Source organism: Rhinolophus ferrumequinum, chromosome 10, assembly GCF_004115265.2.
Source record: "Rhinolophus ferrumequinum isolate MPI-CBG mRhiFer1 chromosome 10, mRhiFer1_v1.p, whole genome shotgun sequence".
In the NCBI taxonomy this organism is placed as follows: Eukaryota; Metazoa; Chordata; class Mammalia; order Chiroptera; family Rhinolophidae; genus Rhinolophus; species Rhinolophus ferrumequinum.
Window position 1 is genome coordinate 5,932,929 of NC_046293.1, and position 140,764 is coordinate 6,073,692.

At 50.0% G+C, this 140,764-nt stretch overlaps 3 protein-coding genes and 1 pseudogene across 8 annotated transcripts; 3 read left to right on the forward strand and 1 right to left on the reverse strand.

The window, feature by feature from the left end:
* Nucleotides 1-14,387: 14,387 nt before the first annotated feature.
* TCF20 (transcription factor 20) lies at nt 14,388-107,385 on the forward strand. 3 transcript variants are annotated; one of them, XM_033116300.1, is made up of 6 exons: nt 14,388-14,690; nt 58,332-63,989; nt 91,945-92,038; nt 99,706-99,755; nt 100,850-100,977; nt 106,116-107,385. In XM_033116300.1, the coding sequence occupies exons 2-5, from the start codon at nt 58,368-58,370 to the stop codon at nt 100,931-100,933; spliced, it is 5,850 nt and encodes a 1,949-aa protein (XP_032972191.1). In that variant the 5' UTR covers nt 14,388-14,690; nt 58,332-58,367; the 3' UTR covers nt 100,934-100,977; nt 106,116-107,385. The 3 variants fall into 3 exon arrangements, with proteins under 3 accessions (XP_032972191.1, XP_032972192.1, XP_032972190.1); XM_033116299.1 differs by having other exon boundaries at nt 14,574-14,690; nt 91,945-92,095; XM_033116301.1 differs by lacking the exon at nt 100,850-100,977.
* LOC117028296 (ubiquitin-40S ribosomal protein S27a-like) lies at nt 44,507-44,972 on the reverse strand (annotated as a pseudogene).
* A 1,899-nt stretch (nt 107,386-109,284) lies between the features above and the next one.
* LOC117029426 (cytochrome P450 2D17-like) lies at nt 109,285-117,180 on the forward strand. Of its 4 annotated transcripts, none has more exons than XM_033118699.1 (10): nt 109,285-109,380; nt 112,766-113,022; nt 113,674-113,845; nt 114,514-114,666; nt 114,763-114,923; nt 115,351-115,527; nt 115,721-115,862; nt 116,090-116,277; nt 116,667-116,808; nt 116,910-117,180. In XM_033118699.1, the coding sequence occupies exons 2-10, from the start codon at nt 112,834-112,836 to the stop codon at nt 117,086-117,088; spliced, it is 1,503 nt and encodes a 500-aa protein (XP_032974590.1). In that variant the 5' UTR covers nt 109,285-109,380; nt 112,766-112,833; the 3' UTR covers nt 117,089-117,180. The 4 variants fall into 4 exon arrangements, with proteins under 4 accessions (XP_032974590.1, XP_032974592.1, XP_032974594.1 ...); XM_033118701.1 differs by having other exon boundaries at nt 109,288-109,380; nt 112,772-113,022; XM_033118703.1 differs by lacking the exons at nt 116,667-116,808; nt 116,910-117,180 and adding an exon at nt 116,395-116,636 and having other exon boundaries at nt 109,364-109,380; nt 112,574-113,022.
* An 18,975-nt stretch (nt 117,181-136,155) lies between these two features.
* Nucleotides 136,156-140,432, forward strand: LOC117029427 (cytochrome P450 2D17-like). Its single transcript, XM_033118704.1, has 9 exons — nt 136,156-136,420; nt 137,069-137,240; nt 137,942-138,094; nt 138,191-138,351; nt 138,622-138,798; nt 138,992-139,133; nt 139,361-139,548; nt 139,934-140,075; nt 140,176-140,432. Exons 1-9 carry the CDS (start codon nt 136,232-136,234, stop codon nt 140,355-140,357), a joined length of 1,506 nt encoding a protein of 501 aa, XP_032974595.1. The 5' UTR covers nt 136,156-136,231; the 3' UTR covers nt 140,358-140,432.
* The last annotated feature ends 332 nt before the right edge of the window (nt 140,433-140,764 follow it).

Consider the following 140,764-nt stretch of genomic DNA (forward strand, 5'->3'; position numbering starts at 1 on the left):
GGCTGCCATTGGTCAGCAGCCTGGATGCCCATGGTGCCAGGGAAGAGGGTGCTTGCCAGGGGTTGGCATACCCCTGAGGAGCCCTCAGCTGGGCTGGGGTCTCGAGCTGCAGGGAGCACAGCAGAGTGGGCTGTGTGGTCTCTTATCTGAGGGCAGAGGCTGGGACACCCGTAGTTCCCTCAGAGGAGGTGGGCATTGGACAGGGGACACCCCGCCAGGCTGGGGCTATCCTGAGCATCAGTGGAGTAGGAGACTCAGGCCAAGGGCATTGCAGGACCAAGGATCTGGCCCTGGTCCCTCTTTTGTCCCATCATGTCTTGGGCCTCAGTTTCCCCATTTTGGTAGGGGGCTTTGGTACCTACCTCTCAGGACTGCCATGGAGTAAGAGGAGGCGTCTGAGTGCCTAGTGCTCAGCCCATCAGAACCAGCACTGCTAGCTGTGCACTGAGGGACAGGCCTCCGGCTGCTGATGCACCCCCTCCCCCCCTCCCGCCGCCATGGGACTTGGGGTGATTGGGGCTGCTCCTCCCTGCCTGCCCCGACTGAAGCCCACCTTTGCAGAGAGTGGTCTGGGCTGTTATCAGACCCAAGGCCTCATTCCAGCAGCTGGTGAGGCTTCAAAAGGCGCTGAAGCTGCCTGGCTGGCCCCGACCAGCCTTTCCCACCCTCTCCTGCCCCTGCATCAAATCCCGCCTCATTTTCCTGCTGAGCAGCCTGAGAGAGGCCCTTCCCTCTCTGAACCTCGCCAGGTCTTTGTGACTGCCGCCTGAGCTGCTGGGGACAAGCCCCAGGCACACAGTAGGTGCTCTGTGAAGGTCCCACTGGTCTTTACCCCATGGGCTCCAAGAACAGCAGTGACTGTGATTCTCGCCTGTGGTGGGCGGTCACCCCTTTTAAGCCATTCACTCTGGGGCCAATTATAAATAGACACATAATCACCCCTATCTATACGTAGAGATAAAACATATCCTTCCGAGAGGAGCTGCCCGCCCCTCCCCGCCCCCCCACACTGGCACGCGCTCTCCAGAGGGATCGGTGCTCCCCTCCCTCCTCCATCCATCCCCTCCTCCCTGCTGCTCCTCCATCTCCACCCTGCAGAGGTGAGATCCGGCAGAGGCCGTGATGTCAGAGGCTCAGCTGATGTCACCGCCCCGGCCCTGTGACTTCACTTGCCGGCTTGGGCAGGAGGAGCCGCGAGGAGGCTGAGGCAAGAAACTGCCCCCCTTTCCTTTTCCTTCTCCTGTTTCCCTTTCCCTCTTCCCCAGCCTCACTCTGGAGTTGTTTTCCTTCCCCGGTCGCGGTCTGTCGGAGGGGCCCAGGGCAAGTGCCAGGAAGGATGCTGCAAAGGTAACGCGGCGTGCATAGCGCCTCTCCCTCCGGTCGTGAAAGTTTGCTCTGGTGTGTGAGGCGTGCCCGCTGGGCGCCCCGCCGCGCCACGCTGCCAGCCCAGGCTGTGGGGGGGGGGGCGGGAGGCGGGGGCGGCAGGGCTGGGGCAGGGGGCTCCCTGGTGGCCTTCACTGCCTTGTCCCCATGAAAGGCCGCAGCTGCTCAAGTGGCGGCTGCAGCTTTGAAACTGCCATAAAGAGCGATGAAGGGAGGGGAGCACGAGGGCTGTTCAGAGCAGTGCCCGTGAGGATGGCCGGCAGAGGAGGGGTGACGGGCTGCCCTGGGAGTCCCGCCGCAACAGGGGCGTGAAGGGCAGGGCCCCCGAGCAGAGTCCCAGGGGCCGACTCACCATCACTGCCCTCTGTCCCCTCCGATCCAGCCAGTGTCCGTGGCTGGGACCCCAGCAGTGAGGGTGCAGAGGCGTTGGGGGAGGCGGAGACTGGCTACCCCCCCCATGATTTCCAGGCATATTCTTCCACCTCTAGCAGGCCATTTGTCAGCAGCGATTTGGGACAAAGGAGGGGGCAGTGGGTGGTCTGCTGCAAGTTGGGCGATGGGCAAAGAGCATGCAGCCAGCGAGAAACGCCAACAATTAAGAGGCAGATCCAGGGCTTTGCTCATTCAGGCTGTCGAGGGAGCCGTCATTTTGTGTTAGCTTGTGTGTGTCTGAGGTGGGAGGAGGAAGAGAGGGGAGAATGACAGGAGAAGGATTATGACATTGTGTTGTCTCTGTTTGTGGTAAATGCAAATTTGGCACCAGCAGCTTCCCAGGAAAAGCAGCAGCAAGTAACCCAGGCCAAGGCCTCGGCCCAAACCCGCCAAGGGAGTCTGTGTGGGGCGGTTTGGGTTTTTTTTCCTCCCTTTTTTCTGTCTGGCGTGTGCTGCTTCCATTTATTTTTACAGTGAAGTGCTGAAGATAGACAGGCCAGCATGGCGGGGAGGAGCTGGTCCTGCCTCCTCCCTGGCATGCCAGCCCCCTCCTCACTCTGTGGGAGGCCCAGGCCACTTGCCTGACCTCCAGCCACTGCCCCATCTCGGCTGCCTCCCTGCTAGGTCTCTGTCCCCAGCCAGGGTCACAGTTCCTGCATTCCCCTGGCCTCGATGACCTGAGGTCTCAGAAGGCTACTTCTGTCCACAGCTGCTTCCCAGGGGTGAGCAGGGACAGAGCGCCCCGGACTGTGGCTGAGATGTGGCTTCAGAGACCCAAGGCCAGGGCTGGCCATGTCCCTGGCTGCGGTGTTGGCCTGGCCTGCCCAGGAGGCTGGCAAAGGGTTCTGCCGCCAGGCTGGTTTTGGCAAAGTGTCCCAGGACCTTGACTCCTGTGACAAGCCCATGAGGGCCGGGAGCCTGAGCCTAACCTGGGCCAGGAAACAACCGCAGCCCAAGGCTCTGGGCTGCAACAGGGCTCAGGCAGGTGCAATGGCCTGCACCCAGGTAGTTAGTCTTTGGAGCAGGTCTGCAGGACGCACAGGGTAGGGCCTTACCAGGGCCAGGCCATACAACTCAGGCCCTAGCAGGGATCGTGAGTTCTGAGCTAAGAAGCCAAGGCAGGAGCCCTCGCGTGGAGGGTCAGGGGATGGCTGTGGCCAGCTGGTTCCAGCCCATCACACACTAGGTCTCATGCTGTGGCCCTCACTCTCATCTTCCTTGCCTGGAAGCTGGTTCTTCACCTTGACCTCACTGCCTCTTTTGCTAGATCAAGTCCTTCTCGACTCAGTTTACCTCCTCCAGGAAGCCCACCCTGCCCTTCACCTGGATAAGCTGGAGCCTGCACCATTCCTACCCCCATTCCCCCTCTCATAGCACTGACCACACTGTGGTCACTTGGGTACTGGGACTTTTAAGGCATCCTCTCAGCGATTCTGGCCCCTGCCCAGAGCTGAGCACTGAGGTTTGTGCCTGGAAGCCAGGGAAGCAGATCTAGACCTGCAGATCCCCTAGGAAGGTGGGCCACCAGAAGGGAACGGTCAGCATGCCTCATATCCTAGAAGGCGTGTTAGGCTCACTGCCTGGGGCAAACCCACCCAAAGGGGATTTTCCCCCATGGAGCCTGACATGTGGGGATAAGCGGCAGCTACGCCCATGAGAGGGATGTCTCCCTTTCTGGGGAGCCTCACGTGGCTCAATAATGTCCCTCCCTTCAGAAATTGGTGGTAGGCTCTTTTATGTACCCTGGCATTTCCTTCCGGTCCTGGGCTCACTTGCCAACCTGCATAGGGGAGCCAGAGAACGCTGCAGGGGCCGTGTGTGAGGAGCAGCTGCCCGCCTGGTCTTCGCAGCTCGGTGTCCTGTGGAGCTTCCTGTGCCAGATGGAAGAGGAAGGAAAAGGGGATAGGCTCTGCCCAAGGCTGAGGTGCTGGGTGTATTCCAGGCCTGGGCTCGAGACCCTCCTGGCCAGAGGTGCTGGGAGCACCAGGCGGGAGCCATAGTGAGGGCCAGCTGGCCAGTCAGCTCACATTACCCAGCCCAGTTTCACAGAGTCTGCACACTTGGAGCTGGCATCCTCCAGGCATTCAGAGATAGGAGAAGCACAGCAGGCTCCCTCCTTCTGGGTGCCCTTAATCTGATGGACCCCACGAGCTTTGGAGTCAGATGGCCCTGAGTGACAGTCTTCCCTGGCCACTTTCTAGCTGCATGACCTTGGGGAAGTTACTTAGTTTCTCAGAGCTGCAGTTTTAAAAGGCAGTGTGACCTGGGAGTCGTAACCTCTACCTACAGGTTTGTCATGGGTACAAAGGAGACCGCGGATGCAGCTGTAGTTATGAGGGAGCTAGCTGTACCAGCAACCTAGAAGAACGATGAAAAATATTCTCCCTGGGGTATCCCGGTGAATTCTGACAGGGCAATCAAGAGGGGCTTCAGAGAGGAGGTGGCATTTGAAGGCCTTGAAGAATGAGTAGGAGTTAGCTAGGCAAAGGCAGGGGAGGGTATACCATCGGAAGGCAGCGCAAGAGCAGAGCTTCAGAGTGTAAAAGGCTGGTCACCTCATATGGCCGAAGCCCAGGGAGAGAAAGGGGGAGAGGGAGCCCTGTTTCTCTTGGCAGTGGGAACCAGTTCTGGAGGAAGGGAGAACTTGACTTGATGACAGAGTGGGCAGGTCTCACACAAACATCTCGGTCATTGCACATTCGCCTGCCAGAGGCATTCATGTCTTAGAACCTCGGACAGTTCTCTAGGATCCTGCAAAGCTGACTTGTTCTAGCTCCTCCAGAGTTAGGCCTCTCAGGCTGTCCTTGTGGTGTGGCCCCATATTTGAATTTAAGGGCCAGCCCTGGGTCTTCTTTTAATCTGGAGTCTCAGGACTCCTGGGGTCCAGGACTGACCCAGGCCCCACTCTGATCTGGGGCCAATGTTGCCGGGAAACGCCTAGTCCCTGACTTTGGTGAGGGTTCCTGGAGCAGTTTCTCCAGCCTGGAACCCTGAGGTGACTGGAAGTTCTGGCAAGAGGCCAGGATGGCTACTCCCCTTAATCCATCCCTGACCCAGATGGCAGCACCGCGGGGACCAGGCTGTCTGGGTTCAACTCTGGCTCTGCCATTTACCAGCTGTGTGGCCTCAGGCAAGTGGCCTGCCCTCTCTGATCCTTGGTCTCATGGGGTAATAACAGTACCTAAAGTCATAGGGCTGTGGCGAAGATTACGTGAGATAATTTTCACAAAGCAGTCAGCCCAGAGCCTGGCTCCTGGGGGAACGCAATTTATTGTTAGTTTAAAGAAAAGTCAGTGCAGGAGAGTGAAGGACCTAGCACCTAATGTCTATGGGCCAATCACTCAATCCCTCCGAGCCTCAGTTTCCCTTGCTGTAAAATGGGGATGATAATCATGCCTGGTAAGAATACCTAACATTTGTGAGCATTTACTGTGAGTTAGGCAGGCTCTGTTCTAATTGCATAACTGTGTAGAAGCTTATTGAATACAGTCTGCCCCCCACTCTGCCTAACGTGTGAGAGTGGGAGGAGTGGGGGACAGGGCATCCCAGAAGCCAAAAGCATGCAGGGAGGAACCCCAGAGATTTGGTGTTTTTCTGGGTGAGGCTGGGTGTTCTCTGGCACCTTGGTAGTGGGGGCAAGGACAGAGGGAACTGGATGGCTTGAGAGTGAGGCATGTAGACCAGCAAGCTGGGGCTGGACACCCCTCACACATGGCAGAGTCACCGACATGGGGCCCTGAGCCAGTCGTGGTCCCCGCCCTGGACCTTGGTTTTCCTCTCTGTAGGACGGTGGCTTGGGTTCCCTCACCTCTCAGGTCCCCAGCTGCTGAAAGGGGCTGTGATTCTGTTGTCTCTTGGATTTTCTTGGATAGCTTCCATGTAGGTTGTGACTCGGGCAGTATTATCTGCCCATTGATTTTTCCAGAAAGGATGCTTTCTTCCCTTCTATTCCGCAATCAGCCCGCAGATGAACCACCTCGGTGCCTTCCCACTGCTCCTCCTGCCCCGACCAGCACACCTCACGTGGGACAGGATAGGGGGCAGAGAGGGTCCAGCAGGGTGGTGGCTCCCGGGAGACCCCTTCAAAGCACAGGCTGTCCCAACGCCATTCGACATGCACCATGTTTGGGGAGTGCCCTGGGAGTGGGCGTATGGAGGGCTAGGGGCCCACCTCCAGCCCACACCTGGCTGTGAGGCTGAGTCGCCCCAGAAGACCCAGGCGGGCAGTTTATTTATTCTCCGTCCTCTCCTCAGCACAAGCTTTGGAATCGCACAGAGCGCTCACTCCTTGTTCTACGGTCGGTGCTGCGTGATCGCAGGGACGAGTGGGGTCAGGATAATGGAAACAACGCTTAGGTTTGAGGTCACTGACTGAGCACTGGCATGATGCAGCCCTCTTGGTGGATGATGTTATTGTCCCCATTCTACCGATGAAAAGGCTGAGGCCCCGGGAACTCAGGGAGCTCACTCAAGGTTGCTTCGCCCTCAACCCTCCCTTTCCTTTTTACCCCTCGCCTATGAGCCAAAAAGAGCTGAGGCAGGTGATAATGCTCGGAGCCTATTGAGGCAGGACAGGAAAAGGGAGCCCAGAGACCACTGGGGAGGGAGGTTGGCGAGACACGAAATTTGTCATGAGGTGGTTACCGTGCCAGCTTGTCATGCCCACACGGGATCTATGGGGAATGGGAATAACGGTCATCTGGTGTGCAGGGGAGGGGCGAGGCACAAGGTCCTGGCCCTTGAGGAATGCACAGTTGCTGTTCCCTCTGCCCGGGAGGTTTCTGCCCACCTTCACTCAGCCAGGGCATGCGGTTGGTTGGCTTAAGAGCCCTGCGTGGGTTTAAATCCGGGATCTGCCACTCACTGGCTGTGTGATCACAGGCTCATTAGTTATTGCTCTGGCCTCACTTTCCACACCTAAAAGTGGGGATAACTGTAAACTCACCTCATAGGCTTATTGTGAGGATGAGCTGAGTTAATGCAAGTAATTCAGCATGGTGCTCATCATCCATGACAGCTGTTCGAACGTTTTCTATTGTCCCCTCAAATCAGCTCAGATTTCCCTGGAACACTCCGTGTTTACTGAGCACCCACTGTGTGCCGGCACCAAGCCCAGGGAGCCAGGACTCAGCACTTAGGCCCCTCCTGTACCCTGGGCCAAGCTGCCAGCCTGAGTGTGTGGATCTGACTGTAGGGGGATCAGCCTGCGAGAATTGGTGTGTTGGCTCCCACTGCTGGCGTGACAGACATCCTGATGAAATATGTCACTTGAAAATATTTTTAAAAGAAATTTCTGGAAAGCTTTCTTAACCCCTTAGGGGCCGTAATTGCCTAAACTGTTGCCAGGTTCTTGGCTTTGCCGTGACTTGCCGGGGACCCTCCCTTTCCTGGGCCTCAGTTTCCTCATCTGTAATACGGAGCCATACCATACCCACCTGAGAGGGTTGACCCTAGATGAGACTACTCATGTGAAATGTGCTTTGTAAACTCGAAAGCACCTTACAGCTGTTGAGGGCTTTTGGTTCTGTTTTCTCACCATTCATGAGACGCTCACGGGCAGATAGATGCCTGTGTGGGGTCACGCTGGATAACGGGCATGGACATCAGTGGGGTGCTGGTTCTGCTCTCAGGGGCTCCTGGGTAGTGGCCTTACTAAAACCCTTGAATTTTGTGATTTCCAGAGAACGTGGAAGGCCCCTCAGGCAGCCTGGCCCCTTCCAGGGGAAATGCTGGTAAGTGTCTTCTCCTATCTGTTAGTTTGTTCCCTCAAATGTATTTGGAGCAGCCCCATATTCTGGGGATGATGTGGGAGAAACAGAAGCCGGCCCTGCCCTTGAGAGCTCGGTCCAGGAAGAAGGACTTGAAAACACACCCAAGTGACCAGATCTCCAAGGCTCAGGGTTGGCCGGATGCAAAGCCTGGGCTTTTCAGAAGGTGTTCGGCCACAGGGCAGCTGACAGGATTGGTATAAATGAATATTGACTGTTTCTGCTTGGACTCCTTCAGTGGCTCCCCCTTTTGCCCTTGAGATAAAGTCCCCAAGACTTTTGTGGCCTGCACTATCTTGCTCCAGCTGCCTCTCCAGCTTTTCATTTCATTTAAATTGCACAGGCCTCCTTTCCCTTCCTGGAAATCTGCTTGCTCCCTCCTGCCTCAAGGCCTTTGCCCATGCTGGTCCAGCTCCTGGAGCTGTCTTCCAAACTCATCACATGGAATGATCTCAGCTCAAATGTCCTGGATCCCCAAGACCCAGGGTCCCATTATACATCCTCTGTGCACCTTCCACGCTTTCTTACTAATGTGTGTCACAGCTGTTACCAAATGATTATGTGATGATTTGTTCCTTCTAATGGCCCCATGGGACTGTAGGCTCCATGACACCTTGGACCCTTGGGCTCCATGCCTGGCATATGATAAGGACTCAATTGATATTTGTTGAATGAATCTGTGATGAATATTAAGGTAAGATTTCGTGGAGGTGGCAGCATTTGAGTAAGACTTGAAAGAGGGTATAAAGGGTATAATTTCAATCTGTAGGGGAGAGGGAAGAGCTTCCTGCTTCGGGGCGCAGACAGCCATATGGCAGGAACACCACTCATTTGGTTTGGCAAGAGGCAGAATGGGACATGTGAGAGAAGGTTGGAGAGGTGAGCTGGGGCCAGATGAGGACTTTGCGTTCCAGGTGGATGAGAATCGATTTGAATTCTGAAGCCATTTGGGACCCATTGGAAAGCTTTGAGCCGGGAGATGGGTTCAGAGCTGGCTTTGGGTAACTGTGAGGAACCTGTTGCAGGAATGGGTGGGCGGGGAAGAGGGGCTGCAGTCCCGAGGACCAGTTGGAAGTTGGAGAATCCATCACCTCAGCTGCTTTCTGTTCCCCTGAAATCATGTGCCTTGGCAGTTGTCCTCATGAGCTGGCAGGGAGATGCAGAGCAGTGATGAGGAACCTCACACAGTGTGGCTGTTTCCAGAAGACAATCACCTTGGTGGCGGGGCAGCCATTCCTGAGTCGCTGGAGGGAGAGATGGACTGCAGGGAACATCCATGTCTGCATTTCTCAGTTTCCCTGATGGAGAAGGCAGCATCCAGCTCTGCATTTCTGCACCTGTGTCCCGGTGCCTTGCCGGTGGCCCAGGAATCATGACACTGAGGGACCAGCCTGTGGCAGATGAGCAGAAGCAATTCCCATATGAAGAAATTCCGTCAAAGACTAACAAACAAGACTCACCTCCGTTTCCCTGGAGGGGTGTGCAGCTGATGTGGTCAGAAAGGCCAGGATCCTCAAGGACTGTGCCTTTGAGCGTCTTGTTAGCAATTCTGGGCTTCAGCTTCTTCAGCTGTGAAGTGGGGGCTGTTCGGGTGCTGTGAAGGTTAAGTGCGAGGACACACGTGGAGCCCCCGGGCACTGGGAACACTGGAGGCTCAGGAAGTGGTGGCTGTATCATGGCTGCGTGTTTCTCCCCGGTCTGAATTCTTCGCAGGAAGCTTGGGTTTCAGGCTTAAAATGAAGAGCATGTCAACAAAACAGGATGGAACAAAGTCTTTTCCCAGCATGCCTCAGCATGCGGCACTGCCTTCCCGCGGAGCCCAACAGAGATGGGGCTAAAAGTCTTGAGCTTTCAAGCAGAAATAATCTCAACGGAAAGGAACCTCCCTATTGTTATCTTGTGATGAAGCGAGGCAGGAGCTCTGCCGCCTCTTCTGCCTGGCGTCAGATTCCAGCTCTGCCCCCTCCTAGCTGCTCTGGGCCTCAGTTTCCTCATCTGCAAGACGTGGTAATAGTCCACCTCATAGGGCTGTTGTAAGGGTTACGTGAGTTAAGGCAGGTGAAGTGCTTAGAATATGCCTTTGTCACTACTGTGGTTAGATCACTTCATTTTCACTTTAACTCTTTGTAGTTAAATAAGTGACTCAGTGGGGGCTCGAGCCAGAAGGCTGAGTTCAGATCCCAGCTCTTCTGATTGCTGGCTGTGCGACTGCAGGCAAGTCTCTTTAACCTCCCTGTCCCTTTCCTTTCTGGACAATGAAGGTGACAATCCCTGCCTCATAAGGTGGTTGGGAGTAGTGAATGGGGCCTCCTAGGTAAGGGACCCAAGTCCCTGGAAGCAGGTAGATCACTCGGCCACTCCTCCCACCCACTACAATTCCCAGGAGAAGAAATTCAGACTCAGACACACATTGGTGAGGCCAAGCTGAGCCCCTAGCTCAGTGACCTGTGCTGGGCCACCATGCCAGGGGCTGCCCAGGGAGAGTCATGCCACAGCAGCAGGAGTGCCGAGTGGGTTAGGGGGTGATCTCCCATGCGGCCGGCCTGCAGGACCTCCAGCTGTTCAGCTGTGTCTCTTCCTGTGTCCTCTCTCTGCTCACCTGTGGGAAGACACACAGTAACTGCCACTTGCTGGGCAGGCCACGGTCTTCCAGGCATGGGGTCCGAGAGCCCACCATCTGCACACTGCCCAGTCTCCAGGGCTTTAACATGATACTTGTGGGGAGAGGCTAGCGCCGACCCTGCTGTCCTTTCTCGTCTCTTTCCCTGTGCACCGGCAGACTTTGGGACCCACCAACTGTCTGCATCCATCCATCTTTTCAGTGCTTACCAAGTGCTGGGAAGCTTGGTGGTTAAGAGTACAACCTCTAAGGACCTGGATTCAAATCCCAGCTTGGCCTCTTCCAAGCTGTGTGACTTGGGACAAGTTACTCAAACTCCCTGTGCCTCAGTGGCCCTATCTATAAAGTGGGAGTGATAACAATACCAACCTCATCAGGTTGTTGTAAACACAGTGTCTGTTTATGGTAAGCCTGCATTCCTCTGGGCTGTATCATCCTTTTAATGTTATCATTTTTGTGGATATGGTTTCATACCCTGCATAGGATGTTGGAGACCCCCGGGGAGGCAGAGGTGTCTGCCCTGCAAATGCTCACAGTCCCATGGGAGAGATGGACATAGTCACACAAATAGCCCAATGGGAGCTGAGGAAGGAGCCACACCTTCCATCCTGGAAGAATGGGGTGGAGGGCAGGGTTGAGGGGGGAACCTTCTGAACAGAGGTCACTGTGAGACCCTATGATACAAATTGATACTAAACATGTCACAGACACACAGCCCTTGCAGGATCCCACCCTTGCCCTCCTCCGCAGCCTCACCTGTCGTTCCCCTAGCCCTGCACTGGGCACAGCCCTCCTGGGAAGAGCAGCTGCCTGCCCCACACTGCTAAGTCTTGCTATTCCCTGGCCCTCTGTTTGGAGCCTCCCCGGCCCCCTTAGCCTTAGAGCTGGCCCTCACCTTGCCCCAGAAAGACTTATTCTGAGCCCCTATGCCCTCTCCATCAGGGCTGACAGCCTAGCACACAGCAGGTGCTTGGCATGGAATTAAGGCGTGTCACAAAAGACCAGGCCACCCCTGCTGTTGGTGCACTCTGCATCCATCCGCTTTGTGTGTGTGTGTGTGGGGGGGGAGGGAGTGCCTGGCTTGGGACAGGCGCTGCAGGATGCTGTGGGGGATTCCCCACTCTGGTAAGCCAAGGCTTTTGTCAGTTGCCTGGAGGACTGGGAGCTGGAATTCCAGGCCCCCCTGTTGATGTGCTCGAGCTCGAGCTCGCAGGAGGAGAGGAAGGAGAGCGGGGGCCCTGAAGGAGAAAGGTGAGGGCTGCATGTGTGCTCAAGAGAGCCAGCGAGTGAGAGGAAGGACATCCGCCTGCCGCTGCAGGCAAGACACCCGGCTCACTTCGCACAAGTCACTGATCTGCCAAGCAGGGCCAGTCTCCTCAATCAATCCGCTCTGACAGGAGGTAGCGGAATAGTGACCTAGAGGCGGAAGGCTCCATTTGTAATCCCGGAGTGGCCCAGGCGCCTGGAGGAGGGCAGAGGAGTTTGTAATAAAGGGAGTGACACAGGGTTTCCAAAAGCCATCTCTAAGCCAGAGAAGGAGGGAAAGGATTCATTTTGTTTCTGGAATTGAAACCCCTGATTGACTTCAGTAAGTATTTTTCGAGTGGACTGGGTTAGGAGACAAGAAAACAACAACAAACCTGCCTTTCTCTTAAAGTGTGGAAGGAAACACAGGATTCTGGCAGATGAGACAATGAGAGAACAATGGAAGATGCCCATGTGATCAAAGAGGAGGGGGTTCCCAGTTCCTGAGCTCTGACCACTGTGGTATCTTGAGCAGTGACTTAACCTCTCTGAGCCTCAGTCTGCTCATGTGTCATATTGTGTCCATTTCACAGAACTGTAGCTGTTGTTAATAAGTGCCTGAACTGAATTTTTTATGAAAATCTCTAGATTCCCATAACACCTATGTTATGAGTCATATTACCCCCATTTTAAAGCTGAGGCAATCACGGTTCAAAGAGGTGAAGTAAATTGTCTGAGGCCACACAGCCCAAGAGTACTCCCAAAGTGTCTGTTGGCCATAACATGGACACACGTTCTTTTTCCACATGGTACTAAAAGGGAAAGTGATAGGCCGCCAGGAGTGAAGAAGCAGAGGCTGGCCTGGCCCTAGGATTGTAAGTTTCCAGGTGGAGGTCGGCTGGGCAGTGTTTCAGCAGGGCCCAAAGGGGGCTTTAGGGTCAATCCCAGCACAGGAGGCAGGAGCATGCAAGAGCCTGGACTCCAGTTATCTGACTGCATGCTTTCCCTTTTTCACCATGCGTTTCACGTTCCAGTCCCTCAGTCTGAAACCTGAGTGAGCTGAGGAAGAGGGGAAAGGATGGGAGGAGTGACAGGGCAGGAGACTGTAAGGAAAAAGGCCTCCCTTCGCTTCATGGGTTCTGAAGAAATTGAGGGTGCCCTCAACACTCAGGGTTCAGGAAGGTCTCCTGCTTCCTTCTGTGTTTGTCCAGAAAACAACAGGTCTGTGCTGAGGGTCCCCCCAACCTTTCCCTCTGCAGCCCTGATCCAAGCAGAAGCTAGCACTGGTCTTTTAAAAGACTTGGTGCCAAAGAATTTGAAAATGAAACTCACAGAACAATGGAAACAGCCAAAGGGCAGGGCCGGGCGGCCTGCTCAGCTCTGCCCGGGAAGAGACGGGCACCCTGCCTGACATGCAGGAGGTGTTGGGAACCAAGTCTCCCAGAATAGCCCTGACCTGCATTGGAGCGGGCCCCCACTTTGTGAGACTGGACAAATGCCAGGAGAAATCACTGCCTTCCCCACTCACCTCCTGAGGTGCCAGAATCAACTCTAGCCCTGTCTAGGATCCCTATGTTGGGGGCAGGTGTGGCCACAGCCAGGACCCTCCGTGGGTGGCCTGAGGCAAGGCAAAGTGTTAATGTGTCTGGCTAGGTGGGGTGAGAGGTGAAAAGGGTAGAGCCAGGCCCTGGGGAGCTGTGTACCTCAAATATACTGAAATCTGGGCCCCAGGCCACACCTGGTTCTTATCAGCCTCCACCTGCTGCCCAAAGCACTCCCCCAACTCCAATTTAAAGTCAAGTGGGTTGCTTCAGGAAAGGAACTACTCCAACATCTAGGGCGGATGGGGGCCTACTTTAGAATCAGCAATTTTGGCCAACATTAGGGGCATCCAGTCCAAACTGTCTCCTGTTCCCATTGTACCAATGGGAAACTGAGGCCCAGAGTGGGGAGAGAATCTGGCCAAGTCTCTGGGTGAGTCACAGGCAGGATGACACACTCTAAACACATCCTATCCTCACTGGCCTCACTTTTGAAAGCAGTGGGTCACAGAGCACAAACATCTCAGTGGTGTTTCTGCAACTGAGATTTTCTTTAAAAAAAAAAAAAAAATTCAAGCCAGCCCGTTGCTCCATAAAACATACATGAGATTTGCAAAGGAAGTCTGGGAACAGCCTGAGGCCCTGGCACCACAAATCCTCCACCTTATCTCCAAATTAATTCTGGACTCTGGATCCAGCCAACCAGGCATTGTAGGTTTTAATGCTGCCTGCAAGGCGAAGACAACTGGCGTTTGGTGAGCATCTATTTTACATGTGAGGTTGGTGGGCTTCCCCACTCCTCGCTTAATAGAAGCGGAGGAAACTGAAGCCCCAAGTCATTCATCCAAGGACACGGGGCCACGGGGCTGAGGCGGCAAAGGAACCAGGCCTCCCGGGCCCTGAGGGCGTTTGGCGGGCAAAAGCCGCCCCCATGCCCGGCCCTACTGTAAAGCAGGTTACCGGGAAGAGGTCAGGCCTTGGCCCCGCGGGCTCCCCAGGCTGCCAGAAACGCGATTCTGGCGTTGGAGGCTCCAGGGAACTCCAGAAATCCCAAAGAGAGATTCCGAGCCACCAACTCCCCAGAAAGTTGGCTCACGGCCACTCCCAGGACGGACGGCCGAGAGCTGCGGGCCAAGATAGCACTGGGCGAGCGGCGAGAGGCGCGCGCTGCGCCCCGCAACTGCCAAGGGGAACCCCGCGCAACCCCGGCCGCCGGGCGGGGGGTCTCCTTGGCCCCGGCCTGGCGCGCGCAGGCCTCGGCGGCGCCGCACGCGGGTGGGCACGCGCGCGCCCGCCGGCCCCGCCCCCTGTCGCCCCGCCCCCGCCGCGCGCCCGCCCGCGCGCCGCGGCCCAGAGCTTCCTCATTGGCCGCGCGCCGTCACCTGACGCTCTGTTATTTCCTGTGTGTTGGGAGAATGGAGAGAAAAAACCCCGAGCCGAGCCGCTTTCGGCCCCTGCGAGGCGGCCGCGGCCTCCGCCGGGGGAGCCCGCCCTGAGGCGCGCCCGACCGGGGAGCGAGCGCGCGGGCCGGAGCGAGCCTCGGGGGGCCGCTGCCCCGGCCCGCTCCGCCGCCGGCCCGGGCGCCCGAGCTGGAGGCGGCGGAGGTTCCCCCACCCCCACCCCGCGCAGCGCCGCCCGCCGCCGCTCCCTCCCCTCCCGCCCCCGGCCGAAGCCGAGGGTCCGGGCGGGGGGCTCCCGCAGGTAACAGTCGCCCGGCCTGGAGGGGGAGGGGCAGGGGTCAGGACTGAGAGGTTGGAGCCAGGCCGGGATGTCCGGCCTCGGGGTTTGGGGGCAGAGGTCCTTGCCTGGCCCGACCCAGGAGTGCTGAGCCCCCGGGACTCCGAGGCTGGGACTCGGGGTGCTCGGGGGGAATGGCCCGGCCTGACCTGGAGCGCAGAGAGGAGCGGCCTGGCCTGCTCTAGGGTTGCCGAGGGGGAAAGGGCCAGGCCTGGTATCAGGGTGCTAAGGGGTCTTGGTCTGGCCTGGGAGTCCCGCAGGGCTTGGGCGCCGGTCCTAGTCTGAGGGTGCCGGGGGGAAGGTACCTGCTCGTCGCGGCCTCGGGTGCCAAGAGGGCGGGTGCGAGCGGGCGGCGCCTGGGTGTCGGCGGGGTCAGCGCCGCCCGCCCCGGGGCCCCTGGCCGCCTCGGGGGTCCAGCTGCGCTGGCCTCTTCGCTGCGGGTCGGGGGCGAGACTGGCGGGAGGAGGGCCGGGCTTAGGGCGGGGAGGGGCCGGCTGAGCGGACGCGAGCGGCACCGGGGCGTCCGGGAGTCGGAGCGCGCCCCGGCTGCGGGAGGGACGGGGGCATGTTTATTGCCTTGTGAACACCTGAAGCCATGTGGACGCGGCTGCTTCTCGCCTGTTGGGGGCGGAGGGCAGGTACCCGCTGGCGGGGCGCAAGGTCCGAGCGCTGGGCGGGGGAGTATAGCGCAGGATACACTTCCTGCGTGGGGTTTTCTCCTCCTCCCCGGCCGCGGTGAGCAGGGCGGGTGTTTGATCCGGTGGTCTCCTCGTGCCAGCGAGCGCGCGTTTGGGGGCTGGCGGCTTTCAGCTTCCCGTCCCTTTTTGGGTGGAAAGTGGTGTTGAAGGAGAGTGGCTGATCCGGCCCAGCCCGCTCTGGCAGAGGCGGGAGGTGGAATGTCTCCCGTGCGCCGGGTTGGGAGTGGAATTAAGTGAGTTGGGGCGGGGGGTGGGGAGCGGTGCCGAGGAGCGGCCGCCTTCCTGGGCCTATGGGTGTAGATTATTGACTTTTTGTGATGGTGGATACTTGCACTGTCTGCCTGTCAGTGTGAAACCCTTTAGTTTGCCTTCAGGGGACAGACAAATATTAGGATGCCCTCCCCTTTCCTCTTTGGATTGTGTTTTTTTTTATGGGGGGGTCCTCTCAAAGATTAGATGACTCTGGTAACTGCTGTAAAATGGATGGAATTTTCGAGCTATTATCTAACAGGCAGATCTTGGATGATAATTGGACCCTTATGTTAACAGCCCCAGTGAAGAGTTTTATAAAGCATCTTACGTGGGGTGGCAGCTTCCTAGAGTGGGAAATTGCACTGAGGTCCGACCTGGAAACCAGGAATCTACTTCCGGCTTTGCACCAAATAAACGATCCCTCGCCAGTTACCTACTCTCCCAAGGCTCCAGTTTCCTCGTCTGTTAAATGAGGACTCTTCCAGGTCAAGATATTACAGGGTTTTGGGGTAGTTTTGTTTTGTTTTTGTCTCTCTTATCTTGTGCTTTTGTTTTAGGCAGAGGCTATCTTCCTGAGAAATAAAGGCTGTACCTTACCTGGCTTTTAAAATCCTGTCTCACTTTTTAGCTTCCAGCCCCTTCCTTCTCCAACGGAGCATAAGACTTGGTCAGGGTACAGTTTTTCCTCAAATTCCAGATGTTCTTTTGTGCTTTTCAGAAAGTATGTTATATTCTAGCTTATGTTGAATGTGCCCTGTATTTTTTGTCTTTATACAAGAAGTTAACGGGGAAAAAAGATTTCAGAGAACATTGATTACTTGGAGCTGTGGATAATGCAGGTGTGTTTGGGTCAGTGTGTGTTGTTGGCTCCAAGGACTTCCAAGATTTTTCTATGCAAAGGATTTTGGAGGGATTTATTTCAAGTTCTTTAAAGGGCTATTTGGCATTTGGCTAATTTGAAATGTCCAGTTTCGGTATTCTCCGAAAAGGGATAAAATGGAATTCCATAATATCAACTGTGAAATGGCATGCTAGTGGAATTAACTAGCACCTCAGGGTGCACTAATTATTTGCATCCCCAATTTATTCCTTAATGGTAGCCGGATGCTTCTCTTCGATGCTGAAGAACCCCAATTAGTGTCAGTGATTTTTATGGCGTGTGAGGGCCTTCGGCCATGCTTCTGACTGGGTCGTCCTTTTAGCCCAGCCTCAGAAGTGGGTCTTTGTCTTAAATTTCTAGTACTGTGATGCTCGAAGGACATGTGCCTAATGCGGTGTAATAGTCTTCCTTAGATCGCTTTAGTTCCTCTGTACAAACACAGTTTCAAAAAGGGTGTCAGCACTGAGAGGTGCGTTCGTGATGTTGCCTTTGGGGACGATGGGCAGAATTTTTCTTGTATCTTAACATCAGGCCTGTCACATAGGTAGACACTTTTATACGCGGCTATGCAGATTAATTATGTGGAGTTTCCCAAAACAAGCAATCTCTTCTATGTTGGTATTTAAATTGTGACCTTGTGTTTGGTGTGGGGTTTTTAAAACCCTAGTTAGTTACATTGTAACAGTTATTACCTACATTTACCTTTGTGTTTCAAGAAAAGGTTATTATTCTACAAAGGTAATTTGTGTGTATGTGTGTGAGAGAAGGTTGCCAAGGTAGTAAAGTGTCAAGAGACATATTTTAGGTTTTATAACCTTTTAGTGGTATGGAATGGAGTGTAGTAGAAATCACTTCTTTTTAGATCAGGAAATGAGAGTTGGACTTCTCCTGGTGAGTTTAATCTTCTCTTCTTATAGGTGGGAAAGGGTGCTAACATTTGTGGGGGGTGTGTTTGTGTTTGAATCCAGTATGCCAGGTTCTGTCCGAGGTATTTTGAGTTGCCTTACAAAATCCGCCCAGTAGACCTGAGACGTCAATTATCTCTCCTTTCCTGAGAGGTCATAGGGTTAGCGAGGGGGCAGGATTTGGATGTGAGCGGCCTCTCCCCTTGGCCACAAAGCCGTTACCAGGACCCGTTGTAGCTCAGTGCCTGCTCCTGCTAGATTGGCCTTGGAATCCGTATTTCATGCTGTGTCCCCCTTCCTTTTTAAAGTCATAGTGAACTTGAAATCTGGACTTGGAGAAAATACTGGAAAGCATGGTTTTTGTGACTGTGCCATGTGAGTCACTCTGGGAATTTTTCTAAACTTTCACTTTCCCCACACCTGGCCAGTTTTGCAAGTGCACCTGAGATTTAATCTAAAAGGTGTCTGTCTCTTTCATACCCAGTTCTGCCATTCTATCTTGAGCTGAAAACTTCTTTTATCAGCTCAAAGAGTGATATAACGTGGAAGGGGCTGTCTCTCCGTCTGTTACTGGTTTACAGTGCACAAGAATCCTATTATCTGGTGACCGCTCTCAGTTTGACCAGATGAGACTGGAAAGGTACGTTTACAAAAGACAGTCCTCTTCCCAGTGTGCCTTAGGCTCTCTTCCTCCCGGGCTTGTGTTCAAGACACCTTAGTGCTCGTTAGATCTGTCTGAGGCTTCTGACTCTGCTGCCTTCGTTATCTTTTTCTGGAGGTAAGAGTAACAAAATAAAGCAAAACAAAGCCCATTTATGTTGGAGCAGAACTGTACATCAAAGTTTACATTTGAAATATATTACAGTTGACCTTGAACAATATGGGCGTGGGGGCTGCTGATCCCCAACCCCCGGCACACTCAAATCTGTACACTCGAAAATCTGCGTGTAACTTTAAAAAAGATTTTTTTTTAACTTTTATTTATTTTAAGTGTTTTTCCAGAACCCATCAGTTCCAAGGCAAGTAGTTGTTTCAATCTAGTTGTGGAGGGCGCAGCTCACAGAGCTCACAGTGGCCCATGCGGGGATCGAACCAGCAACTTTGTTAAGAGCAACGCATTCTAACCAACTGAGATAACCGGCCTCCCCTGCACATAACTTTTGACTCCCGGAAAACTTCACTAATAGCCTACCGTTGACTGGAAGCCGTACCATAACATAAACAATCGGTTAACATGTATTTTGTATGTTAAATGTATTATATACTGTATTTTTTATAATAAAGAAAGATAGAGAAAATGTTATTAAGAAAATCATAAGGAAGCAAAAATAAAATTACGGTATTTACTGAAACAATCTGCAGGTAAGTGACCCGCACAATTCAAACCCATGTTGTTCAAGGGTCAATTGTATAATGAAATGAAGGCTTTCATAGTAAATGATTTGGTCCCCTCACACTGAGACTGGATAGTTTTTTATTATTAGGCTGCTGAAAGTCCTCTTAATACCTGTGGTACCTGGAGTGTGGGTGAAAAGATTCTCGTGGGGACAAACACAGTCAGGACTTTCTGTGCTGGAGCTCTGTTTGCTTTGTAAATAATGCACATGACCCAGCAGGTAGATGAACCGTAAAGTGATTTATTGGTTTGTCTGTGGCTTGTTATCTGATGCTTCGTTGTGGGGAAGTTAAGAAAGAGAAAACATTAGCTACAAGGGGAAATATTCGTGTTGCAGTTTGTGCATGGAAGCTGTTCTCTGGGCAAGTGTGGGAGTTCATTGTAACACTCGACTGTCAGCCTGATTGGAAGATGGTTCTATGTTCGAACATCACGTCCCTGAACGTGGATTAGGAAGGTCTTCTGTGTGTCGTGTTCTAATTTTCATTAACAAGTATTGATAGGCGCTGTTCTAAGCACGGGAGAGGCAGTGGTGGGCAAGATAGGGAAGGAGCCTGCTCCGGAGACGAGACTGAACAGGGAGTAACTAAGGATGTCAGCTGGTGATAACAGCTATGAAGAGACTAGAAAGACAATATGGGAGTGACTCGGGGAACGCTACTTCAGAGGAGTCATGAAAACGTTGCCTCTTCTGAAGCCTTTTCTGCCAGCAGGCCAGTCAGACTTGATCTGTGGGATAGGTGAAAATGGCATTAAGCAAAGTAAAGAATTTGCTTTAGCCCTGAGCATCTTAAGAGGTAAATCCAAAGAATAGAAGTGGGTTGATTGAAGTCTTCCTTCTGTTTATATCTTTATACTTTGTGAATGGGGACCTGGCTCGAAAGAGCTTAAGAGAAATCATTAGCAGTACCTCGGAAAGGGTATGAAAGAGGAGTGTTGTTTGCTTTTTAAAAAATCGTTCCAATAAAAAAATGTAGGGATGTGTTAAAATATTGGTGAGTGCTAGGCATTGTTAGAAACATCCTTTAGCCGTGTGCATGTTTCTTTGTTGGGGAGTTGGGTTGGGGTGTTACAATCATCGTCCTTTGTTAAAGCTTCAAATGAAGCCAGCAAATAAATAGGAGTAACATCTGTATGCAGAGCACTCTTCAAGGTATTGCTTCAAATGAAGTGACTGAGTGGAACTTGAGTGGGGGCGCTGTCGAACGAAGCAGGGATAGCTGACGGGGGGCTCTGGGTAGGGAAGGAAATAGTACAGGTCGGGCAGGTCGTCTTTGTTACCCATCACCCAGAGAGTTCATCCTCCCAGCCTTTCCAGCTCGCTGGCTGGCGTCCTGCATGTCTTCACCCACTCTTTCTGTGCTCTGGTGATAGAGTTATATGGAGAGCTGAAAGAAACCTAAGAAATTGGCTAGTCTAGCCCTTTGGCTTTGCGACTCAGGAAAGATGCTGAGGAGGTGGAGACTTGCCCTAAGTTATGCGGCTTTGACAGTCAAGGACCCTGGGCTTTGCTAGGCTAGTGTTTTTCCACCACAGCCCATGCTCTCACCAGAGGATTGATATTTCACAGTTGCTCTTGAATAGAAAAAGAAAGGAAGCCTCTGGGTGCTAATGTACTCACTTAGGAAAAGGCTGTGTAGTTCCACTCTTAAAAGCCGGAGGAAAGACAGCACATCGGTCTTGAAAAAGCAGAGTATGGACAGAGAAAATTGTTACTTTTCACAGAGATACGCAGTGTTGGTTTCTTAGGCCCCACTGAGACATAATCTCATCCTGATTATGTCTTGGTCCAGAGTGACGACTGGAAAAGCTCTTTGCCACATTTAGCATTAGTTGTGAAGTTAGAATAAGGCCCTTTAGATGTAGGGGAAATTTCTGATCTGTGGCTAAAATTGAGTTCCAGAATTCAAGAGGTTAGGCCCTCGCAGTCCTGAGGTTTCACCGCCAGGCCTCAGTTTCAGGGAAGCTTTCACTTCTGCTTCAGAAGCGCCCTAAGTATGAAGCATCACTTTTGAGCTTATTCGACTGTGCCTGAGAACAGTAGGGACTCTTGGAGCAGGGCTCCTCCCCCGGACATTTCCAGTTGTGTCCCTTTGGCAGTAATGAGAGAGGGCACTCTGCTGTAAAGGTCCATGTGACGGGCACTTTATGGAGGCAGCAGAGCATGTGACGGAAGATGTGTGACCTCAGTCTGGCTCTGTCACTTATCCACAGTGACCTGCATTTTCCCTGAGCCACAGTTTCCTCGTCTGTAAAATGGAGCTACACCTTCCTCGGGCCATTGGGAAAAGGAAGTAAAATAGGCAAACCGTACGAGTACAGTGTGGAGTGCAGCCCCTCTCGGTGACACTAGACCGGTAGTTGTCCATGACACAGGCATTGCCCGCTGTGCTGTGTGCCGAGGCACTGGACTGCAGCAGGGCTGCTTCCTGCCCAACCTATTGCTATTATGTCCTCCAACATCTGCCCAATAGAGGAGGGCAATTAAACAGGCATATCAGGAGTGCTCTCCTGGGGGAGTGCAAGGTGCTGGCCCAAGACACGTGACCCTGACTGAGAAGGTCAGCCAGCCTCCTCCAAGAGGACCCTTTACTTCCTCGTCACCCACTTGTCTCGGCTCCCTCTTCCCGTCTGTTGGCTCATTCCTCCCTTCTCCTTGACCCTGGGCCTTCTCTGGACTCTCCCCAGGCGCTCTTGGATCTTCCCCGGCTTCCTGACTGTCCACAAACCGACGACCCCACGTTGATACCTTCAGCCCGACCTCTCCCACCTCCTCCACCTCCTGCTCGACGCTGCCGCGCGCACAGCTCCCCAGTAACTTGAGCGTCTTCCTCACAAACACACTCCTCCATTTCCCCTCCTGCAGAAGTAGCTTTACGACCCGCCTAGTTTCTCCAGTCAGAGCCTCCTCTTCTCTCAGCACCCTCCACATGTCATCCATCGCCACGTCACCGGCAGTGCTGTTTCAGAAGCTGGCAGGAAATTGTCCCTCTGAGCCGCCACCTTCTCCTACCTGGAACACTGTGACTGCCTCTTGCCATGGCCTCCCCATTTCTACTCTTTTATTCCACTTGGCCTAGAATAGCCAACAGTCACCGGTCTCCTCCACTTAAGATCTTTTAACGGTTTCACGTAGCACTTAGGAGAAAATCCAGACTCCATGCTGTTTCTCAAGGCCCGGAATACCCCGGCCCCTGCCTGCCTGTCTGACCGCCTGTCCTGCGGCTTTGGCTCGCCGTCCTCCAGCCACATTCTCTTTCTCTTAGTCTCCTGAAGGGGCCGTGCTCATTCCTCAGGCCAGCCCAGCCTTTTCTCATCCTTCAGGATATTTGTTGAATGGATAAACAGCATGAGACAGCGGGTGGGGTAAGGAGGAAAAGTGTCCTTGGAAGAGCTGAAAGAATGAGTTTGGCTGTGGCCTAGGTGGAATTACTCAAGCAAAACAGCTAAGCGTCAGGCAGCCAGCACTCAGATACACTGCTGAGGAGAGTATAAAATGATGCCACTACTTTGGGAAAACAGAAGTTTCCTAAAAAGTTGAACGTGTGTCTACCCTGTGATCTAGAAGTTCCATTTCTAGATACTTATCCGAGAGAGGTGAAAATGCTTGTCCACATACAGGCCTTGTACAAAAACGTTCACAGCAGCTTTCTTCATGATTGCCCCAAACTGCAAACAGCCCGATGTCCACCCGAGGGACAGTGGATAAACACACTGGTATGTTTGTACAGTGGAACCCCACTCCGCAATAAAAAGGAACAAACTACTGGTACGTGTAATAAGGATGGGTCTCACACACACTATCTGAGTGGAAAGCCAGACACAAAAAGTACACGGTGCGTGATCCCATTTATAACACATTCTAGAGTAGACAAAACTCTGCTACTAGAAATCAGATCAGGGGTTGCTTCTTGGCTGCGAAGGGTTTGACTGGGGGGAGGGAGACAGGAGAGAACTTTCTAGAGTGATGGAAATGTTCTCAGTCTTGATAGGCATTCATCGATTCTGATTGAATCATATACTGTATGTAAATTATACCTAAAAAGAATCTAGGAATTGCCCTAGATTCCTTCCCCCCACACACACTCTCAACGTTGAATCTCCCAGCAAGTTCTTTTCACTTTATGTCCAGAATATGTCCTGAATTTGTTCTCTCCGATCCCAAGCACCATCCCCTTATCTGGACTACTGTATTAGTAGCCTCCTGACTGGTTTTCTAATCCCGTTTTTACCCTCTTCCCAAATCATTTTTTCTTTTATCAGCTAAAATGGTCTTTAAAAATCCAAGTTGGATTATGTCAGTTGTCTTTGTCCAGCCAATAGCTTCTCACTGCTTTCGTGGGGGCCAACAGGGCTCTCTGACCCCTGCCTCCCGTGGGCCCCTCTGACCTGGCTGCCTCCTTGCTCCCTAAGTTGCAGCCTCTTTGACATTCCCGCTGTTTCTCGACACCTCCAGCTGTTTTCTACCTCAGGCTCCTCCCTCTGCCTAGAGCGCTCTGCCTCCCAAATGGGTGAGAGACTTGTTTCTGTTTGTCATTCAGATTCAGTTTAAATGTTTCCTCTGAGAGGTTTTCTGTGACCCTCCCTGTCTGAAGTAGTGCCCCATGCATCACCCTGCTGGGTTTCTAAATTAGATCACCATCTGAAATGGTCTTTTATTTATTTGCCTGTCTTCTCCTAGGATTCAGCGTGGCTGTTCGCTGCTGTACACTTCATATCTGCAGCAGTGTTTGGCCCACAGTGGGCCCTGTGTACTGACTAAGCGAGGGCGGTGATGGGATAAGAACTGTTCTGGAGGCACGCTTGTGAGGGCGAAGGAGGGTCCAGGAGAGTCAGGACCTTCGCCTTGGTAACTAGGTGATGGTGCCATTCACTGAAGTAGAAAACAATGGAGAAAGAGGAGACGGGGGAGCAGGGTAAAGTGATGACTCGCGGTAGGGGGGACTTCAGTTTGAGATGCTGGTGAGGAAGACATCACGTGTTTGAGGCAGAGGCGACCGAGGAGAAGGAGCTGGGCTGTGGCCTGAGACTTGGAGGTGAGCGTGTGTGTCAGCCTGGGGCGGACGGGGATGAATGGGATGAGTGCGGAGAAGGGGGTCCTCCCTTGTTTCCTGCCGGGGTGATGGGCCCCTCCTGCAAGTAACGGGCCTTACGGAGCTCAGCCCCGACAAGGTTCTATATTTTTAGACACCTCCCCCCACCCCCAACCCCAGTTCTGTTATTGTCGCTAATAATGACAAGTGCTCAGAGCATCAGGACAAAAGCGAGGAATGGGAACATTGAGGGCAGGATGGTGTTTAAAGAGCAGGGAGGCCGCAACCAGACAGGTTTGGAGGAAAACCCAGAAAGCATGACGTTTCTAGCCAAGGGTGCTGAGACGTGCCAGTTGGGAGGGGAGGGCATAACTGAAGCCCGGTTGTTAGGCATGGAAGAGAGAGCGAGGTGAAGAAGAGACAACAAGTTTGGAGTCAGGTCTTCCTGAAGTTTGGCTGTGAGGACAGGAAAGAGAACCTTGAGCCGTGTAAACTGAGCCGGGAAGGAGCCCGCCCAGGGCCGTTGGAAGATGCCGGGGAGTGTTGGATTGAGGACCTTCCTGGAAACCTCAGGCCCAAGGTGACCCAGGGGACTGGCTTTGGGTAGTAAGAATCCCCCTTCCTGAGGAAAGCAGAGGTGTGTGGGTGGGAGCACACGGGCACTGGGCAGGAGGGCAAGGGGTGCTTGCTTGTCTGTGTATTGTCTGCAGGTCCTCTGCTGAGGCCCAAGAGTGAGGCGGAGAGGTGGAAGCCTGAAGAAGGCACGAGAGGTTTGGGTAAACTGCTGTGGCGAGCGGATAAGCCACCTAAGGAGACACATTGCAGGGGGCACGTAAAAAGTAGTTTGGGTGAGCTCTCTTCCTCCTGGGGTTTTCGAGAAGGCTCAGACCTTTACATTTCTCTGGATTCCAGTGATTTGGACTAAGCTTTTCCGCCTCGTGTCTGGCAATTGCAGTCCCTCCCCCGTACACCTCTGCCATTCCCGTCGCTAGACTAGGGACTCGTCCGTTACTGCACAGCTCTCATGTCTTATTTATGTTTCACCAGCACGTCTGTAGTCTTCACTGGGTTAGGGAGGGCCAGTGTTCTAAGTGTTGTGTCAGAGCAGCACGGGACGGGGGCCACTCTTACTCCTTCGGAGCTGGGCTGCCCCAGGTCTGCAGAGGCACCTGGGGCCCAGTGGCCTGGCTGGGGCACAAGAGGTGGGAGTCATCTGGCCTCTTCCCAACCCCAGCCAAATCAGCTCTCGTCATCTCTCTCTTATCTTTCGGGTATTGGCATAAGATTTTTGCTGGAAAAACTGCAAAATATTTCCGAACATCACTGAGCTAGGCTCTAAGGTCCTTGCGGTCAGGTTGTGTTTTGTTTTGTTTTACAGCCGAGCAGCTGGCACGTTGCCTGTGAATGCATTGCGAGTGAGCTTCCCGTTTTGCCTCTGAGCCTCTGCTCTGGAATGCCCTATCTTCCTTCTCATCTTTGTCTGTAGATCCCAGTTACTGTAGGATGTGTCTGTTTCACCGCAGGATTGTCTGTTCTTAGATGGCTACCATGCCTTGTTCATCTGTATGTCCCTTTCCCGTAGTAGGTACTAAAGTAATGTTAAATTTGGGTTTGTGGAAAACTTGCAAAGCATTCCTAAGAGGGAGTGAAATGGTTGAAGGATGGGGAAAAATTTCAGAGAAAACATCAGCCAAAGAACTAAGTTAATTTAGCCTGTAATGAGTTAATGATGGTCTTAGGTATGTTCGAATGATGGCTGTTCCTCAACTCCTAAGAGGAAAACAATACCGTGTTTCCCCGAAAATAAGACCTCGCTGGACCGTCAACTCTATTGCGTCTTTTGGAGCAAAAATTAATATAAGACCTGGTCTTATCTTACTGTAAGACTGGGTGTAATATAAGACCGGCTCTTATATTAATTTTTGCTCCAAAAGACGCATTAGAGCTGATGGTCCGGCTAGGTCTTGTTTTCGGGGCAACACGGTAGCAGATGAGGTTGGATGGGGTATTAGTGGTGTAGGTGAACAAGCCAAAGGACTCCCTGCCCTGCGAGGAAAGCGGGGAATTCCTCCTGGAGCTTTGGAACAGTGGGGTAGACTCATTTGTGTTCGGTAATTCCTACTTGATGGCGGAGGTAAGGGGACATGCCCTCAAGATTCCAGCCAAATGACTCCCTTAAACTCAACGTACACAGTCAGTGTAAATGAAGCTACACAGATTTACAGGTATGTGCATTAGCGAACAGACAGAAGCAAAAAAGTACATGTTGCATTGAATTTTGTGGTTTTGTTTTGTTCCTAGTGTATACCATGGTTCCCCAAAAATAAGACCTAGCCGGACAATCAGCTCTCATGCGTCATTTGGAGCAAAAAATTAATATAAGACCCTGTCTTATTTTACTATCATATAAGACAGGGCCTAATATAATATAATATAATATAGTATAGCATAGTATAATATAATACTAGGTCTTGTATTAATTTTTGCTCCAAAAGACACATTAGAGCTGATTGTCCGGCTAGGTCTTATTTTGGGGGAAAGCATCATATGTGAATTTAAACATAACAGCAGTAGACTCTTCATCTTCTTTTAGTTGAAGAAGTCTTTGTGGACGAGGATTTAAGTTCCAACATACTGAATAGAAGAAATTGGAGTTGGAGTGAAGGACTTTGCAGCCTGCATCATATGTTAAATGTCTGTTTACAAAAAACCAACTTTAAAAAATCTTGTTAACACTGGCCAGCAAAGTGCTAAAAGTTGGCTACCCCTAAAGATAAGGGACACAGGCCAAATGAAGCTGATGGGAATGAGACAGCAGAGAAAATACGAGAAAAAGAAAATTCTATTTCAGTTCAGCCAGGATTGCTAAGTATATAGCATGCCAGGCACAAGAAATGCAAAAATAAATAAAACATCTTCCCTTGTTGTTCAGTGTCTGTGGGAGAGTCAGACCTGGAAAATTAATATTTATAAAATTTATTTAGGGTCGGTAAGGCTGTAATGGGTGTCGCTGGAGTTCTAGGAGAGAACTAGGGAGAAGATCACAGAAGGCTGTAGAGGAGGGGACATGTGAGCAGGACCTGGAAGGATGCATGGGAGAGGAGATAGCCAACTGGGCGAGTGGGGAAGGGCCGTTCCAGGGGCAGGGAGGTCCTCCAAGAATCAAGGCTCAGGAGTACGAGGTGCATTAACCAGCCCAGTGCAGGTTCTCGGGGACTGGAGATCATGGCGGGGGCCAGAGTCAGGTGGGGGCACCTTGGTAATGGGCCTTGAATCTGGGCCAGGGTACTGGATTCTCATAAGTGGAACAAGGTTTTGTGATGTGAGGTGTGGTACGTGTTCCGATTGTGAGGAGAGGTGGAGGTGGGAAGGGGGTGGGAGGGCTGGAACCAGATGACGGAATCATCATCCTTGCCTCTCCCTGTTCTGGTTTTCCCATGGCTAAAGCTCTAATCTACACGAGAAAGAACTGCAATTTAGCAACTGGTTTCAACAAAATGAATTTACAGGAATTTTTAGCATTAACCACTTTGATGTTATTTAACAAAAACTTGAATAAGTAATACTAACTACTAAATGTAAATAATTATTTTATATAAAAACATTCTAAGTTTCAGGCATTGTTCTAAATACTTAAACATATTAATTTCTTAATTCTTACAAAAATCCTCTGAGGTAGTACTATTAACTCCATTTTCAGATGAGGAAACTGTAACAGAGAGGTTGAGTAACTTACCCAAGGTCTCTCTCATCTAAAAAGCAGAGCCAGGATTTGAAATCAGGCATCCTGACCCCAGATTCTGTGTCCTGAACCTGTACACAGTACAATTCTGTGTTTAATTCGAATGAACTGGAAGATAACTCTTGCAGAGTAAAAGTTTGTGAGCCCTTTGAAGGAGAAGAGTTTGGTTTTGGATTGAAGAAGTGAGTGGAGCCCAGGAATTGCTGTTTTGGGGCCTCCCTGTTGGGACATCATCTGTGTGAGGCAGGGACTTCCTGTTCCCCACCGTAGTCCCAGCGCCTGGAACAGTGCTTGGCAAGTGCTCAGCAAGCCGTTTTTGTGCGATTAACCAGTGAAGTACAATTTTGCTGCCAGCTCAAAGGACTATCCCATGGAAGTGTCAGTTTCTTTTTCCCCTTGGTTCACTGTTCACGGTCCCTTTCTGAATTAATGAGTTCCATAAGTTTATTACTTGCTGGTTTTTGTTGAACTTACCTTGCTCAGCTTTCAAAGGATGCCAGCTCAGTCTACCTTTTGCTGGATTTAAAAAATTAGCAATTTATTTTCAAAATCAAAGTGCTAGGTTTTGACTACAGCAGAAATCTTTTTATATAAATATCTTTTGTTGGTGCTTTTGGTTTTTCATATACCTATATTTAAGATGTGAACCTTGAAAATGTTACTAAAGAGAACTGGAATTGACTTCTAATTATAGCAGTTGATATCCTATGTTTATGGAATCCTGTCTCAGTAGACCAAGCATTATCTCTACTTACCTTTTCTTGCCAGTATTCTTAATACTCGATACCGATCCATCTGTATCTGCTGAAGAAGCTTCTTCAACGAGCCGTTCTTTAAATCTCTTCCAGGAACCCGGTGATACGTAATACAACTCAGGAGGAGGCTCTGCTCATTCGAGTCACAGTGTTGGCCATGTACAGTCATATATCTGATCTCATTAGCAAAATGATAGGTGATACGAGTTCCTCACAAAGAGCAGACTAATGTTTTCTCCGCTTTAGTTCATTCTAAATTAAATCGTTTGGGAATAGGAAAGCAGGCAGCTTTGTCTCTTTGCACCTATAAATGAATGAAAGACTTAGGTGCCATAAGCCAGTATTTTGTTTCTCTTGTTGACCTGATTCAGCTTATTAACATTTTATTAAAATATGTACCTCATAGTGTTTTCTTTTATGAATAAGGTTGGACTCTACTAAATTAAAAATTTGAAACAATCCCACTACTCTAACAGTATTTCTGTTCTAAAGTTAAAAGAGTCATATGAAAATAGTTACTTTTGTTGAAATAGTTGTACATGGAAATAATTATATATGTTAAAGAAAAAAATTTCAAGAATGTTAGCATAGTGTTTTAGTTTGAACAACTTTTAGAACTGTCTTTTATTGAAATGTATCATTTTATTATAAAATTAGTGTGCTCGTGGTATAAAATTCAATCAAGAGATGTATACTCTTACTGCCCAGAGATAACTACTGTTTACAGTTTAGTGCATATTCTGAGCTTTAAAAAAATGTCTTTAAAATATTTTTTATGCTTTATTTTTTAGAGCAGTTTTAGGCTCAGAGCAAAATTGAGAGGAAGGTACAGATTCCCCACGTGCGCTCTGCCCTCACCCACACACAGCCTGTTACCCATGTCTCCTGCCAACCTGGCACGTTACTTATATTTGATGAACCCACATTGACACGTCATTATCTCCCAGAGTCCATAGTTTACATTACAGTTTCCTCTTAGTGACGTACATTCATTCTGTGGTTTCTGTTTGCAGGTGGTTGGTTCATCTCCGAAGACTTCTTCAGTACTTGTTTCAGACAGTCTATGCTAAATTATTATCTAGTTTTTTCTATATAGGAACAGCATAATTTCTGTGCATATTAAACCACTTATCTAATGGCTAACGTTTATCGATCCTTTACCAAGTGCCAGGCCCAGTGCACAGTATTGTATTCATTAGTTAATTCTCAAAAACAGCTGTACTTCATCTGTAAAATGGGGATAAAGAAACAGATTCAAGAGGGGTTAAGTCATCTGTCACTCAGCCACTCAGTGATAGAACCAGGGCTGGAACCCAGCTCTGTGTGGCTCTGAAACCTCTTTCTCCTTTTAACATAAAAGGTGTACCCGTAAAAATGCCTAGCTGCTTCCTTCCCTTCCCCTGAGCTCAGGCAGCCCCCACAGACACACATGCTCGTGGGGTCTCTCTCTCTCACCCATTTCTCTTCACAGTGTTTATCTGATGTTTTGGTCATTTATCTGTTTCTTCCACTAGAATGTAAACTCCATGGATAGAAACCCTGCCTTCTTCACCTTTGCGTCTCTGTTGCCTAGAGCAGTGAGTGCGTGGCACACAGTAGGAGCTCACGTTTGTTGTAAAGATTATGTAGCATACGTTTTGTCAGTACATAAGATTTACTTCTAATCACTTTTCTAGGATAAACACTAAATTTGTTTCCTTTTTAGTTAGTGATTTAAGTGAGAGAGTTGAAGGAAACGTCTCTTGAGAAGATGCTGAGGAACCGGTTAGGTGGGTGACAGTCTGTTGTGGGTGAAGAGATGGAAGTGGTTTGGATGAGCAGGTGGAAGACCACTGAGCTGCTGTCAGACCTCTTGGTGATAACCCTTTTTTTTTTTAATTTTAATTTTTTTTTTTAGATTTCATTGGGGAAGGGGAACAGGACTTTATTGGGGAACAGTGTGTACTTCCAGGCCTTTTTTCCAAGTCAAGTTATTGTCTTTTCAGTCTTAGTTGTGGAGGGCGCAGCTCAGCTCCAGGTCCAGTTGCCGTTGTTAGTTGCAGGGGGCGCTGCCCACCATCCCTTGCGGCACTCGAGGAATTGAACTGGCAACCTTGTGGTTGAGAGCCCACTGGCCCATGGGGGAATCAAACCGGCAGCCTTCGGAGTTAGGAGCATGGAGCTCCAACCGCCTGAGCCACCGGGCCGGCCCGGTGATAACTCGTCTTCGCCAGGCCCGGGCCAGTCGCTTCCGATCTGCTGCCAGAAGCCTTCTCAAATACCGCCTTGTCACGTCCCTCAGCTGTGCGCTGAATGAAATGTCTAGGCAGGAGGACCCTGCCCTGCCTTTCCAGCCCCGTCTCCCAGTTTCCCTACACGGGTCCTCGTGCAGATTCTGTGTCCCCACTTCCACGCGTGTGTCTATGCCCTCTTTTCCCAGTCTCCGTCTGTTGAGATCTCTATCTTTCCAGGCCTTTCTCAAATGCTCCTTCTTCCAGAAACTTAACGTTCCCTTAACTGGGTGTTTTTTTGTGGCATTTGGTCATTTTCTTTTGTGCATTTAGTCTCCACTTTCTATCAGACCCTTCTAAGCATGTTTTGGCTTCCTTCCCCAATCCTCTCTGAGGGGGGGTGGTAGTGTCAGCCTCCTCATGTTCTCTGCAGGGCGTGAAGTCTGGGAGCGGCCTGTGAATCGTTTTTAGGCAGAGAAGCACCAAGGTGGACAAGAGGCAGAGTTCATGGTATTTAGTTTGGCACAGGGAAGACTTGTCCCTCGCCAAGGCTTGTTTGGTGCTCAGGGACCTTTAGAAGAGAAGCCAGGCAGTGGGGGTGAGAAGGCAGGTAAAGAATGAAGTGTAGCAGGCCTCGTGCACTGGGCTAGAAGACAGGAAGCCAGACGGGGACAGGACTAGCAAGCCTGAGGAGCAGCAAGGCCTTTTCATAGTTCTGAGACGAGTCCTAGTACTGTCATCAAGGTTTTCACCAGTAGAGTGAGGGAAACATAGGTAGATCGAAGATAACACATTATAATAATTTGGCCATAGAGAAGGGAAGGTGCTAGAAAACACTGGTCAATTCCAGAAAAGTGATCGCAGTAAGAGCCAGCGAGCTTTAGCAAGAATGTGGTCCTGAGCAGGTGGGCAGAAAGGCTGGCATCGTGCTGGAGTCAGTTTCAGGGTCAGGACGTCCGTGGTGCTGTCCCCCTTTGCTGAACATTGCAGAAGGTAGCTCGAAGATATTTTAGGACAACGATGGAAGGTTAGCTTTTAGTGTCAGCTCAGGCCTTAAGGTAGAAGTAGGTCAGTGTTAAAAGAAACAATAGTGAATTTAGTGTTTGACACCCTTATAGCAGCTTGTTCATCCGAACTTTGTGTGTTTGCAGGGCTGGAGACTGAGTCACGGGAGAGACCCAGGATTGAAGGAGACCGAGTAATGAAATGCTCGCTCCTGGGTGTCCTCGGGTCTCTTAGACTAAGACACCATTTTTGGGTTTTGCTTTGTTTTGTTTTTTTAATTCAGGTGAAATTCACACAATATAAAGTGAACCGTTTTTAATATATTACCAACTCTATAATATTATCTTACAACTGAAAATTTGTACCCTTTAACCAAAATTAACCGGTTTGAAGTGAACAACAGTTCAGTGGCATTTGGTATTTCACAGCATTGTTCACCCACCTCCTCTGTCTGGTTGCAAAACATTTTCAGTACCCCGATAGAAACCCCATGCCCCCAGTCCCTGACAGCTCCCAGTCTGCTTTCTGCCTGTGGATTCACCCTTTTCAGTTGTTTCTTATGAATGGGATCATACAATATGTGACCCTTGTGCCTGGCTCCTTTCACTTAGCAGTTTTTGAGGTTCATCCACATTTTGAGGTCCCTCCTTGTTGCAGCACATGTTAGTACTTCATTCCTTTTTATGGCTGGGTGCCCTTCTGTTGGACGGCTAGACCAGGTTGCTTCCTCTTTCACCTGCTGATGGGCATTTGGGTTGGTTCCACCTTCTGGTTACTTTGAAAAATGCTACTATGGACGTGCACTGCATGTACTTGGTTTACCTTTTTTCAATTCCTAATAATAAGTTAATAATGTATCTGGTTCATTTATAACAAATGCACTACATTTGAGATGTTTCCGTTTGCTACAATCGGTGAACCAATATTGATACCTTATTATTCACTAAACTCCATAGTTTATGTTTGGGTTCACTTTTTGTTCCACATTCTGTGGATTTTGACAAAACCATAACCGTCATGTATCCAGCTGTACAGTATCCTACAGGATAATTTCAGGGTCCCGAAAATCCCCTGTGTTCCACCTGTGAATCCCTCCCTCCCTCCCAGTGGACCCTGCGTTTTCCAGAATGCTGTGTAGTCGGAATCGTACAGTATGTAGCCTTTTCAGACTGGCTTCTTGCACTCAGCAGGGTGCATTTACATTTCCTCCACATGTCTTTTTGTATCTTGGTAGCTCTTTTTTTTTTTTTATCACTGAATAATATTTCATTGTACCACAGTCTGTTTATCCATTTACCTATCGAAGGACATTTCTGTTGCTTACAAATTTTGGCAATTATAAACAAAGCTGCTATAAACATGAATGTGCATTGTGCAAGTTTTTGTGTTTATTTACATTTCCATTCATTTGAGTAAATACTTAGGAGCATGGCTGCTGGATCATATGATAAGACTATTTTAGCTTTGTAAGAAACTGCCAGACTATCTTCCAAAATGGCTGTACATTAACTTTCTCTCTCTCTCAAAAAAAAAAAATTTATATAAGAGTTGCCATTTTAATCATTTCTAGGTATACATTGTACTGGCAGTAGTTATTCACAGTGTTGTAAAACTACCACCACTATCTGTTTCCAAAACTTTTTCATCACCCCAAATAAACTGTGTACCAGTTAAGCAATAAATACCCATTCCCTCCTGCTTTGCAGGCCTCAGGACCTTTAATCTACTTTCTGTCTTTATGAATTTGCCTATTCTGGATATTTCATATCAGTGGAATCATAACAGTAGTTGTCCTTTTGTGTTTGGCATATTTCACGTAGCTTAATGTTTTCAGAGTTCATGCATGTTGGAGCATATATCAGAACTTCATTCCTTTTTATGGTTGAATAATATTCCACTGTGTGTACATGCCACATTTTGTGTGTCCTTTCCTCTGTTGGTGGACACGTTGGTTGCTTCCACCTTTTGGGTATTGTGAGTAATGCTGCAGTGAACATTGGCATACAGGTATCTGTTTGCATCTCTGTTTTCAGTTCTTTTGCATATATACCTGGAGTAGAATGGCTGAGTCATATAGTAGTAACTCTGTCTATAATTTTTAGAGGAACTGCTAAACTGTCCTCCAAAGCAGCTGCACCATTTTACATTCCCACCAGCAGTATATGCGGGTTCCAGTTTCCCAACCTGCCCAACACCTGTAATTTCCCATGTTTTGATTATAACCATCCAGGCAGGTATGAGGTGGTATCTCATTGTAGTTTGATTTGAATTTCCCTAATAATGTTAAACATCTTTTTATGTGCCTGTTGGCTACTTGTATGTCTTCTTTGGAGAAATGTCTATTCAAGTCATTTGCTTATTTTTTGGTTGCTTATTTTTAAATGTTTTATTGTTGAGTTGTAAGAGTTCTTTACATATTTTAGATACTAGACCCTTATCAGATATGTGATTTACATGTCTGGCAATTTGGAGTTTTTTACTGCTGGTATCATTTGAACAAGTTAGTTTAGACACATTGGTTTAGATACGAATAAGCCTGTATGCAGGTTTAAACAGTAACAGAATTCCAGAAATAGAAGAAATTTTGAGTGATTTTTGAAATTTGTTTGATGTCTATATTTTTATTTAGTCATTGTATTTTTTCCTGATCTCTTTGAAGCCTTTACCGCTCACAAGACCCAGGAGACCTGGAGAAACCAAGCTTTGAGAGTCAGTCCCAGCATGCATCAAATACTGTGAGCCACTTTATTCCTGAGACAGAGACATTTGCAGTTATGCATTGAATCGTGTCTCTGGGTTTTATCTGAAGGTCATATTCCAAACACAGAATCACAGGAGCTCTCCCCAGTCATGGGCTGCCTGTCCCGAAACTTCAGTAGAGCTGTGCTTCAGGCAGGGTTCGTTTTCTGTGCTCAGCACAGTGCTGTGTGCAGGGTTTTGTGGGTTAACACTGACCTTTCAGCCGGTTCCCCTCCCACTGGAGTTCCTCTATGGGGAGTGCTGTGTTACGGAAGCTGTTCCCTCTGTGTTACCTCCTTGGATGACAGGTTCATTTAGCAGATTGAGCTTCATAGAAGGAAGGCCAAGATCCTCGGGCCTTTGACCAGATTGGTTTTCATATAACTCGAGGAGCCCACCCGTACGTGCATTCGCTTCCTGATGAGCTGCTCTGGTGTCCTCTGCGCCCCAGTGACGGCTCTTTGCTCAGTAGTTCCTGGTGGAACTCTCCCTTCTGTGCCTCGTCTTCCAGGAGCCAGCTGCTCCATGTTGGCTCAAGCAATAGAGGAAAAGGTGCTCAGTAGACTTGTTGTGTCACCCTGAGGAGTCCAGAAAGAATTGTTAAAAATTTATCATTTTAAAAAATCCTGTATTGGGTAGGGTTGGGGAGGAATGTGAAGAAAAGATTCTTTGAGTTTCTCTTGCTGAGGACGTTGAATTAGATTGTGAGCTGTGCTTAGTACAATGGAAGGAAGGGAAATAGCTCGCAGGCCCACACAGCTGGGTAACATTGGAGTGTCCCTGTTACCCCTGCAAGTGCCTTTTAGTTTTGTTGCTTTTAAGTTTAACCCACTTTCCTTTTAAAGACTTCTTTCTGGCAATTTTTTTAATTGCAATTTATTGGGGTGACAATGGTCAACAAAACTACATAGGTTTCAAGTGCACAATTCTGTAGTACATCATCTATATATCGCATTATGTGGTCTCCACCCAGCGTCAGTTCTCCTTCCATCACCACATATTTGATTCCCTTTACCCTCGTCTACTACCCCTACCCCCCACCCCTTACCCTCTGGCAACCACTAAACTGTTGTCTGTGCCTATGAGTTTTTGTTTGTTTTTCTCGTTCCTTTGTTGCCTTCAGTTTTATGTCCCACATATGAGTGAAGTCATAGTGTTCTCGGTTTTTTCTGACTTATTTCATTTAGCATAATAACCTCAAGATCCATCCATGTTGTCACAAATGGCAGTATTTCATCTTTTCTCATGGTAGAGTAGTATTCCATTGTGTATATATACCACATCTTCTTTATGCAGTCATCTATCGAATGACACTTGGGATGTTTCCATGTCTTGGCCACCGTAAATAATGCTGCAGTGAACATTGGAGCACATGTATCTTTACAGATAAATGTTTTCAGATTTTTTGGGTAGATACACAGGAGAGGGATTGCTCGGTGATATGGTAGTTCTATTCTTAATTTTCTGAGGACCTTCACACTGTTTTCTATAGTGGTCGCACCAATTTACATTTCCACCAGCAGTGTATGAGGGTTCCTTCTTCTCCACAGCCTGTCCAACACTTGTTATTATTTGTCTTGTTGATGAGAGCCATTCTAACAGGTGTGAGGTGATATCTCATTGTGGTTTGGATTTCCATTTCCCTAATAGCTAAGGAAGTAGAACATCTTTTCATATATCTGTTGGCCATTTGTATGTCTTGTTGGGAGAAGTTTCTGTTCATGTCCTCTGCCCATTTTTTAATTGGATTGTTTGTCTTTTTTGTTGTTGAGTTGTATGAGTTTCTTACATATTTTGGATGTTAGCCCCTTATTGGAGGCGTTGTTTGCAAATATCTCCCATTCGGTTGGTTGCCTCTTTGTTTTGTTGATGGTTTCTTTTGCTGCACAGAAGCTTTTTAGTTTGATATAGTCCCATTCATTTATTATTACATTTTAGCTTTTATTTCCCTTGCCTTTGAGGTCAAATTCATAAAACCCTCTTTGAACCCAAAGTCCATAAATTAAGTACCTATGCTTTCTTCAATGCAGTTTATTGTTTCAGGTCTTATGTTTAAGTCTTTCAGTTAATTTTGGTATGTGATGACAGGTAGCAGTCTAGTTTCATTCTTTTGCACATGGCATTCCAATTTTCCCAGCACCATTTATTGAAGAGACTTTGTTTTCTCCATTGTATGTTTTTGGCTCCTTTGTTGAAAATTATCTGTCCATATATATGTGGGTCTTTCTGGCATTGTCTTCCTGTCTTTTTCTGTTCTTTTTCTTCTTTTTGGTAGCACATAAGTAGAGGGAGTATGAGATTATTATGATTTAAAATGTCTCTTTTAAGGGTTTGCCCTAGGACTCCTCACTTGCTAGGAGCGTTATGTGAGCGTTATGTCTTTGTAGCCTCTGTGTCTGGCCCCTAGTAGGACCACAGTAGATATTTGTTTAGTTAGCTGTGGCACTATACTTCCAGAACAGGTAATGCCATTTTTGGAAGACATTCTAGGATAGTAGAGATCACCGATCGCATATTTACCAGGCTTCTTAAGTCCGTGGCTTGACATGGTTTATCTGTTCTTGAGAGTTCCTGACAGTTCTCTCCACATAATGCTTTGCCCCCATTTTTTCCTCATCCTGAGATCCAGTTATATGGATATGTTAGACCTTTTTGTAACTTATCCTTGCTCCTATAATTTTTATCTGTTTCTATTTCTCATTCTGGGTAGTTTCTTTGACCTATCTTCCATTTAACCAGTTTTCTGTTTAATTTGAGTTTTATTGAAATTAAGAACTCAGTGGATGGGTATATTGTATTTTTCAGTTTGGGTTCTTTTCAGATCTACTATGTTGCTTTTTATGGATTCAGGTTTCCTGCTAAATTTTTCAAGCTGGTTTTTATTTCCTAAAACAGAGTAAATATAGTTGTTTTACAATCTTCTCTCAATTCTGTTTGGAGTCTGTGACTGTTTATGATGGTTCTTACGGTGTTTTGTCTTTTTGTATGTTTATGTCCCGGAAATGATACTTGAAATATTATATATTATTTATAGAAATAATTAGAGGCTTGATGCCTTTTCCCAAGGAGGATTTTCTTTGCCTTTTTCCAGGTGCTTGGGGGCACTAGCAAACCAGGATCACTTTACTCCAAGTTGAGAGTTTGAGATTTCCTGGACTAACCAGGTGATTCGAACCCGAGTCCATGGGAGGCTGATTTACTTCCAGTTCACTCTTACTGCTGGGACGCAGCCAATTGGGGCCCCAGCCCGCTGCTTTGGTGGGGGCAGCTTACCGAGTGTCTTCCAGGCAGGGCCCTCGAAGGGGCAAACACCACCACGGGCCTCTTGACCAGCTCTGGCGGCCCAGCAGTTGCTCCAGGTCTCACCTCATGGGGTTTCCCTTCTTTCCAGGGTATTGACTTGGTAATTCCTCACTCTGCTTTTAGCTTTTGGTTACTTTAAAAAAGAGGTGTGTGTGTGTTTCATCCCGTTTGTCTTTGTGAAATTATTTAGTGCATTGTTATTGGACGCAAAAGGGGAGGCCTTATTTTCATGGGCTCCTGGTATTCTAACGTTCACCTTGAAACAAGTGACCATAAGGTGAGAGACACTACACTCTCGTCTCGTGTACATCTCCGTGTGACAGTGAGTATAAGGGTCAGGTCAGCCGTGCAGCGTTTGCTGGAGGATCCTCCAAGAATCTGTGTCTGGAGCATGGATTCCAGACCTGCTGCCTGAGTTCTGAACCCAGCTCTGCCGCTTCTGAGCCGTGTGACCTTAAGCAAATAACTATTGCGTGCCTCTGCTTTCTTGTCTAAAAAAAAAAAAAATGGAAATAGGGTGGCCAGCTGGCTCTGTTGGTTAGAGCGCAGAGCTCATAACACCAAGGTCACTGGTTCGGGTCCCACATGGGCCAGTGAGCTGCGCCCTCCGCAACTAGATTGAAAAAAAAGAAAACGACTTGACTTGGAGTTGATGCGTCCTGGAAAACCACACTGTTCCCCAATACTCCCCAATTTTAAAGAAAAATGTAAAAAAAAAAAGGAAATAGTAATCGTCCTTACCTGTGATTGTGCTGATTAAATTAGTTAATAACTAAAGCTTTCAGAATGTTGCCTGACTCATAATAATCACTAGATAAATTTTAGCTATTATTATAACCATCCAGAAAATTTGGAAATAGCTGATTTTCAGGAAATGTTTATATCCATTTGGCTTTTATTTTCAAAATTTGGGATTGCAAATGCTGATGCCTTCCCATCAGCCACCTGTCCTCTGCGGCCTTATTTCAGAATGACTGAGGTTGGTGTTTACTAATTTCATGCCAGTAGGTCAGGGAAGGCAGACACATTCCTGCTCTCCAGAGAGCAACTGCCTCCGAGTGGGTCTGCAGCGGCCCTTCCGTGGGGAGAGTGGAGATTGGTTTTGAGGCTTTTGCCTATAGAGTAACAATGTCCTACTTTGGCATTTTGATTCTGAAGTAGGAGGGCTGATGAGGATTTAACCCTGCTGTGATTTTTATGAATGGACTGTACATCGTAGGATGTGCGAGCTTTCTTAATTAGCGAATGGAATGGCGTAGAGATGAATGGTCACAGAGTGGCTTTCTGTCAGTCATAGTCGTTAGTTATTTCATTTGTTCAGCTTTCTTTTGTAGTGTTTCATTTGATCAATTGATTGACGGCTGACCCCTCTTCCAGTTTTTTCCCTTGTTGCTTGCCTTTTGCCTGTTTTGTCATTGTGTTCAGACTTTGACCTGCGAAAGTGAGAGAGGAAGGCAATAGTAATAATGATCGTTTTAATTTGCGCAGTACTTGGCAGTGTACAGGTTTATTGTGGAACATTCCTGGGAGGCAGCAAGGTTAGCTGAACTCCATTCTGCAAATGAGGAAAGTGGCAAAACTAGAAAGTATTTAAATATAGGTTTCCTGATTCTAAATATAGTGTGTTTTCCAATGCATCACCCAGGAGAATCCATGGAAAATGAGTTTAATAGCGGGAGCAATTGTCCCTTGCCGAAGTAAAGCTGTGTTCGTGCTCATTTTGCTGCTAAAATTAAATGCTATTCCAGGGGCTCTTTTTTTTCTTTTCTTAAACATGTTTTCCTTGGTCTGTTTCTTCAGGACATTTCGTCTGACTCTGGGTAAGAAAGCAGTGCTGAAGCGCTCGCTGTCCTAGAGCGGAGCGGCGTGTGTGCCGACTGGCGCCCAGTCCTGTCTTCCCTCTAATACCCTCATCCAGGGAGGGTTGTGGTTTTTGCTCCTCAGACCGCCCACGGTTATCAGGAGGTCCTTTTATCTCTCAGTGCCTGTGTATGTGTACTTGGCACCCTCCTTGTGATTATGGATTGCCCTTTTTTTTCCTTTTTGAAATGAAATGAGAACCCAGAATACTGTCTAGAGCTCAAGATATTCACAAAGATCTGATGCCACTGAAATGATGTGCCTTTTTATTTCTTCAGAATCTTCCAACCTCAAATTAATTTTGAGGCTCTTCCTGGAGACTTAGAGATGAGCCTTTGTCTTTAGTTCTGAGTTGGTTAGTTTTTACGTTTGTAATGTGTTTGAACCAATCCTTTGAGCTGTTTATAGAGGTCGGATTTTCATAGGGTTTTTTTTTTTGTTTTGGTTTGTCTTCTGTTTTTCTATTTGTTTTTAGTGAGAAGCTCAGTAATCTTTAGAAGGAGCTTAGCTTATAGATGCATTTAGCAAGAACTGACACCTTGTTTCTCAGTATTTTGGAGTTGTGGTGAGTTTGAGGCAACAGTGCAAAATGTAGAATGTCGGCTCACCCTCTGTCCTAACGCCTGTGCTCTTTCGCAGGAATTAATCATCCAGAAAATATTCCTCCCGTGCTTGCATCCCCAGCCATATGGAGAGGACCCCATAAACTGTAAAAAGGTCCATTGGCTTTTATCTGGAGTGGACTGCACCCGTTAGAACTCAGTTCTGCCTTTTGCTTCATCTGACAGGTTGACCTATGGTGTTGGCGCCTCCAATAAAATCAAATCTTAATGCTTTGGTTGCCTGCGTCTCTCATTGCTTTGCCCAAGAAGGCCAAGGACATGTCCAAATCGGTGTGTCCCATCCTATGTCTCCTTTCTCGGACTGTTGGGGCCCTGCTTTTGTTTACAGTGTGTTGTTTGGACTCCACTTCTAGTCGTAAATCCAGGTGTGGTCAGGTGGTGTTAAGAGGAGCTTTTTGCATTTGAAGCATGTCTGGTTCACGGGCTCAGGTGTCTCCATGGTCATGTACATGTATCTTTTAATATTTTTACATTTCTTTGTGCTGAACTTAATACGTGCTTTCTTCCAAAAGGTAGCTAATTTTCAAAATACTTTAAAGAAGACCTTTTGATTAACATTATTTACATTTTTGAATAGTAAGTAATTTTATTCATCAGAAGTGGTGATGGATTATGTTCCGCTACTTGGAGGCTGAGGTGCAGATCACCTGCCTCCTTAGGCCTCAGTGAGAAGTGAGGCTCCCAGCAGGGAGGGGGGTGGGAGTGGGGGTCGTTACAGGGACCCGTTCTCGGGATTCAGTTCCTTCCCAGATGGAAACTTTGGGTCTCCATCTGTTATCTGTGCTTTTGTCAGAAGGAGAATTTATAATGTCAACTTAATTCCCCCAGCATTTGAATACTTGCTGTGTGCCTGGCAGAGGACAAAGTGCCAAGCTGTGGGGGAAACAGAGGGGGACGTAACTCAGATAATGCCGGCCGTGGTGTGCTCACGAGGGTCAGCGGGGAGGCAGGGTTTGCACTCGACTTGACAGGTGAGTGGTGTGTCAGCAGGTGAATATTCCTCGGGCAGAAGGAGCAGCTGGGACAAAGGAAAGGCTGCCAACGGTATATGCCCGGGCACTGGGCAACACACAGAGCAGGGCTCAGATAGGAACAGGAGAGGTTAAGGGCACATTCTTTGTTGGACCTGGGTTTAAGTCCGAGCTTTCCTTCTTTGCTGACCAGCTGTGTAACCTCCTGAGGGTGACTTAAACTTTCTGAAACTCAGTTTCCCCATCTGCAGAATGGCCAATAACTAACTACATCATAGACTGGTTAAGATTCAATGGGACTGTATTGCCTGGCGTGCACTGTAAGCGCTCAGTAAAAATAGCTACCATTATGAAATTTTATTTCTTGTTTTAAAGTTACGTTCATGAAACCTGTTCCTGGAGGGTGACTGTCCCTTGCAGCTCCACCCCCAAAGACAGCTATTGTCAACAGTTTGGTGAAAGTCTCCCTTTAATTTCATCTCTGTACATTTTTGTTTTCTCCCTTTGTTTTGACTGCCATTGTTCCAGCTCTAGGGCGTTTGGGAAGCAGGGAAAGGAAGGCTGTGTGGCTTGCCTGCAAGACGCGACTGGGCTGCGTGTTATCCTAAGAATCTGGTCGGATCTGTTTCAGTAACAGTGCTGAATCTTGGATTCGAGGGAAGTCTTGTAGGGGGGAAGCGAGTATTTGCTTGGCTGTTAGAGCGCCGTGCACGTGTCAGACACCTGTTACACGCCTTCGACGGTGCGGGTCCTCGGTGGGGAGCGGGGGCGCTCACATGAAGTGGGGAAGTAAGGACAGCAGGGTCCAGGCAGCCGGTAGTGCTGTGTGGACAGATGCGGTGTCTGTGCGGGGAAGGCGAGATCACTGAGCTGAGCGTCTCCTGATGTAAGGTGGGCCTTGAGGAATGATGGAGATTTGGGAACATTTCTGAGGGGCAAAGCGCAAGTCAGGAGGCCGGAGGACAGGCACTGAGGGCACGGCCTGCACGGAGCGTGGCCGTGGCTTGGCCAGGAGTGAGAGATGGTCGGAAAGGAAGATGCCCGTGCCCTGGCCTCCCCTCTTAGCGCCCTCCGTGGCCCTGACTTCGCCTTGTCGTCTGTCTTCTCTTTCAGAGCAGAACGGTGTCTTCGTCACCCCTCTAGGCTCAGGCCTGGTGAAGGATATTTGCTGCTTATGGAAATGATAGACTGGATATCCTGCTGGCCTCTCAAACTCGGGGTCTAAAAATCCTCATCTCCTTCTCTCTCTTCTACTCTCAGCCACCAGGCCGTAAACAGTCACCCTCTCCTGTGCTCCCACAGCACTGTGTGCTTACCTCTCCATCCCATAATTATTTTGTACACCCGTTTGGGGTCACAGCACACAACCCTCCCCAGCACATTGGGTGGCCAGCATGTCACACGTGGTTCTGGGAGCCCACATAGCTTTTCCTCCTTTCTCACTGGCTGTTTCTTCCCTTACTCTCCTTTTCTGGCTTCTGGCCCTCCTTCCCAGCCTCTAATGTTGGAGTGATTTAGGGGTCGATCCCACGCATAGGCCCTGGACCAGTGGCTTTAAACCTTTTCTTTTGACCAAACCAGATGCCAACCTGGTACACACACACACACACACACACACACACACACACACACCACTCGCTCATGCACATAGACACTCACAACTGAAACAGAGCTTCACAGAACAGTTCTTATACTTCCTCTTACTCTGAGCCATGGACTCTGTTATTTTCCATTCTGTTCTAGTTCATTTTTTTGAAGTGCTGTTCATGACCCACTAAATTGATTTCGCAACCTTCAGTTTGAAAAACTGCTCTGTGTGATCTCATCCCCTCCTTTGGCTTTAAATACTGTTTCTGCTGATGACCTTCCCATTTACATCTCCATCCCCACCTTGCCCCTGAGCTCCAGACATGCCAGCCCTCCACCTGGCATCTCCACTTGGATGTCCGCTAGGAATCTCCGAGTTACCGAGTCCAGCGGCACACCGCCGTTCCATCCCTTCAGCCTGCCCCACTCCCCGCCTCGTCCCTCTCCACGAGGGGTGCGTTGTCACAGTTGCTCAGTGGGGCACTGCTGGGGCACGGGCTCCCACACCCGCTGCCTGTGCTCAGACCTGTTGCTGCCAGCGACGAGCTTTGAGGCCTTGGGCACTTAGTTACTGACCCCTTTCCTGCCTCATTGCCTTTATTTTAATACAGCGGGGTTGTCGGCTGCACCCGCCCGCCTCATGGGCCTGTTGTGTAGATCGGAGGAGTTTTTACCTGGAAAGGGCACAGAGCAGCGGCTGCCGCTCAGCTGCTGCGGCTGCTGCTTGTCATTGTTGTGTCCCTCACATCCACTTCGGATCCATTAGCAATTTCCGTCGGCTCTAACTTCAACATCCGCCCTTTACTTGACCGCGTATCACTACCTCCATCAACACCACATTCGTCTGTGCGGCCAGCATCCCTTACCCAGACGGCCAAAATAGCTTCTTAACGAACTCCCTGCTTCTGCCCCGGCCCCTCCCGAAGTCTGTTTTCCACCAAACAGCCAGAGTGGCCCTCTGAGAATTGAAACCAGAGTGTGTCACTCTCTAGCTCAAAACCCGCCAAAGCCTTCTAATAAAATCCAAAATTCTTACGTGGCTTACTTACCAGGTCCTTCATTTTAGTACTTCTGAGACTGCTGTGTGTGCAGCTCCCGGGTAAGCTCGTTAACGTGCGGACGCTGCCTCTCCCGCAGGCCCCCAGACGGCAGTGCTGCTGGCCTGTGGACCCCACAGTGTGCGTGGGGGGGTCCCGTGTACTCAGGGCCCCTTTCCCTGGCTGCTTGTCCCTCTGCTCTCCCTGCACCTGCCTTTGCCACGTCGGCGCCTTGTCCCTCTCACCAAGCTCACTCCTGCCTCTGGCCTTTGCACAGGTCGTTGCGCTCTGGGCCCTCATCTCGTTGGAGTCTCTGCTCACACGTCACCTCCTCAAGGAAGCTGGCCTCCACCACCTTGTTTAAATCCCGCCCTTCTCTCTGTCCCCTTAGCCTCCCTTATTTCTCCCTGAGCTTTTCTTAGTCCCTGGCCTATGTTTATTTGTTCATTGTTTTGTCTGAAAGCCATTTTCATGGAGTTTCAGCCTCATTCATGGCTGTCTCCCCAGAACCTAAAAGCAGTACCTGGAATGCACTATTTGTTCAAATGGACATAAATGTGTCCCCTGTTAGTCATGGGCGCCTTGAGGGCAGAGACCTTCCTTATTCCTTCTTTTTGCTTTTTAGGTGTTTACCTGAATCCTCACTCTGGTCCTCTCCACCCTCCTCACCCTCGTAGCTCCATTTCTTGTAGCTGCTGTGTGCCAAACTCTTCTGTTAGGGGCTGTTTACAACCTTACTTCGTTTTTCTTTAAAACTTTTTTTAGTGTTAGTTCATGTCTTTTATTAACCCATGTACAATTCCTTGTCTTCTGGTTTGTCGAAGCAGTAGGTCAGACAATATTTGCCACAGTAATGTCTGTCAAAGGGGCTGGTCCTAAAAACTCCAGCACCACATTCATCGAAGGGGCACTCCCGACAAAGGCAGCTGGTTTTGCCGTTCTCATCCTGAAATCTTATACCTTAAGCTTCCTTGTCTGTGCTTATTCTTCTTGGGAGTGGTGGAAGACTTCTTCCTTTTTCTTAGCATCCTCACGAAGTCTCAGCACAAGACGAAAGTGGACTCCTTTGGAATGTTGTAACCAAAGTACGTCCACCTTCCAGTTGCTTGCCAGCAAAGCTCAGCCTTTGCTGAGCAGGAGGAATTCCTTCTTTATCCCGGATCTTGGCCTTTACATTTTCTATTGTATCCAAGGGTTCAGCCTCCAGAGTGATGGTTCTTCCCAGTAAGGGTTTTCACGAAAATCTGCATCTGGGTGGTGGTTCCACCGCAGATGGCAGCTCAGAAGAAGCTTTAAAAACTTTCATGTAAGTAACACATGCGTGTAGTCTTAAGTCAAACAAGTAAAAAAAATCATCCCCTAGTTAACCGTGTTTCCCCCAAAATAAGACCTAGCCGGACAGTCAGCTCTAATGCGTCTTTTGGAGCAAAAATTAATATAAGACCCGGGTATAATGTAATATAATATAGTATAGTATAATACCAGGTAATATAATATAATATAATATAATACCAGGTCTTATATTAATTTTTGCTCCAAAGGAGGCATGAGAGCCGATTGTCCGGCTAGGTCTTATTTTCGGGAAACACGGTTATGTTTTGGTATGTATCCTTTCCAGCCATTTTCTGGAAAGGATACTCATTGTTTTGCAGTTTGTCAGATGGAGCTTGCTTCCAGTGTGAGGAGAAGCCTTGGCAGAAGAGTACAATGTATCCATTCGCCCTGCCAAGGGCAAACTCCAGGGGCATTTCTACAGTTGGGAAAACTCGGTGCAAAGAAGTCATTTGCTCAAGGTGGCACGAGCAGAAACTGCAAAACGCAGTTCGGAACCTGACTGTGGGTTCCGGGTCCCTTCCCGCCTTTCCCACTGCTGGGTGCTGCCAGGAGCTGGGAGGACAGAGACAGGGTGATTGACTCACTGGGAGAAGCCTCCCAAAGCAGAGGCATTGGAGCAGGTCTTGACAGAAGAGTCTGGGCTATTCAGTGGTGCAGGTGGGCATTCGTGGGCAGAGACCGGGGGGTCTGAAGCACATTCGGGCAGCAGAAGTTCCATAAGTTTGAAATTGAACACCGTTCAGAGCAGCGTGATGAAATTTCCCGCCATCTGAAGCCGTCCCGCCTGGGACGTGAATCACCCCTTTGTCCAGCGTATCCCCCCACACACTCCTCGCCTGTTAGTCAGTAGCCGTCTCCATGGTCAGATCGACTGTCAGTGTCGCTCTGCTTGTGTTCAGGTCACCCTTATTTTACTTCATAAAGGCCCCAAAGCTCTAGAGCAGTGATGCTGGCAGTTCGGAGACGCCAAAGAGAAGCAGTGAAGTGCTTCCTTCAGGTGAGAAGGTGAGAACACTGCAGTAAGATACCTTGAGAGAGAGACCACATTCTCATGACTTTTGTTACAGTACACTTATAATTGTTCTATTGTAGTTACTGTCACTAATCTCTTACTGTGCCTCATTTATAAATTAAACTATTTTAGGTACGTAGGTACGTATGTATAGGAAAAACGTAGTATGTACAGGGTTTGGTGCTATCCGAGGTTTCAGGCATCCACTGGGGTCTTGGAACATATGCCCTGTGGATAAGGGGGGGCGGGGCTACTGTATATTCTTTCTAAAATGTATCTGTTTATACATATGGAGCTGGAGAGCTAATTTGGAAAACTTCCATTGTTAATTTACCTAATACAGTAAATAAAAGAAGAAAAAGGTAGGTCCTATAAAATCTGAAGTACCCTCTCAGGCTGGTTTGACATGTCCCCTCTCGGCTGACAGCATATGCTGGCTTTCCGGCACAGAAGAGCATTGCAGGCCCACACCTGTACTTTGCCTGCCCCTTGGAAAATCAGCCATTTTCCCAGGAAGCCCAGGTTCCATTTAGTGAGGGATGGAATTTGGAAACTCAAAATTGAACATTAGTGTGGTTCCCTAGGATTATTAGTGCTGTCTTCTAAAACTGCCATGTCTGCTTTTGTGTGTGTGTATGATGTGTAGCTTTTTAATTCACCTGGAGTTTATTTTTATGGATATTGCGAGATGGGATCTAGCACAATTATTTTTCTCCCAGAAAGGTAGCTGTTATACCAACAGCCTCTCATTTATTTTAATTATAATTGAGAAAAAGTTACAATACACGGAAAGGCAAATGTCTCCTGATTTTGTTTTTTATAGCTTCCCATTTTCTTGACTAGCTTTGCGCATTTTCTTTAGATGACTGTTAGAATTCATTTATGCAAACGTAATGGGAGGGCACCCCAAAGAGGCAGTGGGGAGCCCCGTGGCTTAGGGGTGGAGGATGAGGCTGTAGAGTTTGGGAGATGGTTCCAGTGCGCGAAGGAAGTAAGATGATTCAGCGAGTGTGTAAGTGTCTATTGAAGATAACGGGAGCGGGTTACTGTCTCAGGAAGGAATTACAAAGATGGAAGGTTAGCGAGAACCCTGAGGGTGTGGGTTGGACTTGGAGGTATGAACTCGGGGTTCTTTAACGTAGATACACTGTAGACACCACACCTGTAGTTACAGGCGCGGGTGTTTGTGTGCGGAGGTGATTTTCTAGCTAGAAGACAGGAGCAACGCACAGCCCTAGCACCCAGATCTGTGTTTCCAAATACTTCCCTCCACTAAAAGGAATTGGGTGTCCTTGGAGAAATGCTGGTTCTGCGGATTGGGGCGGGCAAATACACGAGATGAGCCTGGTACATCGTGTGCCAGGAAGTGAGGGAATGCTCAAAGAGTGGAACATGTCAAAGGGCACGGGAGCCAGTTTGAAGAGGTTTCCACTGGCCAAATCGGGGACAGTTGAATAGATAAATAGGTGAGGAGGGACAGCGGTGCCTGCTAATGATGGATAGTCACCATTTGGCAGCCCTCACACAGGTGGTTCATACACGTGGCAGTCATCGGGTGGGTGCTTGGCAAAGAACAGGATATCGGTGTAATCTCAGGAGTTCTCCCAGCAAGATGCCGGTTACAGAGGACAGTGGTGACTCTACAGTGGAGAAACCTGGCAGAGATGGGCTTGTCCAGGTGGATGGGGCTACCAGCACCTCGGAGGGGTGGCTCGCCACCCGTCCCTCCTGACATGACGCGCTGGAAGGGGCGCAACTCCCATCTCTGGTGTTGCTGCCAAGAAAGCGGGCCCCGAGTCTGGACATACAGGTTGAGGGCCATCCTACAGAAGCAAAGGGCAGTGCTGTCAGGAACCTGGACGTCGGGGGAACACTGAGGACTATTCCAGATTGACAAGACATTAGCAAGACATGACAGCCTGTTTTCCTGGTTGGGATTCTGGGCCAGAAAGGACAAAGAAACATTGTTGGACAGTTCACCCAATTTGGATGGAGCCTGTGGATTGCATTGGTGGTGTGGTATGAAGGTTGACTTCCTGATATGGGGGGTTGTATGCTTGTTATAGAAGAGTGTCCTTGTTTTGGGAAATATATACCAGAATCTGTAGGGGGTGACAGAGCTTCAGGTCTTCAGCCTGCTCTCCAGAGGTCAGGGAAAAGCTAATGGAGGGAGGGGGGTTGGAGAGAGACAGAGAGAGAGAGAATGAGAATGCGTGTAAGTCATAGAGCAAAGGATGTGAAACACCAGCTGAGGAATCTTATCGAAGGTGGGTATGTGAGCGTCGGACATTCCCTGTATTTCTCTGTACGTTTGAAATTATTTCAGGTGGTTTTAATACCGTATTGTGATTTTTAACTGGAGCTCTTAGTTCTGTAAACTGATCTGTGGGCCTCGGGAATGATGCTGGGTCTTCTTGTCTAGATACGTTGTCCTTCTGGCTTGTTTGTTTTTGTTTTGAGCTCTTCTTTTTTGGTCCTTCAGTGAAGTTTCTAATTTTCATCATGTAGCTTTTGTCCAATTCTATCTACTTTGGATTAGTCCTCTGGTATCTTTTTAATTTTTTGCTATTATGAAATGAAACATTTTTTTGCCTGTAAGTGGCAACAGTAATTGCTTTTTGTGATTTTTGTCTGTGAAGGTTTAGAAATTATGCACTCACAAAACCTTTAAAGGCAAAAAAAATTCAATAACATCTTAAAAGCTCAGGCTCCACAGTTCGGGAAAACCCGCAGGGAGTCCCAGCTGGCCCCAGACTTAGCCTCACGGGCACCCCCATCCTTCTCTTGCCCCCTTTCCAAGAACTGTTGGCCGTCTTGCCACATATGTGGTCATCTGAATTGCTCTCGGGATGTCCCTGTGACTATTAGGTAGCCACTGAGTGGAGGGGGCCCACCCCCCACCCCCCCACCCTCCCACCCCCCCACCTCCCCACCCCAGCTCCCTGGCCTGACCAGGAACTGATTTGTGGCATTTCCCTGCAGCTACGGAAGCAGTTAATAGGGTGCTGCAGCCTCCTGGCTGTTTGAGATTATGTCTAAAAATAGGCTTGCCCTCTGTGGGGTGGAATTCAGCTGTTTTTAGGCCTGATTCTGAAAAATAGCTCAGAGGCGGTGATTTCTGTGTGCACACTCAGGCACCACACTGCATATGTGGTGTTGGTGCCAGGTTTCCTGGAGCAGAGATTCTGCCTGGCAAGTGCCTCCCTCCTTCCCCTTGGGCAGGGAAGTGCTTTGCAGTCCGTAGGAGCAGATCGAGCCAAGATATGAGATAGTGTGAGGGGTATCTTTTCAATGAGGTTAATGAAATTTCAAAGTGATTCTTTTCTACATAGCATTAATGTAAGTAGAAATGCAAAGGAAGAAAATGTGTCCACAATCCTGCCACTCTGAAAAGTTAAAACGTTTTCATTTTTCCATATCGTTCTCTTTGGCCTGGACTAAATGAATGTCTGATTTCTAGACAGTTGTAGGCGTAGCACAGGTATGAGTTCCCTTTCTTTCTCTCTCTCTCTCTCTCTCTCTCTCTCTCTCTCTCTCTCTCTCTCTCTCTCTCTCTCTCTCTCCCCCCCCCGCCCCCTCCCTCCCTCTCTTTCTTCCTTCCTTTGGTTTAAATCAACTTTATTAAGGTATAATTTACGTAAAACAAATGAAAACATTAAGTACCGTGTTTCCCCGAAAATAAGACCTAACCGGAAAATAAACCGTAGCATGATTTTTCAGGATGCTCATAATATAAAATTTCCCTGAAAATAAGACCGGGTCTTATATTAATTTTTGCTCCAACAGACACAGTAGGGTTTATTTTATATTACGAGCATCCTGAAAAATCATGCTACGGTTTATTTTCCGGTTAGGTCTTATTCTCAGGGGAACATGGTATTGAGTTGGTATATGCAACTTTCTTTATCTAACTATACATAATAAGTATTTCCCATGGTGTAGAATCTTCATAATAAGATTTTTAATGGGTACTATTTTGTTGAGCAAACATACATAATTTGCTTAATCATTTTCAAATTATAAAGAATTAGATTCTTGCCGGCCTTTTCTTATTGATATCTCTGGAGTTAATATGTTTGTACTTTGATCTTTGGTTGTTTGTTTTGAGAGTCACCTAGGATAGAAATCTAGTAAATAGACTTAGTAGGTCAAAAGGTACTAATATTTTTACCATCACGCACCACATAGTGATGTTTTCTCTGAGTCAACAACGAACCGCATGTACGCTGTTGGTCCCTACAAAACCGCGGAAGGGAAGTTTCTTTTCTCGGATGGGAGCCAGGTCTGTGGGGCAGGGCGGTGGGTGCCCTGTCATCACAGCACCTCAGTGTTGAGTGCACACATTACGTTCCGATCAGTCAGCCCGACCTGTGTCACCCACCCCACCCCGGGCTGCATGTTCAGAGGGCGCCACAGCCCTCCCACACCTAGCTTGAGGGTCTTCAGAGTTCATTGCTGTAAATTCTTTGCCACGGACCCGAGAACCTGCACAGGGACGCAGGTCCTCAGGGGCTGCCCTAAGCAGCCTTAAGTGCCACGGCCGCTTCCGGCAGAGCCTGTGGTGGCAGTGTGCAGCCAGCCTGTCCCTGTACTTGGGACATATTTCCAGGTTGTAATAATGATGTCAAGCATAGATACATTTTATTTCTTCCGATTGGATGCCAGAGAGAGCCCTTTGTGCCAGCTGGAACCAAAAACAAGTATTAAAGTCAAAATACTGAGTCTTCCGCTCTCCACCCTCTGTGTGTTGAACAGACACCCCCTTTTTTAATGACTGCCACAAGGTTCCCAATGTGACCACTGCTCCAACACGCAGCAGCCCGAGCCGCATCGCCGTGCCAGTGCCCGTGTTCCTGTGTCCATCCTGACTTCTTACTCCCTGCTGACCCGCAGCCCGCCTTCCACTCCCTCCCGACGTCGCTGTCATGGTGAGCTAGGCCTTCGCCAGCGCGTCTCTCCGCGATACTGCCCGTCAGGCCAGCACATCCCCACTCATAGAGCAGCACTGACAGCTTCTGTGTTCTATTCCTGACCCTGTGGGGAAGCGGGGGGCGGGCCTGTGGACGGTGTTTATAAAGTCTGCAGTGGCGCCTGTATGTCCTAAGCCTCCACAGTCACATCCTCACTCACCCAGGGCAGCTGCCAGTCCTGTGAGCTCCGTTCAGAACTGCCCTGTGCAGGTGGACCACATTTTATCTCTTATATCACACTTGTGCGGTGCCTTTTCTATGTTTAGACATTTTTAGATGCACAAATACTTACCATTGGTTACAGTTGTCTCCCCTGTTCAGTCAGTACAGCCTCATGCTGAACAGGTGTGGAGCCCAGGTGCTGGCCCATGTAGTCCAGGTGTGTGGTTGGTGGGACCGTCTAGGTTGTAAGTGCCTCTGTGATAGTCGCACGATGATGAAATCGCCTAACAACTCACTTCCTAGAACAAATTCCCATCGTTAAGCGACGCACGACGGTATTACCAAATTGCTTTTTGAAAGAGTTGTAGTAATTCATGCTGCTTCTGTTATTTTTTGTACCTGGTGGAATGTCATCTCTTAATTTTTTGAGACAATTTAATGGCTATAAATTCGTGTCATCACTTTTTCTCCTGCATGTATGTGATTATAGGTAAAGGTGGATATTTTTTATAGCTTGTATGACTGATACAAGTCTTGACCTTCAGAGAGCAAACCTTTAGGTCTGTAGCGTCCTCGTGTGTTTCTTTCCCTCTAGAAGACGACTGACTTGCAAATTCTCACTGAGTTGGTTCCTTAAGCTGCTTTCTGGGCTCCCAAGCCAGGGAGCAAATCAGCACCATCCACACATCTCCTAAAGGCCTCGCTATACTGAGACACCTGCCAGTCACTGAGAAAAGTCTAGCCTCTGCCTGTCTGCCAGCGGGACATAGCATTTGAAAAATCGAGTCAGTGGGCAAATCTTTGTGTCTGGTCTACTTAGGAAGAGCCTGTGTGCCCCTAACTGAGAAAGCACACCTAACGGAGAGAACACAGGTATATCCACGTACGAGCAGTCAGCTCACTTCTAGCAAATTTCAAGATGCCTTTCTAAAATGCTTCCTGGTTTGTGAGAGTCTTGCTGCTATTTCAAGGAAGGCTTCTGCCAGAAGTACAGATTGGGCTCTGGGGTGGACCTTCCATAGCCCACCTCTCTGTTTACTGTGAGTGTTTGTTGTTTAATTTTTCTGGGCCTCACTTTACAAAAAGGAGCACTAATACTTCTTAGAGTATGATGAAGATGAAGTATACTTATTTATGTAAAGCACCCAGTACAGTGTATGGCTTGTGATAGACATGCAGTCAATAGGTGATGGCGACAGTTACAGATCTGACACAGGTGTTTGTCAGGACTTTTAAAAACCTGGATTTGGGTGCTCTTTGCTCAGTTTGTGGTGCACTGAAAGAAAAGAACATGGGCTTTAGATCAAAAGAATTTGAGTTATAGAATATCAGCTCCAGTTTATCCTAGGAGAGTAACTTGGCAAATTATATAATTTATCTGGGTCGTCCGTCCCCCCCCACCCCCACCCCGCGGTCCATCAGTTGAAATACATGTAAAACCACACAGTGCCTGAGACGTAGACTAACTGGTAGCTATTACGTCAGTAGCACACACCTTAGCTACTGGTTACAGGCGACTGCTAAGTTTGTTCTTACTAAGGGGAGAAAAGCCAGCCAAGTGTCCTTTGAGGAAGACTTTGTGGAGATGGTCCCGTTTCCGGGGCTCTTGAGATTCTGAGAGCCGTGGGACCTGACCCAGTAGGAAGGAATGGACAGACCTAGGGTTGCTTCAGAGAGGCTGCGAGGTGAGTGGGGCGATGCCACCGAGGGGACCCAGCGGGTCGCTTGGTTGGTTTGAGAGGATGGAGCGGAGCAGGAATTGGGTTGGGAAGATGCCAGAGGCCTTGGAGGCGTGTGGGGGGGCAGTGCTGTCAGACGGCAGGTGAAGCCAAACTTCCAGGTGACTGAGGCTGCGGGAGAGAGTTTCTGCAGCTGTGATTCTAATCCAAGAAAGATGAAAATGGCGGTGACGGGCTAGAGAGGTAAAGGGCAGATACAGGAAATGGAGAAGGAGCAGGGTTAGGTTCTAAAATGCAGAGCTCAAGGCAGGGGAGCGTGTGTGGGGCTCTTCTAAAGCTTCTTGCGTAGGCTGTCTGAGAGGGTTGGGGGTTTTTTTTGAGGATGGTAAGTCGGACCAGTTGAGGAAAGAACATTTTTATCATCGAAAATGAGTTGGTGACTGCCTAAGAATAAAAGTATTTTGTCATCTTTATAGAAACGATTCCAGCGACAAGTGACACTGCCCAGTCTTTACGTGCGGAAGTGACTATTCTGTCTCCCCCTTACACCTAAAGAGGGCTGGAGGCCTTGTCTTCTGTCCTTGCATGGTCGTTAAAACATTGCCATGTGGCCAAGTCCTGCAGACCTCACCCCACCGCTGGCAGTCGGAGCACGCATGTGCTAGCCCCTCTGATCTCGGTATCCCCTCCAGTTTTGAACCCTGGCCATTTCTTTATTGCAGTTTGGCTGTGATTTTTGTCGGATATTTCTAGGTGTTTTGTTGAGGGAGGATTTCTAGTCCCTCTGGTATGCCATACTGCATGAAATAGAAGTCTCTTGCTCCCCAAGTGATAATATTCTACCCTGAAATCCTAGGGATGAGAGAAGAACTGTTTTAGAGTCCTGGTAGGAAACAGATGGCATGCTCAAACGGGGTAATTTGAGGAGCGCTTGCTTGATTGTATTATTCAGGGTTCACTCAGGAAAAGGGGCGCTTTCCGCCCCAGGTACGAGGTGGTTTTTCATAGCAGAATGAAGGGCTTACCCAGCCACTGGAAGGTCCGGGAAGCTGCTGCTGCATCTCAGACTGAAGGAAGCGCCACAGTGAGCACAGTGAGCGGTTCTGTGAGCTCGCGGGAAGCGCCGGGGTTGGGGCCGCTGCAGCTGCCTGGCGGCTACCCGGGGAGTTTCAGCCTCCCCTTTCTTCTGCCTTCCACATCTTTTTTGTGCTTCTCTTTGCCAACTCTAACCCAGAACCGTGCTGGAAAGGGGTTCTGGAAAGGTAGCCCAGCTTCTGATCTGCAGAGGAGAACTTAGCGGGAGAACGTGCTGTCACTGAATTGACCACTGCAGACCTGGGACCTTTTACAAAGGGGAGCGGGGTTGGGAGACCGATGGAGAAAGCGGGCTGACAGTACAGGACTTGTTACTGCGTCTCGGCCTGGACGCAAGAGCCTGACGAGGGGGCTGTTTTGGTTCCCCCACCGGAGGTTCCCCGCCAGCCGGCCTCAGTGGCTGCGGGCTGGGTGCTGGGAGAGCGGATTCCTCCTTCTCACTCACGTCCTGCCTCATTCCAGACAAACTGGGCCGGAAGCCAGAGGGGCGGTGGAGGAGATGGGTGAGGAGTGAGGCTGGAGGGCAAACAGAATAATCCACCTGACGGGGCCACAACTATAACTAGGAACATACGTGTTGTCGATGTCTTGAGGATTAAAGCATTTTTTTCAAGGCAAGGAAGGAAAATAAGCATAAAAGCAATGGTTAAACCTGAAATGAAAGAGGAAGCAGGTTCTTGAAAGGACAGTGTGGAGAACATTGTGGAGAAGAGGCTGGAATGGGGAGTCGCATGAGGTTGGACATTGAAGGAAGGAGGGCAGAGGAAGCTAATGCGGGTTTTCTGTGGACTGTAGTCCTTGGCCCGCGATAGGATGGGGTGCAGGGTGCCCACAGGCTGGGAGCAGTGGTCTCAGTGAGGCCGGTGTGGGGACATAAAACGTTCTGGACCCCACTCACTAGTGTGCCTCCGCGGGCTTTCCGAAACCATTCAGAAAGTTAGGAAAGTGCAAGAAAACCAGAAACGGGAAAGTCAGGACAAGGGCGAGTGGGGGAGGGAGGTGTTAGTAACCCGTTTTCGGGGTGTGTATATATATTCCTGTGGGCAACTTGCGTCCTTTGGAGTGGCTGCTTTTCTTTACTTCTGCATCTTGTGTTCATCCAAACGGGGAAATGCAGGCGTTTGGCATTAATCACGAGGCTATAAACTGATTACACTGATGCTTTGCTTTTTCAAGTGATGGGATAGTATTGGAATGATCTATTAGGAAATTATTTTATATGCTAATGCTAAAATTACAGTTACACTGGGTTTACATTTCAATTGCCGGTATGCTTGGTTTTCCTGATTGCTTTACTTGAGACTCCTAAAATAGATGGGCTTGTACCCACTTTCTGATGCTCGATAGTTCATGTAGACTGAGAATATTTAGCATGATGGTACCCTGCAGGAGGTGTTTGGCTGTGTTTTTTTTTTTCATCTAGCCATAAGAAGGGGGAGAAAGGCTGAGGAGACCTGAAGGAATTGTACCCAGATCTGTTTCCGGCCCTGCAGCCCAAGGCGGGCAGGACTTGCCCATGTGAAAGTAAGCGGCCTGGAGCTCTTAGCTCCTGTTTAGGAAAAATTGGGAGCAAGTGGCAACAGTATTTATATACTTGAATCTTTCGGAAGCCCAATTTTAGTTACAGAAGGATTAATTAAACAACATGTAAAGTATTTATTTATGGAGTGATTCTCTCTAGGAAGCTTTTCAGTAGACTGCCAGATTTGGTCTTTTTGTTGGATTTAACTCTTCAGCCACCTTTTATCGTCTAGAGAAGCCCACTGGCATTGAGAGCTAGGATAGGAGCACACCGCGAACAAGGAAGTACCGGTGTGGACAGAATCACTGTGGATAGTCTTACAAGTAATGGGGAAGCCTCCTGAGAGGGATTCAGGGAAGGGACATACTTACAAGTATTGTTGGTGGCCAACCACTTTCAAGGCCGACCTCTGACCCGTCGAAGACCCTCTGGGTCCAGGAGTGTTAAGAACGTGGCCTGAGGGGGCAGAGTGCTGCTCACGAGCCTGTGGGCTCTGCTTTGGTTTCCTCATCTGCGAAGAGAGGTGAGGGTTTAGTGTTGTGAGCACCCGCTGATTGGTGCGTAACTCAGGCGATCCAGGGCTGTTAGCTGTTCCCCGAGGCTCATTGGAACGCAGAACACAGTCGTTGCAGAGACGTTTGGAAGAGGATGAGAAGCGGTTTCCTTTAGATTCTGAGATTACGTGTATGTGTAAAGATGACTTTGGGTCATGTGATTATATACTCAAACTTAATACTGTCAATGTAGTAGACCCTTGTCTAGCTATCATAGATTTAAGTGATTTCAGGAAGCAGTGGGTCAGGCTCCCCGAGTTTGGAGTTACTGACCGTCTTCAGCTGTGATCCGTATTTACTTTCTGGAATCTCTTCGCAGCTCTCATGTCAGCTCAAGTTGGGGTTTTCCCCATGTAACTGGACCTGGAGAATTTGACAGGCTCTGCTTTTAGATCAATTGTGTTTTCGCTTCTGCCATTCTCTCGTCACACCACCACCTGTGCGTATGTAAGTTCTAGCCTAGTTCTCTAAGGCATTCTGGTTCAGAGAATGCCTGCCCGCCCTGCGCTCCTTACTGTTTCGATGGCAGGATTACAGCAAGGCTGAAAGTCTTTGCCCTTTAAGGAAGTTCATATTCTAGTGGGGGAGAGACAGACAGTACACAAGAAGCATGTCGGTGTCTGCTGGGGCTAAGTACTGGTGAGGAAATCGGGGGGGAAGGGAGATTGGGAAAGCCCGGATGAGCGTGTCAAGTTAGCTGATTTTAATAGGATGGCCAGGGAAGGCCTTACCAGTCAGGTGATATTTGCCCAGGAACTAGAAGGAAGGAAGAGGGGCAAGCCCTGTGGTTATGGAGGAAGAACATTGCTGGTGAGAACAAAGTTCCTGTGAAGAAATACCAGTGCCTATCCCAGGAGCTAGGAGACAACAGGAAGTCCGAGAGGGAGTGGGGTGGGCACCGGGCCTCCCCGACCAGCTTCTCCTGGAATGAGATGGGGAGCCACTTCAGGGCTTGGACATAAAGAAGCCGACTTACCTTGTGAAGGGACTTTCCTGCCGGTGACCCCATTTTCAGCCCCTCCACCCCAACAGTGAACTAAGAAACTAGCTTCATAAGCCATTTAGATTAACTTTTTGCCTTAACTTACCCTAGCCCATATGTGTTTCATAACTTCTTTTTGAAATAATCGATTTTAAAATTATTAGGAGCAGTTTGGCCTTGTCGTACTTATCTCTACTCTGAGAAGGAGACAGGCCCAGGCAAAAGACAAAATAAAAAATGCACTCTTGATGAACTATTTAAGAGGAGCATTACGTGACGTGCTGCTTACATTAGCAAAGGTAGTGCAAAGCATTGACCCAATCATATGACTTTGGGAGGAGGCTAGGTAAGAACCGGGCTTCATGAGTTCCTACCTTCCTCTGTATCTTTGGCTGCCCTGCAAAGTGACTGTTTCAATTCCTTCTTTCATAGTCACGACCAACAGTAACTTTGTGAATAGTAGATTGGGAAATAAAAAAAATTACATGGGGATTAGAGATGCTGGAACATGTTGCAAACCTCCAAAAAGAATCTTCAAGGATAGTCACTGCTCCTTTGGCGTCCGCCGCGAGCCCTTTCCCTGGGAGTTGCTGGGTGGCTGAGGGGGGTACCTCAGACACAGTTACGTATCGAGCAGAGGTTAACCCTGAAGTTTGTGAGGCTGGCTGTAGCAGTAGGAATCCCTGCAGTGATAAGAGTTGAGTCTCCTGGGGTCGCCAGTCATCACAGGCAGTTGGTAATTATAGTGAAGATGAGTAACATGGGTTTGGATAGGAGGGGCTGACTTCTGTTCTTAGGCTGGTCCATTTCTTGAAGTCCGGGAGCGGGGCAGCCTGTGGAGTGACTGCCTCAGCCTTGAGACTCTTCGTTCAGTGACCAGTCTGATACAGGAAAGCAAAGAAATGGAAGTGTTCTTCTCACCCCTCTGCTGCCATAACTGGAAGACTTATTTTTAAATTGCTGTAATTGACAGTAGTAACACAGCCCTATATGTTCACCCAGTTGAATGGGGGGAGGAGCTTATCTATCTGATAATGAGGTTTTTACTGTATTGTTTGTTTTTACCTAGAGTGTCTCTTTTGATACTACTGTAGACTCCTGCCTCACTCTTTACGCCATCTCTCTGCGTGTTTGCATTTTCAGAAATGACTAGGATAAGAAAGAAAAGGAGATGAAATTCAAACCAGTCAGTTTTGTGTGGGCATCTGAATTGCCGCACCCGTCCGTCATCTGCACTTGATTTCTGTTTGTGCTGTGGGTGCGTGTCTCATACTTTCCTCCCTTTTCTCCGTTTCCAGGAGGGCAGTTGGCCCGCTGCTGTCCTGCTGAACAGTATGCAGTCCTTTCGGGAGCAAAGCAGTTACCACGGAAACCAGCAGAGCTACCCACAGGAGGTACACGGCTCGTCCCGGATAGAAGAGTTCAGCCCTCGCCAGGCCCAGATGTTCCAGAATTTTGGGGGTACAGGTGGCAGCAGTGGTGGCAGTGGCGGCAGCAGTGGTGGGCGACGAGGGACGGCAGCAGCAGCGGCGGCGATGGCTAGTGAGACCTCTGGCCATCAAGGCTACCAGGGTTTCAGGAAAGAGGCTGGAGACTTCTACTACATGGCAGGCAACAAAGACCCTGCGGCCACAGGCACCCCACAGCCGCCTCAGCGACGGCCATCAGGGCCCGTGCAGAGCTACGGACCCCCCCAGGGAAGCAGCTTTGGCAATCAGTACGGGAGTGAGGGCCACGTGGGCCAGTTTCAAGCACAGCACTCTGCCCTGGGTGGTGTGTCTCATTATCAGCAGGATTACACAGGGCCTTTCTCTCCAGGGAGCGCTCAGTACCAACAGCAGGCTTCCAGCCAGCAGCAGCAGCAAGTCCAGCAGCTGAGACAACAGCTTTACCAGTCCCATCAGCCTCTGCCCCAAGCCACTGGCCAGCCAGCGTCCGGCTCGTCCCATCTGCAGCCCATGCAGCGGCCCTCGACTCTGCCGTCCTCTGCGACTGGTTACCAGTTGCGAGTGGGTCAGTTTGGCCAGCACTACCAATCCTCTGCTGCTGCCTCCTCCTCCTCCTCCTTCCCTTCCCCGCAGCGTTTCAGCCAGTCCGGGCAGAGCTACGACGGCAGTTACAGTGTGAATGCTGGTTCCCAGTATGAAGGGCACAGCGTGGGTTCGAACGCACAGGCGTACGGGACACAGTCGAACTACAGCTATCAGCCTCAGTCAATGAAAAATTTTGAACAGGCAAAGATGCCCCAAGGGACCCAGCAGGGGCAGCCGCAGCCGCAGCCGCAGCATCCCCCTCAGCACGTGATGCAGTACACCAATGCTGCCACCAAGCTGCCCCTGCAGAGCCAGGTGGGCCAGTACAGCCAGCCTGAGGTCCCCGTGAGGTCCCCCATGCAGTTCCACCAAAACTTCAGCCCCATCTCCAACCCCTCCCCCGCCGCCTCCGTGGTGCAGTCTCCAAGCTGTAGCTCTACCCCGTCCCCTCTTATGCAGAGTGGGGAGAGCCTCCAGTGTGGGCAGGGCAGTGTGCCCGTGGGCTCCAGAAACAGAATCCTGCAGCTGATGCCGCAGCTCAGCCCCACGCCGTCCATGATGCCCAGTCCCAACTCGCACGCCGCAGGCTTCAAAGGCTTTGGACTGGAGGGGGTGCCGGAGAAGCGGCTGACGGACCCGGGCTTGAGTAGTTTGAGTGCCCTGAGTACGCAGGTGGCCAATCTCCCAAATACTGTCCAGCACATGCTACTCTCCGATGCCCTGACACCCCAGAAGAAGACCTCCAAGAGGCCCTCCTCCTCTTCTAAGAAAGCAGATAGCTGCACAAACTCCGAAGGTTCCTCACAGCCTGAAGAACAGCTGAAGTCCCCAGTGGCAGAGTCGCCGGATGGAGGCTGCTCCAGCAGTTCTGAGGATCAAGGCGAGAGAGTGAGGCAGCTGAGTGGCCAGAGCACCAGCTCTGACACCACGTACAAGGGTGGAGCTGCAGAGAAAGCCGGCTCCTCCCCAGCACAAGGCTCTCAGAACGAAGCCCCCAGACTCAGTGCCAGTCCTGCCAGAGAAGAGGCCGCCTCGCCAGGTGCTAAGGACACGCCGTCGTCATCCGAGGGCAACCCAAAAGTCAATGAGAAGACTGTTGGGGTGATTGTCTCCCGGGAAGCCATGACAAGCCGGGTAGAAAAGCCTGGTGGGCAAGATAAAGGCTCCCAGGAGGATGATCCCACAGCCACTCCAAGGCCACCCAGCACTGGTGGGGCCAAGGAAACCAGTCATGCATCACTTCCCCAGCCAGAGCCTCCGGGGGGAGGGGGCAAAGGAAACAAGAGCGGAGATAATAACTCCAACCACAACGGAGAGGGCAGTGGCCAGAGCGGGCACCCCGCCGTGGGCGCTGGCTTTATAGGCAGAACTGAACCCAGCAAATCTCCCGGCAGCCTGCGCTATAGTTACAAAGACAGTTTCGGGCCAGCCGTGCCAAGAAGTGTCGGCGGCTTTCCTCAGTATCCTACAGGCCAAGATAAGGGGGATTTCGCTGGCCACGGGGAGCGAAAGGGTAGAAATGAGAAGTTCCCCAGCCTCCTGCAGGAAGTGCTCCAGGGTTACCACCATCACCCGGACAGGAGATACTCGAGGAGCACTCAGGAGCACCAGGGCATGGCTGGGGGCCTAGAAGGAGCTACGAGGCCTAATGTCTTAATTAGTCAAAGCAGTGAGTTAGCCAGCAGGGGCCTTTTGAACAAAAGCATTGGGTCCCTATTAGAAAACCCCCACTGGGGCCCCTGGGAGAGGAAATCAAGCAGCGCAGCTCCCGAAATGAAACAGATCAATTTGGCTGACTATCCAATTCCCAGAAAGTTTGAAATAGAGCCTCAGTCATCATCCCATGAGCCCGGGGGTTCCCTTTCTGAAAGAAGATCAGTGATCTGTGATATTTCCCCACTAAGACAGATTGTCAGGGACCCGGGGGCTCACTCACTGGGACACATGGGTGCCGACACCAGACTTGGGAGGAATGAACGTCTCAATCCCAGTTTAAGTCAGTCGGTCATTCTTCCAGGTGGGTTGGTGTCCATGGAAACAAAGCTGAAATCGCAGAGCGGGCAGATAAAAGAGGAAGACTTTGAACAATCCAAATCCCAAGCTAGTTTCAACAACAAGAAATCTGGAGACCACTGCCATCCCACGAGCATCAAGCATGAGTCTTACCGAGGTCATGCCAGCCCCGGAGCAGCTGCCCATGATTCCATCTCAGACTACGGCCCACAGGACAGCAGACCCACCCCAGTGCGGCGGGTTCCTGGCCGAGTGGGTGTCCGTGAGGGCATGAGGGGTCGGTCCCCTTCTCAGTACCATGACTTTGCAGAGAAATTGAAGATGTCTCCTGGGAGGAGCAGGGGCCCTGGGGGAGACCCTCACCACATGAACCCACACATGACCTTTTCAGAGAGGGCCAACAGGAGTTCTTTACACGCTCCCTTTTCTCCCAACTCGGAGAGCCTGGCCTCTGCTTATCACACAAACACTCGAGCTCATGCTTATGGGGATCCCAACGCAGGCTTGAATTCTCAGCTCCATTATAAGAGGCAGATGTACCAACAGCAACAAGAGGAATATAAAGACTGGAGCAGCAGTTCTGCTCAGGGAGTAATCGCCGCGGCCCAGCACAGGCAGGAGGGGCCACGGAAGAGCCCACGGCAGCAGCAGTTTCTTGACAGAGTGCGGAGCCCTCTGAAAAACGACAAAGATGGCATGATGTACGGCCCACCGATGGGGACTTACCATGACCCCAGCGGTCAGGAGGGTGGGCGCTGCCTCATGTCTAGTGACGGTCTGTCTAACAAAGGCATGGAATTGAAGCACGGCTCGCAGAAGTTACAAGAGTCCGGTTGGGACCTTTCCCGGCAGACTTCTCCAGCCAAAAGCAGCGGTCCTCCAGGAATGTCCAATCAAAAACGGTATGGACCGCCCCACGAGACCGATGGGCACGGCCTGGCCGAGGCTGCACAGTCGGCCAAACCTGGTAACGTTATGCTGCGACTGCCGGGTCAGGAGGATCATTCTTCTCAAAACCCCTTAATCATGAGGAGACGCGTCCGTTCTTTCATCTCTCCCATTCCCACCAAGAGACAGTCACAGGACGTGAAGAACAGCAGCACTGAAGCTAAGGGACGCCTCCTTCACCCGTCGAAAGAAGGCGCTGACAAAGCCTTCAATTCCTACGCCCATCTTTCTCACAGTCAGGACTTCAAGTCCATCCCTAAGAGGGAATCCGCCAAGGACCTGCCAAGCCCAGACAGTAGAAACTGCCCCGCTGTTACCCTCACAGGCCCTGCTAAGACCAAAATACTGCCCCCACGGAAAGGTCGGGGCCTGAAATTGGAAGCAATCGTTCAGAAGATCACGTCCCCCAATATTAGGAGGAGTGCGTCCTCGAACAGCGCCGAGGCTGGGGGAGACACGGTCACCCTGGACGACATACTGTCTTTGAAGAGCGGCCCCCCCGAAGGCGGGGATGCGACTGCTCAGGATGCCGAGATGGAGAAGAGGAAGGGTGAAGCGGCGTCTGACCTGGTCGGTCCAGCAAGCCAGGAGGTGACTGTAGAAAAGCCTCTTGCGAGGTCTTCGGAGGAGTGGCGTGGCAGCGGGGACGACAAAGTGAAGACCGAGACACACCCAGACACCGTGGCTGCTGGGAAGGAAGCCCCTGGTGCCGTGACTTCGGCAACCTCACAGAAGCCTGGGGGTAACCAGGGGAGACCAGATGGTTCCCTGGGTGGGGCAGCACCCTTGCTCTTCCCTGACTCCAAGAATGGACCTCCAGCAGGTGCCCTGGCCCCTGAGGCCAACCCCAAGGCTGAGGAGAAGGAGACGGACACAGTGACGATTTCCCCCAAGCAGGAGGGCTTCCCCCCGAAGGGTTATTTCCCTTCAGGAAAGAAGAAGGGGAGGCCCATAGGTAGTGTGAATAAGCAAAAGAAACAGCAGCCCCCGCCCCCACCCCCTCCGCCCCCTCAGGTACCAGAAGGTTCTGCGGATGGAGAGCCGAAGCCAAAAAAGCAGAGGCAAAGGAGGGAGAGAAGGAAGCCTGGGGCACAGCCGAGGAAGCGGAAAAGCAAACAAGCAGCCCCCATCGTAGAGCCCCAGGAGCCCGAGATCAAACTCAAGTATGCCACCCAGCCACTGGATAAAGCTGACGCCAAGAACAAGTCCTTTTTCCCCTATATCCACGTAGTCAATAAGTGTGAACTTGGAGCCGTTTGTACAATCATCAACGCCGAAGAAGAAGAACAGACCAAATTAGTGAGGGGTCGCAAGGGGCAGAGGTCTCTGACCCCTCCACCCAGCAGCACCGAAAGCAAGGTGCTCCCAGCTTCGTCCTTCATGCTGCAGGGACCCGTGGTGACAGAGTCTTCTGTCATGGGACACCTGGTTTGCTGTCTGTGTGGCAAGTGGGCCAGTTACCGGAATATGGGTGACCTCTTTGGACCCTTTTATCCCCAAGATTATGCAGCCACTCTCCCGAAGAACCCGCCCCCTAAGAGGGCCACGGAAATGCAGAGCAAAGTTAAGGTACGGCACAAAAGCGCTTCCAACGGCTCCAAGACGGACACTGAGGAGGAGGAGGAGCAGAAGGAGCAGAGGAGCCTGGCCGCCCACCCCAGGTTTAAGCGGCGACACCGCTCGGAAGACTGTGGCGGAGGCCCTCGGTCCCTGTCCCGGGGGCTCCCTTGTAAAAAAGCAACCACGGAGGGTGGCAGCGAAAAGACTGTTTTGGACTCAAAGCCCCCCGTGCCCACCACTTCAGAAGGCGGCCCCGAGCTGGAGTTACAAATCCCTGAACTACCTCTTGACAGCAATGAATTTTGGGTCCATGAGGGTTGTATTCTCTGGGCCAATGGAATCTACCTGGTCTGTGGCAGGCTCTATGGCCTACAGGAAGCGCTGGAAATAGCCAGAGAGATGGTAAGTGCGCGCAGTCCCGTTCTGGCTGCTCGTTTTCTTTTTTTGGTTCCGTGTCTTCCAGCTTTACTTGTTTCAGCCTTATTATTTTATACTTACATTATCACCTGGTGATTCCTCCAGATTCAAGCTCCTAGGCCCAAAGGATGGGCAGAAAATGAAGTAATTTGGAACGTTTGCCTTTTATTTTTATCAGTGATATGTGACCCCGGGTTACAAAGTCCTGTTAGTGCCATACAGCTTATTAAGACACACGTCCCTGCGCCACCCTCCCTGCGCCACCGCTCCTCAGACCGGATGCCTGATTCCTCTGCCGTTTCCTGTTTCTAAACAATAAGCTTTTACTGCTGTTTGTGTTATTTCGGATCCTTTCTTTCCATTTTCTTTTTTTTTTTTTTTTTAGATTTTATTGGGGAAGGGGAACAGGACTTTATTGGGGAACAGTGTGTACTTCCAGGACTTTTCCAAGTCAAGTTGTTGTCCTTTCAGTCTTAGTCGTGGAGGGTGCGGTTCAGCTTCAAGTTGTTGTCCTTTCAGTCTTAGTCGTGGAGGGCACAGCGCAGCTGTAGGTCCAATTGCCTTGTTAGTTGCCAGATGCCAGGCGCAGCCCACCATCCCTCGCAGGAGTCGAGGAGTCGAACCGGCAACCTTGTGGTTGAGAGGACGCGCTCCAACCAACTGAGCCGTCTGGCCACCTGGGAGCTGAGCGGCAGCTCATTGACTTCATTCTAGTTGCGGAGGGCGCAGCTCGCTGGCCCATGTGGGAATCGAACCGGCAGCCCCGTTGCCCAAAGCTCGCCCTCCAACCGAGCCACCCGTCCGCCCCTTTTTTCCCATTTTCAACATCTGACTCCTCATACTCATGAAGCATACTGTGGCTATATTTCCTTTCTTCTAAAGCTTTTTATTTCTCTAGAGTTACTAATTCATGTTTTTATTTGCTTTTTATTCTCTCGGACCACATCTTTCTAATTCAGTCTTTCCAATCATTGGAATATTTATTCTTTAAGTCTGTTTCGTAACTGTTATTCTGGGCACTCACCACCACCATCGTCATTTACTTCTTCCCTCTATTGAACGCTGTTTCCTGAATCCCGTCTTCACCTTCACTAGTCAGGACCCTCACTTAATGGAGTACAGTTTCCTGAGAAAGGGTCGTGGGAGTAAACACGTCGCGATCTCATCCACTGAAAATGTCTGTCCACAGTCATGAGCATTGGTTGGGTATAGAATTCTAGTTTTGAAATCATTTTCTCTCACTATCTTTGTGTCATGGCTCCTGGCTTGTCCTATGGCCTCTCGTGTTGCAGTTGAGGGGACTGGAGTTCTCCTGGTCAGTCGTTCTGTGTGTTCTGACCTTCTCCTCAGGAAGCTTTGAAGAGCTTGTCTTGTTCCCTCGGCGTCTGACGTCTCAAAGTGATAGGCCTTGAGGTCGGTCTTTTCATTCATTTGTGCTGGCTGCTCTGCAACATCTTCCATCAGTAAACGCTTGTGTTTCAGTTCAGGAAGTTTGTCGTGTTATTTCTTGGATAATTTCCTTCCCTCTGTTCTCTTTTTCTGGAATTCCTGTTAATTCAGTGTATTTTACCTCCTGGGTTGATCCCCTGGCTTTATTCTTTCTTTCTTGTTCTGTGTTCTATCTCTCTGCCTCTTTGTTCTAATGTCTCTGTACTTTCTTCTACTTTATCACCTGATCTTTCATTTATCTTCCCTTCTAGTATTTTCAAGAGCTTTTTCCTCAGTGAATATCCTTCTGGGAATACAGTTACCTGGTTGAATTAGTCTGAGTTAGGGACCTAACTCGTCTCACATACTCTGAGCCAATGCTCTGGTTTCCGACCACATCTTCCCTCCTCCCCACCCCCACTTCTGAGACACCTGTACCTTCCCCGGCTCTGTGCCACAGGGTGGCTGGCTTTCTAGTGTCTCCTCCACTGCGTTCATTCCTTCCTCTCTGCTTCCTTTCAGTCTGCGGAATTGCTTACTCTCTTCTATTTCCAGCTTCCAGAATTTGGACATTGTTTGTGTGTTGTTTCCTCTCCCATTCTTCATGTCTTCATAAATTTGTCTTACAAGTTTTGTGGAAAGGAAACAGATGTGTAAATGTATGTTCGGTCTACAATATTTAAGCAGATGAGAGTGTTTTATATTAGTTTATATTTAAAACTGATCATACTTGACAAATGTACAGATGACTTTCAATCATAGTCAATAAGGATTTTATCAGCCAGAATCACAGTATACCTGTACACTTTATACTGTCCTCTCCCCCTTACATCTCCCACCAAAGCACTATAGTTTATCATTGCATTGCCCCAGAATTTATAAGTGTCTGATAAGAGATACTCATAAACTATAGTCAGATGTGATTCATGTGACATTTCTGTATATTTTAAATTAGAACATTCTAATGCAGTCACACAAGGAGGTTACCTTTCCCGTTCAGACCACCCCCCCACACACACATTTTCTTTCCTTCCGTGTCTGTCATTGATGTCATTCCCAAACCCCAAGTTTGAATAGATTTACTTCTTAGATACAGTGACATTTTCAAATGCAAAAGTTCTAAAGTGATACAACGTTTATGACCTAAAGTACAAAATTCTTTAACTAGTTCTGAACACTCAGTAAATAACCCATGAATCGTATCTTGCCCCAGTTCATGGCCTGCTTGCCAACTTTCCTCCAAAAGTTACAATATCTGGTGGGTTGGTTTATTTTGGTTGTTACTTTTTTGGTGTGTTTCCCTGTCCAAATGCCAGTGTTTTCTTTATTTCAACGTGGATTAGTGTGATCGTCTCTCAGAGTAATATTTATGTATAAATTTTTGAACATTTTGTAGTAATAATTGGTAACCAGTAGTCAGGTCAGCAGGCAAAGTCCTGCCAGCAAAGGTCTGGATCCTGTCTCAACACCAGTCTAGTTTACAGAAAGGAGGAGGTGCCAGGAGTGAATGCCCAGGATGCAGTTCCCTCCAGCCCCGAAAGTTTGGTCCCCAGTGGGCTTCCCTTGTAAAACTTCTCAACAGGAATCCATGTCTTCAGAAAGTGACAACTTAGCTAACTGCAATTTAGCCAGCTTTGGTCCCAAAATAAAATCCAGAATGTTATAGTTGGAACAAGTCCACTGAACGTGATAAATCAGTCTCTCTCTTTAACCCACCCCCCACAGCTTTCATTGACTAAATGGTTAAAGTAACATGAAGCACTTTGGGTAGAGAACATTGAAAGTAGTTTTTGTTTTTAAAAATATTAATTGCAGCCTCAGCCCTTTCAAAAGTGCTTCAAATGAATCAGATGTTCTAAGGGGTAAAAAGTTGGAATGCTTTACTTAAAGGTTAAAAGGTATAAAAACAGGTATTTTTGTCCCTATACTTCTATAGAGTAGTAGAGGCTCTAAACTTAGATATTTGGGTACTCTGACAGCTCTATCAGGGCGCGGAGGCCACCATCTCCTTTAATAACAGGTTTCAGAGCACAAACAATTGAACACTTTTTTTTTAATTGAGATTTCACTGGCATGTAACATGTCAGTTTCATGACAATCTTAAATAAACCTCATACTGCAGCTTTCAGCTTATTTCCTTATATTGTACCCATTCACTATGCCAGTGCCCTTTAAAAATATTAACTTTCTTTTTCCTTGGTCCTATTTACTTTACATCCTTCTTTTAGAATACGATGCTAGCTTTGTGCATTGAATTTAATTTTTCAGTACACTTGCATGTCTGTTTTATTCTCAAAAGCCACCCAGTGAGATAGGATGGGAGAAGATACCATTCCATTACCCTTAGAATAAAGGGTGACTTGACTTCAGTGACAGGCGCTTAGGTAGTACCGCCCAGTGATGCGTTAATTTTAAGAATGGTTTAAAAAGTGATGCTTCTTGGCTCTTTGAGCTGATGTTCCACTATGACTACAAGATCCTTTTCTGTTTTGCCTAGCTTTTATTTTTTTAATGTACTCAAGAACAAATTAAAAGTACACTAACTTGCCTTCTTTTCTTTGCCTTGGTAGATGATGTTTCCATTTGTCAAGGTCACTTTGAGTCCAGTTTTATCTTAGGTTTTAGCAGATGCATTCAATTTTGGTCTGCTTAACAAGCAATGCTCTCAATCCTATCGTGTTGAGATAAAGCCACATATATTTCATTAGAGATCCATTTGGGCCTATATATTTATCAGGTGTTTTGACAAGCATGATATTATAACAAAATAATATGAAGTCCTTAAGAGACGGTAGCTCCTCTCCCTGTGTCACACTACTCTGAAAATAGCTGAAAACTAGAACATTCTTGTACAAATGGCCTTCACTCTCCTTCCTGTTCTGAACGTGGGCCTTACTCCATTCATTTCTGCACAGCCCTCTTTGGTGTTGTCTAACTTGGACCTCTGCTTATTTACCTTGGTGTCACTGGATATGTGAATCCACGGTGACCTCAGGTGTGGATGGTGTGACAGAGGTAATTGCTTCCACACAGGCATCCACATAGCTGTAAAAATCATGTTTGATACATTTAGGAGTGGGAAGGCCTTAAGGATTGTGGTGGCTGACATCTCAGGTGGCCGTGGAGCTCGGGTGTGTCCCTTGAGACTGCACACCCCAGCTTTGCCCTACACGTGGGGGGGCTGCCTGCACTTCTTCCCATTCCCATCCTTCCCCTGCCCCACCTAGGTGACAATACCCCTTCTAAATAGATTCTTAACAGCCTCCATGGGGAAGTTTTCATCTTTTTTTACCCCACGTTACATGTTAAAGAACTGGTTTAGTTTAATGTTTTTGGATCAGTATATTAAAGATTATATTTAAAATTTTAAATACAAGTTTAATTAATGGACAAAAGTTTATCTTTCCCAATCTAACATCCTCCTTAATTTACTTTAAATTGTGACAAAAAACTTGATTCTACAGTGTAAAAGTGTCAATACATTCACTACATTATGCAAATGTGACTACATGTTAAAATGCTAAAAGCAGATCAGGTAGCCTCTCTGGTTATCTGTAAAAGAAAGGCGTTATCCTCGGTGCTCCCTCCCCGCCCAACCCCCATCTGCGTGTTCCTTAAGTTCGTAGCCCAGCAAGGATGCTGCCAGTAGCCCATACACCCCTGGTCTCTGCTCTGCACTGCAGTATCCGCCTGCCCCCATCCACACGCACCCCCACCCCCACCCCTGCCAGTGAGCTGCCCTGTCCTCCCCTCCCCTCCCTCTCACATTCCCTTTCTCTCCTCTCTCACTCTCTCCTCTCCCCGCTTCCTTACACGCCCTCCCTCAGCAGCCCCCTCTCTCTGGCAGTCACTTGGTCTTGTTAGCACAGCTCACACTTCTGTCACAGCCTGTCCACTGCCTTACACGTCACGCACCATTCCTGGTCATCTCTGTTCGCGCCACTCCTAGTGTGTAGCAGGAAGTTGTGAAATTATTTTTATGACCTGTTTTTCTTAACACTTATCCCTCTCTGTCTCTCTCTCTCTCTCTTTTTTTTTTATCACTACATGATGACCTTGAGACTAAACTTCGGAGAAAGGATTAATTTTCTTTCAGGATTTGGCTTTTCTAAATTCTAAGGAATCTCATGTGAAACTTGCCATTTTGAATTTTATTGCTTATGTTACCTTACAAAATAAATTGTGACAAATTGAAAGACACTTAATTTTCCTACAATCTATCTGTGTTTTTTTTTTAGAGAAGCATTTTTGCACCCAGTTTTAAATTAAAACTTGTAAGGGGTAAACTCTTCTTTGAAAAATGCTAAAGGACCATAAACAAGAATATTGACAGGTCACTGTATATTATTACTCCAAATCATTCATTCCTGAGATGTAAACTAGTATTGCTAATGTGTTAAAAGAGATAAGAGGGTGAAAGAGCATGCAAAAGTAGGTGTTCATTTCAGTCCAACCATCTGACTCCTTGCTAGAAAACCAATAAAAACCTGAAGTTGAGCACACTGCATGGGGGAGTGAGCCTCGGCCCGCGTCCCACAGCTGGCGTGTGAGAAGCACTGGTCAGGACTTGGTCAGGAAGGTTTGTGTGACTCGTGGGGGAGCAGCACCTTGCTCCACGCAGTTCCAGGCAGGCTTCAAATTTTCCAGGAGGCACACTTACTCCAAAACGCAAGCCACAACCTAAGGCCATTTTTTTCAGGACCCTGAGGGCTGGCGGCTGCAGACCAGTTTCTCCCTATCATCCTGTTTATCAAGTCCGCTAAGGGAAAATCCCGTCCGCTTCGTCAGTAGTTGCCCGCACACGTTCTCCTCACCTGGCTGCCTTTACCTGCTCGGCAGCGGTGTGTGTGTGTGGTGGGGGGTGGCGAGTGAGAGCCCTGGAGTCACACTGCTTGGGCACCCCGTTTCCTAGCTGGTCACTTGCTCAAGTCACTTAACCTCTGTATTTCACCTTCCTCGACTATGAGTCTGGAAACCGATAGCACGTACGGTGAAGCAGGTCGGCATGAGATGAAACAAGGGAAGTGTTTGGCCAGCCTGTGGGCTGCTGCCTGCCTTACAGTGGCGGGCGGTTGTTTTAGTGAGGACTGGTCCTGCTCCCCAGTAAGCCGTACTCGGGGTGTCATTCCGTTCCCACACCATCAGTGGTTCTTCCCAGGAGTGTCCAGAACTTACCTGCTCGGATAGGGAACTTGGGCTACATATGAAACAAACATTGTCCATATGTAATGTTTGTGGGAAACTCGAGTTTTGGGGGAGCAGGGCGTGTGGTATGTAAGGTGCAGTGTTAATTACGGTCTTAGGAAATAGCACTAGCCCACACGGACACTCTCAGGAATTAGATTCTTCAAAGTAGAGGAGGCAAAAGGAAGGGAATACATAAAATCTGCCTTTCACATTAAGGAAAAGCGTTAGTATTCTTGTGTGTGGTAAATTTTTGTTAGTGATGACTTAAGGCCAAAGTAAAGAGCTACCCAGTAATAAAGTTGTTTTTCTAAATAAACATTGTTGGCAGGTCAGCACTCTGAGATCCAAAATAATGAATTCATGGACTGGTTCAGGACAACCACGCTCCACCTCTCCCCCAAGCGGTTAATGTACCTGGTAAATGGGGACTAGAGAGGGCTCTGTTGCAGTCCAAGGAGTTAGCCGTGAATTTATGGGCAGTGCGAAACCACTAGTGAATTCGAAGCATGTAGAAATCACAGGATCGGGTGTGTGTTTTGTAAAAGAAACTCAGGAAAGACGTAGGGAGAGATGAGCAGCCAGCCGGCCGGTTGAGAGGCGGTGGCATGAATTTGTACAAGAGCTGATAAGGGCAGAGGAAATGGTAGTAAAGGGAACCAGGAGTGGACAGACACTGCAGACATTTTGGAATCTAAAGCTGATGGAATTTAGAAACTGATCAGATGTGGCAGGTGAAGGAAGGTGAGGAGTGAAGCTGAGGCTTCCAGCTCAGCAAGCAAGTCAGTGGGTGGGGGGGTGGGGGGCGTGGCTAAGACACAGCGACAGAAGCTGGGATTGAGGAAGAGATGGAAGACATCGCGTTTGGTGGCTCCTGTGTAGCATGAAGAAGAAATACTAGCGAAGAAAGCCTAATAACACGTGTTCAGATCAGTCAGCACTTTAGGTCTCTAGTGCAGTATTTTTTAATAAGAACTGCTTGATTTTATTTAGCTTTTTGAATAGATGTAAAACTGGTGAACTTTTAAATCCAGTTGCAAAAAAGCCTGGGCAGGGCTGAGGTTGGGTGGGGTGGGGTGAGATAGGAAATCATGAGATTTGTGTCATGTTTTTAAAAAGGAAATCCCTCATAGAGAACCCTGAAAAGGTATCAAAGAAATTAAGCTACCATTATAATTATTGCCTAAATTATGATTGGGGGTCAGAAAGGGTAATTTGATGTTTTTGGTTTTCTAATAATTTTTTCAAGATACATTATTAACAATACAGTGGAATGCTAGATTGCATTTAATTACAGTGAGAAAGAAGCTGATATGAAACATTACTTTTATGGGCCTGGTAAAAAACTTGTACACAGTAGCAGCCCATTTCCTCAGAGTTCCAGAACGTAGCTTAAGGCCTTTGGGTGTTGAATTGAGATAAAGTGCATGCACTTTACTCAGAGCGTGAGCTGTGAGGTGAAGAGTGTCACTGTGGGTGGACACCTACCTTCTGAAGGCCTGAGACAGCTCCAATCACAGAACGCAGCAGGAAACATGGGGACGGGCACAGGAAGAGAGAGCGGGACAGAACAGCCCCTGAGCATGCAGGAGGCGCCCGGGACGCTGTCTTAGGAAATAGCTTTTATGAAGGCATTTCAGATATTTACACGGAGGGAAATAATAACAGTGTATTCATGTCGTCAAACTAATAGCAATGTCGGCGGTCAGTCACAGTCCTGATAACACAACAGATTTGCCTCTTTTCTAGATTTTGTCCATGGGCTTGTTCTGCTAGGTATACAGTAGTGTAGTAATGATTGCCAGATGTACTGAGTGCAGTCAAAGCACTGTCCATGAATTCTCACATGAAACCTCAAAACCACCCTCTGAGGTGGGCCTTGCCGTGCTCCTAGGTGAGACTGAGGTCTCCACCATTACGCTATGGATACAAGTCTCTGCGTTACTCTTTTCACTTAATTTTGTAATTTTAATTTTCATACTAATCTGTGGGTTTTTGTTTTCATATGGATGTAACGTAATTTACGCAGGTACTCCTGCACTGTTGGACATTGAGGTCTTCAGTTACTATGCTATCTTTCAGGCAACAGTAAACATTTTTAGTCGTGGCGTTTTATTTGGGGACAATTTTCCAGATACTGAACTACTACATCAAAAACCGCGTTTTGTGGTTTTTGATGGGCATTTTCTGGTGGCTTTCCCAAAAAAGATCGTAGAGAGCTATGATCACCCACACATGTGAGCCCCTATTCTAGAGTCTCAATGACATAGGATAGTCTTTAAATATTAATTTCTTTTTTGACTTCATTTCTTATATTGGTGATATTGCTATTGTTCCCAATCAACTTTCATGTTTTATGTCCATTGATCATTAATTTGGAATTGTAATGTTTCTCCTAATTTGTTGTCATTTTTCTGTGCATATTTTTCCTAGTCTGAATAACTTCGGTTATCTGGAAAATTCTTTTCTGCAGAAGTGCCACCTAAATGGAGGCCTTAGGAGGGGTCTTAGATGATGTCTTCTCCTCTATAAATAGGACAATGACAGAGGACTGTTAAGGGTAAAGTTAACCTCGCTGGAGATCAGGTAGCTTCCTTTGTGGGCTCTAGACTCTTCCTGGGGCTTTGAGTTGAGGTGGTTTTAAAGGACATAAGTGCTGTGGGCTGATGTCAGTCCTAGAAGGTGTCCTCACATGTCACTTAGTAAAGATGTGTTCCAGTCATTCAGCTGCTTGGGTAGAAATCAAACGGAAGAGAAAATGCAGCCCTGGATGCCCTGTCCCAGGAAGCCGGGTACAGTACAGTGATTTGGCCTGTGCGCTTCGGGGCTGACACTTCATTGGAATATGTTGGCAGCATCCTGTTAGGTGTTAGGTACCTTATGAGGTGACGTACCTGTTAGGTGACATACCTTACGAGGATAGAACTGAAGAACTGCCCCAGAAGCAGACGAGGAGGACCAAGGTCAGCAAACGAGCAGATGTCTGTCTGAAATACACTTCAGATCTGAAGTGGTGCTGGTCCCTTCTGATGGGGGTGGGACCAGCTGCAGTGACATTACCTGTGGAGGCATTTCATTCCGTACATGTTTCACTAAGCGGCTAGTGGCCGAGTGTCCAGTCAAATGTATGTTCATTGAACGTTGTGACTGGCTCCGTGGAGATGCAGGTGGTTCCAGACTCTGAAAACAGTTTCTGTGCAGTTTAATAACTTGCTTCAGACAGGTGTCATGTAGACCCTTGGTTTGCTCGAAAGTTACTTGTTTTTTCATCCAGAAACTACTTAGAGCTGGCTTGGTGGGATAATAGTTCATTAAGATAAGCAGTAGAATAATTACCAGATGGTTCTCTTTACTTATTTCTAGGTAGAGGTCCCTCTGGAAGGAATCAAAATATATTAAGGCTTTGAAAGGGTAGCCCTCGCAAACGAAATACATTTGTTTGCTGACACAAGACTTTGCACCTCCCAGCAGGCCTGGGCAGTTGAATCCACTATTATTCATGAAAAGTACATTGATTTAAAAAGCTAGCTCACCTGTCACCTGCTTCCCCAGGCCTGTTTCAGCACTTAGCACCATGTGTTGTGAATTGTCACTGTCTTCACTGGATTAGTTCCCCAGGGGCTGGGTCAGCTCCCCGGAGCCCACCTCTCTTCAGAAAGACGCGTGATGAGCAGCATAATATCTGGTGGTCTTTGGATGCCATTTAAAGTATTTATCTGAAAAAGCACGTAATAGTTGCAAATCACTTGTGACCATGTTGGTTGGAATTTTAATCTTTGTATAAAAAACTGAATACAGGTGTTAAAATGTTTTGGTGATGAGGCCGAGTGACCGCTTTTCTGTAAGCTGCTTTATAGTTTCAGGAAAAGAATGAATGGATGAGCGATGGGCGCCAGCAGTATTCCTAAGTGCCTGTGCTCGTAGGTCAGTGGGAGGGACCATCCACAGGTTGTGCCTTCACTGCCAAGGGCGCCTCGGTGCAAGGCTGCGCATGGGCCTCACTGCGTGCCTCCTGAGGGAAATGGGGGTTCAGAGGCTACTCCCCGCAGGCTCCTAACGCTGCTGAGATTGTCCCACACTGACCGTGCAGAGGACAGCCTTCACCTTGCCTCAGAAGAAGGGAGGAGGGGTTCCTGTGTGAGAACGTGACCTACTGACACTCCACACACCATTTCCAGATGTGTCTACCCAGCTGCCCACTGGCCTCACTCAGAGCCAGAATGTGCAGACCCCAGTGTCCCCTAATAGTTCCATGCCCCCCTCTGCCCCCAGCCACCTCGGAGCCTCTCCTTCCCGTTTGTCTCATCTCCTCGTCCCTCCCCCACCCCCCTCAGAGTCCCCCTGCCAGGGTCCAAACCATCAGCGTCTCCTCACAGTAGCATCCTCGATGGTGTCCCTACCCTTTAGTTGGACTCTGCTCAGTCCATCCTCTACTCGGAAGGGATCTTTCTAAAACCCAAGTGTGGTCATGCCGGTGCCAGCTTACAGCCTGTTTTACTGGCACCCTGTCCTCATTCAGCCATAACTAGTTGGCATCTGTTATGTGCCAGTAAGAAATCAGGACACATAGTTAAAATAAGACAACGTGATAGAAAGTGACTAGGCAGCTGCCTTCGATTGAGGTCCATGGAAAGTTCCCCGAGGAGCTGAGAGGGGAGTTGAGATCTCAGTGGGCCAGCCTTTGAGATCAGAGCATTTGAGACAGGGATGGGCTCTAGGGAGGAACTGAGCTTGGTGAGTTTGAGGAAGAGAAGGAAAGCCAGCGTGCTGAGAAGGATGTGGGGACGCGGAGAGGGGAATGAGGTTGCCCAGGTCACGGGCGCTGATTCCTGTGGCCTTTGGGGTGGGGGCTGGAAACAGGGCAGCGGGGTGAATACCAGGACCGCCTGGGGAGGAACAGGTTTGGTGGGGAAAGCAGGAGGGGTGTTATTATGTTCATGTGAAGTCTAAGATGCCTCTTAGATGGAGCATTTCCGACGGATAGGTCCTCACCACTAAGAGCTCTGGCTTAGCTTGGCGCGGCCCCGTGTAAGTGCCGTGCGGGGCGGGCGGTGTGAGCACCGGAAGCCACGCTGACTTGGGCCAGGGGACAGGGAGTCCGGGAGGCCTGCCCCACCACTCAGACCTGCCAGTAGAGCAGTCACGGAGGGGATTTGAAGAGTGAGTGGCAGGAGAAACAGGCACACGGCAAGACTTACACCTTCCTGCTTACCCCGCCCCCATCATGCCTCACAATGGCCAGGAGTGCGCTCTTAATTCTCTCCTCCCAGCAGCCCCTTCCCCGGGCACTCGATGTCACTGCCTGCCGCCCCCCATCCCTCCCAGGTGGGTGCATCATTACATGGAGCACGCTCCTTGTGGGCCGGGGTTGGGTGCTCAGCACCCACAGTAGGAACTGGGCGAGGCAGCCCTATGTGTGGTTGTGGGTGGGTATCTTCATAAACTAGGGTTGCTTCAACCTTGTCTCCTGGCAGGGGGAGGCTTTGCCGTGCTGCCAGCACCCTTTCCTCATCCCCAGGGCGCTTCCTCTCCCAAGGGACGTCCATTCCCCCAGACCCCCCCTTTGGGAAAAAGAGAGTTCCATTTAAGGTGACTATGCCAACGAGATCTTGTTGCTCAGCTCTAGAAAACTCTATGTTTAAAACCTTCCAAATTGAGGAACCCCAGGAACAACTCTTCTCCCCACTCCCCCCCCACACACACACACGGGCCCACAAGGGCTCTGAGACCACCAGCAAACACCAGTTACCTTTAGCTCCTTAATTTGACTTGGGAATTCTGAACCCCCTTAGTCATCAGTATAGTTTCAGACGATAATTTAGCTAACCCCACCATCCACTGTTGCCTCTTTGTAATCTCACTCATGAAAGAAAACCCATGTGATGGAGCCACCTGACATCACGTAACCGCTGTGTACTGACCAGGCTGCCCAGAGCGCAAGGACCAGGAGGAGAGCAAAGGGGCTCTTGGGTTTACCTGAGAGACAGTCTTTCAAGACACGAGGAGAGATGGTTGGCAAGGAGTAAATCTTGGAGTCTCATTTTAGCCTTTATCCACAGTCACAGGGATTGGCTTCTTGGAAATTGCCATGGTAGACAAGTTACCATTTTCTTAACCCAGCCCAATTTCCTGATCTGTAAATGGAGATAATAACGGAACTCCCTATCGGTTGGTGGTTGTGAGGGATAAAATGAGATTTGTCATAAGGCTGTTGACTTTTTATTAAAGAGAGATTGGAGGTGGGGGAGGTAAGTGTTGAATTTAGTGCAGATTTCTAATCCTGGTCATACTCCTTCCAAGTTGGCGTTTTCCTTAGCGGTTGAAATGAGGATTGGCCTCTTGCTGGGTGTCTTCTTACTCAGGGATTACGTTTCTTCTAAAACAGAAATGGAGAAGACAGTGCCCATTTCTATGAAGATGGGTTGAGCCAATAGCTCTTAAACTTTCTTGGGGCTGAGAAACGCCTGAGCTGCTGCCCGTCAATCGTCCTGGTGGTGGCCACCACCGTCTGCACTGTCAACATGCCGTGTCAGGTGATGCTGGTGACAGACTGAAATCAACTCTGAGCACTCAGTCTAGGTAGTTAGCTAAAGCTACATTGTAAGCTCGTCCCCCAACTTTGGCACCAAAGTGCCCATTCTCGTTTGGACCAAGTTTCCTTCCAGTGCAAGGTTTCTGGGAGGAGGTATGGGGGTTGAAAAGCACTGCCGTGGGAACAAGGTGACCTGAAATGCCCCGTGAGGTGTCTCACACATTATCACCTCATTAAGTGGCCCCATAAAGTCCGTGGAGAGGGTTGGCGCTGGATCTGGCAGGCTGGCTTTAGAGTGTGGGGACCACTGACCCACTCTATGGATAGTCGCACTGGCAGGAGCTGAAATGTGCCAAGACATGCGAGGTGTTAACGTTCCTTTCTGCTGGAACTCCGCCCCGAATGGCCCTTTGCAGGCCTCTCCTGTCTTAAAGAACGTGGCACTTCCAGCAATAGGCTGGCTTTGCCCGACAAGACCTTGACCTGTAAATGCTCAGTTCAGTTGAGATGAGCAGTTGAGAAGATGGATGAGATACACGTCGGTCAGGGCAAGAAAGAATAAAACATGCAAGTAGGAAGTGAGGCTGTAAAAAGAAGGAAAGAAGAAGGCCCAGAGTTTGGAACTTCTTCAGAGATTTAAGTTCCAGTATAAGCTGCACAGATTTGAAATTTTGTTAAAGGAGGCCTGTTGGGGCAGCAAGTTTGTCATTTCTGCTTCTGAAACCGTTAACAGCTGAATATGTGTGGGTACCTCGAAAATGAGCAGCTCCCGTAATTGGTTTTCTGGAAGCATAGACCCAACTCCTGGGTGGGATGAGCCGGCGAGAGAAGCAGGGTTACACCGTGAGTCACTTTCCTGGCAGGTCATTTCTTTTAAAAGATGACTTTTTAGATTCAGAAAGCACAAAAGGTAATCATTTCTCTTGATAAGCCAATCCAGTGTTTGGGCAAATGTAAAATAAAAAGAAGCTAGCTAGTTCGCGCGCAGTCTTGTGCAGCCTAAATTTCCATGTTTCAAAGTCTGTCTACAAGCGTTTGTCTCCATACTCAAAGGCTGTTCTCTTTCTTTGCACGGTGCTGCCGGGACCCTACCCCTAGGGTCAGCCCGAAACCTGCACCCCCAGCCTCTCCTTTTTAGCTTCTTAAAGGGCACATACTCCTTTTCATAACTCCTAGACAAAAATGTGTAGTGTTCACAAGTCACAGCTTTCTTCTTCGGCTAAAGAAGAAACCCTCTGGTTAGAATGCTTTTAATGGAGTGTATGTACCTGGGGGTAAAAAAATGCAAACTGTGTTACAGTGAACAAACCAAGCTCTGGCTAGCCCAGAGAAGCAGCATTAGTGAAACTTGTGCTGACTTTTTGATAGGTGGAATTACAAAGAATATATATTAACAGTATACATTTTGCGCAAGAGGAAAACGATTAAGCCTTTTTTTTGTAACGCTTTGATAGTCTAAAAGGTGGAGTGAAGACTGGTTTCAACTAAAATTGTGGCAAGTGGATTTAACTTAAATTGTGGCATTTTATTTGGGAAATTGCTTTATATTACTTTGTTTTGCCTCTGTACGCGTACCATTGCTGAACCTGAAGACTGCCAACCCAGGAGAATGAGGGAATTACAGAACGTTTAAAACCCTCAGTGCGTGGCCGGCATCGGTGCCCATCACATCGAGAGTCAGGGTTCAGCCCACGTGTGGTCATTGTAACTGGCTTCAGCTTTGTGGGCACCTTGGTAGCAGTAATTACTAGTCCCCGTACTGGTCCTGGTTTTTGTCGAAAGAACATTATCATCAATAAAAAGTCTCTGTAAAACAGATAGTTGATGGTGGGAGTAAAGAGTGGTTAAATACTCTGCCTGACCTGGAAAAAACGCTCTAATAAAGAGATAACCGTTCAGAACAAATGCACGTAAGTGGCCACATTGCTGGGTTTAAGTTCGATCACTAGTGGGTTCTAAAAATGGGGCCTCCTGTGTGTCTGTGCTGCTCCTGGTCTCCAGCGTCCCGTGACCTTGCAGATAAGCCCAGGGGGCCTCCATTCCGTGTGGGATCGCGACTGGGACTTCTGTTTTGCTTTCTATTTTTGTATAGAGTGTCTTAGGAATACCCTACATGTCACTTTAAAAGTACTCTTTTCCGGGGCGGCCGGATGGCTCAGTTGGTTAGAGCGTGAGCTCTCAACAAGGCTGCCGGTTCAATTCCCACACGGGATGGTGGGCTGAGCCCCCTGCAATTAAGATTGAAGGACACGACTTGGAGCTGATGGGCCCTGGAGAAACACACTGTTCCCCAATAAAATAGAATAAAATACTTTTTCCTGTCAAGCACATCCAGGGTTTTGTTTTGTTTTGTTTTTGGTGGGGAGAGTTACCCTCATCAATTTTCTTAAAAGATTCTCTCTCCACCGTCCTCCTTTTTTCCCAGCTGGGTGTTATCCCCAGTTTACTGTTGAGAAAGTCGAGGCTGAAATGAATTAAGTGGCCCCAGCTCACATCGCTGGTGAGAGGCAGGCCCGGTGATGGCCCCCTTCCTTGGGCCCCGCCCACGGGTCCTTATCCCCTTCAGTGCCGCTGGACAGCTCCGCTCCAGGAACTCCCGGAATCTCCTCTCCGGCCCAGCTTTCTCTCCATTGTTCTCATTTCATGCGTTTGTCTCTTTTTATGCTGTCTATATTTGAGGCTGGAACCAAGAAAAGGATGCTCCAGCACTAAGGAAGGTGAACACAGGAGATGCCCACTCACCACCTGGGACGTGCCTTTCACTGGATTGTTTTTTTCCCTCCACTTTAGGATAAATATGAAAATGATAAAAACAGCTTGCTGACAGATTCTTTTTTTTTTTTTTTAAATTGGGGAACAGTGTGTTTTTCCAGGACCCATCAGCTCCAAGTCAAGTCGTCGTTTTTAATCTAGTTGTGGAGGGTGCAGCTCACAGTGGCCCATGTGGGAATCGAACTGGCAACCTTGGTGTTATGAGCACTGCACTCTAACCAACTGAGCCAACCAGCCACCCCAGAGATTCATTTTTAAAAGCATGTTTTAAGTTCTATCTTGGGGTCACTTCGATAAAGCTTAGCTCTACCTAGCATGTTATAAGAATATTCCTAATAATAGAATCATTAGAATCATCGTTCTGGGACAATAGAGAATAATCAGTTTAATTCAAAATAGTGTGGATTTGGGTGTTCCAGAATGGGTCTCTAGCCCTCCCTTCAGTTAATTTCAAAATGAAATTAAACCCATTCCTGATCATTCCAGTTGAGAATTTGCTCTGAGTTCAAACATTCTGTTCTGTAAACTAGCTTTTAGAGGGGGCTACATGTGTCCTCACCTCACCAGAATCCTGCTGTACTGATGCCCAAAGAGCTCCCCTTCCACTGTGCCCCCCAAGCGAGGGGACCTCCACTGACACCACCGTCCCACAGACCCCCGTGGCTGTAGCTCATCATCACTCCTGTGGGTTTTATCTCCATGGTGTCTCTCCATGCAGCCTCGTGTACACACACACACACACACACACACACACACACCCCGTACCCAGACTTACATGCCATTCCCAACCCGGCCTTGGCCGTTGTTGGCTCCTTCAGAATCGTGCTCCACCGTGGTGGCCCTCCATACCCTGACTGCTTGTCCACTTTGTTCTCTCGGCCCTGGGCGTCTCCCTGCGCCCTTTGCCCGAGTGTTTCTTCTCCCTCCTCTCTGCTCAAGCAACACCCCCTCGAGAATGCTTTCCGGGCTTCCTTTACCAGCTGGCGACACTGCCTCTAACCGCCCAAGTACTATTTATTCACATCCCAAGTACTATTTATTCACATCGTAACACTGCAGTTTGGTTTCTTAGCCCTACTATTCTGTACTCCCCCGAGGGCAGGCGCTAGAAGGACCTCCCATCCTCATTTCAGCCCCTTTACTGGCCTGCAGTAAAGATAGGTTGAATGAGTAAATAGGGAAGATTGTTCCATTTCTGAAGTTGGTACCATTTAAGAAAACCTAAATATCAAAACAAAGACCAGTGAATCAAAAGCACCCTGATCACCGGTCTCTTACAGCCTTTGGAGAAACCAGCGCATTAGAGGAAAAAGGAGGAGTAGAGAAAACGGAGATGATAAAGACCAGACTGATCGAGTTCTTACTTATTTTCCTGTGGCCCATGTTTTCAGTTGCTGAGCTTTGCAGTTTTATGCTGTAGATTCAGAATGGACGTATTAAGGCAAATGAACCCCGTGAACAGCTTGTTAGGAAGCCACAATGCTTTCTTCGTATTCAGTTAGGATAACATGAATTTCATGATTTTGTGCAGGAGTATTTACCAGTGTCAGTTGCTGGTCACCTTCACGTCTGCCCACACACTGACCGTGTGAAAGTCTGGATTTGTAAAACAGCAACAACAAAAGGAGACATGTGATCGAATCTTCCAGAGACAAGACACCTTTCCCAGCTGCATCTGAGACCTACTGAGTTCTCAGTATTTGTTTGCGGAAGGGTGAAATGAACACACCCATTGTGGAAAGGCATGTGTACTCTAATGAGATTCTTCACGTGCTCAAGGCTGCAGCTAAATTCTGGCCCCTCGGTTTGACAGGTGAAGTGCAGAAAGACAAGGAAGGACATTGTTAATGAAGGAAAATGTTCTTTAATCCCAGGCCTTCTAGCCTGACACAAAGCGTCATGACGTCACTATAAACCCACCTGCAAGTACAGAGACCATAGGGAGGGAATTCAGGGTCCAGGCTTTCCTCTGGATCAGAACCAGCCAGGATGTAGCTGGGAGACGCTGCCAGACAGCAAGCTGCACCTGGGTTTTGACGCTGGTCCACTTCTGAGGCCAGCACCCCTCAACCCCCACTCACTCAGCCACAAAGACATTGTACGTTCATAATGTGGCTTGCAAAGCTTTTCCAGAGAAGCGAATATTTTTCAGACCCAGAAGCATGTGCACTTTTTGATTGGGGGTTTTCTGGGAGGGGATAAGGGTCTAAATGGATCATTTTTCTCCCAGATTATGTTTATGTCTGAAAGATGATAAGATTGAAGAAAGTTTGTGCATGTGTTTTCTGGTTACAATGGGAAGCAGATGATTGTGTTTGGGGGGGAAGGGGGGCGGAGGCAGAGGAGATGGACAGTTAGACTCTAGGTGAGTCCTGAGCAGAGGTGCCACCTGCTGGGCATCAGCCCCTCGGGGCAGCAGGGATCCAGAAGCAGTGGCAGAAGTTACTCTAGATTACTCTGATGTGAGTGAGTGGGGTTGCACAGCAAGGCTGGGGATGGGCTAGGAGCACCGCGGCTAGGAGCACACAGCAGGTGACACGGGGGCAGGCAGCCTGAGTGAGTCTGCTCGCCACGTAACAGGGCACAACACACCAGCCTGCGGGCGCTTGCCTCATCCTGCGTGTGCTCGGTATGCCTTTTTGGGCGAGTTTTTGATGCTTTTGACCTCCTGCTAGTGTTTAATTTGCACTAGATTGTGTGTAGTTTTTATTCCCCTTTTATTTAGCACCTTCCAATGCTAAAGTGCTTCACAAAACATTAAAAATAATTTCCATTGGTGTGTGTTGTTCAAGGATAGAATTAGGGGAAACGTAGTGAAAGTAATGGTGAATAATAGCTAAGAGATGCAGTGTTCAGAGATTCAGCCAAGAGCTGACCATGATTCATTCCAAGTATAATTTAAATTAGTTTGTATTAATTTAATAGATTACATTGGATATCTTATGTCCAATTTTGATACCAATAACTGCCAAAAATGCAACACATTATAGATGAAGATATCTTTTGTATATTTTTTAAGTCCTAATAATTATATAACTGATTCTAGTTTATAAAACACTTTCACAGTTACTTCAGACAACAACTCTATAAGGAAGGCAAAGCAAATTTTATCATCTGTAAAACCCCATTTTACAGATGATAAAATCAATGTGACTTTTTGGCTTTCCCACAAAAGCTGACACCCTCAGGTTCTTTTTCCACTGGCCCTCGTGCTGCTTCAGACTCGGATAATACTCCCATTAGACCCTCCACATTTATTCTAAAAAGCCAGTCAAACCTGGAGCTCTTGTCTTACGATACACACAGTTAGCCGTTAGCTGGTAAATGCTGCCGACGTGACTGGCATTGACACTGCTGTCACTGTACTTGATGAGGATATGTAATGAACGAGTTCAGTTTCTGAAACTGGTGGTGGTTTTGCTGGAACAGCTATGGGACAAAGCAGCTTTGGAAACCATGCCCTTTACCTGTCATAGCATTGAGTAAATGGACCTGAGAAGAACCTGACATCTCTCTGGCTCTCCAGGGTTGTCTTCTCAGCCCGTGTGGCGTTCTGGGCTATGGTGCCTGTTCCAGAAGCCGGCGCCCAGCCCTGCTCCCAAGTCTGCGAATGTGACGCAGCAGCAGAACGTTCCAGCCAGTCTACTGAGCTTTGGTGAGGGACCATGCGGAGATTATCTAGCTCTAATGAAGCAAGGACCCAAAATACAGAGTTTTGTCTGTATTCTTCGGCCAGCACCTTGAAGTGCTCTTGAAGGAAAGTCATAAGGATGCAACGTCACATAAAGAAAGTTGTTTTCAGGCCCTCAGGGTAGCTCCTTGTACGTAGACCATGTCGCTGCCTGAGAGCGGAAGTAGATTGCTTGGGCAGCGGAGGCTTGTGTCCCAGATATGGAAGGCATCATTAAAAGGGAAAAAAAGCTCTTGCTGGTGGTCAAAAATTAACACATACCTTGTTCCACATTCTCCAAGCTCTCCCGGCATCAGCTTTGTAATTCACGTTGAAGAGTAGCCTCGTTAGTTTTCTCCAAGCTCTCGAATTTGTCAGACCTTGCATCCATTCCATTAGCCCACATTTACTGTTCCTGCGGTACGCCGGGCCCTGGGGACACAAGAAGGATGTCACAGTTTAGGGGAGGTGGACAAACAGGAATAAGCAAATACTGTAAACGTGAGCAGAAGTGTGTGCAGTGCTAGCTAAAAGCCATCTCAGCACAGAAGTGGCAACGTGTGTGATCTTTAAGTCTCCAACAGAACCAGTCATCATCAGCGCTAATAATTGTCTGACCCAAATGCCTCGGTGCTCGGAGGCTGCTTGGAGATGCTCGTTAAACAGCAATTATTCAGGCCGCACTTACAGCTCATAGGAGGGAGCCTTTCTGTGAATGAAGAGGCGCAATTCCCCAGGCGCCCGGCGGCTCTGGATTAAATCGCTCCTAGGTGATTCACCTCCTGCAATTTGCCACCACCAGTCACTGGCAGCCCTGCCTTTGGGACAGTAACCAGGGCTGGGGACAGGATGGGGGGCGGGGGCGGCGTTTGGTCACTTTCTGATGTTCAAACATGTCCAAACACTTTAAGAATACATTTTATAATTTCTTTCCCAAGGTTACAGTATTGAGAAATGCAGGATTCTTGTCAGAGCTGCTTAAAAATAACCTTTATTCCCTTCAATAATAAATGAAAAATTCACTGTTGAGAAGATTGGGCTGTTGCTTGTGTCAAAAATATACCTTGAGGGGCGGCAGCATGGCTCAGTTGGTTGGATCAACAACAAGGTTGCCGGTTCAATCCCCGCATGGGATGGTGGGCTGCACCCCCTGCAACTAAAGATTGAAAACGGCAACTGGACTTGGAGCTGAGCTGCACCCTCCACAACTAGAATGAAGGATGACTTGGAGCTGATGGGCCCTGGAGAAACACACTGTTCCCCAATATACCCCAATAAAAAATAAAAAAAACAACAACATACCTTGGTTTAGAAACCATGATCCAAGCCCCACTGTCTGGTCTGTGTGGAGAACAGTGTTGTGTGGACTTCACCTCTCCTAGGAATGAATAGCGTTACATTTGTAACAATGTCGTCAAAAACAAAGGACATTTCGCTCTGTACTGACTGTTATATTATTAGCATTATGGGAGATTGATAACGTAAATCGTTTCTTCAGGTAAAAAAAGTAAAGAAGAAATATTTAATTGGAAATGGTATTCGCCTGGGTATTGATTTTGGGGATAGAAGGGGAGAATAGAAACAGGATATTATAGAGATATGTTTTCTGTATTCTCTTTGGTACCTGGTATATGGAATTGCTGGATCATATGGTAATTCTATTTTTAATTTTCTGAGGAAATACCATCCTGTTTTCCACAGGGGCTGCACCATTTTACATGCCCACCAGCGGTGCACAATGGTTCCGATTTCTCCACATCCTCTCCAACACTTTTTTTTTTTTTGATAGTAGCTATTCTAAAGGGTGTGAGGTAGTACTCGGGTATGAGGTGGTACTTGTGATTCGCTTTTCCCTCATGAGTTGATGCTGAGCATATTTTCATATGCTTGTTGGCCATTTGTATATCTTCTTTGGAGAAATGTCTACTCTAGTCCTTGGCCCATTTTTGAAATAGGGTTTTTTTGTTGTTGCTGTTAAGCTTTAGGAGTTCTCTATATATTCTGGATATTAATCCCTTATCCTATATGCGATTTGCTAATATGTTCTCCCAGTCTGTGGGTTCCCTTTTTAGTCTGTTGATAATGTCTTGATACACTTTTTTTTTAATTTTCATGAAATCCAATTTGTCTATTTTTTCTTTTGTTACGTGGGACTTTGGTGTCATAACCCAAAAATTATTGCCAAATCCAATTTCATGAATTTTTTGTCCCATTATGTTTTCTTCTCAGAGTTTTATTGTTTTATGTCTCACATTTAGGTCTTTGATCCGTTTTGAGATAATTTTTGTATATAGTTTCAGGAAAGGGTTCATCTTCATTCTTTTGCACGTGGATACCCAGTTTTCACAATACCGTTTGTTGAAACGACTGTGCTTTTCCCCCCACTGAATGGTCTTGGCTCCCTTATCAAAAATCATTTGACCATATCTGCAAGGGTTTATTTCCGGACTCTTCTATATTTCTCATTGTGCCAATGCCACATTCTTGATTACTGCAGCTTTGTAGTAGGTTTTGAAATCAGGAAGTAGGAGTCTTCCAGTTTTGTTCTTTTTCAAGATATTTGGCTATTCAGAGTCCCTTGAGATTCAGTAAGAATGGGATAGATTTTTCTATTTCTGCAAAAAAAAAAAAAGTCATTGGGATTTTGATAGAGGTTGCATTGAATCTGTGGATCATTTGAGGTACTATTGACGTTTTCATGCTACTAAGTCTCCTAATCCATGAACATGGGATGTTTCCATTTGTTTATCTCTTAATTTCTTTCAGTAATGTTTTGTAGTTTTCATTGTACAAGTCTTTCACTTCCTTAGTTAATTCCTAAGTATTTTATTTTTATGCTATTTAGAATTAGTTGTTTTTGTAATTTCCTTTTCAGATTGTTTATTGTTCATTTATAGAAATGCAACTGATTTTTGTGTGTTGACTTTGTATCCTGTTACTTTGCTGACTTAATTTCTTAGTTCTAACAGGTGTTTTGTGGACTCTTGAGGATTTTCTACATGTAAGATCATCTGTAAACAGAGATAATTTCATTTCTTCCCTTTCAGTGTGGACACCTTTTTTTACTAGTTGTTCTGGCTAGATCTTCCAGAGCTTGAATAGAAGTGGTGAAAGAACTTTCTTGCCTTATTCCTCATCTCAGAGGAAAGGTTTTCAGTCTTTCACCATTGAGTATGCTATTCCCTGTGGGTTTTTTATCAATGGCTTTTGTTATGTTGAGGTAGTTTCCTTTTAGTCCTGGAGGGCGCAGCTCAGCTCCACGTACAGTTGCCGTTGTTAGCTGCAGGGGGCGCAGCCCACCATCCCTTGCGGGAGTCCAACCGACAACCTTGTGGTTGAGAGCCGGCCATTGACTTCATTCTAGCTGCGGAGGGCGCAGCTCGCTGGCCCATGTGGGAATCAAACCGGCAGCCCCGTTGCCCAGAGCTCGCGTTCTAACAAACTGAGCCACCCGTTCGCCCCCGCTGTTGGTTATTGATGTCACAGAATTACATCTTGACATTGTGTGCCCCCAGACATCAACTAATAATTCTGTAAATGCATTATTCTCTTAACTCATGTAGAAAACAAGGTTTGGAGTCACAAACCAAAGTTACAGTAATACTAGCTTTTACATTAATAATTGGGTTTTTCCTTTAACTGTATGAATCTCTTAAATCATGTAGGAAACAAAAAGTACAGTCACAGATTATTGTTACAGTAATGCTTGCTTTTATAATTGCCCTCATACTTACCTTTATTGAGATGTTTATTTCTCCAACAGCATCAGTTACTTCCAATTTCCTTTCCTTTCACCCTGCAGAACTCCCTTGAGCATTTCTTGCTTGATAGGTCTACTGGTCACAAACTCACTCAGCTTTTGTTTATTTTTGGATTGTCTTAATTTCTCCCTCACTTAAAGGGCACTTTTGCCAGATACAGGATTTTTGGTTTATAGTTTATTTTCTTTAACTACTTGGAATATATTGCCCCACTATCTGCTGGCCTTCAAAGTTTCTGAAGAGAAAGCTGCAGAAAATGTTACTGAGGATCACTTAGGACAATTTACTTCTCTCAAGAGTCTCTCTTTGACTTTTGCGAGTTTAATTTTAATGTGTCTCAGTGTGGATTTCTTTGAGTTCATCTTACGTGAAGTTCGTTGAGCTTCTTGGATGTTTATGTTCATGTGTTTTATCAGATTTGGGAAGTTTTCATCCATTATTTCTTCCAAGATTATCTCTGCCCTTTCTCTCTCTCTTCTCTTTCTGAGACTCCCACAAGTCCTGTGTTAGCCGTTTAATGGTGTCCCACAGGTCCCTTATGCTCTGTTCACTTTTCATCAACCTTTTTGTTGTTGTTCCTCAGACTCAATAATTTCCATTGTCCTATCTTCAAGTTCACTGATTGTTTCTCCTGCTTGCTCCAATCTGCCTTTGAATCCCTCTAGTGATTTTTTTTTCCTGTTATTATACTTTTCAGCTTCAGAATTTCTTTTTAGGCTTTCTGTGTCTTTATTGATATTTTCATTTGTTCACACATTGTGGTGTTTCTGTTTTTGTTTTGACTTTCTCCACATCATTCTTTAGTTCTTTGAGCATCTTTAAGACAGTTCTTTTAAAAGTTTTCGTCCAGTGTATCTGCCATTAGGTCTTTTTAAAGGACAGTCTCTGTTGATTTATTTTTTTCCTTGAAAAGGCCATACTTTCCTTTTTCTTTGTATGCCTGTCAGATGCTCCCCCTCCCCCAGGGTGTGTGCTTTTTTTTTTTTTTTTTTTTTTTTTTTTAATAATTGTTACAGTCTATCTGTGCCTAGGATAAGCCTGAGGTGTAAAAGGTGTAAACTTCAAGTCCTCTCACGGTCTTTTCTGAGCCTTTCCCTGGGAATGTATGGTCACTTTCTAATTTTCCCCATGTATGCAATTGTTTTTGAATGTCCCAGTCTTTAATGTCTGGCTCTCAAAAGGGGAAAAATTAAATCCCCAGGAAGTTACATCAGCAGGGAGACGGGGGTTAAAAACAAAGGCTGCCTACGTGTTTGTCTCCACCTCTGTGATCAGAAGCAGCAAGATCCCCAGTACTTGGAGGACAGAGGGTTTTTTTGTCTACCCTGGCTTCTGCAGGTTTGTGTGCAAGCTGCTGCAGGACCAACCATGTGCTCGCTGCCTGCCGCTTCACTGGAGTGGGGATAGGCAGCTGCTCTGTGCTAAGAGCCGAAATTGACCAGAAGTAACTGCAGTTTACCATCCAAGTCTTTCCTTGGAAGCTGAAACCCTGCAACAGACTCCAGAGTTCCAGAATAGTTACAGCACACAGATATGCCAGTGTAATTGTTGTCTAACTGGGGAGACAGACTCCTAGTGCTACCTTTTCCACCATCTTCCCAGAGTCCCAAAATGTACATTTCTAACAAGTTCCCAAGTGATGGCTGATGCTGCTGATCCAAGGACCCCACTGAGAACCATTGAATTAAACTCTTTAAGGTCCTTTCTTTAAGGCTCTATTATACGATGCACGGTCTGTCTTCTCTGCAAGCAGTGTAATAAATTAATTGTGCTTTTTAATTGAGAGCAAGCATTTTATTGACATAATTTCCTGGTGAGGGGTGAGCTTGCGTTCCTTATGATAAAGACAGGGCTGTGGGCTGGTTCAGGGCAGAGAGGTTGGGAAGCCCTGCAGGCGACAGAAGAGCACGTGTTGCGGTAGGAAGGGAACAGACGTAGTTCAGATCCGAGCTTGATCACCTCTCTTTCCTGTCTGTAAACGTGTGTGATGACAAGTCCTGCTCTGCAGGTTGCTTTTCGTACATGGTCTTTGTGAAACACCTAGCGTGTGTGTGGCACATGGTTGTCTTGGGTCACATTTCCTGAGCACTTTTGATCCAGCCACTGTTCTAAGCCTGAGTTAACACATTTAGCACTAACAACATCTGAGGGAGATACCATGTTTCCCGGAAAATAAGACCTAGCCAGACAGTCAGCTCTAATGCATCTTTCGGAGCAAAAATTAATGCAAGACCCAGTCTTACTTTACTACAACATAAGACCAGGTCTTATATTAATTTTTGCTCCGAAAGACGCATTAGAGCTGATTGTCCGGCTAGGTCTTATTTTCAGGGAAACATGGTAGTATTATTAGACCCATATTTGCAGGTTAGGAATTTGGCCAGGAACACAGACAGGAAGTGGTGGGAGTGACTTAGATTGCAGAGCCCACACACTTGACTTCTACAACAGTGCCTCGAATACTAAGCCCTTTTCTGTATTGATATTTTGGCTGCAAGTCACAAAATTCAACTAACAGGTGAATTTTTTTTTTTAAATGTCCTCCCTCTTAATCAGTCTGGAGATGACGTGTGCCTGGGGGTGGTTGATTTAGTGCGCAGCAATGTCACCAAGGATCCAGGTTCTCTCTATCCTGACACTGCTGTCCTCAGCAGGTTGAGCTTTGTGTTTAGAGCAGTCCCCTCATGGTGATAAGATGGCTGCAAGAGATCTCACCATCCCATCCTCTAGCCAAGCGAGAAGATGCCTCTGGTTTTTAAGAGGGGCGAAAGTTTCCCAGAAGCCCCTTTCCCTGCACACTTTCTACCAGAAATGCTGGCATACCCCTTTCGAAATGGACACCACTAATTGAGGTTCAGCACGGGGTGGGGAGGGCCTGGGGCACAAGTCCTCTGGTAGCCGACCCTGTGGGGCTCCTTTCGTAAGAAGGGCTGGAGCAGCAATGGCTGCGGGCGGCGGGCCACTGACAAGTCAGCCACACTGGTTCCCCAGGCTGACCGTGAGCCCTTCTTCCTGGAGGTGCTCTGTGGCACCGACAAAAGGAGATAAAGTCTAGGGCTCCCCAAAACGCTGCCAGCTGGCCTGGATTTACTCCAGGCCAAGTAATCTTTTATTTCTTGGCAAAGGTGTGAGGGCACATGGTGAACACTTCTGATTGTCGGCCTCCAGAGGGTGTTGCTTTTCTGAAAGGAAGCCAGGCCCTGGGAGGGCTGGTCCTGTAGCCCTTTTCCTGCCCCATTTGTCCCTGGAGGATGGATGCCAGGGGAGGTCAACCCAGGTCAGCTCTGCTGGAGCAGGTTACTTCCCTTTCTGATGCTTCAGGCACCTCATCTGGGGAGTGGGGGTGCTACGGGGTAGTTAGGAGGCCTGGTGAGGTGGTCCACGTCCATCGCATCAGGTCTCCCTATTGCTACATTCGTGTGGTTTTAGCATCAGCATCAGCGTGAGGCGACCTTGACCCAGCTCCCTGTTGTCCTCCTGCTCCTGCCACTGTGAGTTGGCGGTATTCGTTCCCGGGCCCGTGCAGGTGGGCTTCACTCCCACTAGGTGAGGCCGGCGAGCCACGCTGACCCCTGATAGGCTGCCATCCGGGGCCTGCCTTTGTGTGGGAAGAGGAAAGGGGGCGCCCTTTAGTCACTTCCCGCCGGAGAGGATATGGTCACCCGGGAGCCTTTCTTTTCCACAAGTGCAACTGCTTAGGGAGCACTTTTATTTTTCCTAGAATCGGGAACCCAGTGCCTGTATGTTCCCGGTAGCCTTACCTGGCTGTGCTTCGGTCACCAGAAGAGCCTGCGTCCTTCCTAGCAGGCCGGTGTGGCTGAATTTTACAAATAGGATTATTGATGATAGGACCCGTTTTTCACGCCGAAGGAGTGAGCGCTCGCTCACAGCAGCCACTTCAGGGAGATGAGAGATGGGCCCCACTTTAAGGAAACCTGACCATATAAGGAGGAGCTTCTCAATTACAGAATAATGTCTCGCTTAGCCAGAAATTCATGGCAGTTTTCCTAGTGCATTTAAAATAGGATTTATGTATAAAAATACCATTTGCACACAGGAGCCCATATTTTCTGAAAAGGGAACTATACTTGTATTGGGCATTTGGGATAAATAGAATAAAAATAAAACTTACAAATATAAGAACTGGAAACCAAATTCCACTTTTAATTCTGAAAGGTTTATATATAACTCTACTATCTTACCCCCTCCTCCTACCCCAGACTTCCGGAAATAAGCAGGTGAGATCTGCAGGCATTCAAGATAGCGGTGGGGAAGGAGGAGACAGGCAGGCATGTGGCTGGGTGCGGGGAGCAGAACACCAGCCAGGGCTGAGTGCCCCCTCCACCCCACCCCACCGTGGTGTTCCGTGTGATTTATTTGTGAGCATTTGTGAGGCTCGGCCTAAAACGTCACTACTGGATCTCCTCCATGTGTGGTCAGTGAGTGGCGGTTAGAAATTCACCCGCTCATCCCGCCACCACGAAGTCCTGTAACCACAGGGACATGTGCTGAGGTCTGACTAGGGGGGTGTGAGGACGGCCTGGGGGACAGGGCCGAATCCGGGATGCTGACGTGTGTGACTTTTCCTTTCAGAAATGTTCCCACTGCCAGGAGGCAGGCGCCACCTTGGGCTGCTACAACAAAGGCTGCTCCTTCCGATACCATTACCCGTGTGCCATTGACGCAGGTAAGACGGCCGCAGACCCTGTGTGTCCAGAGCATCTGAAGGGGAGGACAGAACATTGTGAGTCTCTGCCCCTTTCCCTTCCTTACAGTGCTTTTTGTCTCTTCTGACCCTGTTCTGTTTGTAAATTCTAAAGGAATGCAGAGACGAGAATACAAAGGAGTGAAATGGGGTCATTTTTTATAATAACAGTTTTATTCATATAATTCACACATGATTCACCTATTTAAGTGTACCATTCAGTGGTTTCTAGTATATTCACAGAGTTGTACAACCCGTCACAATAAATGTTAGCACATTTTCATCACCTCATAAAACTTGCCCCTCCCTTCACCTCCAGCCCCAGGCAACCACTAATCTACTTCCCGTTTCTGTGGATTTGCCTATTCTGGACATTTCATATAAATGGAATCATACAATACATGTGGTCTTGGTGACTGGCTGCTTTCCCTTAGCATTATGTTTTTCAAGTTTATCCACGTTGTAGCATGTATCAGCACTTCATTCATTTTTATTGCCAAACTATTTTATTATAAGGATATACTTTATCATTCATCATTTGGTGCACATTTAGATTGTTACACTTTTTGATTATTACGAATAATGCTACCATGAGTTTTCAATTCACATACAAGTGTTTGTGTAGACTTAATGTTTTCAGTTCTCTTGGGTATAAACCTAGGAGTAGAATTACTGGGTCATATGGTACCTGTTTAACCTTTTGAGGATCTACCTGTTAGAATGTTTTCCAAGGTGGCTATACCATTTTACATCCCTCCAGCAGTACGCGAGGGTTCCAGTTTCTCCATATCCTCACCAACACTTACTATTACCTTTTTTATTATAGCCATCCCAGTGAGTATGAAGTGGTATGTCAGGGGTTTTGATTTGCATTTCCCTGGTGGCGAATGATGTTGAGCGTCTTTGATCAAGTCCAATTTATCTATTTTTTCTTTTGTTGCTTGTTGCTTTTTCTTGTATCTTAGAAACCATTGCCTAATACAGAATCACAAAGATTTACGTCCATGTTTCCTCCTGTAAGTTTTGCAGTTTTAGCCCTTACAAAGGTCTTTGATCCATTTGAGTTCATTTTTATATGTGGTGTAGAGGAGGAGGAGTCCGACACATGATTTTGCACATGGATTCCAGTTGGCCCAGCACCATTTGGTGAAAAGACTAGTCTTTCCTCATTCAGTGATTTTGGCACCTTTGTCGAAAACCAATTGGCCATAGATGTGTGGGCTGATTTCTGGACTTTTCACCACCACAGTCTTGATTACTGTAGATTTCTGAGTCCTTTGTAGTTCACATTGGGAAATGTGAGTCCTCCGATTTTGTTCCTTTTTTTTCAAGATTGTTTTGGCTCTTCTGGGTCCTTTGCTGTCCCATGTGAATTTTAGGATCGACTTGTCCATTTCTATGAAACACAGCTGTTGAAACTTTGATGGAGTTTGCATCGAATCTGCAGATCAATCAGGGAGTATTGCCATCATAACGTTAGTCTGCCTTCCAACCTATCATGGGATGTCTTTCCATTTATTTCAGTCTTTAATTTCTTTCAACAGTGTCTTGTAGTTTTCATAGTATATGTTTTACACTTCTTTTGTTCAATTTATTCCTAAGTACTTTTTTTTTTGGTGTGGTTATAAATGGAATTGGTTTCATGATTTAATTTCCAGATTGTTCTTATGACTGTAGAGAAATACAATTGATTTTGGTATATTGATCTTATATCCTGTAACTTTGCTCAATTCATTCATTAGTTATAATAGTTTTTTAGTGGATTTCTATATACAAGATTTGTCATCTGCAAATAGATAGTTTTACTTCTTCCTTTCCAATCAGATGCCTTTTATTTCTTTTTCTTGCCTAATTGCCTTGGCTAGAATGTCTAGTATAGTTAGTGTTGGATAGACGTGGCAAGAGCTGACATCGTTGTCCTGTTTCTGACCCACTAAATGTGATGATAGCTGTGGGTTTTTCATAGATGTTCTTGATACAGCTGAAGAAGTTTCCTCTGTTCCATGTTTGTAGAGTGCGGGGTGTTGCATTTTGTCAGACATTTTTTCCAAGTTCATTGAGATGATCAGAGCTGTGTTTTGCAGTGTGATAACTGTTGTAAGAAGGGAAACCTTTTGTCTGAGAGGTGCCCTCCAGTAATTGGTGTAGAAGACTTGAGTTCTGACTCTTCAACAGCCTGGGAGAATCCTCTTTCTTCCTCTGAAGTCTTCTCTCTTCAGTGGATAGTTGCACCAGTTACTTTTTGAGCATTGGATGTATCCAAGACCTTCACCCAGCTGGCCCTCTTATGGTGCTCACAGTTAGGAAGAAGAGAGAGAAAAATGGAAAGAAAACAGTACAGCAAGTGGCGTGGCACTTGTTATCTCTGAAGTGTTTCCCGGCTTCTGAGGGGGGAGCATGACTACATGGGGGCACCTGTGCTGTCTCTAGGAGGTGGGGTTTGGTTTGGATTTGGCAGGGGAGAGAGGGCGTGGCTGACAGGTGACGGAAGCAGGTACAGAGGCATGAGGCACATGGAGAGGGATCCGACCAGCTTAGAAAGAATCTGAGTTCATCTCGACCACGCTCCCCTCCAGAGAGCGGTTGTTCAGCACGTCTGATGTTTCCTTAAGCACGTCCTCCTGCCTCTCACATCCTTTTCTTGTCCCCCCTTTCCCTCTTCCCTCTTCTTTCCGAGTTTCCATAGAAGGAACAGCTAAAAAGAACAGGAAAGGTACAGAAAGTTAATGCTTATGTCAAAGTTAGATTCTCATAAAAGTGTGTGTTTGCACGCGCTGCAGGGTAGCTGGGCCAAGGTGCCTTGATATGTCAGTTCAGGGGGCTTCAGTCTCTCCCTTTCATTCTCTTCCTTCCCCTAAATGTATCCACGCTGGGTCTAAACTGTACCTCACCCTGGGTTGTGGTCTGGCATGTTCTATAGAACAGCCGTTAAAATCCTCCTCTCTAAGAGCCAACCGTTGCCTTTTCTCATTTTCATGTTGCCCCTAGTTACATCAGAATGTTTTATTTTCTGGTTATTTAAGCTTTGTGGTTTTTAAATGAAAATTCTTAAGTATTAAGTTTTTGGCAGTTGTAAGTTTTCCGTGGGGAATACTGTAAGAGTTGACTGTCCCAGGCAGAGGCTGGGTAAGAAGTGGTCTGCACTGAGGCTCTGCTCGGAACCATCAGGTGAGCACAGGCAGGTAACCCCGTGCCCCACAGGGGTGCACGCCCTGTCTGGGGCACCAGCCAAGTCAGGCACGAGGCTCGCGCCTACCTCCTGCTCCAGTTTCTTAACAGAGCTTTCTGCGATGTGGGAATGTTCTAGATCTGTACCCTCCAGTATTCTCCAGTAGCCACAAGCCATGTGTGACCATTGAGCACTTGAAATGTGGCTAGTGTGAATGAGGAACCGCATTTTTTATTTTATTTTATTGTTTTTAAGATTTTTTTTTTTTTATTGGGGAAAGGGAACAGGACTTTATTGGGGAACCGTGTGTACTTCCAGGACTTTTTCCAAGTCAAGTTGTTGTCCTTTCAATCTTAGTTGCAGAGGGTGCCGTTCAGCTTCAAGTTGTCCTTTCAGTCTTAGTTGTGGAGGGCGCAGCGCAGCTCCATTGTTAGTTGCAGGGGGCGCAGCCCACCATCCCTTGCGGAAGTCGAGGAATTGAATTGGCAACCTTGTGGTTGAGAGGACGTGCTCCAACCAACTGAGCCATCCGGGAGCTCAGCGGCAGCTCAGCTCAAGGTGCCGTGTTCAATCTTAGTTGCTGGGGGCGCTGCCCACCATCCCTTGGGGGATTCGAGGAGTTGAACCGGCAGCCTTATGGTTGAGAGTCCACTGGCCCATGTGGGAATTGAACCAGCAGCCTTCGGCGTTAAGCACAGAGCTCCAACCGCCTGAGCCACCAGGCCGGCCCTATTTTATTTTTTTATTTAAACTTAAATTTACATGAAATTGTGTGGCTAGTGGCTGGACGGCTAGTGGCTGGACAGCTAGCGGCTTAGCGCCACCTTAGTCAAGTTCTGCCGGTGGGGTTGGGGTTCTCCGGGAAAGGCGCAGGGCTTTTCCTCCTCTCCAGGGGAGGATGCCCATCTGCCACCTCGCACCACCAGCAGGGAGGCAGGGAGCTGAGGGTTTGTAAGCCAGTGACACTTGTCCCTCTCTGTGTCCGAGCTGTCTTGCACAGCCTGCCCAGGTAAGTAGGTAACGGGTATCCAGAGAGGCGGGGAAGCTGCCTGGGTCAGCGGGGTCAGGGCAGACTTTGACCTCTGGCTTTGCTGGCCCAGCAGCTGCTCTGAGTGGAGAGTTGGCACCAAAGCAGCAGCTTTACAAGGTGACCATGTCTTGGGCATCTCTGAATCTTGTTGATGACGCAAGTCACAGTGACCCAGAGGCCTGTGCTGCCCTGGGGGGCAGCTGCTTGTATTTGTCCCTTCCGATCTTCTGGGGAGTTTTATTCTGTGTGTGAAGGACCTGACTAACCAGGAAAGGCGTTCACTGATTGACGTTGTTTCTCATTATAATGGAAATAAGTCCCTGAGCTGAGAGTCCCTCAATGCAGAGTCAGGAAAAGTTGGACCTTTCCACCTCTGCCTTGTTGCCAACCGATCAAACCTTTACAGAGCTGTTGGTGTCTCAGGGACAACTTTGATTACTGGGGACATCTCCTTAGAAACAGAATCTTTGTTTCATGAGGCTCTGTGACTCCTGCAGCTTTCCTCCTACCTGATGTTGATCCTGCATTTGTGACATCATGGTTAGATATTTTGTGCGGCTTGTATGTCACAGGCACAGGATTTGGCTCCAGGTGGGAAATGCAGTAATGAGAACATGAGTGCTGGTTTAAAAAAATAAAAAAATATTTCATGTATTTAATGCAATGAGCCACAACAATTAAGACCCAAGGAAGAAAGCGCTGTGCTGGCTCATTAATAATTGCGTTGTGCGTAAAGAATCTTGCCTGGAGGGGGTTCACCTTCTACCCTCATGAAGAAGCACAGCTGGGAACTTCACTTTCTGCAGCTACCCTTGCAGCCGCCTTTCAAAGCGGCTTTGTGCTGCAGACTTTGATCTCACAGCCCAGGGTTCAGATTCCTGGGTGGGTCATTAGGAGCGGCTGGCGTCTGGCCCCTCCCTGGAGAGGCCACTCTGCATCACGGACACCAGTTCCACGGCCTTTCTGTGCCCTGCTCTGGGTTCTGCCAACTAAGTAGAACTGTAGCTCTGAGGTCAGTTGTCAGTGAGCTGGAGACACTGTCTGAGGCCTGGCATCCAGGGGACATTCCTGACACCTTCGTCCCCCTTCCTCCCTCCTCCATCTGGAGCTTTCCACCCTCAGCCTGGGGTCTGTATGCACACGTGTGGGTCTCGGAGGCTCCATGCCGCTTGTTACGAGGGCCTCCGCACCGCAGAGTCCACTCTGCCATTAAGCTCCAGGACGGCATGAAAGTGGAGTGCACTCTGGGGCACTGAGATTGCGTGTCTGGAGGCCATCTTGGTGACCAGCCACCTTGTGAGTCTTTTCCAGCTTGTGTGACGATCCAGTGAGTCGCTCACTGAGACTTCGCAGTGAAGCGCTGACGAGGCCCGCTGGACAGTGCAGGTTATCGCCAGGGGCCTAAAGGAAACATTGAGAGGCTGGCTGCCTGGCTGTGGGGCCAGGCGCCTGTTCAGAGACTCAGAAGACGTTTATTGCCCTCCCTGCCGCCCTTGGCTCTTCCCCCAGCAGGGACTGGTCCCCGTGCCCTTCCAGGGGTCAGCTCTCCCGCCCAGGTGGCGCCCTGCCAAGAACAGGACCTGCTCTTCCTGGAGGCCTGTGGGTATTACGAGGACAGACCGACCGGAGCGTTTGTCCACAGCGTTCCTGCACGGGCGGCCTAGCCAGAGGTGGACACCATCTCTGGCAGATTTGTGTGGGAGACTGAGGTTTCGAGAAGTACCTGGCGGTAGTTCCAAGTTGCCTTTAGTGTGTACTTATGTTGTTTATTTCTTTTCTAAATTTTTTAACTTAAAAGGGACTGTGTTGTCTAATTTTAGACGTATTTTACTACTGGTCCTTCACACCTGGTCACTGGGGCTGTGAGGGGCACTGAGTCACCTGTACCAACTAACATGGTCCCCTCCTAGTTTCTAAACCGCAGTGGCATAAAGGCGGCCAGGCCCCACACGGGCTCTGCTGTTTCTCTTTGGCCCAAACTAGAGACTGCCAGCAAGCAGTCAGCGCTGCCAAAGCCCAGGTGAGAAGAAAGTGCTTCCCTGAGCACCAGTTGTCTGCCTCCTGCTGCTCATAAGCTCTCTGGCAGATTGGAGCAGCAGGAGCCTCGGTCACGCCGTGTACTTGTGGGTTTTAAATTAACACATTTCATTTACCTCCATGCTATGTGCTTGCAGGGGGAGGGGAGGAGGTTAGCGGCCTTGCTGCCTTCCTGGGCCCTGGGGCTGGCCTGGGAGCTAAGAAAGCTCACTCTGAGGCCCTCCCAGAGTCCAGAGGGAGGTGGTGATGGTCCAGGTCTAAGCCAAATTGTGGACAGGTCTTTTCTGATTTGTGTAGGGTAAGAGGATCTCACAATATTTCATTTGTGTATTCCCTTGCTTACTACTATTTCATTAGAAATCTGTGGGTACACAGGCTTCTAATCTGGACCTCAGTTTAAACCTGAGTTAAATTGTAAATTTAACAAGGCTAAGTACCATGGCTGCCCCCCCGCCATGGTGCCTGGGGAGCCATCTGAGAAGGTGCGATCAATATTTATTAACATTCTGCCACCGCACCGCGCACCAGTGACCTGGCTGTCGGCCTCCGGGAGCTGTGCTGGGCCGAGTGAACCCATTAACGAGATTCCCGCGCCTGCGCCACGTGCTGCCCTTGTGCCGTAGAGCTCAACTCACCTGGAGGTGGACGCGCGTCCTTGCTGTCATCGAGGATGCTGTCACCGTGTTAGAAGTGAGAATGAATCATTTTCTCCAAGGAGAAAGCCCCCTCGCAGGGGTTCAGTCTCCTCCGAAGCATTCAGTGTGGATTATGGAGCTCGCGTGGGGAGCTTCTCCCTGTCTCCATGGGTTGTAGGGCGAAGGGGACAGCAGGGCTCAGGCCTGGCCTCTGACACGTGGCTCCCGACAGGAGAAAAGGTGCCTCCAGATTCAGTGTTCTCACCAGGAGGCGTTGGCTGTAGAATGGGGCTTAACCTACAGTCGTGGATTTTAAAAACAACATTTATTGGAGATTATATTTGATTATTAAAACAACATGATAATATCATGAGAATACAGGAAAATATAAAGAAAATTAAATCACCTGTAATCTTACCACCCAGAGAGAACCGCTGTTATACTTTGGTAGATGTCCTTTTTTTAATGCATATAAAACATTTTGATAAAATTAGGTTTGTACTTACCCATTTATGTACCCTGGTTTTTCAAGCAGTTTTTCATCGACTGTTTCCCACATACCATTAACTATCTAGGAACATTAATTTTTCAAGTGACTGATAGTCCATCATATTGCGGTATTGTAGTTTATTTGGGGGTGTCCCTGATGTTTTCCCATCAGACACCGCAGTGTGCAGGCCTCTTAACGCCACGTCTGACCCTGTGCGTCGTGGCCAGGTGGCCCCACTCACCTGTGCTGCCCACCAGTCCCGCCTGACTGTCCCCTTCTGTCTTGCAGATTGTTTGCTACACGAGGAGAACTTCTCGGTGAGGTGCCCCAAGCACAAGGTGAGTCAGAGGCCCAGGGAGCCTGTTCTCCCAGCAGGGCGGGAGGGGGAGGAGAGGGCTCCTCCTGAGAGGCCTGTGGACACTGGGGGACCGAGTCCAGCCCGCCAGGCCTCTCTCGGGCTGCCAACAGCTCCTGGCCCTGGGAGGGCAGAGAAGCCTGGTGCTGGAGGGAGCCCTGTGGCGTGGGGGCGGCTGGGACAGTTGTGTTGGAGAGAAACGGGTTTGTCTGCTTGTCAAGAGAAATTCGAAGATCAAACTCAGTCAGACTACAGAGTTCCACTTAGTGTAATGGAACCCGGTTCACAGGTTGGCGTGAGGTAAGATTGGTTGTAGCCTTCGATACATAAGCAAAGGCGTTTTCCCAGACCAGGAGAAAGTAGAGTGAACTCCAGTGCTTGAGGAAACGCACAGTGTCTTCCAAGGTTTCCTTCAGCAGAAGCCACTCGTGGTCCGAAGTTGGCAGTGGGTGAGCTGCTACTGCTCGTTTCCTAGCTGGTTCAAGAGGTGGCGTCTTGGTCACCTCTTTTAGGAAAGGCTGGAAGAGAAGGGGGCGAAGGGTCTGTTTCTGGGACACACGGATGTGTGTGGAGAGGGGAGACACGGAGAAGGAGGCCTAGGAAAGGCCTGGGATGGTGGCGGCCATCACCACCTGGAATCGCCCGCAGTGCCTCGCTCTCCTCTGGCTGAGGTCACACTGACACCTGGTGGTCACTGGCCGCTCACCGTCTTCAGTCTCCAACGAGGGCCAGAAAGTGCTGGAAAGGTTATCCTGACAGGTCTGCCCTCAAAACGCTTCTAAAAGACGCACACTTAATGCTTTTCTTTAACAAGTAGTTCCGGAGATGGATCATAGGATCTTGTCGTATTCTCTTTATTTTTGCTTGATATACATGTTTCTGTTTTGAAAACTTCCCTTTTTGAATGGTCACATTTTGCCTCAGAAAACCCTAAGTATCTCCCGTTTGTCACTCAATACTGACTCTGCCTTTTCTTTCCTTTCCATGTGCCGTTCCTCTCCTCACCTCTGCCCTCCCTGACCCCACGCTCGTTCTTCTGCCCCTCCTGTCTTGTCTCCGTGGCTTTGCCGGCGTCAGCCTCCCATCCCATGCCCTCTCCCCCCCTTGCAGAACAAGACAGCGAAAGGCAGCCTCAGCACAGAGCAGTCGGAGCGGGGGTGAGGGGGGCAGTGTGCTCGTGGGATTGGAAAGTACAGCAAGCACAGGTGAGTCGGGGCGTCGCCCCAGCTGGACGCCGAGTGGGTGTCATGGCCTCTGCCCTCCTGCTCGCCCCAGGCCTGGCTGCACCACCAGCTTTTAATCACGTGGACTACCAAGGTGAAGAAGACCTTTTGCCGTTTGTTGCTTAGCTCCCCAGACTATCTGTGGAAGGTGGCGTGGCTTTAAAACTGTCCCATTGCCCCTTGGGGTTCAAGGTGACTATTCTGAAATCAGGCCTTGCGTGTGGTCTCCCTGACGCTTCCAGAACGGACCCTCGGGGGTGGGGCGCTGCGGCCAGCAGCCCTTGCCTCGTCCCCATCTCGGATGGCTTATAGCCAGAGGCCTTTTTTTTTTTTTTTTTTTTTTTTTTTAATTTATGCCATGTTTGTAAAGTTTATGGTGGGTTTTCTTTTGAAAAACAAAAAATTCCCCAAGTTTTGTTCGGAATCTTTTTTTCCCCCAGTACTATGAAGGATTCTTTTTTGCAGAAGTACAAAGGGAAGGAAAATCCCCTCAAAGACGTAGTAGACTTGAGCATCTGATCTAATTTTACTCTCAAAAATCTCAAGAGATTGGGTTGTGCTTTTTGTGAATGCGTCTGTGGGCTTGTGGTCAGGGTTGGCAGCGTGTGTCTGTGAAAGAAAGCAGGATTATGGGACTTGTGGCTCTAGTGGCAGCTGGTCCACTGCTTCCTGCTGGCTTCCTCGTCCTCCCTGGGCAGCTACTGAGGGATAAGGAAAATCGATTGTAAAGAGAAGAAAAACAAAAACCGAAATGTAACCTGGACACTTGCTTCTACAGGATGGAGTGGGGTCCAGTTGTTCCCAGAGTGTTCCTTAAGGGACTATTTCTCTTTAAAGGAAGGCTTCTGTGTTGCCTCCAGGCTCCTGAGACCCTTTGGGGGTCAGTATCCCATCCCTGACCAGTCTCTGGAATGTTCCCTCGCCCTTGTTACAAGCGGGGTTCTGCCTTTCTCAGAAACACCTAACAGTAATTGGAGGGAAAAGTAGAATCCACCTCAGAATGTGGCAGCTTTCCTCCCCTTGAGAGTCATTGTTTCTTAGGTGAGTCCTGGCGCCGCCTGTTGGGGTCACACCCTCTGCTCTGCTGTGTGATGAGTGTGACTGCCAAGGGCTTATCGTGCTTTCTCAGGGGCTGTCAAGTGGGGACTTTGCAGTTGTGCTTTTCTCTCTACCTCTCACAGGCAGTGGGGTTGGGGGAGCAGAGCAGGACGGGTGGTTGTGTCACAAGAAGCAAACGGCCAGGTGGACCCCTTGGACGCCGTGGGCAGCAGCCACTGGCTCTGCAGCACCGCCGGCCAGGACTCTGCGGCCCTTTCTCGCTGTGCAGCCCTCAAGGCGAGAGAGCAGCCTGGCTGGCTCTTCAGGACAGTTTCTGTTGGCCTTTTGCGTGTCGCTGAGCTTGATGGCATCGCTGTGCCTGGGCAGGCTCTGCCGCCGTCCCATGGTTCCCCTGCCCAGCCCAGGCTTCGTTCTGTGGGGACCACGATGAATATTCTGGAATGGTCCTGGAAGCCCTGGTTAGGAAAAAAGAACCATTCGCAGTTCATTGCTGTTTTTTGCCCTGGAATTGCCCCTTGTGTTTGAGAAGAAGAGGAATTCTGGGCCCTGGGCCTGGGGGGCAGGTCTCTCCTCGGGAATTTTGTTTTGTTCATCATCTCCTTCCACTGCACCTGCTCCTGGGCCCTGCCAGCTGACAGCCCTCGGCCCTTGGGTAGTAAGCTTCATTCATTCCTCAGAAGCTTGGCGTCCTGTTCCTGTTCACACACAAGAAACTGCAGCCCTCAGTGACTAAATGGCCTGACCCATTAGTATGGGGCGGTTTCGAGTCTTGGAGGAAAAGGACAGACGTCCTGCATCCAGGCTCGTCTACCTGAAGTGTTTATCTCGTAGGCTGTCCCCACAGGGCTGGGCCCTGGTCCTGGTTCCTCAGGTCAGCGGTCACGTTCAGGGCGGTCGCTGCCCTTCAGGCACCGAGGGCACCCTCAGGCCTCTGAATTGTGCAGAAACCCCCGTGAGCGGGGACTGGGACACAGCCCCCACCCTAAAGGAGCATGCATCTGGGGTCTCGCTGGGGACAAAAAGCCACCGTCTCTGGGTATCCCAACCAGGCAGAGAAGGGACAGTGGGTGTACACGTGCATCCCACTGCCTGGTTCCCCACTTTCTAACACAGAGTGATTATGGAAAGTGCGGGGCGACCCGGGGCAGGCCACTTAATGTCTCTGTACATCAGTTTTTTCTTCTGTAGCAAGAGGACTGACAACAGCCAACCGTCTGAGGATTCAGCTAAAATGTCTGCAACGTGCCCAGCACAGCCTGGCGCGGGGTGAGGCATCAACAAGTGCTTGGTGCGCCGCTCTCACAGCCACTGGTCTGCCGTGCTCACGCGTGTAGGGGGGTGGGGAGGGTCAGAGCTGCAGATGGATCTGCACCTGCCCCATCTAGCAGGAAATCCCAGGCCTGGGGCTAGGGGCACGAGCTCCCATCCCCCACCACCCTCTCCCCCAGCATTGGTGAGGTACCTGGCACTGGTCCCTGGCCAGGCCAGCAGTGCCAGAGAGGAAAGGTCCTTGGGCAACCATCCAGGCACCACCTCCTGCCCGTTTATGAGGGTTTGTGACAGGCCTGTGGTTGCCTGCTGTGTCCTTGTGCTGACATCACCTCGCCGGCTCCATGTGGCTGGTGACAGCGCAGCCCTGTACCTGTCTCTGCTCTGGCCCTGTAGTGGGGGAGGCCCCACTCCCCCTGCCAAGCCCCCGACCCAGTGGTCGGGAAGCAGGAACCTCCATCCGCTGCTGCCTTGTCCTGGGTGCCAGGGGCTGCCACCTGCACACACCAGCTTCCCTGCCCCAAGCAGCTTCTGCGGTTGGAATGTCATACACAGGCTGCCTGTGTATGAATGAGTATCATGTCCTAGAGTCCCCTTCCCCCCAAGGCTGGCCCAGGGGAGCCCTGGGATTACACCCCAGAGGAGAACTTGACTGTCCACTTCTCTCCACCACCCCACCCCCACCCCAGACTTGTGCACCTCCTGCAGCCACCTCCCCACGCACGGCTGGCTCAGACCCTGCCTCTCAGTCACCACACCACCTCTAGCAGACCTCCCTCCGATCCTATCCCTTCTCCACTTCAGAGGTTCTCATCGTTTTAGAATTGAGCCCAGATCCTAACTGTGCCTCTGGAGGCCCATGGACGTCCCCAGCGAGGTTCCTTCAGCTCTCAGAGGCCAGGCGTCCTCCCTCCTGGCTTTTGCACTTGAGTTAGTTCCCTGGGGCCCAGTCAGGAGCTTTACTGGATGTGAGCCCGAATCCCACCACCAACCTGCTGCGTGGCTTTGGGCTACGTGGCGTGTGTCACCTCTCTCAGCTCCACCAGTATGGGGTCAAGCTTCTGTGTTATCATGAAATAACATCTGTAAAGCTCCTGGCATAGTATCAGGCACATAGTAGGTGCTTCAAGAATTTTTTTCCCATTCTCCCCACCGAAGGGACAGTTTTTTAGAAGTAACGCTGAGAAGTTAGGGTCCCGTTACATTCAGGGTATTCTGTATTTGGGCCAATCTCCTATCAGAGCCTGGGGAAAGGGCCTGTTGGCAAGGCTGGAAGGCAGAGGTGACACTGACACAGCCTGCCAGTCATGCAGACCCTGGGTGCCGAGAACATGCTTCATGCTGAAGCTGGGGGCAGGGGTGGGGACCTGCTGTTGTGAGGGGCAGGGTAGGCTGCAAGCCTGACTGCTGAGCATCGGGGGACGGGGCATGTCCCCTTCACACCAGTGTCCCACACCCCCAGAAGATTTTGCCCCCCGGTCATTGCTTGAGATCCCCCATTAACTCCACCCTTCTCATCACCTTTACAAAGGACCTTTGGTTCCTGGGGTGGCATCAGAGAGGGCTGATTCTCCCCTCTGCTGGCCACCTCAGCCTCAGGAAAACCAGAGTGCAGCGGGGATGCCTGGACCACGAGGGCTGGCGTGACCTCCAGGGCCCAGAGCCACCTTCAGGACTAGGGAGGGCACGCTGTCACCATGGACATCCCAAGGATGGCAGGGTGGCTCAGCTGCTGGCCCATGTTTCCAGGGCCTGGCAGCTAGACTCCCGGGTTTTACTCAGGGACAGTGTCCTGCTGTCTCTGCGAAGTGTCTTCCTATTTACTCGTCTTTTCTGCCAAGCAGTTAGGACCCTCTTTCTGGCAAAGGCAGGCATATGTATGTATGTGCTCTTACGTAGAACGTTCCTAGCTCGTGCACAGAACAGCCTTAAATTTTGCGTATTAGTAAGTTTTATGGGAACTGAAAAGGGATGGGATGCCCAGCTTTTCCTGAGGTTTTTTTGGTGGTCGTGGTGGTGGAGGGCACCAAAGAGGGTTGGAGGAAGCAGCGAGGGGAGCCCCCCTGCGCCTGGAGAGTGAGTGGGCCGCCGCAGCTCTTGGCTTCAGGTTTAACTTCTCTGGACTGAATTCTTTGGAAAGCGCTTTGTCTCTGAGACCTTTGTATGCGTAATGACCCAGGAGGCATCCAGTTCCTGCAAGGCCACCTACCCCCTTCCAGTGGTCAGCACCTGCTTCCTGAGCCTGGAGCTTGGGCTGGAAGAGGAGAGGCCTGCACTCCCAGCAGAGCTCATGGGAGAGGGCTGTTACGTATGAGAACTGACTCAGCTGGAAGCAACTAGGAAGTGGTCGTAGCTGGTTCTTCCGCCAGTCAGCGGGGTGCTCTGCCACCTCTGTGAGGACCGCTCCGTGCCACCAAGTGCTGAGCCCACCACATGCCCCAGGTGGACGGCATCACACGCGAGGGTCACCCTGAGAGCTGCCCCACCTGGAAGGTCAGGGTGTCCTCTCCTGGTCTCTGTTCCTTCCTTGTGCAGGGGAGGCGGACGCTCCTGAGTGGAGGGCCACTCAGTCCAGTCGCAGCACAGCTGCAGGTCATTGCTGCCCTCAGCCGTGTCCTGGGCCCAGAGCCGCGCAGTGGCCCCACCACTAGTCTGGGATGTCTCCCATGCCAGCAGCCCATTGAGGGGTGTGCGACCGCTGGGCCCACCCTGCACAAAGCCCCCTCCAATGCCACCACTGGCTGCAGGAGCAGTGGGGGTTCCCAGCACTCAGTGTCTGTTCTGTCTTCCAGGTAAGACTGTGGAGATGAGAAGGTGGTGAACACTCGTGATGGAATGGAAATCGTCCTACTGTGCAGCCACACCCCACCCCGTACCGCCCCGACGTGCCTGCCCACGCCAGCACTTCCTCCTAAGTTCTTACATCACACTCAAACCGGTGACACCACAGGAAAGAGACCCAAGAAGTTGGAATGGCTGTTTCCATGGACACAATCTCCATAGTGACAATGTGGGGGGAGGGGGGAGGGGTTGGGTGCTGGGAAAGGGTGGGGGGAATTAAACGGGAGGGATAAAATATATATATATAAATCTATTTTTAGTCTGGAAAGACTTTGTTTAAATGAAAGGTGCGCTATCCCTTTTGACTCTATTTTAAAATTATCTAGTTAACAAACTCCAAATTTGTTCCAGTAACAGTGAAATTTAAATGTGAAATTGAACTGAACAAACTCATCTCATACAGGACGGGGTGTGTGTGGCTTTGATCGGAGCCTGTCCCTCACCAAGTCAGAGAACTAGACCCAGGACGGAAAGCAGACCAACCGCACCAAAACCATCCTTTTGTCATCAATTTGTCTCAAAGTGGGAAGCTTTTGGGGGGAGGGAAGTGGGGACGGTCCATGTTTTCAAGAATGGGAGAATGATGTTTAAAAACAAAAATAAATTTTTTTCATTTCCAGAAACACTATTTATTTATTACTTTTAAAGATTTTATCTTTTTGGGAGGGGTGAAACTGGCAGGTGCCCCGAGGTCACAGCTGTGTCCTGGGTCACTGTGGCCAGTGAGAGCTGCGAGTGCCCCACTGAGTGTGCATGGCAGGCAGGGTCAAGTGGCCCGCCTCCGGACACATTCCAGGCAGCTGTGTCCTGACCCCCGGGATGGACAGGCCAGGAAATCTAAGCTTAGGAATTGACACGGGACACTGTGGAGTGTGTCGGTGTGGGGTGAGCTGACCAGGACACCCAATTAACCCTTTTTTCTTTTTCTGCTTTCGTTTTTATAAAGGAAAAGGGGGCCTGTCAGTTGAGCAGCCCCGTGCTACGTGATTCTTTATGTTGTATTGTTTTGTTTTGTTTTGTAAATTGTATAATTTTTGAATATCTGAGTTTTAAAAAAAGAAGAAAAACTACAAAAAAAAATCTTGTTAAGGCCTTAAGAAGGGGTTAGTGCATCTTTCAGGGGTTACTCTGCCGTGGGGATAAAATAGCTGTTTCACAAACAGTTTTATTTAAAAAAAAAAGAAAAAAAGAAAAAAAATAATAAACTTCATTTTAACCTTGTTTCTCTTTTTGTTTAACATAAAGCACATGCGTCTTTTCCTCCTCCCATTCCAGCCCCTCCAACCCCCCCCCCCCCCCCTGTTGGCAGACACAAAACCAAAGGTGGCTCTTCCCTGCCTCTTGATGGGGGAGGATCTCAGCTAGTGTTGGGGGATGGTCAGATTTACTTAGGTTGATACAAGAACATATTTCCAATCAGCATTAATTTCAAAGATTATTAAAAAATCATGCAATGTTAAATGACTTTTTAGAGAACAAATACTGAAAGGAATGTTGTGAACTAGAAATAAGCAATTATAAATGAGTTCTTGTGTGCTCGTCAGGTTGGGGCTGCAAAAAAGGCAGATTAATTTTGTTTTAATAGCTACATCAGGCAGTGGGGTCCATTCTCATTTCGCTCCACCAGGATGCAGGTGTGGGTGGATGTGCCGGGTGGGCCATGGGGCCCGCATAGCAATGACGGCTTTTGGAGCTTCTTGGCTTCCCGTCTGGGCTTGGCCTGGCATTAACACAGGTCACATGAAATTGATAGGTTTCAGGTGTCAGGGGCTAAACCACAAAACCTGAAGAATACGTATCTGGAGGAAAATATTTTCCTGACAGCAAATGATTCTTCGTCATTTTGTCCTTTATTCTTCTGTCCCCTTTAGACTTGCTGTTGATGCTTGAGCGAGGCACATGTGATTGTCCTAGGTCTTTCCGCAAACTGGCTTCCGAAATGACTGTTAACTGGGCAGTGCTCATGTCCCACACCCCTCCTGACCCAGCTTTCTGGCTTCTGCAGGAAGCGTCAGCTGCTCGCGTGCATCCCACCACTTTTGAGTTCCGTGCATTTATTTTAACAGACTTAACTTTTAGAGCAGTTTTAGGTTCACAGCAGTATTGAGGAGAAGGTACAGAGAGTTCCCATAACCCCCTGGCTCCCCCCACACAGCCACCCCCCCACTATCAGCATCCCCCTGCACAGTGTACACTTGTTAGTCTGACACATCATTGTCACCCGAATTCCATAGTTTCATTAGTGTTCACTTTGTGCTGTACATTCTGTCAGTTTGGACAAACGTATGACGTGTATGCGTCATTATAGTGTCATACAGAAAAGTTTCACAGCCCTGAAGGTCCTCTGAGCGCTGCCTGTTCACCCCTCCCTCCCCTTAACCCCTGACAACCACTGACGTTTTCACTCTCTCCATAGTTTTGCCTTTTCTAGAATGTCACATAGTTGGACACATACAGTCTGTAGCCCTTCAAACTGGCTTCCTTCGCATGATACCAATAGGCGTTTACTGTTCCTCCATGTCTTTTCATGGCTGAGAGCTCATTTCGTTTCAGTGCTGAGTGATAGTCCATTTCTGGATGTACCTGTGTTTCTCCACTCACCTACTGAAGGACGTGTGGTTGCTTCCAAGTTTTGCCAATTCTGAATATGCCACTGTAATCATGCATGTGCAGGTTTTCTTGTGGACATAGTTTCAACTCCTTTGGCTCAGTACCAAGCCGCGGGATTCCTGGATCACAGGGTCAGAGTGTTTTGTAAGGAACCGCCAGCTACCTCCCGAGGTGGCTGCCCCGCTTTGAATTCCCACCAGCCCCGCACGAGAGTTCCTGTTGCTGCACATGGTCGCCTGCAGCTGATGTCACTGTTCTGGATTTGGGACGTTTTAATTACGTGTATAGTGGTGATGTACTCTTTACAATAATTTATAAGTTGTGGATTAAAAAACCAAAATTCACCATCTTCACCAGTCAGTGTACAGCTCAGGGGAGCTAATGTCGTCACAGTGTTGGGCAGCGGACCTCCACGATTTTCCATCTGGCAAAGCAGAAGCCCTGGACCCATAAACAGCCCGGAGGCGGGCCCAGCCCCGCTACCCCTCCCGCCCTGGGGATCCTGGGCGGGGCCTCCTGCGCCCCCCAGCGGCCGCCTGCAGAAGAGCGGACAGCCGCGCTACGGGGACCTCAACTCGCGCCGGGCCAGTCCGCACCCCGAGTCAGGTGAGCAAGACAGGCCCCCGAGGCTAAAACAAACTGGGCACAGGTTCCACACGTTCTGTCCCCAGGAAGTAGCGGGAATTGGGAGGTTTGTACCGCGGGAGCTGCCAAGCCACGGGGAGACGGGCAAGGCGAGCAAAATGTCACCAACTTTGCCCGCGGACTCGCTGGGTGCTGCCGCTCCCTACCTGCTTTCTAGAGCTCTCACCGAGGGATTTGCTCCTTCTCGCGTTGGGGGCCCCACGGCCGGGTCTTCCTGCCTGGGGGACACAGGGCCGGGCCCTTCTGCTCCGCCACCTTGCTGACGTCACCCTGGACTCAATCTCAGGTCGCACAGGACCCCTGTGCAGGTGACCGCCATCTGTGACATGCGTGGTGGGCGCGGGGAGGCGGGGGGCTCTCACGCCTCTTGCCCCAGCAGCTTCACCAGAGCAGAAGCCAGGCAAGAATGGACAGAGTGTGTTTCTAAAATAATAAATCTCAGTGACGTGCTGGCCGGTACAGTTTATGCCCAAACAGTGTAGAACAGGAGCTCTGAGCGATTTGAGATGGGCCCCTAATGCTGCTCTGTGACTTTGACGTCATGTGGTGGCCCCTGAGATTCCTTCAAGCCTTGGGGACCACAAAGCCACCTGCCTCATAGAGCTGTGGGGAGGACACTCCGAGTGAACAACTGCCTGGCATGCGAATGCCTGATCAACAGAAGCTGCAGTTGTGCAATGATGGCAGAGGCCACAGGCCTCATGACTGCAGGTTTTCCTCGTGGCTGCCAGTCCTGTAAGTGGCACCTGAATGACAAGCATGTCTGTCACTGCTCTTCATATGTCCATTAGGGTGACTGCTTGGAGAGGGCATGACATCCAAAACAAAGGGTAGATAAAGACAATTTATTGAGGGAACTGTGTGACACACACTCGGACCATCCTGCCCGCCTTGCTGACACCACCTGGCTCTCAGACAGTATGTCCCACTGGGACAGGAACATTCACCTCAGGCCAGAAGAGAGACCCGCAGGGGGATCCGAGACGTCCCCAGGTGCCCGTGGTCTTTCCCTCCTGGTCTGTGGAGTGGCCTCTAAACTATCTCCCTGCCTCCTGGAGGCCCAGGGACCCCGGTTCCCCACAATCCAGTCCTCAGCCTGGCTTGTAGCCCTAGTCTCAAGCTGCCTCCTTCCCACTGCCACTTCCCCCCTGCCCAGGACTTTGCAGTAGTGCTTTGGACCCGCTGTGAGGTCACCTTGGCCAGCAGTGAGTGCCAGGCCAGCCAAAGTCCTCGATGAAGTCAACCCACAAATACCTGCGCCAACCGGGGGTGAATGTCCTCTCAAAGCAGTCCCCACACCCCTGGCCTGGCATGTTGGCTCTCTGACTTCCCACTCCTCCTTGTTCACGAGCACCTGGGAGCCGGGTTCACCTTCAACCTCCCACCTTGCTGTGAGTGCCCAGCCCAGCGCCCAGCGCCTGGGACATCCAGCATGGGCCGAACAATTCCAAGCCCTGGCCATGCAGATGAGGCAGAGCCCAGCTGGACCCCAGCAGGCTACACCTAGGGGTCTGGGCGAGCGCCTGGCAGGAGAGGGGGATGAGGGAATTCAGGAAGGGAAGAGAGAGCGTTCACTCAGCAAGCAGGATTTGCAGACATTAAAAACCAATACCCAGAGGATGTCTTCTTGTTCGGGAATGAAGGAGAGAACTGGATGAACATGGGGCCCTGCTTCAGCCTGGGGAGAGCACCTCCAAGACCCAGGGCTACTCCAGTAGTTTCCAGAATGAGAGCTTGCCTCACATCTGCCTGGGATGGGTGAGGGGGCCCCACCCAACCCAGGAAATGCCCCTTTTCCACCCTCTGGGCTCCTGCCCCTTTGCATTTCAGTGGGCCTATGCCTCAGAATCCCCATCAGTCTCACTGATTTCAAAACTCCAGTCCCACCACTTTTATTGTTGAAGAAGGAGGCTGAAGCCAGCAGACAGTGGCGTTACATGGTCACCGTCTGCTTGGAGGAGACGAGAGGCTGAGTAAGGGAGGGCCTGGTAGCCACAATGCCAGCCTGGCGGTGGTCCGTTCTGGCGTGAGGTGGTCCTGAGGTTTGCATCTATCCTTGAGGGAACACAGAATCAGGGTGGGAAGGGGTGGAGCTGCAGCCAGAGGGGACCTGGCTCCCGAGGGAAGAAGGCCTGAGGCCTGCAAAGGGAGAGGCCTGAGAACCCAGTCCTGTGGTCCTCAGCAGCCCTGTGAGGGTGTCAGATTACATCATCCCCACCTGGTTTCCATCCCCTGGTCTTCCAGAAAGAGTTTGAGCAGCTGATGTTCAAGGACAAAGGCGATGAGGAGGAGGAAGCAGGCCCACTCCTGAGGGGACAGTCACAACCTATGCTAAGCCACCTAGACCCCTGAGCTTACTGACAGCTCCGTCAACAAGGAAAGTGCCCACCCCACATTTCTCTGAGTCAGGAAAGTGGACACAGGCACGAAAGAGATTCATCACCTGGGTGGTCACGGAGCTAGGAGAGTGAAGGACCAGTTTATAACTTAGGAAAGGAAGGGATCCTCGGACCATCCAACAGGCTTGTCAGGGAGACCAGGGAGCTCTGAAAACAACGCTGTCTCCCCACCCCAAGATTCAACCGAGCCACGGCCACGACAAGGCCGAAACGCGGGGCGCTGGGCCAGCAGCCAGGCTGGGTCCTCAGCATCACTGCCAGCAGCCTGGAGGCGAGGGTGGGGGTCACAGCCAGGTAACCACGGGCCCACTGAGAACTAGGACACTTGGTGCTGGGTGTGCATGTGTTGTGTGGGTGTGTAAATGTGTGCGTGTGAGTGTGTGTCAATATGTAAGAAGAACATGGGAAGTGTCTGTGATGTGTGAGTACTTTGTGTGTTGAGTGCACTAGTGTGAAGTGAGGGGACACCCAGACTTCATGCCCGCCACCCCGTTGTCCTCTGATCACTGTGCCCTCCCTATAATGCCACGCAAGGGCCAGTGACAAGCCTGGGAGGTGAAGGACACTCAGGAGGAGGCAGGTGACGTGGGAAGGCAGGGACGTGTTCTGAGGACAAGGCTCTGACCACACTGAGTGAGCCTAATGTGAGTGGGTGGCAGGATCAAGTCCAAAGACCCCTCGTTCTTCCTCGGAGCCTGTACAGAGCTGGGGAGTCAGGTGGGGGTGGACTTCTTGTCTCCACATCCCTACCCTAGGACAGCACCTGGTGAGGACAGGATTGACAGGACTTCTGTGGCCACCCCTGGAACGACCTTCCCTGGGCCCTCCCTATGACCTCTGACAGCATGTCACCCTGACAGATTGGCTCAGCGCAGAGGGGAAAGGCCAGTCTCAGCTCCCTTTGTAAACAAGGCCCAGGCTGGTCAAGCTCGCAGCTGCCTTCCCGGTCCTAGGTGCCTGGTGTGGTGAGAGGTGCCAGTGCGCCCAGAGGAGTCCAGTGGGCACTGAGGCAGCCATGACACTGCTGACATGGGATTCTCTGGTCTCCGTGGCCCTTCCCGGGGCCATCTTCCTGCTCCTGGTGGACCTCATGCACCGGCGCATACGCTGGGCTGCCAGCTACCCACCGGGCCCCATGCCTGTGCCTGGGCTGGGCAACCTGCTGCAGATGGACTTCCAGAACATGGTTTTCAGCATTAACCAGGTGAGGAAGGTTGTGGGGTGGACCCCACCTGGCGGCAGACAGTGGGTAGGGGCTGAAGCCAGAGACTGGAACAAGAGAAGAGCCCAGAAGAGGAGACAGGTGGGAGAGGCTTCCTGAGGGAGGGCATTAGGGCCCGGCCTGAAGAACTGTTCCGAGTTTTGCAAAGGTCACAGAGGGAAAGGCCTGGAGAGGGGGTGGGACTTGGCAGCACTTTTGGAATCCAGGTGAAAGTGTGAGCTGCACTCCCTTCTGTTTACATCAGGAGGAAAGGTCTTGAAAATCGGGGAGTCGAGTCCAGTCACGAGCCTCTTTTAAATTAGGAAAGGGAGGCTGAGAGAGGTAGTGACTGGGTTCACACCTTTTCTCGCTGTGGGTCTTCCGGCCTCAGTGCTCACCTCTATGAACCTCAGTTTCTTCACCTGTAAAATGGGATGCTCACTTGGCCTACTGACAATTTGGGTGACGTTTGCAAAATCATAGCTGGGTGGTCTGATCCAACGTGTGGTCTGACGATGGAAGATGTGACCCACAGGGTCACAAGGCTAGATAAAGTACTTGTACCCTTAGCTGCTGATGGCCCAGGCGTCCCCCAGGGCTAGGGCCAGGAGTTTGGGGCGGGCTTCACCAACAGCCCCGACACTCCGCCTGCAGCTGCGGCGCCGTTTCGGGGACGTTTTCAGCCTGCAGATAGCCTGGACGCCCGTGGTCGTCATCAATGGGCTGGCGGCCGTGCAAGAGGCACTGGTGAACCAAAGTGAGGACACATCGGACCGGCCACCTATGCCCGTCTATGAGCACCTGGGGTTCGGACCGCGCTCAGAAGGCAAGTGGACGAGGGGGGGACTGACTGCGGCCCGGCAGGAACTTGAGACCCGACAGGACCAAACGGAGGCAGGGTCGTGGTCGTCCGTTGCACGGAAGACTCAGCAAATTTGAAGGAGCAGGTGGAAAGGAAGATTGGGCCAAGGGTGGGGAAGAAGGATATGGGGGGGGGGGATCTTACCGAGAGAGGGAGGACCAGGGTCACAGCGAACTGTAAGGAGTTGCCAGGGTGGGCGGGAATGAGGAGGATGAAGTCAGTGTGGGAAGGGCAGTGGGAGGGCAGGAACGTCCCCAAATGGGGGAGGGGTCAGGGAGGGTAGAGCTGAAAGTGGGGTCAAGACCTGCCCTCAGCAGGCTGTGAGCTCGCGAGCAGTGTGGGTGGACACAATGCGACCTGTCCCCACCTGGAAGGTGTGTCAAAATCGGCAGGATTTGGTGGGGTGGAGGACGACTTACTGTGGGCGGAGCCGGGAGCGTGGCCTGCCACTAAAGGGGTGAGAGTGTGAGGAGGGAAGGGCGGAACCTATACTGAAATGGGCGGGGCTTGAGGGCGGGGGACGGGGCCGGGCCCGACTCCGATAGAGGGGGACTGGAGAGCCCGCGCGCAACGTGGACGGACAGAGGCGGGGCCAGGCCACAAGCGAGCCACGCCCTCTTCTCCTAACGCAGGGGTGATCCTCGCGCGATACGGGAAAGCGTGGCGCGAGCAGCGACGCTTCTCCGTGTCCACCCTGCGCAACCTCGGCCTGGGGAAGAAGTCACTGGAGAAGTGGGTGACCGAAGAAGCCACCTACCTCTGTGCCGCCTTCGCTGACCAGGCCGGTGAGTTACTGGGGCTGAGAGGCAGGAGTCAGGATTGGGGAGGCTGAGAAAGGAGATGGAGGCGACCCCGCCCCCATCTGCAACGTCCTCTCCCAGGAAACCCCTTCATCCCCAATGCCCTCCTGAATAAAGCGGTGAGCAACGTGATCGCCTCCCTAATCTATGGGTTCCGTTTCGAGTACAAGGACCCGCGCATCCTCAAGCTCTTTGACCTAATGGACGATGCAGTGAAGGAGGAATCGGGATTCCTGTACCAGGTGGGGGAGTGAGGCGACAAGGGGCCCTGCTGGGCGAGCCCCTTGAAGTCAGAACTCCTCCCTGCAATGGGCCTCTCTGAAAAGAATGTATATAGAGGGGCCTCCGACGAACGGCTTTCCAGGAGAGACCACTGCAAGAGGAAAGGCCTGGAGGTGGGGAGAGTGCAGACAGAGAAATGGGAGAGAAGGGCCAGGGTCTGCCGGCCCCAGGACAGGGATAAAGAACCTGTGCCTCTTTAATTGGAAGCCATCGAAACCTTGAGGTGGAGATTTTAGGTTTAACCTTCTGGCAGCCCAGGCAGGGCCACTTAGGGAGGAACCAGGTCAATGGTGACAACACCCTGGAGGTGCCTGGGACCTGACTGGTCAAGGAAAACACCTGAGCACAGAAGGACGACCCGGGGCCCCACATCTGTGGCCTGCACAGGTGCTGAACGTGTTCCCTGTAGTCCTGCACATCCCCGGAGTGGCCGATAAGGTCTTCCCAGGGCAGAAGGGCTTCATGGCCCTGGTGGATGAGCTGCTCGCGGAGCACAAGACGACCCGGGACCCCGCCGAGCCACCCCGAGACCTGGCTGATGCCTACCTGGATGAGGTGGAGAAGGTGAGGGGCGGCTGCAGGGACGAGGCTGGGGTTTGTGGGTTGAGGGCCCCTTGAGGTGAGCCCGGGCAAGGTGGGGCGGGCCCGTGTATCTTCCAGTGGTCAGGTACCCAGGATGTCAGGTGCAGACTGGGATGAGAGGCCAATTGGGGGCTTCCTCCCTCTGCCCTGAGCCCACCCTCTCTGCATGGCCCAGGCTAAGGGGAACCCCGAGAGCAGCTTCAGTGATGCAAACCTGCGCATGGTGGTGGCTGACCTATTTGCTGCTGGAATGGTGACCACATCGACCACACTGAACTGGGCCCTTCTGCTCATGATCCTGCACCCGGATGTGCAGCGTGAGCCCAGCCTGTGGGCCGGGCGGGATGGCTGAGGGAGGAAAGGGTCAGCCTGGGGCGCCTGAGCTTGGTTTTGCTACAAGCAGTTCTGAGCAGAGGCTGGGCCCCGGCTCTGAGGTCCCAGTACCTTCTCCTCCACGTTTGTGGCACTGCCCTTCACAGGAGTCAGGAGGAGGTCAGAGCGCAGCCCTTGGGTCTGACTGCTCCTGGGATGCTTGTCTGTCCAGGCCGTGTCCAGCAAGAGATCGATGAGGTTATAGGGCAGGTACGGCGACCAGAGATGGCGGACCAGGCCCGCATGCACTTCACCATGGCTGTGGTCCATGAGGTGCAGCGTTTTGCAGACATCATCCCGCTGGGTTTGCCCCACATGACATCCCGTGACATTGAAGTGCAGGGCTTCCGCATCCCCAAGGTAAGCCTGTGGCCCTCATTGCCCAGCCCAATACCATCTGCCATCTGTTGCCCCAACATGGCCACTGCCAGGTGGGACCAGGGCTGGACCCCAAGCCCCCCATCTTCGTTTCCACAGGCACTGGCTGTCCCAGCCTGGGAGGGTGTAGGGCTGAGCGCAGAGGCAGAGCCGGCCCTGTCCATTCAGAGTCCCCAGTCGGGTGGAGAAGACAAACTAAGATGTGCCACAGCGTGTTGGAGGAGCCCGTGCACGCACTTGGCTGCCATGGGGAGGAAGGGGGCGGGGACATGTGTGTACCAGGCAGTGTGTGTGTGAGCCCATGTGTGCTTGTGGCTGGGGCCTCGGCATCCGCCATCCCAGACCCCACCATGTCAGGCATCTCCTGCCAGGGGACGACACTTTTCTTCAACCTGTCGTCGGTGCTGAAGGACGAGTCCGTCTGGAAGAAGCCCTTCCGCTTCCACCCGGAGCATTTCCTGGATGCCCAGGGCCACTTTGTCAAGCATTCAGCCTTCATGCCCTTCTCAGCAGGTGCCTGTGGGGTGCTCGGGTCACTGTACCCTCCTGAGGGTGTCTCGGGGGGGTTGGAGCCCAGGCCCAGTCTCACCGAGCACCCCCATACCCACTGACAGGCCGCCGCTCATGCCTTGGGGAGCCCCTGGCGCGCATGGAGCTGTTCCTCTTCTTCACCTGCCTCCTGCAGCGCTTCAGCCTCTCAGTGCCTGCTGGGCAGCCCCGCCCCAGTGACCATGGCGGCTCTGAATTCCTGGTGACTCCGTCTCCCTACCAGCTCTGTGCTGTGCCCCGCTAGGGGGTGACACCAAGCCCCCAGCCCTCCCTTCTCAGGCCCTGATGTCCAATAAACCAGTCTGTTGGCTCCAGCCTTGCTTCTGAGTCCCACTCAGGTCTCTTCCCGCCCCTGGCAGTGCTGGGGCCTCAGCAGCCTCCCCAGGGCCAGCCCCACCTACCCCTGCCTTATCCATCCTTACCTGCCATTTGACCCCACTTAAGAAATGGGTATACTCAGGCTCAGGAAGTGACAGCTTAGCCCCTACTCACCCATGAACCCCCAACACTAGTTACTTGGCTTGGAGACAAAATCTACACAGAGGTCCTGCCTCCTGCTGGGCGGAGCCAGACTAGGCTGCTAAGAGCTATCAGTCAGGCCCTGGTGGGGATGGGAGGGGCCTCACTCCGCCTGGATGCCCACATCTCAGGCCCGCCGCCACCCACCTTTCACCACAGCCAGCAGCTCCGCCATTCCATCAAGTCTGCTCCCCACTCCATCTATGGCACCCCAAAAGGTGGTAACTCAGGGAGGCTGGGACCCATGTGACCATGTGGTGGCCACAGGAGGAGGAGGACACATGGGGAACTTGGAGGAGGCCTCTAGAAAGCACAAGCAGGCATGCCCTGTGGGTCCTTTGCTGGAAGGAACCTTTCCCCAGGGCCCAGGTACCCACTGCTGCTGGAGGAGCAGGTCCGCATTGATACCAGGTTCCTCCAGCCCAAGCGGGGCCACCTGTAGTCCTGCCAAGGGAAGGAAGCAGGAGGCAGGGTGGCTCCTTCCAGAAGTTCGGGGCACCTGGCTACCGCGACGTCTCCCATCCCCAGGGCAGGAGGGTCTGAGAGGGTCACAGAGACTCACGAGGGAGGCAATCCTCCTACAGCAGGCTCATGTCTGCTGTCTTACCAGAAGGATACACAGCAATCTCCTCGGGCCTTTTTATCTCCCTGGGAAGAAGAAGAGACAAAGGGGATGAGACAGGTCCTACGAATCGCAGGTGGGAGACTGAGGCCTCACTTCACAGGACGTCGGGAGGGCAGGCCTCGGACCCACTGTGCTGATGCCATGTTTGCTCCTCTCAGCTCCCAAGAGCTGTTGCTGCACTGGGATGGCAGTCTGGCCCCGTCACCTTGGGGTCCTCCAGCCGACCCCGCTCTCCTTCTCCATGGGCTCCCCACCCTGCTGTGCTCTGGGGCACCTCATAGGACCCACGTGGAGACCGTCCGGTTGAGGCACCAGGCTTCCTTACCTCCCAGCCGAGGGTCCCTGTCACCTTCTCTTCAGCCACTTCCTTCCCAGCAGCAGTGGTGCTGGCTCCTTCCTCCCCTGGGGAGCTCACCTCCCCCTCATCCTGAGAAAGGACATCGGGCTCCTTGGGCCTAGTACCCCTCAGTCCTCCTGTCGCCTTGGGGGTCATGGCCTGCCAGGAGGGATAAGTGGGCATAATATGGCCTCATCCCTCCCCGTTCTCCACACGGGGTGTGTACAGTTCTTCGTTTTCTTCCAGGGAAGTCCTTCCCTTCTCAGCTCGAGCTGTGGTAGGGTTGCGAGTTTCCTGGAGGGGGCCCTGCCACTATCCCTGGGACTTCCTGCCACGAGCGGGGCATCCCTGGCTGTCACGGAGCTCTGACAGGAGAGACCCCAGCCCCGGACCTTTCCAGGGAAGACCTCACTTACCCCGGAGGCTTCCTTCTTCCCACTCTTGACTCTGCGTCTCCACAGAAGGAAACTCAGCTATGACTGATGGGGTGGGCTTCCTGCACGGCCCAGCCTCTCACTGTGTCTACCAAGGGTGCCCCTGACAGACACCCCACTTCAGGGAAAGAAGGGTCCCCAGCTCTTACCCACCTGAGTAATCACAGGGTAGCACTTATCCATTGGCCCCCACACTGGCCATAAGGTGTCCCCTTGGGTCTGTATGACAAGGAGAGAGAGGAGGTGGGAGGGAAGGCTGTGGTGACATCTAAGGACTCAGCTGCACACTGGTCCACTGTTAATGCCTGCACCTCAGACACCTAAAGACTACCAGGGATGTGAGGAAAACTTCAAAGAAATGGTAACTGATGTCTTTAGAGTGATAAAGCTTTGCATTCGTGAAACAAGGATAGGCTCTAAAATAGGACTGTTCAAACATCAACCTTTAAATCCTTTTTTTTCCCCCTTTTCTCCACCTTCCCACCTTCCACTCGGGTTGAAGCTGTTGTTTCTCCATGTAGTGGTGTAGGACACAGCTCCCTGGCCCATTCTGGTATTATGAGCCTTGAGCTCCAGACATCCCCCCGCCCCCTGTTCCCCACTCCCCACCCCCGACCCCTACTGAGGCAGGCAGTCCTCTGCTCACAGCAGCTCACTGCAGCCCAGCTCCAGGGAAAGCTATTGTTCACAATCTTAGTTGTAGAGGGAGCAGCTCACTGGCCCCTGTGGGAATCGAACCAATGACCTCGGCCTTAGGAGCACGGCACTCCAACCACCTGAGCCACTGGGCCCAACCCCTAAATCTTGAAAAACAAAAATAGGATACGATAATGAGAATGAAAAATTCAATCAAAGTATAGAAGATAAAATTGAAAAAAATATTTCCCAGAAAAACAGAAAAGACTTCAAGAGCACCAAGAGCTAAATCATAAATCCTTCTGAAAGAGGACACACAGGCAACAGACTGGGTGGCGTGGAGAGATACTAAGTAAATACATTCTTTTTTCATCAAGACAATGTCCCAAAGATGAGGGACAGAAGTTTGCGGAAGAGAAGGGATCACCAAGTGTCCATGAGAATGGATGGAAAAGATCCACCTCAGGTTATGTCATCAATAAATATCCGAACAATGAGGACCATGAGACGAACCTATAAACTTTTAGATGCGAGGAAAAAAGTCTCTTTTAGGAATTAAATTTCATCAGAGTTTTAAATACCAACATTTGAAGTTAGAAGCCAGTGAGGAGCTTTAGGATCTGTGAGAAAATGATTTCTAGTCTAGATTCTATACCTGGCCAGACTTAGTCAAGTACGATTTGATCAATGATGCTTTTAGAGAAAACATCTTGTCAAGAGGGGGGAATCAGGTTTTCTAGTCTCAGGTTTTCCAGTGTCCAGCTTTTTTTTTTTTTTTTTTTAAGATTTTATTGGGGAAGGGGAACAGGACTGTATTGGGGAACACTGTGTACTTCCAGGCCTTTTTTCCAAGTCAAGTTGTTGTCCTTTCAGTCTTCGTTGTGGAGGGCATCGTTCAGCTTCAAGTTGTCCTTTCAGTCTTAGTTGTGGAGGGCGCAGCTCAGCTCCAGGTCTAGTTGCCATTTCTAGTTGCAGGGGGCACAGCCCACCATCCTGTGCGGGAGTCGAACCGGCAACCTTGTGGTTGAGAGCCCACTGGCCCATGTGGGAATCGAAACGGCAGCCTTCAGAGTTAGGAGCATGGAGCTCTAACCACCTGAGCCACCGGCCGGCCCCCCAGTGTCCAGCTTTTTGTCCCTCGATGTTGGAAGGGCCCCTCTGGGTGTCATTTCTTACATCATGGGGAAGAGTGCATGGATTGGGAAACAACTGGTGTCCAATGTCGACCTGCATCAGAAGCAGAGTTTAAATAGATCAAAGTTAAAGATAGAATTAGAATATAGCAACCTAGCTTATATGGCAGGCATCGACCAGGGACTCAGTTCCTTAGAGGTCACCTGTTTTAAATCGTAACAGTTTTAGTTTCAGGTCACCAGACTGTGTGCTTTTCCAGTCAGGGTTTGGTGTCTTCTTCAGGTGTGACATATGTATCTGAGAGTCTACCCCCTGCAGCACGGGAGTTAGTCAGCAGTACCTGGTAAGGGCCCTTCCAGCGTGGCTGGAGGGAATCCTTGTTGAGGTATCTTTTCCAATAAACAAAATCTCCAGGTTGTAAGGCATGAATTTTTAGATGTCACCACCCCTGAAGGGTATGGTAAAATGACTGTTTGACTAAACCATGACTCTTGTCCATAGAGTCAAGTAAGCCTTTATAATACTCAAGTATGTCTCCTTTCACCAGCTGTGGGTCAAGAGAGGCAGGGGCCAGATGCACAGGGCGTCCTGTGATTATCTGAAAAGGTGAGAGAGAGCTTATGAGTCCCAAAAGGAGTAGATGAGATTTAAAAGGACTATGGGCAATGCTTTTGGCCAAGGTATTTGAAGAGTTTCTGTAAATTTTACCATGTCTTAATAACACCATTAGTGCTTTCAACCAATCCTGAAGATTGAGGATGGTAAGCGCAGTGAAAATGTTGTAGGAGCGGCGAAGCACAGACTTGCTTCAGCACCTGAACTGTGAAATGGGTTCCTCGGTCACTGTGGAGCTCAAGAGGAGTTTCCCATGTAGGAAGAATCTTTTCGAACAGTATTTTGGCCACTGCAGATACATTTGCGTGTCTGCAAGGGAAAGCCTCAGTCCAGTGAGGAAACATACATATCATGACTAGAATATATTTGTATCCATAAGATGGGGAAGCTGTATGAAGTCTAGTTGCCAGACCTCAAATGGTCCACTTGGCAATTTAAAATGTCCAGGGGCAGTGTGAACAGGTTTCCCTGAGTTATACTTAGGACAGGTGGGACACCTGAGGTCGGCACTTTCGCAGCCTTATTAATATTTTCCCATCACTAGTGGTGCATGAAGGCTACCATTTCGTCAGCTGACCAATGGTTCAATGCAAGTACAGTGGTTAAAAGTGGGGATTTCAAACTTTCTGGTAGGACTGGGTTGTTATTTGGTCCAAACCAGAGTCTCTTTTGCTTATGAAACCAACAATTGTTGGATTTCCAGTTATGTTTTTCTTCTTTAGAAGCTGATTGTTGGGCTTCTCTGACCAGTTTTTCTAAGTTATCAGCTGGAGAAGCTTCTCTCTGGATCATGAGAGACCTGACTGCTGCTGTCTTTAGGGGCAGCACTTTTAGCAGAAATGTCAGCCAGGAGATTCCCTTTGGCTTCCAGGGAGTCAAGTTTAGAATGACCCAGAATCTTAGTAATACTGAGGCATCAGGTAGAAGTACAGCATTCAATAATTTCTGTACCTATGGACCATTCTTAATTTTATCTGCATTGGAGGTAAGGAAACCACGTTTCCGTAGCATTCCAAAGTCATGGGTCACCCCAATGGCATCTCTGCTGTCAGCATAAATGCTGATAGCTTTACCCTTTGCAAAAATGTGAGCTTGACTGAGGCATTTAATTCAGTCTGCTGCGTTGAAGTGGCCTCTGGCAAGGGTGCCGTGTCCGATGTCTTCAGAAGTAGTCAAAACAGCATAACCAGCACGGCACTCACCAGTGTCGTTTTTTAAGTACGAACCATCGGCAAACTGTGAGAAATCAGCTTTCCCCAAAGAAGTTTTTCTTCAAATCGTCAAGAGGAGTCAGGAGGTGAATCGCTAATGTTAGGCAGCCAGGAGGGGCTTCCTCAGCCTCATAAGAAATCCAGCGTGACACTTCTCTAAGAAGTCTCTGCCCAAAAAATGGGTGGGGGCAGGAGAATTAAGCGAAAACAATGTTAGTGTTCGTCTCTAAAGGACCCAGACAAAAGGGAATAGGTTCAGATGCGCAAACCTGTTTCTCCAACATGATTTAGGGGAAGGACTGGGGAAAAAAAACCTCCTGTCATTCCTCAGAGGCCCTTCACCGGGAATCAGGAAGGCCTGAAAGAGCCTGGTTAGTTGGCAGACAGCGTCTTGTATGCTTCAATTTACAGCAATCCCTTTTCCAATGTCCTTGCTCCTTGCAGTAGTTCCAAAGAGTTGTAGTTGTTTGACCTCCCACAGGGTCTCCCATTTGCTATGGCTGAAAGTCAAAAGTCTTGGTGATCTTGTTTTTAGGCGGCTCATCTCGGGTACTAGCAAGCTCCTTAGCAAAATGTACCAAGTCTAAGGTAGTTATAGTTCCCCATCCTATCCTGAATCTCCTAACCAGGAGGGACAGGTTTTTATTTAGCCCTTTTACAAACAAAGAATTAAAAACTGTGCATGTGTAGCCAGCATCCGAAGAAAGACCTGAATTGTCCTTAAAAACGACCTGGAATCTTTCATAATAGTCAATAACAGATTTGTCAGGCTTTTGTGAGCAATCCTGAATTTTGCTCCATCGACAGCCTTTGCAAAGGCCTCGGGAATTGCTGGATGTAGTTTCCTAGCAAGTTCCCTGGCTTCCTCCCAATAATCGGAGGTTTGCTTTTCCAAATTCCTTTCAGGACATTCCCATCGGCAATTCTCATCCAATGTCTGGCTTGGACTTCACCAACCAACATATTAATTAGCTGATGGTAAATCAGAAAATCCAGGCCGATAAGTTTGAATAGTAATACCATATTCCTTAGCAAACTTATTAGAATCCTTAATTACTGTAAGAAATTCCTCCACTAAAGCTCATAACCCAGTGTTAGTCTAGGGAATGTAGGAGACGTGGGGTTGACCAGGATCCACAGAGGGTTTCATCTTAAATGGAAAAGTACTGATAGGTTCTGAGGAAGAAGAGAGGGAAGATTCAGGAGAAGATGGCACCAGGGGTCTGAGTTGAAGGCCGCGGAGGTGGCAAAGGGGAACAAGACGGCGTTGGAGGTGGAGTTTGAGACCAAAGAGCAGTGGGGGAAGGGCAAGGCAGTGTAGAGCAGGGAGGACATGAGGTTGCAGGTGCCATTTTGTTTCTTTTTACATTTTTAAGTCTCCGTTAGCTTTGAGCCTTTACTTCATTAAAAGGTAACTTTAGATTCACAGTCTCGATCGGAGGCCTTCGTATACCACCCCAAATAGGCATTTCATTCCTCTTTCCTAGTTTCAGTGCTGTTACTACACAATCTAACTTTCAGAAATTCAAGCTTGGGAATATCGAAAGTTCCCCAAAGAGGCCTCTGATACTTACAATTATCCATAGTCAGATCTGCCCCTTTAGTTAAATACGTGCACGAAAATTCCTCAGAGGTTTCAAACATATATTCAGCCGGTGTCCCAGGAGGGACAGTTTTAGAAGGCTTAGACATCAGAGATCCCCTTTCTTTTTTAAACAAACTGCACCCAAAACAATTTATTACTCGAAACACCTACAGGTCCTTCAGCTCACCTCACTCTGGACCAGCCTGCTCATGTGAACCAGACCGAAGGCTGAAAGCCAGTTCCAGAAAAATAACCAACTTTTCAGGAGTTAAGTTATAGGCTGAGCTGCCACTGTGTCGAAATCTTTCACAACTCGAGCAAACAGAGTCTTCAGCTCTCCCCACTCTCACTCTCTGGAACCGTCTGATTTCTGCGGACCCGACCCAAGGCTGAAAGCCAGTTCCAGGCAAATAACCAACTCTCAAGGAATTCAGCTACCAGCTGGGCTGGGAGGCACTCTGTTAACTTTCTCAGTGAGACAGCACGATCAAATACCGGCTAAAACTGACCAATTGCAGTAGAAATACCTCTTATCCCCGGGGTTAGGGGTGGGAGGGAAATGAGGTGAAGGCCAATTTTCTTCTCAAAGGACAGCCTTCTTTCTGAAGAAATCAAACCAACGTGCCAGTGCCACGACTACACAGACAAAGAAATAAGCCTTAAAGCCTTCACACACACAGCAACAAACAACAGCAATAAAAAAAATTAAAATAATTCCCCAATAAAGCCTGGAGAGTGCCGGACTCAAAATCCGACTCAGACCAAAGAGAGAAACTCACCCGATACTTCTAAGCCAGGGAACGAAAGTCGAGCCTAAACAGCTCGGTTAGGTGCCATAACTTCGCTCACCAATCACAAGAAGCCCTCTTATGGATCTACACTGGGCGTCAAGAATGTCAACTGGCCAAATAATTCTCCAGATAATCCACCAAAAGAAAACAGTTGATTCGGAAAAAGAAAAAGACCAGAACCAAGGAAAGCATGCACATTCGTGGGCTGGTCTTGCCCACTGGCCCCCCCACCTGGGACGAAGGAGGAGCCCAATAGGGCCCCCCCTTTATGGGCATCCCTCCCTTAGAAGTTACCATAGAGTTCAACAGGAAGTCAAGACTGGAGTGTTAACAAGGGGCCCAGCTACATCCATAGTCCTCCTAGCTCTATGGGTAAGCATCTTAAGATGCCAGTTCACTTTTAACAGAATTAAGACCTTTTCAGACATGTAATGTCATAAGGCCACCCCTCAGGAAGCAACTGGGGGGTGCGTTTCAGCAAAACGAATGATGTAACATGGGCTCCCAACATGAAAGAAGTGAAGCGCTCCCCAGGATGCGATGGGGAAGGGAGGTCCCAGGACAGCTGAGCAGCTGGCCTCAAGGACATCTTGTCCAGATGGAAGCAGGAGGATGAGGGCTCCAGGAGACAAGTCTCCATGAAAATGATCACACTGATAAATCTCCTAATTTATCTAAATGTATTGCAAGGAGATTTATATTTGAGAGCTTGAGTGAATTAATTATAGGAACACAGAAACTAAAATTAAAAAAAAAGCAAAATTTAAATTATACACAAAGAATAATAATCATAGTACACTACATGACTCAGCTAGGAATATAATTTACGTAGTTTTAAAATGCAAACCCTAAATATTGGTCTAACATAAATTATGATATACACCTATTAGAATGGTAAAGAAAAAAACAAAAAAACAAAAACACATCAGAGCTTAAAAAAAAAAGCAATGGCTAAAAAAATATAAAAAACATTTAGGCAGCTGGTGCTCTTAAGAACAAGGTTGGCAGTGGGATTCCCACCTGGGTCACTGTGAGCTACGCCATCCACAAGTAGACTGAAACAACTAGTTGACTTGGACCTGATAGGTCCTGGAAAACACACTTAAAATAAATAAGTTAAAAAAAAAAAGGCAACTGCGGGAGATGATGTGGAACAACTGGAAATTCTCATTCAATATACATCAGAATGCAAAATGGGTACCAGCTACTTTGGAAAAGTTTGACAGTGTTTTACAAAACTAAACATACCTTTACCACATGACCCAACAATCCCACTGCTAGGTGTCTGCCTAAGTGAAAGGAAAACTTATGCTCACACAAACTTGTATATGAATATTTATAGTGCTTTTATTTGTAACTGCCAAAAACTAGCAACAAACTAAATGTCCGTTCACGTCAATGGACAAACTGTGGTACATCCACACAATGGACAACTACTCAGCCATAAGAAGGAACAAACGACTGCTACACAACCGACAGATCTCACGTGCATTGTGCAAGCGAAAGACACCACACTCAAGAGGCTGCATGCTGGACGTTTCCATTTATATGACAGGGTTGCAAAGGCAAAACTATAGGGAAAGAAAAGTGTTCACTGGATGCCAGGGCTGGGAGTGGGTTCCGAGTGAATACAGGAGAAATCTCTGAAGTGATGGACCGGTTCTGTATCTCGGTTATGGTGGCGGTTGTGCAACTATGTATGTTTGTCAAAACTCAAAGCACTATACACTAAAAAGGATGAATCTTATTCTACATAAGTAATACCTTAATTTAAAAAAATGAATAACACAAGTCCAATGTGGGGAAGAGGGACTTAAAAGCCAAAATGACATCAAAATCAGCAAAAAAGAAAAAAATGATAGTTACAAAAATTTAAGAGTTGAAGGTGTCATAACTCGGATAAAAAAGTTTTACAATGACAGAAACTAGGATATAACTGCATTGAAAGGCTAGAGAGCTGAAATGTGTGTGGAGGAGGTGGTGGTAAGCGTGCAGTTGCTGTGAGAGCTGAAACCTCATCTTCCATTGTAGGAATTCATTAATAATGTTTAAATCTGAAAAATCAAGACAAAGCAGGACACTCTTCTTATTCAGAAACATGGTGGCAAAATCCAAGGCTACAGCTGGGAAGGCTGGAAGCCTGAAAGATTCCCACCCTGGTTCTGGGAATCATGGGGAGTGGGCGTGGCCAAAGGTAGCTAGTGTTTTATTTCAAGTCATAAAATGTTGACTCATCAAACTACATACATGCATATCTTTGCGGATAATAAAACTTCCCCAAAATGGAAATTTGACTGATTAATTTAAAAAAAACAAAGAGGGCATGTGGACTCGGTGATGTCCAGGGCACACAGGCCTCCTGAGGGCGCCCCACCTGCAAACAGCCACTCCCTGAGGGTGTCGCCCACACTTCGTGATGTGCTCACACAGAACACGGTCTTCACGGGAATGATCTCCTCATCCCAGTAGCTCTGGCCAGGGAGCAGGGGGCCCCAGAGACCGGGAACGTTGCTCTGTCTTGTCACCTGGGCTGCCTGAGTCTAGTCACTGTCCCTCCGGGAGCCTAAGTTTCGTCATCTATGAAGAGGGAGCTGTGAGGGTTAAGTGACGTAATCGGTGGGCAGCACCTGATCCAGCAGCTGGTCTGCAGGCTTCTCTTGACCGAGGGCTGGGCGGGGGGGTGGAGGGCTTCTGCCGTGGGTTCTTGGACCTGGGACATCAAGGAGGGTATGCGACCCCGGGCAGGTGTCCTGCTCACCACCACCCATTCACAAAGGAGTGTCGAACCCCAATCCAGGGCTCCTCACATGCATTAGGGGTCACCTGTTTCTTTGGGTTTGTCCAGGCCACAGCCAGGGAGTGTGGAGGTGACCATGGAGCCAGCCTACAAGGGACGGAACTCCCTGTGTTCGACTCTTTGCCAGAAGGAGGAAATTTCTCCAGAATCCTCACATTCACAGACACACACGACTGACCTTTTGAGGTCAAGGAGCGTGACCACTATTCAGGCTGCTGTGAGCCTGTGCCCGCCTCTGGGACCTGACTGGGGCCCCTACCTGTGAAGACTCCCCCGCAAGCTCATGGTCAGGAGCTCTTTTCTTCACAGACTCCTGAAAATAGTAGAGCAACACTCCTGCAGGGAGGAGAAGAAAGACTAGTTCAAACATTTAAATTGGTTTTGCTTGGGAGGGGATTATGGGTTTCAAAGTTAGACCTGGGTTACAATCCCAGCTTCACTCTGAAGGTGCAGAGGGAAGAAAGGGGAAAAGAAGGCCAGCCTGGGCTCTGAGCAGTGTGGCCAGGCCTGGGGCGGCAGGTACATGGCAGCCTCAGGGGGGAGCCTTGTGGACAGCTGGGGACTGCAGTAGCTCTGAGGGGAGAACCAGTTTCCAGGTCCTGCTGTCATCCCCAACTCACACCAGCACCCAGGCCCTTACCTGCAAGAATAAAGACTTGCACTAAGAACAGGGATGCATACAGCCTGGAAGGAAAGCAGGGCGGAGTGCGAGGCGGGGGGTCTCCCGTGCTCTCTCCAGTGGGGACTGGCTTTCCTCCCGAATCCCAGGATCTGCTTCTCCAGGGCGTGTATGAATCAACACTGCCTATGAATAAACCCGGCAGCTGTAACAGGGCTCAGCCTGGGCTCCCTGCTGACTGGCTGCCAGGACTCTGGGCCTATGGCTACTTCCAAAGCCAGCCTTGGAGCCTGGAGCACACGGACCCGCGGCCCCTTCCCTCTCCTTTCCTTCCTTATTGTATACGTGGGTCCATCTCACCTCTCCAGCCAGAAGGTGGGACCTGCCCTTGACTGGGCATTCTGAGGTGCTCATTTGGTGCTGGATTGGCTCTTCTCCCCGCAGCCCTCCCTGCTCTGCACTGACAGCTCCCACAACCCAGATTAGAAATCATGTCCCATGACCCAGCCTCCTCTTCTGCAACCCTTCCCTTGGGACAAGCAGAGCATTTGGCACTGCCAGCATAGTGGCTCCCTGCCTACACACACACACACAGACACGCACAGCCATGTCCCACCTGCCGGGACGAGGCCCTCCATCCCGACCCTGAGTAACAGAGAACCCTATTTTCCCTTCTGCCTTCTCCCAAGTCAGGGTTCCCCTTCCTGGTCATTCGGGACATGGTAACAGGGACACCTAAACTTTACCTCTCTCTCTGGCAGCACAAACCAAACACCATTTTCAGTCTAAGAAGAAAAGATGGGCAACAGTCAATGCATCTCAGAGGCCCGGGATCCCAGGGCTCCTGTACCCCGTGGCTTGCAGGAATGACAACGGGCCAGAGACAGTTGGGGAATGGCAAGGACCTCCACCGGCAGGGCTCAGCCAGGGGGTGGCCTGCTGCTCACAGATGGCGGTCAAAGTCAGGATGGACTGGGCTAGCACCAGGAGCTTGGAAAATACCCAAAATTTCTCCCCACCTCAGAGCCCCAACCAAAAGATGGTTTCATGCCTGAAGAGCTGGAAAGGTTGGTCCCAGAGAATCAGAACAGGAAAAGGGGGTTGAGATAGGATTCAGGAAGAAGATTTAGCTCTATTGAATATTTGGATTAAAATGTCCCCAGGTGCAGGTGACAAATTATAATAGTAAATAAGAATGATTAAAATCTACCAAAACTTTAACGTATTTTCCAGGTTATGCAGCATCCTGGGAATAATTTTGGGAGTACGGGCAGCAATCCCATAGCCTCCTGAAAGTATCCTCTCTGTCTGGAATCCCACCGTCAGTGTCAGAATTCCTATAAATTGACACCATTGTAAAGTCAAGGTCTCCAGTGTGAGCTGGACCCTCCATGTGGCCCAGTGAGCCTCGATCCCCAAGTCAGCTCTCCATTCTCCTCAGGGACTATTTCAGAATCTCTCTTTAATCCTCCAACCCCACCTATGCCTCCTTCTTCGCTTCCAGCCCAGAACACAGGAAGCACTGGATGGGAGTTCCCTTGACTTTCTGCACCCAGGCCACCTATGTTCTCTGCTTCTCACAGGCCATTTCCTCTTCGGGGAGGACGCTGCCCTCTCCTCTCTGAGACTCGCCCCCCACCCTGTACTGCATGCCATCTGGTCTTCTCTCGTCCTGGGGGTTTGGGGGTCTCTTTCCTCTCTCACTTGTGTATTCAGCTGTTCCTTCTCTTCTGGCTCCTTCCTACCAATATTTAAACACATCACTCATCTCTTCCATTAAAAAAAGGTCTTTTCTCTTGAACCCATATCCCTTCTGCAGCTACGGTCCTACTGTCCCCTACCCTTCACACCAGTGTCCTTGAGAGAGCTGTCCACACTGGATATTGTCACTCCTCTCTACCTCTCCCTCACTCCACAGCCCACCTCAATATGTTTCTGTCCCCACAAGTCTCTCCCCAAAGTCACCAGTATGCTGTTGGTCACGAACTCCAGTGGACCCTTTCCAGGCCTTAGGTCACTCATCGCCCTGCAGGACACTGCACTATGTCTGTCATGCAGGGTCTCAGCTCCCGCTCTCCACACAAGAACACAGGACATGGTGAGGCCAAAAGGAACACCCATGGAGTCCTAGATACGGGAGTCATACCACTATATTCTCCATGGCGTCTGGGTTGGAGATACAGGAAGCAGGAGCCACGCGATCCGCAATCCGCCGTCCACTTCTCTGGCAACCAACCCACTGCTAGCCCAGCCACGGCAGTTATATTCGTGGCTAACGGCTAACTGGTTACAGCTGACGGCCATCTGATTACAGTTATGGCTATCTAATAACCCAGCCAGCGTCTTTCCATGTGAGGCTGAAAGCCTGGAAACTGCTCTCTGGGATTCTGTCCCCACAACGTCCCTTCCCCTCGATCATCCTTTCTGGGAACACTGCTAGCAGTGCATTCAACGGTGAACTCGGTAGTCATTTATATCTTGGCATGAGAGAAATTACCAAGCTTTTTCTGAGTGAAGGTTTGCAAGAGGAAAGGAGAGGAAATGAGTCCTGAGGGAGAGGAGAGAAGGAAAGGGGGGATGCCAAATAGAAAGGGACGTGGAGAAAGTAGGTAGGAGTTGTACAGACAATGTTAATGGACTTTATGAGAGAACAGAAATACTGGAAGGAGTGTTGTGAAGTAGAAATAAGCAATCATAGGGCCGGCCGGATGGCTCAGTTGGTTAGAGTGCGAGCTCTCAACAACAAGGTTGCCAGTTCAATTCCCGCATGGGATAGTGGGCTGCGCCCCCTGCAACTAAAGACTGAAAACGGAGACTGGACTTGGAGCTGAGCTGCGCCCTCCACAACTACATTGAAGGACAATGATTTGGAGCTGATGGGCCCCGGAGAAACACACTGTTCCCCAATATTCCCCAATACAATTTATAAAGAAATAGCAATTATAAATGAGTTCTTGTGTGCTCGTCAGGTTGGGGCTGCAAAACAGGCAGATTAATTTCGTTTTAAAAGCTACATCAGGCAGTGGGGTCCATTCTCATTTCGCTCCACCAGGATGCAGGTGTGGGTGGATGTGCCGGATGGGCCATGGGGCCCGCATAGCAATGACGGCTTTTGGAGCTTCTTGGCTTCCCGTCTGGACTTGGCCTGGCATTAACACAGGTCACATGAAATTGATAGGTTTCAGGTGTCAGGGGCTAAACCACAAAACCTGAAGAATACGTATCTGGAGGAAAATATTTTCCTGACAGCAAATGATTCTTCGTCATTTTGTCCTTTATTCTTCTGTCCCCTTTAGACTTGCTGTTGATGCTTGAGCGAGGCACATGTGATTGTCCTAGCTAGGTCTTTCCGCAAACTGGCTTCCGAAATGACTGTTAACTGGGGAGTGCTCATGTCCCACACCCCTCCTGACCCAGCTTTCTGGCTTCTGCAGGAAGCATCAGCTGCTCGCGTGCATCCCACCACTTTTTGAGTTCTGTGCATTTATTTTAACAGACTTAACTTTTAGAGCAGTTTTAGGTTCACAGCAGTATTGAGGAGAAGGTACAGAGAGTTCCCATAACCCCCTGGCTCCCCCCACACAGCCACCCCCCCCACTATCATCATCCCCCTGCACAGTGTACACTTGTTAGTCTGACAGATCATTGTCACCTGAATTCCATAGTTTCATTAGTGTTCACTTTGTGCTGTACATTCTGTGGGTTTGGACAAACGTATGATGTGTATGCGTCATTATAGTGTCATACAGAAAAGTTTCACAGCCCTGAAGGTCCTCTGAGCGCTGCCTGTTCACCCCTCCCTCCCCTTAACCCCTGACAACCACTGACGTTTTCACTCTCTCCATAGTTTTGCCTTTTCCAAAATGTCACATAGTTGGACACATACAGTCTGTAGCCCTTCAAACTGGCTTCCTTCGCATGATACCAATAGGCGTTTACTGTTCCTCCATGTCTTTTCATGGCTGAGAGCTCATTTCGTTTCAGTGCTGAGTGATAGTCCATTTCTGGATGTACCTGTGTTTCTCCACTCACCTACTGAAGGACGTGTGGTTGCTTCCAAGTTTTGCCAATTCTGAATATGCCGCTGTAATCATCCGTGTGCAGGTTTTCTTGTGGACATAGTTTCAACTCCTTTGGCTCAGTACCAAGCCGCGGGATTCCTGGATCACAGGGTCAGAGTGTTTTGTAAGGAACCGCCAGCTACCTCCCGAGGTGGCTGCCCCGCTTTGAATTCCCACCAGCCCCGCACGAGAGTTCCTGTTGCTGCACATGGTCGCCTGCAGCTGATGTCACTGTTCTGGATTTGGGACGTTTTAATTACGTGTATAGTGGTGATGTACTCTTTACAATAATTTATAAGTTGTGGATTAAAAAACCAAAATTCACCATCTTCACCAGTCAGTGTGCAGCTCAGGGGAGCTAATGTCGTCACAGTGTTGGGCAGCGGACCTCCACGATTTTCCATCTGGCGAAGCAGAAGCCCTGGACCCATAAACAGCCCGGAGGCGGGCCCAGCCCCGCTACCCCTCCCGCCCTGGGGATCCTGGGCGGGGCCTCCTGCGCCCCCCAGCGGCCGCCTGCAGAAGAGCGGACAGCCGCGCTACGGGGACCTCAACTCGCGCTGGGCCAGTCCGCACCCCGAGTCAGGGCAGGCAGGCCCCGGGCGCTAACACAAGCTGGGCACAGGTTCCACACGTTCTGTCCCCAGGAAGTAGCGAGAATTGGGAGGTTTGTATCCCGGGAGCTGCCAAGCTACGGGGAGACGGGCAAGGCGAGCAAAATGTCACCAACTTTGCCTGCGGACTCGCTGGGTGCTGCTGCTCCCTACCTGCTTTCTAGAGCTCTCACTGAGGGATTTGCTCCTTCTCGCGTTGGGGGCCCCACGGCCGGGTCTTCCTGCCTGGGGGACACAGGGCCGGGCCCTTCTGCTCCGCCATCTTGCTGATGTCACCCTGGACTCAATCTCAGGTCGCACAGGACCCCTGTGCAGGTGACTGCCATCTGTGACATGCGTGGTAGGCGCGGGGAGGTGGGGGGCTCTCACGCCTCTTGCCCCAGCAGCTTCACCAGAGCAGAAGCCAGGCAAGAATGGACAGGGTGTGTTTCTAAAATAATAAATCTCAGTGACGTGCTGGCCAGTACAGTTTATGTCCAAACAGTGTTGGGGACCACAAAGCCACCTGCCTCATAGGGCTGTGGGGAGGACACTTCGAGTGAACAACTGCTTGGCACGCGAATGCCTGATCAACAGAAGCTGCAGTTGTGCAATGATGGCAGAGACCACAGGCCTCGTGACTGCAGGTTTTCCTCGTGGCTGCCAGTCCTGGACAAGCAGCGCCTGAATAACAAGCATGTATGTCACTGCCTTTCATATCTCCATTAGGGTGACTGCTTGTGGAGGGCATGACATCCAAAACAAAGGGTAGATAATGACAATTTATTGAGGGCACTGTGTGACACACACTCGGACAATCCTGCCCGCCTTGCTGACACCACCTGGCTCTCGGACGGTCTGTCCCACTGGGACAGGAACATTCACCTCAGGCCAGAAGAGAGACCCGCAGGGGGATCCGAGACATCCCCAGGTGCCCCTGGTCTTACCCTCCTGGTCTGTGGAGTGGCCTCTAAACTGGTCTCCCTGCCTCCAGGATTCCCAGGGACCCCGGATCCCCACAATCCAGTCCTCAGCCTGGCTTGTAGCCCTAGTCTCAAGGTGCCTCCCTCCCACTGCCACTTCCCCCCTGCCCAGGACTTTGCAGTGGTGCTTTGGACCCACTGTGAGGTCACCTTGGCCAGCAGTGAGTGCCAGGCAGGCAAAGTCCTCGATGAAGTCATCCCACAAATACCTGTACCTGCCAGGGGGAGTACCAGGCCACCCGAAGTCCTATATGAAGTCATCCCACAAATACCTGCGCCAGCCGGGGGTGAATGTCCTCTCAAAGCAGTCCCCACACCCCTGGCCTGGCATGTTGGCTCTCTGACTTCCCACTCCTCCTTGTTTACGAGCACCTGGGAGCGGGGTTCACCCTCAACCTCCCACCTTGCTGTGAGTGCCCAGCCCAGCGCCCAGCGCCTGGGACGTCCAGCATGGGCCGAACAATTCCAAGCCCTGGCCATGCAGATGAGGCAGAGCCCAGCTGGACCCCAGCAGGCTACACCTAGGGGTCTGGGCTAGCGCCTGGCAGGAGAGGGGGATGTGGGAATTCCGGAAGGGGAGAGAGAGCTTTCACTCACCAAACAGGATTTGCAGACATTTTGTTGAAAACCAATACCCAGAGGATGTCTTCTTCCTGTTGAGGAATGAAGGAGAGAACTGGATGAATATGGGGCCCTGCTTCAGCCTGGGGAGAGCACCTCCAACACCCAGGGCTACTCCAGTTGTTTCCAGAATGAGAGCTTGCCTCACATCTGCCTGGGATGGGTGAGGGGGGCCCCACCCTACCCAGGAAATGCCCCTTTTCCACCCTCTGGGCTCCTGCCCCTTTGGATTTCAGGGGGCCTATGCCTCAGAATTCCCATCAGCCTCACTGATTTAAATACTCCAATCCCACCCCTTTTATTGTTGAAGAAGAAGGCTGAGGTCAGAAGGCAGTGGCGTTATGTGGTCACCCCTCTGCTTGGAGGGGACGAGAGGCTGAGTAAGGGAGGGCTTGGTAGCCACAATGCCAGCCTGGCGGGGGCCTGCTCTGCCGTGGGGTGGTCCTGAGGTTTGCATCTTTCCTTGAGGGAACACAGAATCAGGGTGGGAAGGGGTGGAGCTGCAGCCAGAGAGGACCTGGCCTCCAAGAGGGAGGAGGCCTGAGGCCGGCAAAGGGAGAGGCCCGAGAACCCAGTCCTGTGGTCCTCAGCAGCCCTGTGAGGGTGTCACATTACATCATCCCCACCTGGTTTCCATCCCCTGGTCTTCCAGAAAGAGTTTGAGCAGCTGATGTTCAAGGACAAACGCGATGAGGAGGAGGAAGCAGGCCCACTCCTGAGGGGACAGTCACAGCCTATGCTAAGCCACCCTAGACCCCTGAGCTTACTGACAGCTCCGTCAACAAGGAAAGTGCCCACCCCACATTTCTCTGAGTCAGGAAAGTGGACACAGGCACGAAAGAGATTCATCACCTGGGTGGTCACGGAGCTAGGAGAGTGAAGGACCAATTTCTAACTTAGGAAAGGAAGGGGTCTCGGCCCATCCAACGGGCTTGTCAGGGAGACCAGGGAGCTCTGAAAACAACGCTGCCTCCCCACCCCTAGATTCAACCGAGCCACGGCCATGACAAGGCTGAAACGCAGGGCGCTGGGCCAGCAGCCAGCCTGGGGAGGGTCCTCAGCATCACAGCCAGCAGCCTGGAGGCGAGGGTGGGGGTCACAGCCAGGTAACCACGGGCCCACTGAGAACTAGGACACTTGGTGCTGGGTGTGCATGTGTTGTGTGGGTGTGTAAATGTGTGCGTGTGAGTGTGTGTCAATATGTGAGAACATGGGAAGTGTCTGTGATGTGTGAGTACTTTGTGTGTTGAGTGCACTAGTGTGAAGTGAGGGGACACCCACAACTTCATGCCCTACACCTCGTTGTCCTCTGATCACTGTGCCCTCCCTATAATGCCACGCAAGGGCCAGTGACAAGCCTGAGAGGTGAAGGCCACTCAGGAGGAGGCAGGTGACATGGGAAGGCAGGGACGTGTTCTGAGGACAAGGCTCTGACCACACTGAGTGAGCCTAATGTGAGTGGGTGGCAGGATCAAGTCCGAAGACCCCTCGTTCTTCCTCGGAGCCTGTACAGACCTGGGGAGTCAGGTGGGGGTGGACTTCTTGTCTCCACATCCCTACCCTAGGACAGCACCTGGTGAGGACAGGATTGACAGGACTTCTGTGGCCACTCCTGGAACTACCTTCCCTGGTCCCTCCCTATGCCCTGTGACAGCACGTCACCCTGACAGATTGGCTCAATGCAGAGGGGAAAGGCCAGTCTCAGCTCCCTTTATAAACAGGGCCCAGGCTGGTCAAGCTTGCAGCTGCCTTGCCCGGTTCTAGAAGCTTGGTGTGGTGAGAGGTGCCAGTGCGCCCAGAGGAGTCCAGTGGGCACTGAGGCAGCCATGGCACTGCTGATGTGGGATTCTCTGGTCTCCCTGGTCCTGGCTGGGGCAATCTTCCTGCTCCTGGTGGACCTCATGCACCGGTGCATACGCTGGGCTGCCCGCTACCCACCGGGCCCCATATCCCTGCCTGGGCTGGGCAACCTGCTGCAGTTGGACTTCCAGAACATGCTTTTCAGTGTTAACCAGGTGAGGAAGGTTGCAGGTGGACCCCACCTGGCAGCAGACAGTGCGTAGGGGCTGAAGCCAGACACTAGAATAAGAGAGGAGTCCAGAAGAGGAGGAAGGTGGGAGAGGCTTCCTAGGGAGGGCATTAGGGCCCGGCTGAAGAACGGTTTAGGTTTTGCAAAGGTACAGATGGAAAAGGCCTGGAGAGGGGGTGGGACTTGGCAGCATGTTTGGAATCCAGCTGAAAGTGTGAGCTGCACTCCCTTCTGTTTACATCAGGAGGAAAGGTCTTGAAAATCGGGGAGTGGAGTCCAGTCATGAACTCCTTTTAAATTAGGAAAGGGAGGCTGAGAGAGGTAGTGACTGGATTCACACCTTTTGTCGCTGTGGGTCTTCCGGCCTCAGTGCTCACCTCTATGAACCTCAGTTTCTTCACCTGTAAAATGGGATGCTCACTTGGCCTACTGACAATTTGGGTCACGTTTGCAAAGTCATAGCTGGGTGGTCTGATCCAACGTTCCGTCTGACGATGGAACATGTGACCTACAGGGTCACAAGGCCAGATAAAGTACTTGTACCCTTAGCTGCTGATGGCCCAGGCGTCCCCCAGGGCTAGGGCCAGTAGTCTGGGGCCGGGCTTCACCCACAGCCCTGACACTCCGCCTGCAGCTGCGGCGCCGTTTCGGGGACGTGTTCAGCCTGCAGATAGCCTGGACGCCCGTGGTTGTCATCAACGGTCCGGCGGCCGTGCAAGAGGCACTGGTGAACCAAAGTGAGGACACATCGGACCGGCCACCTATGCCTGTCTACGAGCACCTGGGTTTCGGGCAGCGGTTCAGAGGCAAGCGGAGGGGGAGACTGATTCCGGCCAGGCGGGGACAAGGCCAGGAGTGAATTGAGACCCGACAGGGCCAAACAGAGGCAGGGTCGTGGACGTGCGTTGCAGGGAAGAGTCAGCATATTTGAAGGAGCCGGAGGTGGAGCGGGAGCTTGGGCCAAGGGTGGGGAAGAAAGATGTGTGAGTGTGTGTGTGTGTGGCGGGGTGGTATTACCGAGAGAGGAGGGCCAGGGCCACAGCGAGCTGGAGATTGTCAGGGTGGGCAGGAATGAGGAGGAAGAACTCAGTGTGAGAAGGACAGTGGGAGGGCAGGAACTTCCCCAAATGGGGGAGGGGTCAGGGAGGGTAGAGCTGAAAGTGGGGTCAAGACCTGCCCTCAGCAGGCTGTGAGCTCGCGAGCAGTGTGGGTGGACAGAGTGCGACCTGTCCCCACCTGGAAGGGGTGTCAAAATGGGCAGGATTTGGTGGGGTGGAGGACGACTTACTGTGGGCGGAGCCGGGAGCGTGGCCTGCCACTAAAGGGGTGAGAGAGACACTGTGAGGAGTGAGGAGCAGAACCTATACTGAAATAGGCGGGGCTTGTGAGCGGGGGGCGTGGCCGGGCCCCACTCAGACAGATGGGACCTGGAGAGCTCCCGCGCAAAGTGGACGGACAGAGGCGGGGCCAGGCCACTAGCGAGCCACGCCCTCTTCCCCAAACGCAGGGGTGATCCTCGCGCGATACGGGAAATCGTGGCGCGAGCAACGGCGCTTCTCCGTGTCCACCCTGCGCAACCTCGGCCTGGGCAAGAAGTCACTGGAGCAGTGGGTGACCGAAGAAGCCACCTACCTCTGTGCCGCCTTCGCTGACCAGGCCGGTGAGTTACTGGGGCTGAGAGGCAGGAGTCAGGATTGGGGAGGCTGAGAAAGGAGATGGAGGCGACCCCGCCCCCATCTGCAACGTCCTCTCCCAGGAAACCCCTTTAATCCCGACGCCCTCCTGAATAAAGCAGTGAGCAACGTGATCGCCTCCCTAATCTATGGGTTCCGTTTCGAGTACAACAACCCGCGCTTCCTCAAGCTCTTGGATCTAATGGACAATGCACTGAAGGAGGAGTCGGGATTCCTGCACCAGGTAGGGGAGAGAGGCGACAAGGGGCCCTGCTGGGCGAGCCCCTTGAAGGCAGAACTCCTGGCTACAATGGGCCTCTTTCATTGGAAGCCACAAGACCTTTGAGGTGGAGATTTTAGGTTTACCCTTCTGGCAGTCCAGGCGGGGCACGCACTTAGGGAGGGACCAGGTCAATGGTGGCAACATGCTGGAGGTGCCTGGGACCTGACTGGTCAAGGAAAACACCTGAGCACAGAACGACGACCCGGAGCCCCACATCTGTGGCCTGCACAGGTGCTGAACGTGTTCCCTTTAGTCCTGCACATCCCCGGGGTGGCCGCTAAGGTCTTCCCAGGGCAGAAGGGCTTCATGGCCCTGGTGGATGAGCTGCTCGCCGAGCACAAGACGACCTGGGACCCCACCCAGCCAACCCGAGACCTGGCTGATGCCTACCTGGATGAGGTGGAGAAGGTGAGGGGCGGCTGCAGGGACGAGGCTGGGGTTTGTGGGTTGAGGGCCCCATGAGGTGAGCCCGGGCAAGGTGGGGCGGGCCCGTGTATCTCCCAGTGGTCAGGGACCCAGGATGTCAGGTGCAGACTGGCATGAGAGGCCAATTGGGGGCTTCCTCCCTCTGCCCTGAGCCCACCCTTTCTGCATGGCCCAGGCTAAGGGGAACCCCGAGAGCAGCTTCAGTGATGAAAACCTGCGGTTGGTGGTGGCTGACCTATTTGCTGCCGGGATGGTGACCACATCGACCACACTGAACTGGGCCCTTCTGCTCATGATCCTGCACCCGGACGTGCAGCGTGAGCCCCGCCTGGGGGCCGGGCGGGATGGCTGAGGGAGGAAAGGGTCAGTCTGGGGCGCCTGAGCTTGGTTTTGCTACCAGGAGTTCTGAGCAGAGGCTGGGCCCCGGCTCTGAGGTCCCAGTACCTTCTCCTCCACGTTTGTGGCATTGCCCTTCACAGGAGTCAGGAGGAGGTCAGAGCGCAGCCCTTGGGTCTGACTGCTCCTGGGATGCTTGTCTGTCCAGGCCGTGTCCAGCAAGAGATCGATGAGGTCATAGGGCAGGTACGGCGACCAGAGATGGCGGACCAGGCCCGCATGCACTTCACCATGGCTGTGGTCCATGAGGTGCAGCGTTTTGCAGACATCATCCCGCTGGGTTTGCCCCACATGACATCCCGTGACACTGAAGTGCAGGGCTTCCGCATCCCCAAGGTAAGTCTGTGGCCCTCATCGCCCAGCCCAATACCATCTGCCATCTGTTGCCCCAACATGGCCACTGCCAGGTGGGACCAGGGCTGGACCCCAAGCCCCCATCTTCGTTTCCACAGGCACTGGCTGTCCCAGCCTGGGAGGGTGTAGGTCTGAGCGCAGAGGCAGGGCTGGCCCTGTCCATTCAGAGCCCCCAGTCGGGTGAAGAAGACAAACTAAGATGTGCCACAGCGTGTGGGAGCAGGTGCACGCACTTGGCTGCCATGGGGAGGAAGGGGGCGGGGACACGTGTGTACCAGGCAGTGTGTGTGTGAGCCCATGTGTGCTTGTGGCTGGGACCTCAGCATCCGCCATCCCAGACCCCACCATGTCAGGCATCTCCTGCCAGGGGACGCCACTTATCTTCAACCTGTCATCGGTGCTGAAGGACGAGACCGTCTGGAAGAAGCCCTTCCGCTTCCACCCGGAGCATTTCCTGGATGCCCAGGGCCACTTTGTCAAGCATTCAGCCTTCATGCCCTTTTCAGCAGGTGCCTGTGGGGTGCTCGGGTCACTGTACCCTCCTGACGGTTTCTCGGGGGGTTGGTGCCCAGGCCCAGTCTCACCGAGCACCCCCATACCCACTGACAGGCCGCCGCTCATGCCTTGGGGAGCCCCTGGCCCGCATGGAGCTGTTCCTCTTCTTCACCTGCCTCCTGCAGCGCTTCAGCCTCTCGGTGCCTGCTGGGCAGCCCCGCCCCAGCGACCACCACAACGTCTTTGTCTTCCTGGTGACTCCGTTCCCCTACCAGCTCTGTGCTGTGCCCCGCTAGGGGATGACACCCAGTCCCCAGCCCTCTCTTCTCAGGCCCTGATGTCCAATAAACCAGTCTCGTGGCTCCAGCCTTGCTTCTGTGTCCCACTCAGGTCTCTTCCCCGCCCCTGGCAGTGCTGGGGCCTCAGCAGCCTCCCCAGGGCCAGCCCCACCTACCCCTGCCTTATCCATCCTTACCTGCCATTTGAACCCACTTGAAAAATGGGTATACTCAGGCTCAGGAAGTGACAGCTTAGCCCCTAGTCACCCATGGACCCCCAACACTAGTTACTTGGCTTGGAGACAAAATCTACACAGAGGTCCTGCCTCCTGCTGGGCGGAGCCAGACTAGGCTGCTAAGAGCTATCAGTCAGGCCCTGGTGGGGATGGGAGGGGCCTCATTCCGCCTGGATGCCCACATCTCAG

Coding starts and splice junctions, on each gene's coding strand:
- LOC117029426 (XM_033118699.1), top strand. CDS start 112,834: ATGACACTGCTGACATGGGATTCTCTGGTCTCCGTGGCCCTTCCCGGG. Junction 115,528..115,720: donor ACCTGGATGAGGTGGAGAAG/GTGAGGGGCGGC, acceptor TGCATGGCCCAG/GCTAAGGGGAACCCCGAGAG. Junction 115,863..116,089: donor CCTGCACCCGGATGTGCAGC/GTGAGCCCAGCC, acceptor TTGTCTGTCCAG/GCCGTGTCCAGCAAGAGATC.
- LOC117029427 (XM_033118704.1), top strand. CDS start 136,232: ATGGCACTGCTGATGTGGGATTCTCTGGTCTCCCTGGTCCTGGCTGGG. Junction 137,241..137,941: donor TTTCGGGCAGCGGTTCAGAG/GCAAGCGGAGGG, acceptor CCCCAAACGCAG/GGGTGATCCTCGCGCGATAC. Junction 139,549..139,933: donor AGGGCTTCCGCATCCCCAAG/GTAAGTCTGTGG, acceptor ATCTCCTGCCAG/GGGACGCCACTTATCTTCAA.
- TCF20 (XM_033116299.1), top strand. CDS start 58,368: ATGCAGTCCTTTCGGGAGCAAAGCAGTTACCACGGAAACCAGCAGAGC. Junction 63,990..91,944: donor TGGAAATAGCCAGAGAGATG/GTAAGTGCGCGC, acceptor TTTTCCTTTCAG/AAATGTTCCCACTGCCAGGA. Junction 92,096..99,705: donor GAAGGGGAGGACAGAACATT/GTGAGTCTCTGC, acceptor TCTGTCTTGCAG/ATTGTTTGCTACACGAGGAG.